Source organism: Mustela erminea, chromosome 2 (assembly GCF_009829155.1).
Source record: "Mustela erminea isolate mMusErm1 chromosome 2, mMusErm1.Pri, whole genome shotgun sequence".
In the NCBI taxonomy this organism is placed as follows: Eukaryota; Metazoa; Chordata; class Mammalia; order Carnivora; family Mustelidae; genus Mustela; species Mustela erminea.
In genome coordinates this window covers 31,598,201-31,733,693 of record NC_045615.1, presented here as the reverse complement: position 1 = coordinate 31,733,693, position 135,493 = coordinate 31,598,201, and the positions used below count along the sequence as shown (strand labels likewise).

Genomic DNA, 135,493 nt, shown 5'->3' with positions numbered 1-135,493 from the left:
TAACCGGCCCCCAGTCTTGGGGTCAGGATACTTTTCCTAAGAGCCATGAAAAGAGATAAGTTTTTTAAGCAGAGGGAAAATGAGATGATTTTTTTTCTTTCCTTGAAAAGTGTATTCCCCTGGGGCCTGGGTGGCTCCGAAGGTTAAGCGACAGACTCTTGGTTTGACTCGGGTCATGATCTCGTTGTAGTAGTGAGATGGAGCCCAAGCCTGGTGTTGGCCTGGACTCTGCTTCCCCCTCCCTCTGCCCCGCCTTCAGGTGCTTGTGCGCAGGCTCACTCTCTCTCTCTCTCTCTCTCAAAAAGAAATCTTAAAAAAATATATTTTTTAATTAAAAGAAAAGAAAAATGCATTCCAGAGAACAGAATGATGGTGGGAGAGGGGCAGGGAGCAAAGAATATGCCAGAAAACAGAGCGGTGATCCAGGAGAGAGCTGCTACCCCCATGACTTGGAGATGGAAATAGAATTGGGTAAAAGTAGTTTGGACAGGTGTGGATGGAGGAAGCACTCACTAAAATAGGGAACCGTGTAAATTTAACACACTTGGGAGAAATTGAATTCGATGAGAGGCAGAGCTAAGTATTGGTGATTTGGGAAGAAGCATCTAGAAATACCAAAAGGCGATTGGACTTTCTGGCTCAGGGCTTGAGAGAATTATCTGAACTAGCGGTACAGAGTTTAGAATCTCCAGGACATAGGTGCTAACTGTAGCATCACAAGTGAGGGAGATCCACTACAAAGTAGAGCACTTGTAAATTTTAGCAGGCATCAGAATGGATGGGAGTTGCTTATTAAAACGCAGATTGCTTGGCCCCCACCCCAAGGTTTCTGATTTAGCACTCTTAAGGGAGAAGGAGCAAGAAGCTGCATTTCTTTCTCTTCCTTCCTTCCTCCCTCCCTCCCTTCCTTTCTTTCTTTCTAGAAGCTGCATTTTTAATAAGCACCCAGTGGTGCTAATGATGTTGCTCAGGAGACTGTACATTCAAAACCATTGGTGTCCAGTAACAGGGCGTCACATATAACCTTTTGGATTCTCTAAGTGCCCCATTTGTCATTTCTTCCAGTTTCTTGTCTTTTACCAAAGCAACAAATCAGTGTTACATATTCAACACAGTAGGCGAGTCGTTCCCTCCCAGTGTTCACACAAATAGAAGTACATTTCTAGTTCAGTTTTCAAGGTAAGATCTCTCACTAAATTGTTCTCTAAATCCCTGCCAGCAGTTCATTCTCTGGGACCCTGGCAGGGCACAATTCTGAATTCCAGGCTAGGAGAGGGTGGCTGCCCATCCTCAGAGAACTCACAGAATCAGTTGTTCAACTTTGATGCCGTTTCTGGAATAAAGACGCTGAGAGTTCTAATTATCAGTCCAGCTCCCCGCGATCAACCCCTTCACCTCCATCATCAGGCTTGCAGGAGCACCTGGCAGGCTCAGTCGGTAGAGCACACAATTCTTGATCTCAGAGTTATGAATTAAAGCCCCATGTTGGGTGTTGAGCCTCATTAAGAATAATAATAATAATAATAGGGGCACCTGGGTCGCTCAGTGGGTTAAGCATTTGCCTTTGGTTCAGGTCATGATCCCGGGGTCCTGGGATTGAGCCCCACATTGGGCTCCCTGCTTAGCAAGGACCCTGCTTCTCCCTCTCCCTCTGCTGCTCTGCCTGCTTGTGCTCTCTCACTCTCTCTGTCAAATAAATAAATAAAATCTTAAAATAATAATAATAGGGGTGCCTGGGTGGCTCAGTGGTTTAAGGCCTCTGCCTTTGGCTAAGGTCATGATTCCAGAGTCCTGGGATCGAGCCCTGCTTCCCTTCCTCGCTCTCAGCATGCCTCTCTGCCTACTTGTGATCTTTGCCTATCAAATAAATAAATAAAATCTTAAAAAAAAAATAATGTTTAACATCAGGGCACCTGGGTGGCTCAGTGGGTTAAAAAGCCTCTGCCTTCGACTCAGGTCATGGTCCTAGGGTCATGGGATGGAGCCCCACATTGGACTCTCTGTTCGGTGGGGAGCCTGCTTCCTTCTTTCTCTCTCTGCCTGCCTCTCTGCCTACTTGTGATCTCTGTCTGTCAAATAAATAAATAAAATCTTAAAAAAATATATAATGTTTAACATCATCAAGCCTTTAGTCCTGCCTTTCTACTCGAGTTGTTCTTCATGGTGGTTCTCTTTCCAAATCCATGGGCCACTTTATTACCTATGGACTCAGGAACTGAACTTTGTCCACCAGTCTCAGTGCTCTCTTAAGGGCTGCTTCACAGTTGCTTTCCTTTTCCTGTTTTCTGTGCCTGTGGACCTTTTCCACTTTCTGTCAGTGGCTCTCTGTTTTCCGTCCCCACGGGCTGGTATTCAGCAGAGCATACATGCTCCTCCTTCCCTGCTGTGTGAGCTTCAGGAGAGCGGGGACTGGACAGGGAAATGCCTCCCCAACCCCCCCTTCACCCCTCATCATGGAGCAGGTCTGGCACGCTCAGCTAGGACGGGCTGTTTTCTGTTGAACAAAACAGCTTCACAGAACAGCAACATCAGACAGGGCCACTCTGTGACTCTGCTGCATCAAGACAAAAACAAGATGACTCTTACTGGATCTGAATGCAGAAAAAACAGGCCATTCATGATCACACATGACCAAAAATGACCAAACACTGGCATCTCCTGGCAAATGTGACAGCTGATACTTCACGCGTCACGGAGCCAGCCCTAGTCTAGTCTTCTCCATCCACATGATCTAAGGCTCCAATCATCGAATTACTCCTCTTCCTCACAACATCCCATCAGAGCAACCGCACAAATGCAAGTGTGGTCCTGGTCACTTCCGACAGAGTGTGTTGACAGAGACAGAGGAGAGGTAGACCTTGTGGGAAGAGAGGGCAGAGGCAGGCTTCTCTCGCGCTAGTGGGAGGGAGCGCGGGAGGTGGGCCTGTGGTTTACAAGGATCCTGATGTGTCCAGAATCACTACTCTCAAGCCATAGTTCCGGCTCTGATAATCTGCATTGAGTGGCAGAGTTAGGACCCCGGAGAGGGACAGGACATCCTCACCTTAGTTGCAAATTAGGTAAAAATTGAAAGGGACATCAAAAAGCTCGGTAATGAAGACAGATACTATTTTAAGGCAATATTTTAAAAAATCAGAATTAATGCAGGACGCCTGGGTGGCTCAGTCGGCTACACATCTGCCTTAGTAATGGGTCGTGACCCCAGGGTCCTAGAATCGAGTACTGCTTGGGGCTCCCTGCTCAGCGGGGAGTCTGCTTCTCCCTCCTTGCCTGCCACTCCCCATGCTTTGTGCTCTCTTTCTGACAAATAAATAAATAAAACCTGTAAAAAAAATTTAAAATTAATGCAAAAAATACATGAACGCAAAGGTCAAAATGTCATATAAAGATAGGATCAGTATTATTGATTTTTCCTTCATAAAGGCTTTCTTACCAAATTCATGCATAACTAATTCATGTAGAAATAATGCCTATTAAAATTTTGTAAAATTTGATTCAATACCTTTACATTAAGAAAAAGTTAAGTATTACAGATAATTTTGAAATGCTCCCAAAGCATTCTTCATTCTCATTTCCTTATGCAGCTGAAGTTAGTGTAAATCTTTCAATCTACTCTAGAAATAATTCTTATGAAAAATTTTGAAGATACAGAGCAGAGAAAATCGTATTAAAAAATATTTCCATGGTGCTTGAGTGGCCCAGTGGTTTTTAAGCATCTGACTCTTGATTTTGGCTCAGGTCATGATCTCATGGTTGTGAGAGGCTCTGCACTGGGAGTGGACTGCTTGGGATCTCCCTCTTCCTCTCCTCTGTACCCCTGCCCCACACTGCTCACGTGCTCTCGCTAAATAAATAAATAAATAAATAAACAAACAAACAAATTCACTACACAATTGAGAAAATGCTAAAAAAAAATTTTTAATCGGTTTATATTCCACATCTCCCAAGGTTTTGTTCATTCATCTTTTTTCCTCTTTTCCTTTTCGATCACAGTCTTTTCACTCCCATGGACCTCATACCCAGTACCAAAAATATGAATATTTTCTTACAACCTTTATAATTCTTCCTCTGTGTCATTTAATACCTAATACATACTCAAAATTCCCAAGTGTCTCATAAATGCCTTTTTTTTTAATTTTTTTTTAAAGATTTTATTTATTTGACAGAGGAGATCACAAGTAGGCAGAGAGGCAGGCAGAGAGAGAGAGGAAGCAGGCTCCCTGCTGAGCAGAGAGCCCGATGCAGGGCTCGATCCCAGGACCCTGAGATCATGACCTGAGCCGAAGGCAGAGGCTTTAACCCACTGAGACACCCAGGCGCCCCTCATAAATGCCTTTTTAAAGTTGTTTTTTTTCAAATATGGATTCAAGGAAGTTACATATTTCACATTTAGAAATTTTTTCATGTTCAAGATTTTGTTTTGTTTTTCACCCTGAAATCCCATTGACTTTTTGAAGAGATTAGGTCATTGTCCTGTAAAATTTCACATTTATATGTTGTTTTTTTCCTGTAGTCATTACTTCTTCCTCCCCTACTCCCTGTATTTGCCATAAACTGAAAGGTAGCTACAAAGGCTTGTTGAATTCAGAATCAACTTTTGTGTGTGTGTGTGTGTGTGTGGCAGGAAGGCTTTGTAGGTGACACAGTGTAGTTCATACAGTATCAGAATCATAAAAGGTACACATCATGGCTGGCTGCTCCCCTTTAGCAATACTGTGATTGGTCAGTGGGTTAAGACGGTGATGGGCTGGGTGATCCTTTAGCACTAAAATGCTAAAAGACTTAAGCCCTGAAAGGAAGAAATGCAATTGTCATTATTTGCAGGCAGTATGATTGTCTTTTATAAAACTTGAAGGACATAAAGAGAAATTATGAAGACTTAAGAGGATTTAAACAAAATTACTGTATTAAAAATCAATATATATATGTTTTAAGTATTTCGAGATGTGAGCAACAAACAGAAAAATACAATGTTTAAAGCAAATCTTTTACAATTGCATCAAATGTAAAATAACTGGAATGAATCTAACTACTAAATGCAAAGGTTTTCTGAACAAAATCATGCAACCATGAAATGCAAAAGTTTTGCAAACAAAATCATAAATTTGGTAAAACAGATTAAAGAAGACCTTTATAATGTAAAAGTGTACACATTCACGGTTTGGAAAACCATTTCATTCCAATTTGGATCACAGATTCCATGAAATCTCCAATATAATCTACAAGGACATTACTGTAATAATATAATATGACTTCATTTATTTTTTTGTTTAACGATGTTCAAGGGAGCAAACTAGAGGGACAAGTCACTGTGGGAAGTATTAATGTAGAGGAGTTGATAGCCTATAGACTCTTCAGAAAACATCTATTATATTTGAACTATTTCCCATATAGTCTTTTCCTTCATGCTGGCAACACATTTTAAAACAATGACATATATGTGCTGATGTAGAACGAAAATAAGTAAAATATAAGCAGTTGTAGAATACATAGATTGCTCTCATTTGAAGATGTACAAGCAGAATGTTCTATGCACATAATATATAAATTATATAAATGTTTGCTCTTGTATGTGTAGGCTATTTGGGAAGGTTCATCAAAAAGCCATTAAATGGGGGGCGCCTGGGAGGCTCAGTGGGTTAAAGCCTCTGCCTTCGACTCGGGTCATGATCTCTGGGTCCTGGGATCAAGGCCCACGTCAGGCTCTCTGCTCAGCAGGGAGCGTGCTTCCCCTCTCTGTCTCTGTCTCTGCCTACTTGTGACCTCTCTCTGTCAAATAAATAAATAAAATCTTTTTTTAAAAAAAAATAAAAAGAAAGGCAAATAGGGGAGAGGAAGTCACTATGTAACACTTCTACCCGGGGAAGTTTTTCTATAAAATAGTGTTATCATTTTACCCTGAAAAACTTCTATGGAAGATCGTTCTGGAGTGCAGGCATTTGTGTTCCTGATTCAAGAAAGCCTTTACGTATGGATGTCTTCATGTAAAGGTCCAAACCTTCATTCTGTGCCTTATGCCTCTCCCATCTGCCCTGGGGCTGCCTGCTGGTGGGGAGAGCGCTATTAGCCCTGTGTTCCCGCCTGCTTGTCAGAGTCCGTGGACACTGAGTACACTAAAGGTTTGATGGTTTGATGGGTGCTTCTCCCTCTCCCTCCACCCCCAAAATCATTTTGGAAACTCCCTTTGTTTCTTCCCCTCCCAACTTAAAAATATATAATCAATCACTCCTCATAATCCCAGTGCAGCTCTTCCTGCCTGTGGGTCCCATTTTAATAAAACCACCCCTTTTGTACCAAGACTTCTCAAGAATTCTTTCTTGATCATTTCTTGACCATTGGCTTCTTCTTCTTCTTCTTCTTCTTTTTTAAGATTTTATTTATTTATTTGTCAGAGAGAGAAAGAGCACAAGCAGGGGGAACGGCAGGCAGAGGGAGAAGCAGGCTCCCCACTGAGCAGGGAGCCCAATGAGGTACTCGATCCCAGGAACCCGGGGTCATGACCTGAGCCGAAGGCAGATGCGTAACCAACTGAGCCACCCAGGTGCCCCAACCATTGGCTTCTGAACCTCACATCAAATCACATCATTTGGTGCCTAGCATAAGGCCCAAGTCTTCTCATCTGAACTTTGAGACTCGGTGCAAACTTCCTGAGTACTTCCTCTTCTCTTCCTTTACTTACATTACTTTCCAAGGAGTATGGCCTTATTGGAACACTTTCATGTCAGTTGCTCAGGCTGCCTTCCTCCAGCCCATGGCTGGCCCAAGGGAAGGAAGTAAAAGCCTGCCTTTTGGCTAGAAGCTATTACCTTGGCTGGGATGGTAATAAGACCCAAAAACTTAATGTCCTCTCTTTATTCCTATTCTTATGCAAAGTTGTCCTTCTTGGGCACAGGGCAGTCACCTAAGTCACTAGGAGGCTGCCAATCTCAAAACTCCCATGTGAGGTCTCCTCCTCATTGGTCTAATGTGATCTCCTCCACATCCCTTTTCTAACCACTACTGGCTGTGAGACCTCTATCTGGAACCAGACTAAACCAGCATCCAGTTGAACCAAACCCAAGCAGAGACCATTTCCTAGAGAAGTTGGCTGTAAGGACTATGGGCTGGAATGTTGGTTAGATCATGATGGATTTGTTTTCACTGTCTTCTGTCAATATCCCCCACTAAATACTTCAGTTATAAAATTGTGTAATTCCCCCTTGTAAAACTTTTTTAGTGTTTTCCATGGGTTAAAAATGGCAGATTCTTCATGGCAAGGCAAGGCACATTATCTTGGTCCATATGCTGGCACCCATTTGTGGTCTAGAATGTAATGGGGCAGCGGAGGGACACCAGCATCCCTACCATAGGGCAGGGCAGTGATCATAGCAATTTTGTTCGAGGGATACCTCATTTCACTTTGACACCAGGAAGCTCTGACATATCCTAAGTGGGATGCCATCCAGGAGTTGGGGGGATTTTTTTGGTAATGGGCCTTCTCTACTTTTCTAAAAGCATGGGCTCTTCTTCAGTCCCCAAGGACTCTCTCATGGGATGCCTTTTAACTCACTGAAAACAATTCCGATTGTAAGATTTGAGGGGGCGGGGGAAGCTGATCTTCCTTTGTAACACTGCATGGCCTCAGTACTCCTTAGGAGACTAGGAAAAACAGCCCCTTCATGGGACATTAAGCTTCAGTATGATCTATCAGTTAGATGTCTTCTGCAGGAAACAGGGCAAATGAACAGTGGTACCCTATGTCCAGGCCTGCATGGTCTTGTATCAGGACCCCAACCTAAGGGCCTCCTGTAGAATGTGTTTGGCTGCTAACCAGTCTAGTAACCCCCCTCCTGGTATATTGGATGATTGTCTAAACAGGCTTCCTCTGGATAAACCCAGATCACTGAGGAAACAGGCCATACCTGAGTCTCTCACTGGTCCTCCTAATAGACCCAAATTACTCTAGCCATATGTGGGGACTTCTCACTCATTCATTTCCCAGTTAACAGCTATGATAACTGAAGCCACTGTCTCTGTTTAGTCTATCTCTAGTTAGTCTGTTTAAGGAATATTCCCAAGCAGCTACTGAAACTCCTTTGGCTTCGGGAAAGCTCCCTGTCTTCTCTGGCCAAGCATGACTGCCTACTTTCATTTGTTGGTGGAGAGAAAACCTATCTTTTCCTCTGTCTGAGCTGATGAGCTTTAGGACCAGGAGTCCCCTTTCTCTGCCCACCCGATTTTTAACTGCTCCCTCACGTGGTGCTGCCTCACCTCTTCTGCCTTCCCCTCCCCCAACTCCTGTTTCCGCACCACCTTGGGCATGGCTTGCATGACTGGCTCCTGTGTCATCCTTGGTGTTTCCAGCACCATTAGTCCTTTCTTCTACACTTGCTATCAAGGAGCAAAGAGCACCCCCTTGTAATGGAAGATAGTCAGAAGAAAGGTAGGCAGGGGCAGGGAGCCCCCAACCTAAGAGGATTTCACACCACCCTAGAAGGAGCCCTTCACCTTTTCCCACGTGAACAACTGCCTGATAGGTAGATGAGCACGTGGACAGAAACCTGATTGGGTGACAGGCGCATGGAGGGTTGATCAGATTAAAAGAGCTGCTAACAACCTCATAGAAACCCCTAGACTTAGAAACTCCCAGGGCAAACCTGGGTCCCCTCCCTCTTTGGGAGCTTTGTACTATCATCTAATAAACTTTGCTTTGCTGCCCCCCACTCTTCTCTGGTCTACTTCTTCATTATTCAAAGCCACGTGACCAAGAACATCAGGCAGTAAAGGAAAATAAATGCTGAAACACCCAGACTTATACCACCCACTTCAGATTTCCCCACCAGTTCCTCAGGCAAAAGCTGACAATGAGGAACAAATTGACTGACTTTTAAGTGGACCCAGGTGGAATACATTTGGTATTTAAATGAATTTAAGTTTGTTGGTTTAATTAAGATAGAGATGTCTTCAGAGTTATCAGCATTAAATATAAAACTTTTATCCTACCAAGGTTTACTACAGGGGAGGTTTTATATAAATTTTTATACAAATATATAAATAAGCTCACGTTACCTCTGTTGTAATTTGTCAGCAAAAAGGCGACTTAAAATGGTCGGTTAATTTTGTCTGTCTCAAAGTTTCATGGGTAATTGTTAAGATATCGTTCAAAGTCTTTGGTATCCTAGAACTTTAAAGGTTCACTTGGATGATGGATTGGATTGAATTCATTGAACACCTAAGTCTTTTCCAACTAAGATAAAATTCTGAAGCATTGATTACTAAACATAGGTTTGTGCTTTTGGTTTCTTATTGTAGAGAAGCTGAGGATACTTGGGTCTCTTGGCAAACGTGCTTTGTGCTTTATTGAGTGTACTATTGATAAAAAACATAGATTTTTTAAATTATGAAATGTATTCATAAATTTACCATCTAAAGAATTGTGGTGGGGGGGCACTTGGGTGGCTCAGTGGGTTAAAGCCTCTGCTTTCGGCTCAGGTCACGATCCCAGAGTCCTAGGATCGAGCCCCACATCAGGTTTTCTCTGCTCAGCGGAGAGCCTGCTTCCTCCTCTCTCTCTCTGCCTGCCTCTCTGCCTACTTGTGATCTTTGTCAAATAAATAAAATTAAAAAAAAAAAATAGAATTATGGTGGGGTGCCTGGGTGGCTCAGTTGGTTAAGCAACTGCCTTCAGCTCAGGTCATGATCCCGGAGTCCCAGAATTGAGTCTTGCATCAGGCTCCCAGCTCCATGGGGAGTCTGCTTCTCCCTCTGACCTTCTCCCCTCTCATGCTCCCTCTCACTGTCTCTCTCAAATAAGCAAATAAAATCCTTAAAAAAAAAAAAAAAATTCTGGTGTAAAAGATAGCTCATAATTGGTTGCTATTTAGTTTTCACTGGAGACAAAGGTTTCTAAGAGTTAAAATTCTTCTGCTAAATGTAATTAAGACTGGAAATAAGGGCAGCAACTCTGAATTTAAAAGGTTGCGGAAGGTTTATAAAGGGAAATCTTTGGAAAGGAATTTCATATGTGGTCAGGACTAAAGCTGAAATGAGTAGGATTTATTTGTTGGTTTATTTGTTTTAGAGAGGTAGAGGGAGAAGAAAGGGAGGGGCAGAGAAAAAGAAAGAGAATCTCAAACAGGCCTCATGCCTAGCTTGGAGCCCAACCCAGACTCCATCTCACAATCCTAAAGTCATGACCTGAGCTGAAATCAAGTCAAAGGTTAACCAGCTGAGCCACTCAGGTGACTCAAATGAAAGAATTTTAAAAGTACACTGGTATAAGATTGAAATTCTCTTTTTCTCTCTTCAAAGAAAAACAAAGTTTTCTTGGATTATTGGTATGCTCTTGAGGAGAAAATGTAAACAAGGATTTTCTTCTCTTTCGTCTGCCCAGAACACCAAAGTTTCTGTGTTTTGTCTTTATCAGGTCTTTGATTATTTAAGATAGTTAAAACTTCTCAATACTAAGGAGCTAAGCTTTGCTAACAATAATATAACCCTACATATTTGCCCTTGGAATCTCTTACTGCCACACTGGTTAAATAAATAAGCTTTAAATTTTGTAATGATCTGTAATCCTATTTAGGCATGTGCTTTATAATTCTCTGAGGTCTTTAACAAATTTCCCCAAGATTTAAATTGTAAATGAAGTCTTTTTGATTTGCTATGTTAAGTTACTCTGGAAACACTGTTAAATAAACCTTCAGTTTATTTGGGTAAATTCTGTAACTCTTCTAGAGGTTATATGCAATTCCTACAGTTTTAATATGTTTTGAGATGAGGCCGCGACTTGATGTTCTGACTATTGAAGTGTCATGTGTCACAGAAACAACCAGATTTCCTTGCCAGCTATATTACTCTCAACAAACTTTGCTTTGATGCCCACCACTCTTCACTCATCCAGTCCACCTCTTCATTCTTTGAAGCGGCATGACCAAGACCTTGGGTACTAAAGGAAAAGAAATGCTGCAACAGCAAGTCTCTTCCAAATTATGAAATATTTTAGTCATACATAATAATAGAATATTAAAATCATCCCCAGTATACCAAGAATCCAGTCACTAAAATTGTAACCTTTTTGCCAGTCTTTACTGGGAGTCCTATTGTTCTTCTTGCCATTATTTTTTTTAAACATTTTATTTATTCATTTGACAGAGAGAAAGAGATCACAAGTCGACAGAGAGGCAGGCAGAGGGGGAGGGGGAAGCAGGCTCCCCGTCGCGCAGAGAGCCCGATGAGGGATTGATCCCAGGACCCCTAGACCACGAGCAGAGCCAAAGGCAGAGACCTAACCCACTGAGCCACCAGGCGCCCTCTTCTTGCCATTATTTTGAAGGAAGTGTTCAGACATGATGATTTCATTTGTAAACATTTTATTATGTATTTTAAAAGAGACTCTTTTAATTTATGTATCTCTAGTACCATTAATTATCTCTACTTAAAATAATTATCATTGGGGGCCTAGGTGGTACAGTTGGTTAATCATCCAGCTCTTAAAAAAAAAAATCATTCAATTCTTGATTTCAACTCAGGTCTTGATCTCAGGGTTGTGAGTTCAAGCCCCACATTGGGCTCCAAACTGAGCATGAAGCCTACTTAACTATAAAGAAATAAAATAATTATCATTACTTTTCTTAAAGATTTTATTTATTTATTTGAGATAGAGAGCCTGAGGGGGAGGGGCAGAGAAAGAGGGAGAACCAGGCTCCCGGCTGAGGCAGGATCCCTGGACCCCAGGATCATGACCTGAGCCGAAGGTAGATGTTTAACCAACTGAGCCACCCAAACATCCCATCATTAATTTTTTAATAGTGTTTATTTTTTATTACGTTTTAAGTTTATTTTTTAAATTCAAGTATAATTTATCATTAATGTTTTTTAATCATTTGACATCCAACATCTGAAATTGAATTATGATCTATTTTGAAATTGTACCAAATTAGGTCAATGCACAATAATGGTTTAGTATGGCTTTCAAATCTACTTTAATCCCTGAATTCCTCTATAGTTTCTTTTCTTTTACTTTTGTGTTAAGGAAACATGGCTGAATTTCTAGTAGAGTTTATGAAAAACCCACCTGTCTTTTCTACATGAATTAAAGACAGAGAGTTGCAGTCTCCCTCTACAATATTTAGACCAGCCAAAAATGTTTGGCACATTTCAGGCATTTTGACACTAGATCCTAAAACTGCCCACCACAAACTTACTGTTCCAGAAGTAGAAAAAGTGTGATATTTGATATGAGGAAACCAAACCGTTGGGCTGGCAGAAAGCGCTACTTAAGATTGCGAAAGTTCCCGCCACAAGACCTGAGCTCAGACAGGAGAACAAAGGCCCAAGAAGGAATCTGAGACCCTCCCACCCCGGGCTCCTGTGGACCAATGGGACTCTGACAAGCAGGAATCTGAGACCCCTGCCCCGGGCTCCAGTGGACCAATGGGACCCCGACGAGCAGGCGAAATATCCAAATAAGGGAAACTTGCCAAAAGACCCCTGAGCTCCCCTCAAGACCCCTTAAAAGTCCCCTCCTCCCTGCCTTGGGCGAGACTTCCACCACTCTGCTTTCCAGAGTCGCGGAACCTCGCCCAAGGGTGCCCACCTCCTCCCGGCGCAACTTTCCTGGCTCCCCTTCTCCTGAGCCCTGAAACTTCGCCGGAGAGTGTTTTTAATAAATCTTGCCTTGCACCCACTTTGCCTGGTGTTGTGTTTATCTCGCCAGAAAAAAACTTTACACAAACTGTCCTTCTGGGACGCCTGGGTGGCTCAGTTGGTTAAGCAGCTGCCTTCGGCTCAGGTCATGATCCCAGCGTCCTGGGATCGAGTCCCACATCAGGCTCCTTGCTCGGCAGGGAGCCTGCTTCTCCCTCTGCCTCTGCCTGCCATTCTGTCTGCCTGTGCTCGCTCTCTCCCCCTCTCTCTCTGATAAATAAATAAAACCTTAAAAAAAAAAAAAACTGTCCTCCTAATTTCAGTCCATTTAATTTTCAGTACAGTCCTAGGTTCTGAGGGATATGAGGCTTGCAGGCATTTCGGACAGATGGTTGTAAGAGGCACAGGTGTATGGACCTTTGGCATATGTAAGGAATCTTTGCCTGGAAATGCTACTACAGCACTATTCCCAAGGAATGGGTGTTGGCAATTCCATCATCACTCATGCAGGCAGTATACAGGATCTGCCACTAGGCAAATGGACTGGGCTGTCTGGATTATGAGATGGAAGAGTTTGCATTTTATAATTTGAGTGGTAACTTATATTTGTTTACACTCAGTAATATGTTTACAGAAGTCTTGTGCCTTACTTCCATATTGGATCTCCTTGGAAGTCTGTTGCAGTCCATGTAGCCAGAGATAAGTCCTACGTTCCTAGTACTTCTGATAAAAAGTACAACTCATTTTGATGTTGGAGTGCTGCTAAGCTTTAAACCTCACAACCCTCTTCTTCTTTTACCTCACATCTGGGTGTCGTGGCCTGCGCGACAAATCGACCAGGAATGTGAGGGTAAGAGGATGGTAAAAGAAATTAAGAGACCAAGAGATGGGGACAGGAAGAGCACTGAGGAGGAGGTCCAAGAGTGCCAGTTTTATTCTACATCTTACAAGCATTTATAAGGCAGACCACAACAGGAGGAGTAATACATCAGTATCTAGTCAGATGACTACAAGTTTCTATAACAAGTTTACATTAACTACAAGCAAACCTCATGATGCCAGGTAGTCTCCGCTAATGCCATTAGCTACTATTGATACAAGAAGTTACAATCAACCAGGGAGTAGGTTATGGGAAGTAGAGGAACAACAAGGACCAACTAAGAATTCATGACCCTGACCACATTGTTCCCTTCTGTAGGGAGAGCATTTGAGAAGTCACATAGGCGAGTACACGACACATAGCACAGACCCTTCCTCAGTGTTACTCAACTTTCCTGTCCTTAACCCCTTATCAAGGCGTCTGGACTTGAAAGGAGACACAAGTCAGGGCCTGGTTTGATCCACAACTCCAACCATGCCGTAGCCTCCAACATCTGGGCAAGCTGGTTAGGCAACCCTTGGTGCTCCCTCCCTTGACATGGGTGGGAGGTTCAAACAAAACAAAACTTGTCCTCCTAGAACCCACAGTACAGCCCCACCCTCTAGCCACCATGCTTCTTTCCCTGTTTTGTGAAATCAACTTGGACCTCTCCAGGTGGCCATCTTGCTTCCACAAAGTCTCCTTATGTGAGTAAGGAACCTTTCCAAACCTAGTTTGTGTGACATTATTGGTCTTGACATTTGGACCAGTAATGTGGTGGATTTTGCCCAAATCTTGAGTGTTTTGGCTATAATGGTACTTAGGATGTTGTATAATCTCAGTTTAAACACTAAGGAATTTGTGTTATTTTTTTCCAAGTACCAGAAGACAGTCTTTTTATCACTCTGTTTCTAGAAAAATAACTGTAATATGGTATTTACTGTGCCTATTTTATATGGAAGGTTTGGAAATCAATACAAATTATCTTGCAATTCTATTAGATTCTTTTTTTTAATATTTTATTTATTTATTTGACAGATTGAGAGAGAGAGAGAGAGAGAGCGCGGTCACAAGAAGGCAGAGAGGCAGGCAGAGAGAGAAGAGGAAGCAGGATCCCTGCTGGGCAGAGAGCCCAGGCAGAGGCAGAAGGCAGAGGCTTAACCCACTGAGCCACCCAGGCACCCCTATCTTGTAATTCTAAAATAATTACTCAGACTCAACAACAACCACACAACACAAAAAACACCTACCATAAATCTCAATCTCATTCAGTCTTTTGATGGAAGATCTAGTGAGAGCTTGAAAAATGGATGAGATCAATCTATGTAGATGGATATTTTAAAACTTCAGATATAGTTCAGTGAAAAAAGTGACATGTAGAACACTGTACAAACTTGCTTCCTTTGGTGTAAATACAAACTAAAAAGTGTTTGATTATTTGTATTATTTATGTATGCAAAAGACACTGGTGGAGGAATACTGAAGGTAATTTTTTTTTAATTTATTTATTGGGGGGACACCTGGGTGGCTCAATGGGTTAAAGCTTCTGCCTTCGGCTCAGGTCATGATCCCAGGATCCTGGGATCGAGTCTCGCATCGAGCTCTCTGCTCTGCAGGGAGCCTGCTTCCCCCCTCTCTCTCTCTGCCTGCCTCTCTACCTACTTGTGATCTCTGTCTGTCAAATTAATAAAATCTTAAAAAAAAAAAAAAAGAATTTATTTATTGGGATGCCTGGGGGGCTCAGTGGGTTAAGTCACTGCCTTCCACTCAAGTCATGATCTTGGGGTCCTGGGATCGAGCCCCGCATCGGGCTTTCTGCTCAGCAGGGAGCCTGCTTCTCCCCTCTCTCTCTCTGCCTGCCTCTCTGCCTGCCCGTGATCTCTCTCTGTCAAATAAATAAATAAATTCTTTTTTATTTTATTTTATTTATTTGACAGAGAGAGATCATGGGCAGGCAGAGAGGCAGGCAGAGAGAGAGGAGGAAGCAGGCTCCCTGCTGCGCAGAGAGCCCGACAAGGAGCTCGACCCCAGGACCCTGGGAAGGAAGTGAGCCACCCAGGCGCCCCGAAGGAACTTTTTAAAAATGTAATTTCTCTTTAATTTTTTAAAAATATTTTATTTATTTTTTTGACTGAGAGAGAGAGTACAAGCAGGGGAGCAGAGCCAGAGAGAGAAGCAGACTCCCCGCTGAGCAGGGGGCCCCATGCAGGACTTGATCCCAGGACCCTGAGATCATGACCGGAGCCAAAGGCAGATGCTTAACTGGCTGGGCCATCCAGATGCCCCTCTCTTTAATTTCTTTTTAAGTAAGCTCTACACCCAACATGGGGCTTGAACTCATGGCCCTGACATCAGGAGTCACATGCTCCACCGACTGAACCAGCCAGTGGCCCCTAAAACCTTGATTATAATGCTGGAAAAGCCAGAGCAAGTAGTGTATTTCACATCTCCTTAGTCGCTTTTGATCTGGAAGAGTTTCCAGTCCATCTGTCTGTTTCATAACATTGATCTCTTTGAACAGCAGAGGGTAGTTATTTTGTAGATTGTCCTTCAGATAGGTTTGTCTGATGTTCCCTCACGATTTGGTTCAGGTCTGCCTCTTAGCAGGATTAGCAGAGAGGTGATGCTAAATACTTGGTGAACCACATCAAAAGACACGTGCTATTGGTGACCATCACTACTGGAAACAGAAACTGGGGTCACTTCGTGAAGGCGATGCCTGCCAGAGGACTCTCCACTGTAAAAATTGCTGTTATTTTCTAAATTAATCTCCACAAATTTTTCCTTAAACATAGGGATAGACTGAAGACTTGCATTCATGCAAGAACTCCAAACTTTTCTGTCCCACACTTCATTCCTCTGGAAGCTGCTGAAAAATATAATCCACCAGGGCAAGGGACTGGCCTCTGAAGGAAAAGCACCTGGGAAGCTGGGAAAGGGAAAGCACCTCAAGGGAGACTCCGAAGGACTCCTCGACATGACATCTGGGCAGCAGCCCAGGGAGCAGCTCCTCTGGATCGGAGCAGGTCAGAGGCTCCCCACGGGGCTCCTCTAAGACCCAAGTGCTGGAAGGCCAGGTGTGTGTGAATGAATTCAGGGAGTGTCCAGACAATTTTGGATATAGTTTAGGAATAAAATAAACACAAGTAAGGAAGGAATGGGAGAAAGAAAAGGAAGACCAGGAGAGTGGTTGCTTCTTTGAAACTAGCAATGATGGGAATGCAAGCTGGTGCAGCCACTCTGGAAAACAGCATGGAGGTTCCTCAAAAGGTTGAAAATAGAGCTACCCTATGACCCAACAATCGCACTACTGGGTATTTACCCTAAAGATACAAATGTAGTGATCTGAAGAGGCACGTGCGCCTGAATGTTTATATCAGCAATGTTCACAATAGCCAAACTGTGGAAAGAACCTAGATAGATATCCATCAACAGATGAATGGATAAAGAAAATGTGGTATATAGGGGCGCTTGGGTGGCTCAGTGGGTTAAGCCGCTGCCTTCAGCTCAGGTCATGATCCCAGGGTCCTGGGATCGAGTCCCGCATCAGGCTCTCTGCTTAGCAGGGAGCCTGCTTCCCCCTCTCTCTCTCTCTCTCTGCCTGCCTCTCTGTCTACTTGTGATTTCTCTCTGTCAAATAAATAAATAAAGTCATAAAAAAAAAGAAAATGTGGTATATATACACACAGTGGCATATTAAGCAGCCATCCAAAAAAAAAAAAAAAGAAGAAGAAAAAGAAGAAGAAATCTTGCATGGATGGAAAATAAGTCAGTCAGAGAAGGACAATTACCATATGATCTCACTCATATGTGGAATTTAAGAAACAAGGGAGAGGGTCATAGGGGAAGAGAGGAAAAAATGAAACAAGAGGAAACCAGAGAGGGAGACAAACCATAAGAGAGTCTTAATCTTAGGAAACAAACTGAGGGTGTCTGGAGGGAAGGGGAAGGGGGGATGGGGAAACGGGGTGATGGACACTGGGGAGGGCATGTGTTGCAATGAGCACTGGGTATTATGTAAGACTGATGAATCACAGACCTGTGCCCCCTGAAACAAATAACAGATTATATGTTAATTTAAAAAATAAAAAAGAAACAAACAAAAAAAGAAACTAGCAGTGATTACAGGAGTCATAGACCTGTTGTTTGTAATAAGCCTAGTAGAAAAATGGAAGGTTTATCTTCATGTGTATCTTTATTAGAAATGAAGGTTAAACATAAAGGACAAATACTGTCTCTCTGCTCCTTGTCACCACTTAGGAGAAATCCAATGAGCCACAATTGCTAGTTTGATGGCACCGAAATGCAGAGTGAAGGCCAGCCTTGAAGCCTAACCATAGGAAAGGTGAATGGAGGTTGGGGGTTCAAATTACAACAACTTTATAGGAGAGGCAGGTTATAGATTTTAACAAGAAGAAACCAGTTCTAAAAATTATACCCGTGTAATCAGTCCAACACTTTATTTGCTATTTCCACTCTATCTGTTTTGTGCACAAACACATTACTATCCAATGATTGGCTTCTCTGCCAAATGCCCCTTCCAGTCCAGCAACGAAGCCGTTCCTCATCTGAAGCTCTGCCACTCAGGAGGGAAGTTGCACTAATCTCAGAGACCTAGAGCTGAAGACTGTGGTATGATGGAGGTCACATGTGGCCGTTCCCTCATTGAAAAGGGTGGATCTGATAGCTAAGAGGGAGAGAACTGGACTGTGGGCAGAGGCTTGAAGGTTTAGACGTGGCTTAAAATATCATTTCCTGATCATCTCTGAAGACAAAGAAATCACAATGGGAAAGATCAAAAATCTTATCTCCAGGGGCGCCTGGGTGGCTCAGTGGGTTAAGCCACTGCCTTCGGCTCAGGTCATGATCTCAGGGTCCTGGGATCGAGTCCCGCATCGGGCTCTCTGCTCTGCAGGGAGCCTGCTTCCGTGTCTCTCTCTCTCTCTCTCTCTGCCTGCCTCTCCGACTACTTGTGATTTCTCTCTGTCAAATAAATAAATAAAATCTTTAAAAAAAAAAAAAAAAAATCTTATCTCCAAACTTAAACCTCCTACAGCAAGTTTACAAAACAGAGGAGGAATCCTATTTTCCACAAATAATATTTTCCAACTTTAAAGGGTGCATACAAAGGGAGCCTTTTCTCCAAAAAAGGGGTAGGGTACCAACAACCGTGACTCAACAGCTCCCAAAAGAGAAATAAAACTGAAAAATAGTTGCCAGCTCCTCCAGTAAAGAAGGAAATGCAAAATGAAGTGACATTTTGTTGATTTTGCTGAATTAAGTTAGCTAAGTTTTATTTCTGATGAACATTCTGAAGCTGGTGACGCCTTAGGGTGTAAGCTCTGATGAGGGGTGTGAGCATACCCCGCTGGGAATTATATGGAAGCGTGACTCAAACTATTACATTTCTTCTTGTGTTTTAGAATTCTCTCCTAAAGACATAATCTTTTTTTTTTTTTTTTAAGATTTTATTTATCTGAGAGAGAGTGAGAGAGAGCAAGCCCTGGGGGAGAGGGGCAGAGGGAGAGGGAGAAGCAAACTCCCCACTGAGCAGGGAGCCCAACATGGGGCTCCATCCAAGGACCCTGGGATCGTGACCTGAGCCAAAGGCAGAGGCTTAACCGACTGAGCCACCCAGGTGCCCAAGACATAATCTTTTTTAAGTAAAAAGCTTTATCTGCCATCTCGTTCACCATATCATTACATACAATAGCAAAAAAGTGTAAATATCTTACCAACTCAACATTTACTGTATGTCCACTCTTGGAATGTGATACAAACTTAAAATGATATATTAAAAGAGATTCTAATTACATGTGTTAAAAGAAATCCACAGACCTAAAATACCATCACTTAGGTTAAGGCCCCAAGTCAGTCAATCAGGACTTCTTTTTTTTTTTTTAAGGTTTTATTTATTTATTTGACAGAGAGAGAGAGATTACAAGTAGGCGGAGAGGCCAGCAGAGAGGGAGGGAGAAGCCCGCTCTTTGCTGAGCAGAGAGCCCAATGCGGGACTCCATCCCAGGACTCTGAGATCATGACCTGAGCTGAAGGTAGCGCTCAAACTACTGAGCCACCCAGGTGCCCCAGAAAACTCTAGCTTTCTAATCACTCCTACAGGTTTAGGAAGTCCTTAAGATCACCCTTCGTTTTAGTCATTTGCTTAGTCAGACTCACAAAACCCACCATGAGTGTTATACTAACCAGTACATTTATTACAGCAAGAGGACATGGATGAAAAACCAGGGACAGGAGCTCAGTGTGAGGAAGAACCAGGCAGGGAGAATTCATTGAGCCTTTCCCAGTCGAATTGTGTAAACAGTGCTTATCTCTCCCTGCAATGACGTTTACCAACCAGGGAGGTTCCCCCGAGCCTCAGGGTTTGGGGTTTTTACTCGGGTTGTTCACAAGACACAGATAATCGCCCTCCGTGCTCACGCTTGGTCTCCAGCCCCTCCAGAGGTCAGGGTGATACTAGATGGCCCCAGAATCACATCATAAATGACATTGTTATCCTGGGCTCTGTGGCTTGGCACAAGAGCTATGCAAAGATAGGACTTTCAGGCAGAATACTGGAAGGGTTTAAAGGTTGCCTCCCAGGAGCCAGAAGCAGAGGGCTTTCTTCAGGCAAGCTTAGTTCTTTACTGCACATACACCAGCCTAGGAACCCTTTTCTTTTATCAGATCTCACTGCAACCACAGATCTCCTATAAAAGTTGACCCAAGCCTTATAATCTGTTCCCCACTCTCTAGCCAAAATATAAACCTGCTTGTATCACCACCCTGCCCTTGTCAGGTTACACTTCCCATGGGAAGTCTTCTCGAACATTCCTGAATATTCAATTCTCCATGTTTATACTTGGAGGTGGTGACACTTAACCCAGGTGGTATTTCCCATTTCTTTGTCTATTGTCACAATGTACCTCATAGTAGGTCCTCACTAAACAGGTGTTGAATGTCTTTGTAGTTTAAACTGCTGCATTCCGGGGATGTGTTTTTAAGGCATTTAATGTTGGGTTAACTTAGCGTCTTTGACCTTCAGTCTGCTTATCAGCAAGTGGCAGGTTACGGTGAAGACTAACCTAGATGCTAGATAAGAAGGAGGCCCTTGCTAGCTCTAATCATCTCCCTATGGCCCCACCCCACATTACCTGTAAAGAACAGTGAGAGCCACGTTTCTCAAATTGGTCTTCAGAAAAGAATCTTCTGGGAAGCTTTGTCAAAACAGAACCTTCCTTGCAGTTGGGAATAGATACTGGTATAACTACCTTGGAAACCTTTTTGGTGCAACCTCGTAAGTTGAATGTGGACATACCCTATGACTCAGCAAGTCTACTCCTAGGTGTTCAGCCAATGGAAACAGGTACTCATGTCTACCAAAATACACATACAAGAATTGTTGCAGTAATATTATTAATTTTTTTGGTAATAGCACTTTTTTAGATTTATTTATTTTATTTTTAAAGAGGGGCGGGGAGAGGCAGAGGGAGAGGGAGAAAAAATCCAAGCCGAGTATAGAGCCTAACATGGGACTCAATCTCAAGACCTTGAGATCATGACCTGAGCTGAAACCAAGAGTCAGGTGCTTCACCGATGGAGACACCAGGTGCCCCTCTAGTAATATTACTCTTAATTGACAAGCAGAGAAACAACCCAAATGTGTGTCCAGATAATGCACTACCATTCAGCAAGAAAAGTGAACTGCTAAACACAAATTCTTTAAGAATTTCCCATGCATAATGAACATAGAAGCAAGAACATAATGTGTAAATTTTCATTGAATAAAGGTCAAAATATGCTAAATTAATCTGTAGTGTGAGAAGTTAGAACAGTTGGGTTTCTTTGGGAAGGAGTGTAGGGGTAATGATTGAGAATAGCCACGAGGGGGTTTCTGGGGTCCAGAAATGGTAATTTTTAATAGGGGAATGGTTACAAGGAGAATGTTGTCTTTATGATACTTAATCAAATGGGTGACTGGGTGGTTCAGTTAATTGGCTGCCTTGCTGCCTTTGGCTCAGGTCATGATCCTGCCGTCCTGGGATTGAGCCCCATGTTGGGCTCCCTCATCAGTGGGGAGTCTGCCTCTCCTCTCCCTCTGCCTCTCCCCCTACTCATGGGCACGCTCTCTCTCTCTCAAATAAAATCTTTGAAAAGTTATGACTGCATTTTTTAAATACCTGTTTAATTTAGTAAAAAGGAAAAATAAACATCACCTTTAAAAAAAGGAGAGAGTATCACTCATTTATTCCTTTTCTTGATGTAATACTGGAATATACTTTCAAATGTAGAGTCACAGAAAAAAATGTCATCAGTATCTAGATCCATAGGTGTTTTTGTTGTTGTTGTTGTTTGTTTGTTTCTTTAAGATTTATGTATTTATTTGGCAGAGAGACACACACACAGAGAGAACACAAGCATGGAGAGCGGGAGAGGGAGAAGCAGGCTTCCTGCTGAGCAAGGAGTCCATCCCAGGACCCTGGGATCATGGCCTGAGCCTAAGGCAGCAGTTTAACCGACTGAGTCACCCCAGTGCCCTCCATAGGTGTTTTGATACAGTTTAGAGAAAGGCAGTTTCTCTGAGAACAGGGAGAAGAGGCAATGTAACCAGATGAAGGGAGTGCAAATTGGTTCAACAACTTTGTAAGTTTTGTTTTAGGGGCCCTTAGGTGGCTCAGTCAGCAAACATCTGACTCTTGATTTCAGCTCAGGTCATGATCTCCCCGTCATGAGATTGAGCCCAAAGTCAGGCTCCAGGCTCACCCCAGAGTCGGCTTGGGAGTCTCTCCCTCCTTCTCCCTCTGCCCTTCCCTCCACATTCTCTCTCTTTCTCTGAAATAAATAAATAAATCTGGAAAAAGAACAGTTTTGTTTTAAAACTTGGCAATGCCAAGTAAAACTGAACATTTGGGCACTTAGCAACCATCAGAGTTTGAAGCAGAAAAATGACATGATTTGATAAGCTTTTTGCAAAAGACCATTCTTGTAGCGTGTGGGACAGATGGTAAGAGTGCAGAAATGGAAGTGAGGAGACCAACGGGAAGGTCGTGCAGTATTTTAAGCAAGAAATTAGGTGGCTTGTACCGAAGACATAACAGTGGAAATGGTGTGTTTGTGTCCCGAATAATAATAGATGTGTTCTCTGAGCTTTTTGTTTCAATGGTGTATCTATTCTTAGGTCAATAATAAGACTTTATAAGTTGATAGGAACTACAGGAAGTCTACCATCTGTCCCTGGTCTTTTTTGTTTAGAATTCTCTTGATGTTTCTTAGACAATTCCTCTCCCACAGAGACTGTAGTATCAGTTCATCGGAGTTCTTGGAAACTTTTGATTAGAAGCACATCAAATTTAAATATTCACTTGGGACTTCTGACCCTCTCAAGCACAAGACTGCCATTTGTGGTGACCATGGCTAAGAGTGAACTCATTCTTTGTTTCTCCTTTAGGACAAGGACCTTTTGGCACTTCGGTGCAGCCACCATTCAACTCAAATTCCACCGCACAATTGTCTCAATGGCCACCGTGGCTTCTGAAAATTAGGCTGGCTTGGGGACACCTGGGTGGCTCAGTCCATGAAGTGTCTATCTTCAGCTCAGGTCATGATCTCAGGATCCTGGGATCGAGTCTTGCATCGGGCTCCCTGCTCAGGGGGGAGCCTGCTTCTCCCTCTGCCTGCCACTCCCCACTGCTTGTGCTCTCTCTCTTTCTCTCTCTTTCCCTGACAAATAAACAAAATCTTCAAATTAAAAAAAAAAAAAAAAAAAAGACTCTCTAGAAAAGAAAAAAAGATCAGGCTGACTTGAAACCTAAGCAGCTGTCTCATGGGCATCCTCATCTGATCAATTCTAACCTCTGGCAAGCTCTTTCAACATACTGTTGGAGTTCCTTCAAGTACATGTACATCTATATCTCTACCTATACCTACATCTGTACCATTACCAACACCTGTACCTCATCAAACATGTATCTATATCCATCTCTCTTGGGATTTCTGGATATAAAGGACAGTACACTTAAATGATACGTAACACCCCAACAATATCCACAGGGCCCCTGGAGATGCCAAACAACCCACTGGGAAGTGTCAATACAGATATTCAGGGTCTTATCCTTGGGTAATAAAAATACTGTTGTGTCTGTGCTCTCTTATTTAACGTAATCCTCATGTCAACTCCTGTGAGTTAAAAGCTAGTTTGCCTCATACCTTAGAGCTTAGAAAACTGAAGTACAGAATGGGAAAGGTTCCAGAGTTATATTGCCAATAAGTGGTAGAGACAGCCTGGTGCCAGAATCCAGATCCTGAACCTCTGAGCTGTATCACCTATTACAAAGTGCTTCCGAAATGGGCTTGATCTGTTTCATTTCACTCTCTACAGGTAACCTTCTCCAGCACCTCTCAATCCCCAAAGTCGTGTTGGCTTCACTCAAATTTATCCTTGGAATTGTGCTTTTAGTCTACTCTGAGAATCACCTTAAAAATCAGTTTGTTGCAGCCATTATGGAAAACAGTACGGACATTCCTCAAAAACTAAAACCAAAACTATTGCATGGCCTGAAAACCCCACTTCTGGGTATTTATTTTTAAACATTTACATCAGGATCTCAAGGAGATAGTAGCATTCCTATGTTCATTACAGGATTGTTCGTAGTAGTACCCAAGATGTGGAAATAACTATCAGTGGATGGGTGGGTACAGAAAACGTGTACACACAGTGGAGTATTATTGGACCTTTAAAAAGGGGGGAGGATTCTGCCATATTTGACAACAGAATGAACCTTGAGGACATCAGACTAAGTGAAATAAGCCAGTCGCAAAAGGACAAGTCCTATGTGATTCCCTATATAAGAAGTATCTAAAATAGGCAAACTCATAAAGGCAGAGAGTAGAATGGTGGTTGCTGGGGCTGGGAGGTGGGAGAAATGTGCAGTTGCTCCTCAGTGAATATAAAGCTTCAGCTATACAAAATGAGTAAGTCCTAGAGATCTGCTGTACAACGTCATAGCTATCAAAATAGTATTGTGCACCCAACAATTGGTTAAGGAGATAGACCTCATATCCAGTGTTCTTAGTACATTAAAGTAAAACTGTCATTTGTTCTGATCTCAAATTTTAAGACTTCTGCCTTTTTACAAAATTAAACCTACTCTTAACATACAGTCCAGCAAGCATGCTCTTTGGTATTTTACCCAAAGGAGTTGAAACTGATGTCCACACAAAAACCTGTACACACATGTTTACAGCAGCTTTATTCACAGTTGCTAATACTTGGAAGTAACCAAGATATCCTTCAGTGGGTGCAGAGGTAAATAAACTGTGAAATATCTAGAAAATGGAATATTATTCAGTGCTGAGAAGAAGTGAGCTATCGAGCTATGAAAAGACAGGGGAGGGCTTCCTGGGTGTCTCAGTGGGTTAAGTCTCTGCCTTCGGCTCAGGTCATGATCTCAGGGTCCTAGGATCAAGCCCCACATCGGGCTCTCTGCTGTGCTTCCTCCTCTCCCTCTCTCTGCCTGCCTCTCTGCCTACTTGTGATCTCCATCTGTCAAATAAATAAATAAAGTCTTGGGGGAAAAAAAAAGACAAGACAGGGAAGAAGCTTAAATGCATATTACTAAGTGAAGGCGGTCATTCTGAGAAGGCCACATACTGTATGATTCCAAGTATGGGACATTCTAGAAAATGCTACATATATATATATTACATATAAATATATGCAGCATTTTCTAGAATGTCCATATATTATATATAATATATATAAAACCAATTGTATTATATATACTATATATAATACCAATTATATTATATATATTATATATAATACCAATTATATTATATATATTATATATATATAATACCAATATTATATATATATATAAAATACCAATGCTGTATATAAGTAAGACCAGTGGGGCGCCCGGGTGGCTCAGTCAGTTGAGCATCTGACTTTTGATTTCAACTCAGGCTGTGATCTCAGGGTTGCCAGATCAAGCCCTGCATAGGGTTCCAAGCTCAGCGAGGCGTCTGCTCAAGATTCCTTCCCTTTCCCTCTCCCTATGCCCCTCCCTCTGCTCTCTCTCTCTGTCTCTGAATTGAATAAGTAAATCTTTTTAAAAATCTAAAATAAATAAGTGAAGACCAATAAGTAAAAATCAGGGGCCAATATAAAATAAATTTAAATAAATTTCTATGCAGTATACAGTTGACTCTTGAACAGCATGAATTTGAACTCATGCATCCACTTATACATGGATTTTGTTTCTTTTTTTGGATTTAAGTATAGTTGACACATTAATTTCAGGGGTACCGCACAGCGATTTGACAAGTCTATACATTGTGCTATACTCACATATGAATTTTTTTTCAATAAATACAGTAAGGTACTCTAAATGTATTTTCTCTTCCTTATGATTTTCTTAACATTTTCTCTAGTTTACTTTATTATAAGAATATGGTATATAATACATATAATTTACAAAATCTGCATTAATCTACTGTTTATGTTATCAGAAAGGCCTCTGGCCAACAGTAATCTATTAGTAGTTAAGTTTTAGGGGAGGCAAAAGTTATACATGGATTTTCAATTGCTCGGGGGTCAGTGCCCCTATCCATATATTTTTCAAGGGTCAACTGTATGCAGATAAGATGTATGTATCAGTAAAGTAAACAGACACACACACAAAGCAGTACTTAATATTTTACAAGAATATATCCATACTTAAGGAAAAATGACACGCATCAAGTGGGTCCTCAGTGGGGGTGTGGAGAATAAGAGTGAGGATAGAGAAAGAGAAGAGAAATTTAAAAACAAACAAACAAAAAACTAAGAGGGGCACCTGGGTGGCTCAGTCAAACACCTGCCTTTGGTTCAGGTCATGATCCCCAAGTCTCAGGATCGAGCCCCACATCTCATCGGACTCCCTGCTCACGGGGATTCTGCTTCTCCCTCTGCTCCTCACCCCTCTCTCTCAAATAAATAAATAAAATCTAAAATTTTTTAAAAGCCCAAAAAAACCCAACAAGAGTGTGGCCTTGCATGAAATGATGATAATGTAGTCTGAACTAAAGAGTAAGATTAAATTAGCTGCCTCCAGGTTTCCAATCAAGTTACCATTGTAAGTGCATTACGTGTAGCTCTTTCATTTTAAACACTCCTATAAGATGTCATGTGCCATAACTTAAACGGTCTGTTATTTTTTTAAAGACTTTATTTTTAAGTAATTTCTATACCCAACATGGGACTCAAATTCATAACCCTGAGATCAAGAGTTCCATGCTCCACAGACAGAGCCAGCCAGGAGCCTCTAACTAGTCTGTTATTAATGGCAACTTCTGCAATCCTCTCTGTAGCATTTCTATAAATCTTAGAAATTGAATTACTGAGTCAAACGTCCTGAGAATTTCCGCTGAGGAATATTGACAATCTCTGTATATTAAGTCCGTCATGTTGCATGTAACCACAGTAAACCGTTAAGGGTAAGTACATTTTACCTCTGTTTTTAAAAAGCATAAAGAAGAAAGTCTGAACCCCTAGCATTTCTACTGACTGTATGGTTTTTCTCACAGTTCTCGCCAATTGGATTTTTAGGTTCTGTTTAATTTTTGTTAATCTGATGGAAGAAATGTGCATTTGAATTAGCTGTTTTCCATGTTTGCCACTAAGTGTCAGTATCTGTCCACGCATTACTTTGTACTACCTAGGGGATTGTGCAGAGAGTACTCTTTTTATATCTTGAACTTCTTTCCCTAGGTATCATCCCTTCTTAGTACTATTTAAGACATCTTTGTGCTGATGGCTCAAAATTTTTCTGTAGATTGTCCCGTTTCTGGACCATCGTTCTGTATGCAACATCTAATGGAACCATCCACCTGGATTTCAAATGCGTCTCCAGATGCACAGGTCCACAACAGAAATCCCAGCACATGCTACAGTATGGATGAATCTCAAGGATGTCGGGCCAAAACAAAGGAAGTCAGTTACAGACAACAAATATTTTATGGTTCCACTTAAATGGAATATAGAGTCAAAATCATAGAATCATAGAAACAGAAGGTAGAAAGGTGGTTACCAAGGGCTAAGGGAAGGAGGGTTGGGGAATTAGTGTTTAACAGATGTAGAATTCCAATATTGCAAAGTGAAAAAAATTACTAGAGACCTGTTGCACAGCTATGTGAATATATTTAATACTACTGAACTGTACATTTTAAAATGTTTACAATGATAAATTTAATGTTATGGTTTTTTACCATAATAAAAATAAATTTTAAAAATTAAAAAATTTAGGGCGCCTGGGTGGCTCAGTGGGTTAAAGCCTCTGCCTTCGGCTCGGGTCGTGATCCCAGGGTCCTGGGATCGAGCCCCGCATCGGGCTGTCTGCTCTGCGGAGAGCCTGCTTCCTCCTCTCTCTCTCTCTGCCTGCCTCTCTGCCTACTTGTGATCTCTGTCTGTCAAATAAATAAATAAAATCTTTAATTAAAAAAATAAAAAAAAAAAGGTAAAAAATTTAAATACAGCCTGAAGTCATTTCTTAAATACAAAAGTCATGTACTATTTGAAAAAATCTAACAGAATTACAATATTAATTTGGGGTATAATCTTAAATATAAAATTGCCAATTTAGTTGCCAATACCATAAAAAATTCCAAAATGAAAAATCCCAATCACTGTATGAACAATATAAAAGGTGCTGTGGGAATGCAAAGGAGGGATTCTGTGCCTTTGGATGAATTACTCATACTAGCGCTCATTTTCCCATTACACAGTGATGTGATCTTTAAATGGGAAGTAATCATCACGATCTCTCAAATGTGAAGAGGAAATTCAATTAGATGTTTAGATGAACTTCACACAGTGCATATCACGTGGTTAATAATTACACAAATGAAAGCTATTCTTTTTTTTTTAAGATTTTATTTATTTATTTGACAGAGAGAGAGAAAGATCACAAGCAGGCAGGGAGATAGGCAGAGAGAGAGGGGGAAGCAGTCTCTCCACTGAGCAAAGAGCCCGATGCAGGGCTTGATCTCAGGACCCTGAGATAATGACCTGAGCTGAAGGCAGACGTTTAACAACTGAGCCACCCAGCCACTCCAAGAGCTATTCTTGAGGAACAAACCAGAGGACCAAATATACTGTGGGAAACACTATTCTTTAAGAATGGAGAGCTTACCGGCGCCTGGGTGGTTCAGTGGGTTAAGTCTCTGTCTTCGGCTAAGGTCATGATCTCAGGGTCCTGGGATTGAGGCGGGGAGCCTGCTTTCTCTCTCTCTCTCTCTCTGCCTGACTCTCTGCCTACTTGTGATCTGTCTGTCAAATAAATGAATTAAAAAAAAAAAAATCTTAAAAAAAAAAAAAAAGGAATGGAGAGCTCATAGGTTCTTCAAAAAATACCCACCTTAGTTTTAGTATTTCCCATTCAGACTTCCTTAAATTTGAGAACATTTTTTTTAATTTTTTAAGATTTTTATAATTTATTCAACAGAGAGAAGGAGCACAAGAAGGGGAAGGGGGTAAGCGGGCTCCCCTCTGAGCAAGGAGCCCAATGCAGGGCTCGATCCCAGGACTCCGGGATAATGACCTGAACTGAAGGCAGACACTTAAACAACTGAGCCACCCAAGTGGCTCCCCTTGGCAACATGTTTTAAAGTAGCATCAGTATATATGGTGATATAGGACAAAAATAAATGACAAGTAGTCAATTGTAAACTAGAACACATAGGTTACTCTTGTTTGGAGGTAAACAAAGGGTGGAAAAATGTGGTGTGGATGAGATTACCAAGGATATTACAGAAATGCCAGAGTCACCGAGGAGACTTATTGAAACTCAATGCCCAAGCCTTTCAAAGCAAAATCCTGATACAGTCCACCCAGGGAAGCCTGCTCCTACAGCTGCTTTGGCACCACCCGGGCATCAGCCCCTCCTCCACCTTCCCAACACCCCCTCCAAAGCCCCCAGCTCCAGAAGGAGCAGGGGAAGGAGAGATGCTGCTCCTGGAAGCTAATCTCCTAGGTGGGAGGATAGAATGAGCTTGTGAATCCAGAAGACAGGCAAGGACTCATTCTGGAACACCTTCTTTAAAGGGCAGAAGCAGTTAAAAGCTACCTGAGAAAGAAATTAAAACTGCCTGAGAAAGAACAAGCTGAGTTAGTCACCCAGCCTGGCATCTGCGCGCTTGAGAAAGACAAGATGCATTCTCTTCAAAGTATTCCAGGGATCCAGCAATCAGACCTCTGATTAAATTAGAGGAGTTTCACTGGAGAAGTAGTAGGAAGTGGCAACAGGGGACAGTGAGTCAAATCTTCCCCACCCCTCATGCCCCGCCCCCACCCCTGTGCAGAAGATGCAGAGAGGAAGATGAGAAACATTATCAGGGGCCTGTCATTCCTTGATGCTGATTACATCTGGAGTCTGTCCAATAGGACAAAGGAAAGGAAACTCCCTATAGGATTATGAGTATAAAGGGAGCCAGATTCAGAGCTCGTGGTAAACAGAGAGATTGTGCTGTGTGGCACTCCAAGCATGGACAAGATGCGACTGATTGGCAGGAAGAGAAGGAGCTCTCAGGGCTGTGCTGTGAGCCAGATGTGAGGTTCATCCCCAGGACCCTAAGATCATGACCCGAGGGGAAGGCAGATGCTTAACTGACTAGATTTAACTGTCCTGTGTCAGATGTTTTCATAATTATTGGCATTTAGGGATAGAAGAAAAGGTTGAGCTCTTCTTTAACGTGGTTGTGGGTCATGTGTCTCAGTCTAGACCTAACTGCAGGTCTTAGAATGAGTTGTGTGTCTAGATTCTGGCATGAGCTGTGACCTGTGTAGTTTCAGGGGAAAGTCTCTAACCCATGACTAATTGGTTGAATGTCTCACTAGACATTGGCTCCTGCTCTGTAGAACACTCAGGGTAAAGACTCTCTGTGATATCCTGGATACTGAGTAGTCCCATGTGTGGGGCAAGGGCAGTCACTGGGTAAGTAACCATCATTATATGAAGATTTTAATTACTGAGCTCCATGCTCCTCAAGCAGATAGCTCACTAAGACTCTATAAAACATTTACACTGCTTCTGCTACTGCTGCCTATGTCTTTGTCAAAACAAAGATTCAAATCAAGGTTACAAGGCAAAACACCCAAGGCACTCCTATGGTACACTGGCAGCACACTAGACTTAGCACAAGCTGGGCTGGGGAGCAGAGGGAGAGGAAGCAGCAGACTTCCCTCTGAGAGAACCGAACTTGGGGCTCTATCCCATCCCAGGACCCTGAGATCAGGATGGGAGCTAAAGGCAAATGCTTAACCAACTGAGTCACCTAGGCACCTCAGTAAATAAAATGTCTTAAAAAAATAAACAAAAGATCCTTCATAATGCTTTCTTCCAAACTCAGGTGTAACTAATTCATGTAGAACACATATTAAAATAGTATTTGATTCAAGGGCACCTGAGTGGCTCCATTGTTAAGTGTCTGCCTTCGGCTCAGGTCATGATCTCAGGGTCCTGGGATCGAGAACCGCTTGGGGCTTCCTGCTCAGCAGGAAGCCCGCTTCTCCCTCTGTGCCTCCCCCTGCTTGTGTTCCTTCTCTGTGCCTCACTCTGTCAAATAAAATCTTTAAAATATTTTTTAAAAATTGTATTTGATTCAATATTTTAATATTTAAAAAATTAAATATTACAGATAATTTTAAACTACCCCAAAACCATTCATCTATCTCATTCCGTTATGCACCGGAATGTGGTACCTTTCAATCTACTATTAAAAATAATTACTATGAAGGCCCCCTGGTGGCTCAGTCATGAAGCGTCTGCCTTCAACTCAGGTCATGATCCTAGGATCCTGGGATGGAGCCCTGTCAGGAGGATCCTTGCTCAGTGGAAGCCTGCTTCTCTCTCTCTCACTCCCCCTGCTTGTATTCCCTCTCTGTCAAATAAATAAAAATCTTTAAAAAAAAATTAATATGAAACCGTTTAAAAGATATACAGAAGCAGGAAGAACAAAATTCTTAAAACAGCATGTTTCCATTAACCCTCATTCAACATTTACTGAGTTTGTTAATTTCTGTTCAATTTTCCCCTTTTGGTTGTGTTAGGTCTGTTATTAAACAAAACTAGACTGAGACAAAGTGAAAGTTATTTAAAGTTTTATTTTACGAAAAGTATTAAAAGTTAGACTGATCCAGTCAGGGGACCGAGACTGAAACGAAGTGAAAGTTATGCAAAGCTCTATTCTGTGCTAAATTTGAAGTCGGACTGACCGGCCAGGGCCGCCTCCAAAGAGGGACCACCCCCAGCTTACAGGCTCAAGAATTGACTGACTGACCGGTCAGGGGCACCTCTGAAGAGAGCGACCCCGCCCAGCCTCACAGACTAACTTTTATAGAGCAAAAGCCTGGTCACACATAGGTGGCCAATGAGATTGTAACACACACAGAAAGTTGCATAGTCATGTTAGGCCACATGCAGGTGGCCAATTGAATTATAATTGGTCCTATAGTAGCTGTTTGAACTAGCCTATCACTGGTCAGAACTGGCGCCCAAAAGGCGGAGTTTACATTCGTTGGTGGTTAAGGAGACAGTATGTGTGTTTTACTGATTGTATGTCTCCACCTGGCCTGATTCATCCTTGTATTCTGCACTCTGTTATCACGAACTGGCCCACCTGGCCTTGTATTCTGGGCTCTGTTATTAGGAATTGGCTGACCACATTCTGCTGGTTTCCCAGACTTGCTTTTAAGTAAGTTTCTTGGCGGGGGGCGGGGAGAGGGGGGCAGGGTCAGTTTAAGTTTTATTGCACAAACAACAAAATGGCTTTTAACCAAGATGGAGTCGCTCTGGCTAAATAGGCCCTTACAGTTGCTGTTGTTTCATACACACACACATAAGCACCTACTACTAAAAGTATGGACACTGGGGTGCTTGGGTGGCTCAGTCAGGTAAGTGTCTAATTTCAGCTTGGACATGACCTCAGGGTACTGGGATTGTGCCCTGTGACAGGATTCCCACTCATCGGGAAGTCTGCTTCACCCTCTCCCTCTGCATCTCCCCCCCACATATGCTCTCAAAAAAAATCTCTAAAATAAATAAATAAAAATATGGACATTAGCCTACCTATATAATACCTAAGAAAATAACCAATGCTTTAAATATTTAATCCATATTCAAATTTCCCCTAGTGGCTCATAAATGCCTTCTTAAATTTGGTTTGTTCGAATCACAATCCGAAGTTCCAGGTTTCACATTTAGAAATTTTCAGTTCCATTGCTTCTTGGCCTTTTGTAAGAACAAGTATAGAAATTTTCAGTTCCAACTGGCCTTTTTTTTGGGGGGGAGGATTGGTTTCTGGATACTATTTATTGAAGTGACTAGGTCATTCTCCTGGATAATTTCCACATAACTGTATTGTTTCCTCATAGTGTCATTTAGCTTATTCCTGTGTTTGCGATCAACTACAAGGTAGCTGCAAAGGTTTGCTGAATTCAGATCCAAATTTTTCAGCAAGAACAATTTGTAAGTGATGCAATGTTTTTCAAAAAACATCAAATAGGGGCCCTGGGTGGCTCAGTGGGTTTAGCCTCTGCCTTCGGCTCAGGTCATGATCTCAGGGTCCCCGGATGGAGACCCGCATTGGGCTCTCTCCCCCACCTCTCTGCCAAATAGATAAAATACATGTATTTTTTTAAAAAATCAAGTGTATACATAATGTGTAGCTGTCTGCTCTAGTGATGCTATGACTGGTCAGTGGGTTAGGGTGATGACAGTCCAGCAGCCTAATTATACAGGCTGGAACCAGCTCCATAAGGTGACCCTGAAAATGTCTTAAGCGTGGAAAGGAAACAAAGGTATTACCTGCAAGAACGTAACTGTCTTTTAGAAGACTCACAAGAATCCAGATAAAATCTTGAGGGTTATTTTTTAATTTTTTTTAAAGATTATGTAAATTAGGGAGATTGAGAACTAAGGTATTATCTGCAAAAACATACTATCTTGCGGCGCCTGGGTGCTTCAGTCAGTTAAGCATCTGCCTTGGCCTCAGGTCATGGTCCCAGTGTCCTGGGATCAAGTCCCTCATTGGTGGGGTGGGGCGGTCCCTGCAGAGCAGGGAGCCTGCTTCCCCCTCTCCTGCTTGTATTCCCTCTATCAAAAAAATTAAATCTTCAAAAAAAAAAAAAAAAAACCCCAAAAGAACGTAATTGTCTTTTAGAAAATTCACAGGTACCCAGGTAAAATATTGGTATTTTTGTTTTACAGATTATTTGAGAGTGATTAAGAGAGCTAGTGGGAGGTGTTGTAAAGTGGGAGCAGGGAGCCTGATAAATCCCAGGACCCTGAGATCATGACCTGAGCCTAAGGCAGACACTTAACCTACTGGGCCACCCAGCCTCCTGAGGGTTATTTATAGCAGCATTATTATGAAATGTGTATGTAATGTGTATCAGTCTGTGGGCAACAACAAAAAAATTAACAATGTTTATGAAATGAAAATTTTACCTACGTTTATTGCAGCATTATTTACAGTAGCCAAGATAGGGAAGCAACCTAGTTGTCCATCAATAAAGGTGTGGCATATATACTACACACAGTGGAATTATTCTATTAAAGAATATGAGATCTTGCCTATTTGCAACAACACAGATGGACCTAAAAAACATTATTCCACTTTTATGTGGAATCTAAAAAACACACACATGAATGACAGCAGGGGAAAAAAGGGCAGAAATAGACTCAATGCAGAGAATTGAGTAGCAGGGGCAGGGAGACGGGCAAAATGGGTGAAGGGAGAGGGAGATACAGGTTTCCAGTCATCGAATGAGTAAGTCACAGGAATAAAAGGTACAGCACAGAGAATTTGTCAATGATATTGGATAGTGCTGTATGGTGACAGATGACAGCTACACCTGTGGTAACACAGCGTAACAGAGACTTATCGAATCACTATGCTGTGTCCCTTAAACTAATGTTAACATTGTTCAACACTGTATATTCATCAATGTATATTCAATAGCAACACTATTTAGTAAAGTTTTATAACTGCATCAAATATTAGATAAAAAATTATTAAATAGCTAGAAATTAAAGTACATATTGTGAAGAAAATCAAATATTCAAGGGACCGTATTAAGGAATACCTTTATAAATGCAGGACACCATAGGTATGCATGACAACACACAATATAGCAAAGATGCCAATTAAAATTATGGCTTCAGGGTGATCCCAATAAAATCCTCATGTTATTTTAATGGCATTAAGATAAGCTGAAGAACAAAACACCAAGAAGAATCAAGACATTCCAGAGAGAAGGAACAAACATTTTACCTGACATCAACATAGTAATTATTAAATAATGTCTTAGTAATTATGAAACTGTTGTACTGGTGCAAGGATAGGCTAACAGACTCACAAAACAGAAGAGAGAATCCAGACACAGAGTCAAACACATGGAAACTGGCTGTGGGATAAACCTCCCATGCAGATCAGTAAGAATTTTTCAATAAATGGTTTGGGGACAACTGGTTATCCAGATGGACACTGGACTCCATTTAGTGCTATACATAAAATTCAGTTCATTTAAATATAGAAACCTAAACTATAAAAACATTTCAAAGCCAACACAGGAGAGACTCTAGTATCCACTTGTGAAAATGACTCATAAAGGCTCCAAGTCTCATAAAACAAAGGAAAAGACAGAGATTTTAAAACTGCAATATTATACACACAATACACAAGTTTTTTTAAATAAATCATTTGTATTTAACATGAAAAAATTATTCACAAACTGTCAACCATGGCTCAACAAAAAAACAAAAGAGCAATGTTTTTGTTGTTAAATATACAATATTTTAGTAGAAAGGTTTATTGAAATGTTAGACATCAGAGAAGTTTGATAAAATGTTGGGAATATTTTAAACAGACTGGAGATTAACGTTAATCAAAAGCAACTAAAAATGGTTGGCGAGTCAATATAAATGAGACTTCTTTATAGCAAAAGCAAACCATTGGCAAAAGGTTAAAAGCAATTTCAACAATGGAAAATACTAGCAACAAAGTTCACTCCCATATATATGTATGATGTATACAAACATTATGGAAGTGCATTTGTGTTTATGTATTTATGTATTGTGTGTGTACATACAGGTTAGGTGAGCATACAGATTACATACGTATAATAGTAGATAAACAGATCTGACATAAATATGAAAGTATCACTAAAGGGAGTAATTTAAACAAAAATAAACTTGAAGCTACTCCTATGTGTATTTACTTGATGGCATCAAGTTTATTCGGCTCCTGGAACACACTTTTAGGGCAGGCATGGCAGTAGAAGTAGCCATTGAGACCAGAGATAGGTAACAAGTCATACACACCCTCCCCACTCCCCACCCCCCACCCCCCACCCCCCACCCCCGAGGGCCAGAGAGGAACCTTTATCAGAGAATCCAGAGTCCTGGTGTGGCACAGAAGACGACAGTAATCCAATTAATGGTCTGAGTTTCACCCCCCCAGCCATCTCTCAAGTTTGGCATTCACGGCTGGTGGCAGAGCCCATCCACTTCTCTCCAGCCGGTACCGGCAACTGCACCTGGTCGGAGCCAAATAGCACATGGATTTGGCCACCCGGATGGGGCCCCCCCCAATCTGCAGGCTGCCTTGGAGGTCTCCTTTAACTCGTTCTTTCACCTTTGGTATTGTGGTCTTTTCAGGAAGTCCTTGGACTTGTTCCGTACATGTGTCAGTCTTCTCTGCAACAACTAGGACGTTCTGGGGCTTGGAGATCTTTTCACCCTGAGCCCAGATGCTCATCCATAGTTCCCCAGACACCTTCTCCAGCATTTCTCCATGCTCCAAAGTGACACTGGTGAGGAATCGCAGGGCCAATGAATGTTCCTCTCAAGGACCACAGAGAAGTCATCCTTGGGGAACCAGATGGGAACTTGGGATATGCTGTCTCCGGAGCCTAACGTCATTTCCCAGGTATTGGGTGTTGCAGGGAGGCAGAGTTGGCTGCCTGTATCTGTCTTTCATAACCGATGCAATGACACTATGTTTCAGATGCTATCAGCTCTAGTATCAGGACCTCGAAGCCCAGGCAGGAGTACAGGTACCACACATCACAGAAAAGCTCCAGGATGCCATTACATATAACTCTTAAAAATGCGGTATGGGCAAAGATAACCCTCACATACCATTACTGGAATAACATTGTTAAATTTTTTTTTAAAGATTTTATCAATCAGAGAGAGGTGTCACACACAGTGGGGAGAAGCAGACTCCCCATAGAGTAGGGAGCCAGATTCCGGGCTCAATCCCAAAATTCCGGGATCACAACCTGACCTAAAGGCAGAGTCTCAACCAAGTGAGCCACCCAGGTGCACCAGAGTACCATGGTAATTCTGCTGAGGGTCAGGGGTTGGCAACTAGAAATATGTTATCAGAAAGGTTCAATGTATACAGCAGTAAACCAATTCTTCTTTTAAGAAATGTATGCTATTCAAATTCATAAAAATGCAAGTAGGTGCAGTTTCCAGTAAGGTTTCTAGTTATTTCACCCATAGTTATTAAGAAACATTTATCAGTTTAACATGGAATGTCTGACATGAAGGACAGACTAAATAACCAGGAGGAATCTGGAGGAGTAAACATAGGAAGCAAAGAACAACGTTAAAAATACTAGCTACAGCACAGAGAATTTGTCAATGATATTGGATAGTGCTGTATGGTGACAGATGACAGCTACACCTGTGGTAACACAGCGTAACAGAGACTTATCGAATCACTATGCTGTGTCCCTTAAACTAATGTTAACATTGTTCAACACTGTATATTCATCAATGTATATTCAATAGCAACACTATTTAGTAAAGTTTTATAACTGCATCAAATATTAGATAAAAAATTATTAAATAGCTAGAAATTAAAGTACATATTGTGAAGAAAATCAAATATTCAAGGGACCGTATTAAGGAATACCTTTATAAATGCAGGACACCATAGGTATGCATGACAACACACAATATAGCAAAGATGCCAATTAAAATTATGGCTTCAGGGTGATCCCAATAAAATCCTCATGTTATTTTAATGGCATTAAGATAAGCTGAAGAACAAAACACCAAGAAGAATCAAGACATTCCAGAGAGAAGGAACAAACATTTTACCTGACATCAACATAGTAATTATTAAATAATGTCTTAGTACATCTTACTGGTTGTTTCTTAAGAATCCTGACAGAGTATCTCACCACTCAGCAAAATAAATGGATAAAAACCCAGAACACTAAGAGTAAAAAAGGTCTTTAAAACATGCTAAGTGGGGTGCCTGGGTGGCTCAGTTAAGTGTCTGCCTTCCGCTTAGGTCATGATCCCAGGGTCCTTTGATTGAGCCCCACATCAGGGCTCCCTGCTCAGCAGGAAGTATGCTTCTCCCTCTCCCACTGCTTGTGCTCCCTGTTTCTGTCAAATAAAAAAGAAAATCTTAAAAATTAAAATTAAAAAATTAGTAAAACATCCTAAAAAACGGTACCCAAGTATCAACAGTAAACTAGTATCAGACTTAGAAAGAATAGTATCTTTTGAAGATTAGGTAGTATGATTTCCAATGTAGCCACGCGTATTTGGCTTAACTGTCACCTCAGTAGAGGTCGAGTAAAATAATTTCGAAACATGCAAAATCCCCCCAATTTTAAAGTATCTGGGGTAGGATGACACTCCAAATGAAAAGATAAAACAAGCAGGAAGGGATTAAACCAATAAGGAACTTAAGAAGAGAGGACAATTCCCAAGACAGTGGATAGTAAACAGACAGCTATATATATATATAGGTAGCTCATTCAGATTGGAATGTGAGACCCAGAACCACGTTCACCAGGAAAAAAACTGTTCAGATTATACACATACATTTGTATGTATAAATGTGTGTAGGGAGGGGCGTCTGGGTAGCTCAATGAATTAAGCCTCTGCTTTTCGGCTCAGGTCATGATCTCAGGGTCCCCACATTGGGCTCTCTGCTCAGCAGGCAGCCTGCTTCCCCCCTCACTGCCTGCCCCTCTATTTGTAATCTCTGTGAAATAATTTTTTTTTTAAAAGTGTGTAGAGAAAGGGCCTTTAAAAGGCCAAAATCGTTAAGTACCTATCGTTAAGTATCGTAGGTACTTAACTGTGTCAACTAATAGACATATACAGTGAAGAGGAAATACGGTATGAAGAATTATGGAAAGAAACCAAAGAATCCACTGAAGGTAGGTATGTATTAAGGGTATCTGTTAAGACAACTTACTCAACTGTAAAGGAATGACTATCATTAAAAGGCAACCTACATACAATTTCAACAGAAAATATTTTCTTGGATTTGGTAAGTAATTTAATTCTCAAATACTCTAAGAACTTCAAAGCACTTGGCCATTGATACCAAAACATCTATAAAACTGGCATTACTACCATGTTTTTATAGTTGCTGAAAATGGGAGAAAAATGTATTCTGGTTTTCAGCAGTAAACCGTTAAGAGTCCAGAATTACTGAGACTAAATTTGCTGGCTAAGTTACCCGAGACACTGAAATGACACTGTTTCCCAGGTACTTCATCGCTCATCATCTGTTACTGAAGAGATTTTAAGAGGTTCAGAATCTACTCCAATATAGAAATAGGGACACACAGCTTCTATAAGAGAATCATTAAAATTATGGAGGAGAGATCTATCATTCATATTATAAAAGGAAACTTCACCCAACTCGCAGTCCAGAAAAATGCCAATCTTACTGGGTCTTACTACAGGCAGAAGTTGGGTTCTCTTACCACCCAGTATAACATAAATGCTTTCAATGTATCGCCCAATTGCCCAGAATCCACCCTCAACTACAGGCCAAGTCCTCCAATTCCTGGGAAAACGGTCTCGACACACCCCCAAGGTCCATTTAGGTTTGTTTCCCACTTCTACCTCCCAGTAATGCCGGCCAGAATTAAAGCTCCTCGAGCCCAGGACAGCAGGGCAGAGATAAAATCTCCTCGGGTTGTAACAAAGGTGCTTTTTTTTGTTTCCATATCGCACACTTTTCCTATCCTCAGACACAATAAGCTGAGGGTGTGCTGTTTCAAGATCAAGCATCACATCTGCTCTAAATGGCTTGATAATTCTGTCCAAGCCAGAATACTGTGGAGGAAGACTAAATCCGTATTTCTTTAACTGGAAGACGAAGAGCTCAGGGTATGTTAGGTTTTGATACCTGTTGTAGATACCCTTAACGTGGGTCAGTAATTCCAGTTCTGACTGCACACACCTGCACTCTACCTCCTTGAGCAGATGTTTTAATGTGGAAACGTGACCTGAAAATGTTCTCTGGTTCTCGTTTAGTTTTGTTAGAATGTCCCTCTCTTCATCGTCCATCTGCCTACGAAGAGCCTCTTGCTGATTCTGTAGAAACTGTCTGATTTGCTCAAATTCGGAAATGATTTCTTCTCTCCTGTCCTCTACCTTCTTTTTCAGGTCCACTATTTTGCTGGTTTGAAGACTTAACACTTTTTCAACTCGTTCCACATTGTCCCTCAAGGGCTCAATGCTATATTCTAGAATTTTCCTGTGAAAGGTGGCAGCTTTCTTAATGGGGTAAATATAGTGTTTCTGGTGTTGAACAGAGAAACTGCACTGTGTACATAAAACCTCTAGGTCCTTCCCACAAAAGAGGGTCAGAAACTGATTGTGCTTCTCACACATAGAATACTCCTGCCTTTTCCTCTTGCTCCTTCGGACCTGCAGTCTTTTAGCAATTTCAGTCAGATTACTGAGCTGGCGATTGCTCCTGAAGCTTTTGTTATGAAAGCAAAAACGACAGACAGGACAGGGGAAGGTATCATCTAGATCCTTCCACATCATGTTGATGCAGGAGCGACAGAAGTTGTGCCCGCAGTTTATAGTCACTGGGTCTTTCAAGTAATCCAAACAGATGGGGCAGCTAGACTCCTCTTGGAGGTGCACCAGGCCTGTCACAAATTCCATGGAGCCAACAACAAAAGTGGGGGATAAGAATGCTCCCCTTGGCAAGGCCTGCCTTAAGCTCAAGACCCAGTGAGCAGATATCCGCCTCCAGGCCTCACAGACCTAGGTTCCACTGGTCCAGCATGCCCAGAGGGCAGCCAATGAAGTCTTGCCCCTTAGCTTGAGGGCAAAGATTCCTGCCTGCAGCTCTCTCACAGAGGAAACCCCCTAAATTTAAGATCAATGACTTCCTTCTTCAGGCAAGTAGCAACAGGTCCAAGGAAGCAATCATCCCTGTGGATGAGAAAAGTTTTTAATTTTTAAAAATCTCCTAGACTTGTTAATCATAGTAATTAATTGAGGCAAGAATCATCAGTAACTGTAAAAACTGTTCAGTGAGGTTTCCTGCATAGTAGCATGTTCACAAAATCTCCAAGTATCAGTCTAACAATTGTATTTTATTTACAGAGAGGAAAAATATGTGCCTCTATAATGCAGAGATCTGAAGAATTCCTCACGACCAAGAAAGAACAAATTGATGGCCCGCAATGAGGAAACATCAGAGTATCCCCCCCTCCAAAAAGAAAGAAATTTACCTGTATTTAATCACAAGGAAACAATCACTAAAATCTAAACCACGGGCAAATCGATGGTCTTTAACTCTATGCGATGGCACTGAAAAAAAAAAAAAAAGGGAGAATTTCTACATTAAGAGACTAAAGAAACTACTAAGAGAAATTTGTAATTTTAGGTATCTAGAGTATAGACAGCAAAAAAATTGCTCTAAAGTGGACAGCATGGGAGTGCCTTGGTGGCTCAGTCATTAAAGCCTTTGTTCAGGTCATGATCTCAGTGTCCTGGGATCCAGTCCCACATGGGCTCCTTGCTCAGCAGGGAGTCTGCTTCTGCCTCTCGTTCTGCCCCTCCCCTGCATGTGAACTCACTCTGTCCAATGAAATAAATAACCTTTTTTTTTAATTAAAAAATAGATAGCATAGAATGGCAAAAATTTGAATATGCACTATTAAATAGTAACACCAAAATTACACTTCCCAGATTTGATAACTGCATCACAGCTACAGAAAATATCTTACATTTAGGAAATATGTGCTAAGTATTTACAGAGGAAGGGGTCATTATCTTTGAATATTACTCTGAAATATTAACTTTAAAAAAAAACAAACTGTAGGGGCGCCTGGGTGGCTCAGCTGGTTAAGCGGCTGCCTTCGGCTCAGGTCATGATCCTGGAGTCCGGGGATTGAGTCCTGCATCGGGCTCCCTGCTTGGCAGGGAGTCAGCTTCTCCCTCTGACCCTCCCCTGGCAGGGAGTCTGCTTCTCCCTCTGACCCTCCCTCTTCTCATACTCTCTCTCAAATAAATAAAATCTTAAAAAAAAAAAAAAGTACATACTTGTCTGGTTTTGATGCAGTATCATTAAGAAACATGGGAATCTGGGGCACCTGGGTGGTTCAGTGGGTTAAGCCTCTGCCTTCGGCTCAGGTCATGACCTCAGTGTCCTGGGATCGAGCCCCGAGTCGGGCTCTCTGCTCGGCGAGGAGCCTGCTTCCCCCTCTCTCTCTGCCTGCCTCTCTGCCTACCTGTGCTCTGTGTGTCAAATAAATTAAAAAATAAATAAAAAATAAAAAATAAAAGAAACATGGGAATCTGGATGACAAAAAGAATATGGAGGAGACCTCTCCGTAGTCTTTCTAAACTCCTGTGAATCTATTATTCCAAAGTATTTAAGTTTTAAAAAAATCACCTTCAGGCTCATCTAAATGTTTACATCAAAGGGAGAGGTGTAGTTCATTTTGTAGAGCACTGGGACACACAATTTATTACTTATGTTCCCTGCTCTTTCTACTCATTGTCTTTATCATTTGGGCAGGCTGCCACCCTTTAAGACATAAGGACCTAATATGGCAGCTTAACCTCGTCCAAGCTGCAATCAGGTCTCAAGAGAATTACGGTGCCACCCCTCTACCCAGTCAGCCTACTTCCGTCCTTCTTCCCTTGCATCCATTTGCCATCCCAAGTTATAAAAACTTTCTTCAAATATACAACTCCTAACATCTCTTTCTAGAGCTTAAAATCCTGTAATTTCTTTCTTTTTTGAGATTTGAGAGAGCAAGGAAACCTGAGTGGGGGGAGCGGCAGAGGGATAGGGAGAGGCCGGCCCCCAGAGCAGGGAATCTAACCTAGGACTCAATCCCAGGACCCTGGGATCGTGACCTGAGCCAAAGGCAAATGCTTAACGGACTACACCATCCAGGCACCCCAAAATGCTCCAGTTTCTAAAGGTACTTTAAATCCTCAACATCGTGTTTTAAACCCTGTACCACTTCCATTTGAGTTAAACATCTGGATGAGCCTTAAGGTAATTTCTCTAAAACTTTTAATACTTTGAAATTACAGAATTCACAGGAATTTCGATAGTATAGAGGTGTCCCTTGTATGTTATCCAGATTCCCGTTTCTTAACACATTCAAAACTGACCGTACTTGTCACTCTGAGCTTGGCTTCTATCATTCTTCTTGATTCACTGCAGTTGACAACTGTTTTGGTTGAACATGCTGAGGTAACTGCGTAAGCATTCTACCCAGGTATCTTTGTGTACCTCTGCCTTCTTCCTTCTGATCTTCTTAAATGTTACCTCCTCAGGGAAACGGTTTCTACTCACCTCATCTAACACATACCTTGAATCCAAGTAAGTTGCCAGATCTTCAGGCCACTGTCATCCACACATGGGCGGGGACAGCAGGGTTCATGTCCTGTGAGTGTGGATGGCAGGAATGGGCTGGTAAAAGGTGGGTTTTCCAACACAGCCTGACCCACATAGCTCCTTTCTCCACTTCCTCTCATTTGGCATGGCTGTCTTTTTTAGACCCTTTATGTCTCCCCATCTGTATAAATAGTATTCCCTCTGCCTAGTGACCCTTTCCTCACATCTTCACTAGGTTGAATTCTAAAGCTTTATGGAGAGAGCCCAGAAGTCTCTGGTGTGTCAAACACTGTGCTAAGTGCCTTCCACAGTCACTGACTCTCCTCAATTAAACCCTCCAAATTTTGTCAATTAATGCTGGGAGAGGCGCTCTCACACAGGCCCTGAGTGTCACTGCATGGTCTCTTGGGTATGCCAAGAATGCAGGGCCCTCATGGCTCTTCACTGAGGCCACTTCTCTTTCCCTGAAAGAGGAGGTAAAGTCTTCTTGGTGGACCAGGAACAGGCTTGCTATAAAAGTGGATCCGCCAATGGGGCGCCTGGGTGGCTCAGTTAGTTAAGCAGCTGTCTTTGGCTTGGGAGCCCTATACTGGGTTCCCGTGCTCAGTGAGGAGTCTGCTTCTCCCTCTCCCTGCCACTCTCCTTGCCTGTGTACTCTCAATCTGTTAAATAAATAAAAGCTTTAAAAACTAACTCAAAAGAGTTCTTTGGTGTGACAAGTCCATGGTGTACACAGCATTCAGTATGAGAGACTTGGGAGATACGTGGAACTGATGCCAACCTGATGCTTATGTTATGGACGGTGCCAGTGAGTCACTGAGTCCTGTCTGAGCCAGGAGTTTGTGTCATCTGCCAGCAACCATGAAATATCAACAGGCTAAGCTTCAAGTAGGGTGAAATCTTTAGCCTTGACTGTGGGGGACTTAAAATTTTTAATTACAGCTGTGAAACGAACTTATTTATGAGAACTGAGAATACGCTTATCCAAAGTCATAAAACTGCCTGCTATTAACTACTAGCATACTAAACCATTAAGCACACTATGCTTTTCTTGGTACTCAGGAGACATTAAGAAATCCTATTTGGGAGGCGCCTGGGTCGCTCAGTGGGTTAAAGCCTCTGCCTTCAGCTCAGGTCATGATCCCAGGGTCCTAGAATCGAGCCCCACGGCGGGCTCTCTGCTCAGCAGGGAGCCTGCTTCCTCCTCTCTGACTGCCTGCCTACTTGTAATCTCTGTCAAATAAATAAATAAACTCTTCAAAAAAAAAAAGAAAAGAAAAAGAAATCCTATTTGGTCTTTGGCCTAGGTTCCTGACTAGGGCTCTTAACACCGTTAAACTCACCCTCTAGTGGCAAGAGTGCATTTTACACGCTAATGAGGTTAAGTGCCGGCTGAGCACTCCTAGATAGCTTTAGAATGGAGGTGGGTCACCAGAAGGACCCAGGCAAGATTGGAGGGTTGCAGACTATCAGCCCTACTCTGTATCCTCCTAGGGAGAGGCCCTGGACATGGAGGCTATCACCAATGGCCAGTTGATTTAATCAACCCTGCAAATGCAGTGAGAGTTGGGTAAAAACCCCTAATGTTGAGGTTTAGAGAACTCGGCAAACATATCCAAGTGCACTGGGGATGGCATGCAGTACCTGCCCAGAACAGAAGCTCAGTAAGTGGTATTGTGCAGAGAAGAGGGACTGTAAGAGGCCTAAGACTGCCATCCTTAGAAAGCCGGGCTTGCAAGGTTGGCCCTTGACTCCAGCCTCAGAGCTTGGATTGTATGAGGGGTCCCACAATTCCCTGGTAACAATGGCTCACCAAGCCTAAAACACTGGTACAACTAATGTGGTTTATGCTAGCTGCCAGCATTCTTTCTGATAATCTAGAAATTTGATATAGCCTAAGCAGAGAGTGACCTCATGATCTGTTCCCGAAGAAAAAGCACCTTGGGCGCCTGGGTGGATCAGTGGGTTAAAGCCTCTGCCTTGGGCTCAGGTCATGATCCCAGGGTCCTGGGAGTCTGAGCCCCACATTGCAGGTTTCCTGCTGAGCAGAGAGCCCTTCATCTCTCTCTGCCTACTTGTGATCTGTCAAATAAATGAGTAAAAATCTTAAAAAAAAAAAAAAAAAAAACCACCTTGGACAATAAAAGCTTCTAATAGAGCTACCGCGGTGGACATTTATCATAATGTGTTGCTGAAAGAATTAAATGGGTCCTATGTGACTTAACTGGGAGAGAACTGTTGAATGTTGCCACTGTTTCCTCCAGACTTGAACCTCATGCACTTTTCCTTCTGATTTTGTTTTGAGTCCATTCACTATAATCAATCACAGCTGTGAGTACAATTTACACTGAACTCCGAGTCCTTATAGCAGTATCTGAATTTAAGGTAGTCTTGGGAACCCACAGACACAAATATTATTAGAAAATCTTGTAAAGCTTCTGGAAATCCAGCCCAACTATCTCAATATTGTATCATGTAATATATTACATTATAGCACTATTTTAGTCTATAAGCCACTATCTATGTCTTACCCCTCTCATGAGTAAAAAAAAAAAAATATTACTCATGGTAGTTTGGCAGAGAAAGTGCACAGATTCTAATTTTGTTTTTTAAGATTTTATTTATCCGAGAGACAGACAGCGAAAGAGCATGAGAAGCGAGGCCAGAGGGAGAAGCGGACTCCCCATGGAGGTCGAAGCCCAATGTGGGGCCTGATCCCGGCACTCCAGGACTCTGACCCGAGCCAGACAGTTGCCCAACCAATTGAGCTACCCAGGCGCCCGCATAGATTCTAATTTTGAAGAAGGAATATGGTATTATTACATTAAATTTTTTTTTTTTAAGGGACACCTGGGTGGCTCAATAGATTAAATGGTCTGCATTTGACTCAGGTCATGATCCCAGGGTCCTTGGATTGGATGGTCAGGCTCCCTGCTCAGGAGGAGGCTGCTTCTCTGCCCCTCCCCTGGTTAGTGTGCAGTGTTTCAAAATAAATTTCTTAAAAGAATTTTGAAGTTTTTTTTTTTAATTTATTTATTTGACAGAGAGAGAGAACACAAGTAAAAGGATTGAGAGAGAGAAGCAGGCTTCCCGCTGTAGAGGGATCCCAATATGGGGCTTGATCCCATGACCCCATGATGATGACCTGAGCTGAAGGCAGACATAACCAAGCCACCCAGGCGCCCCTACATTAAACATTTTTATTACACTGCAATTGGAGATTAGCATGATACACTATCCCAAAATATGTCTCTCTGGCATAAAGATGATTTTCAGCTTATTTATTTTGAGAAACAGCAAACACAGAAGCTCTGAAAACTGAATAGAAGCTATGCTTTTTTAAGTGCAATTTACAATGCAAGGGGCCCGTGCCTGTAAGAGAACTAGTATAGACAACTTTTTCATCTGGGAGACTAAATCCCTGTCAGGGCAAACTTTCTTCACCGTGTTTTCTCTTTTCACTGTCCTGTTAGGAACTACCTTCCTCCCCTATTTCCGTATCTCTTTCCTTAGTTCAGGATGAACTACCTCACTGCCTTTTTGAGTTTCATCTTTGTGAGTCTCCCTTATATACAAGATTTGAGTACATAATTTTTTTTCTCCGGTTCCTCTTTTATTACAGATGAGGGTTTCAGCCAAGAACCTAGAGGGATAGAGGGGTAATTATTTTTCCTCTCCCACACAATAATAAAGAAATACAAATAATGATAACGTGTCTTCTAATTCTTCTGATTTTCCAATCTAACTTTTTATGAGTAACACTGTCACAAGGGTCCCTAACCTTTGTTTACAATTCCATATTTTGGGGAACCTGGTTGGCTCAGTTTGAAGAGTGAGGGATGCTTGATCTCAGGGTTGTCGAGTTCAAGGCCCATGTTGGATATAAAGATTACATACATAAGCTTAAAAAAAAATTATATTCTGTATTTTATGGATACTTTTGGGTTGGGTAAATATGAGAAGAAGTTTTAAGAGTATTGCCTAAGGTTTATAGCTAAACAAATAGGAATGCAAGTTTTTGAAATCAGAAAAAACAGCTATATGGCTTTTAGAGTATTTCATTTTTTTTTTTTTTTAAAGATTCATTCAGGGGCACCTGGGTGGCTCAGTGGGTTAAGCCTCTGCCTTGGCCTCAGGTCACGATCTCAGGGTCCTGGGATCGAGCCCTACATTGGGCTCTGTGCTTAGAAGGGAGCCTGCTTCCCCGCCCCGCGTCTCTGCCTGCCTCTCTGCCTACTTGTGATCTGTCAAATAAATAAATAAAATCTTTAAAAAAAAAAAATAAATAAAAGATTTATTCATTCGAGAGAGTGCGCACGAGAAGGGGCAGAGACAGACTCCTTAAGCAGATTTCCCCACTAAGCTCAGTGCCCAACTGGGAACTGAGTCCTAGGACCCCAGTATCACAACCTGAGCTGAAACCAAGAGTCTGCCACTTAACTGACTGAGCTACCCACATGCCCCTAAAGAGAGTATTTAATTTAAAATAAAAAGGAGGTGGGTGGTGTTCCTACCCATATCCAGGTTCCTAGTGGGTCCGTCCTTCCTTTCCCACATACTTAAGTCCTCTAACTCACCACCCAGACTCAAGCCATGAAATTAAATAAGCAACTTTCAGGGCCATTTTCCCAGTCCAATTTACAAACAGCCTACTATTTTGACTATCTCTTCTCTATTCAATTAGTTTCACAACTCCACAGCAAAACTTTTTCGTTACTGTAAGACGACGACTTTGAGGCCACCAACATCTGATCCCTACTCTTATTTCCTGACTCCACGTATTTTTCCATCGTAGCACAGATCATACTTGTGGTTTTACCTTTATTTTTTGTTAACTTTTGGTTAATAACATGGGAATGTATGACTCATGGTCTGAATTCTTTATTTTTCTCAAAGTTGTGTTACCTATTTTATTCTTGTGGCTGCTGAAAAATATTGGCTAGTATGAACTCCTAAGTATCAGGCTAATAAACTTGTAGATTTCCAGGTCTCAGACTGGACTCCAGGGACCTGACTTCACGGTATTAACATACTAAAGCCTCACCTCATCATGGAGGGGCGGGAGGTGAGATAACTGCCTACCTACAAGGCCTACAAATCAGAAATACAGGATGACTGACTTCACCATGCAGGTGCCAGTACTGGAAATTGGAAGATCCTACCTTAACACACCAACAATCCTTCCTTGGAGGTCACGTGGCCACTTTGCAATCTAGCATTCCAGTAAAAATCTCTCCACTTCAGGCAATCACACCACCTCCATTATGACTACATCCATCAGTGCTCAGGCCAGGGACCCTATACTTTAAAAAAAAAAGATTTATGAGTTTGAGAAAGGGTACACATGGAAGTACGCCCCCGAGACAGTGCGAGCAAGCATAAGCAGGGGAGGTGGGGTAGAGGGAGAACCCGACTGCCCACTAAGCAGGGAGACTGATGCGGCACTCGATCCCAAGACCCTGGGATCTTGACCTGAGCCAAAGGCAGACACTTAACTGAGCCACCCAGGCATCCCTTTACTTCTTTTTAAAAAAAATTTTTAGGGGCACCCGGGTGGCTCAGTGGGTTGAGGCCTCTGCCTTCAGCTCAGGTCATGATCCCACGGTCCAGGGATGGAGTCCAGCATCGGGCTCTCTGCTCAGCGGGGAGCCCGCTTCCTCCTCTCTCTCTGCCTGCCCCTCTGCCTACTTGTGATCTCTGTCCAATAAATAAATAAAGTATTTTAAAAATAAAAAAATAAAAGAATTTTTAGCTGGGACTCCTGCGTGACTCGTCAGTTAAGCGTCTGCCTTTGGCTCAGGACATGATCCCAGCGTCCTGGGGTCGAGTTCCACATGAGGTTCCCTGCTCAACTGGGAGCCTGCTTCTGCCTCTGCCTGCCGGTCCCCTTCCTTGTGCTAAGAAATAAATAAACAAAATCTTTAAAGATAAATAAAAGGCTTTTTGGCGGAGGGCAGTCGGAGAGGGAATCTTGTGTTTCTCTCAGAGACAGTGTCTGAGGAGCCCCAGTCGCACACAAACCTGGACCATGAAATCAGGAGGCCAGAAGATGCTCAGGAAACCTCTGCTCAGCTGCCTAGACCTTTCTCGGGCCCTCCCAGCTTACCTGGAGTACGGGGCTCAGTTGCTCAAGCGTGCACTGAGTTGACAGGCAGCAGCCTGCTACTGACCCCAACCCGCTACTGAGCGTGTGAGTTCCTCCGTCAGAGGCGCACATTTGTTCCGTGCTGCGATTGGCCGTGCCCCTCCCCCACAAGTGGGCCGGTGTGGGACCTGCGCCTGCTCAATGACCCCGTAGCGGGGAGCGGGAGAAGAGATCCTGAGGCTAGCTGGGGGTTGTAAGGCTCGGTGATTAAGGTCATTTGGTCCCGATGTAATTTGGGTTATTAACATTTTTATTCCTATGAGAAACTGGAGAGCCAAAGTAAGGCCAAACCATACTGCAGGCTAGTTTTTTAAATCTTCAACACCCCATCCTCCCTGCAGACAGCACCACTACCATTTCACCGGGTGTAGGATTACAAGGTTGTGGAAGGTGAGGGGGTGGTTAGCCTTGAAAGAAAAAATCCTGTTTGGATCAATTTGCATCTCAGTGAATGTTTGGGTGGGTCTGTCCCACTCTAAGATTACGCCCCACCCACGGAGGCTCACCCAGGTCTCTCCTTGAAGTGTCTTTTAAGGTGAGTCAGTTGGCCAACTTGAGGATAAAATCTTCAAGGGTGAAGAATCAGTAATTAAAATGCCTCTTAACTCTTATAAGAGGCTAATATTTGCAGAAGAAATCATAAGATTAATGTATCACTTTTTAATTGAAATCATAGGGCTGGATTCTCAGGAGAATAATCTACTGTTATGTGGTCATCATTCAGACAACCCAAATATATTTCTCATACATATTTGGTCTTTGCCCATGGTTTCCGGCTCACAGGCCCCCAAAACCTTTGTAATTTCATGGCTGCTAAGAGTAATGGGAGCATCTTTTTATAGTAATTTCCTGTCCTCCGTTCCTTCACTGTATGAAGGTGAAATAGGTGTTTTGTTATTCGTAACAAGCCCCTTTCAACCACCACAGCCTCCTTTAGGGGACTTGGGGGACATGGCTGCCAAGAGAAATAACCAAGAATGGGAAGGTTGGAACTTCTGGTCCCACCCTGATTTCCAGAGAGGGGAGAGAGACTAGTAGAGGGTGAAATGAGTCTCCGATGACCAATGATTTCATCAGCCATGTTTAAGTAATGAAACCTCCATAAAAAAAAAACAAAAAGGGGGCTCCAGGCTGGCTCAGTTAAGCATCTGCCTTTGTCTCAGGTCATGATCCCAGGGTCCTGGGATCAAGCCCTGTGTCAGGCTCCCTGCACTGCGAGGAGCCTGCTTCTCTCTCTCTCTCCCCCATTCCCTCATTTGTGCTTTCTTGTTTGTGTTGTCTCTCATGTGTGTGCTCGTCTTTCTCTTTCAAATAAATTAAAAAAAAAAAAAAAAAACTTTTTAAAAAGAAGGAGGAGATGGGGGAGAGGGTGTGGGAGGAACAAAAAGGGAGGGGGGTTGGAGAGCTTCCAGATTGGTAAAGCAGAGTTCCTTTGTGCCACCATGCTGGGCCCCAGACTCCATAAGGACAGGAACTCTTTGAAGTCTTGTCCTGTGTTTTGCTTCATTTGGCTGTTGATTCGTATCTTTCAGTATCCTTTAAATATAATCCATTGAGTAAATGGAAGGTATTTTTAGCTAACAAATTGAAGGAAACATAATGGGAAAATAATAATGGAGAGGAAAGGACAGCCTACAGGCTTTCCAAAATACATTCATTACATTTATATTTCCCATGTAGACATTTCCCCACGTTTGCAACACATTTTAAAATAGAATGAACTATATGTGAGGACATGGACAATCTCTCAGATAAAATATTCAAAGAAAAATCTACAGAACATACGGAATACTCCCATTTCTTAAATACGTACACACATTCGTTCAATACATACTCTCATATGCATAGGTTATTTGGAAGGTGTACACAAGAAGCTGCTCCCAGTACTGTGCAGATTCTAGGGAAGTGACGAGTGAACACAAAGTCACTATGGAAAACTTTTCACTCATGAATTGTTTTCATGACATTCAGAAGACCTTTTTTTTAAATTTCAAGATTTAATTTATTTGACAGAGAGAGACACAGCAGGCAGGGAGAGTGGGAGAGGGAGAAGCAGGCTTCCTGCAGAGCAGGGAACCCGAGGCAGGGCTCAACCTGAACCCAAGGCAGACGCTTAATGACTGAGCCACCCAGGCACCCCTCAGATGACTATTTTAATTTTTTTTTTAAGATGTATTTATAGGAGAGAAAGAGCAAGCATGAGAGGCTTTAGAGGGAGAGAAAGAATCTGAAGCAGATTCCCTGCTGAGCGCAGAGCTGCCCTGGGGCTCAATGTCACAACCCTGAGATCGCAACATGAGCCAAAGCCAACAGTGGGATGATAAACCAACTGTACCCCCCAGGTGCCTCCACACCACCATTTTATTTTTAAAGAAGTTTCAAAGTGGTATTTTTGTGCACTAATTTTTGTTCCTAATTAAAGGAAAATCTTTCACTCTATTGCCTGCTCTCTTCAGGAGGTCTAATATGCTTGTTTGTTTTTTTCCCTCACTCTTTGTGATGCTGATACAAAGACGGTAATCGTCTTCTAGCTTTATTTTATTTGTATTTTAAGTTGTATTTATTGGGGCACCTGGGTGGTTTAGTCATTTGTGTCTGACTCTTGGTTTTGGCTCAGGTCATGATCTCTGGGTCATGGGATGGAGTCCCACATTAAGATCTCTCCTCAGCAAGGGAGTCTCTTTCCCCCTCTTCCTCTCTCCCCCTGCTCATGCTCTCAGTCTCATGCTTTCTCTATCTCCTACAAATAAATATTTTTTTAAGATTTTATTTTATTTATTATTTATTTATTTTATTTTATTTATTTATTTGATGGAGAGAGAGATCACAAGTAGGCAGAGAGTCAGGCAGAGAGAGAGAGAGAGGAGAGAGAAGCAGGCTCCCCGCTGAGCAAAGAGCCTGATGCAGGGCTCCGTACCAGGACACTGAGATCATGACCTGAGCTGAAGGCAGCAGCTTAATCCACTGAGCCACCCAGGCGCCCCTAAATAAAATATTTTTAAAATATGTATTTATTTTAGAGAGAGAGAGCACGAGCAGGGGAGGGGCAAAGCAGGAGAAGGAGAAAGAGAATCTTAAGCAGACTCTGCACTGAGTTGAACCCGACTCAGGGTTGGATGACCCTGAGATCATACAACCCAAGCCAAAACCAAGAGTCGGATGGATGCTCAACCATCTGGGCAACCCGGGTGTCCTCCTTCTATCTTAATTTAAATATTAGTGGAATATATCTTTGGTAGCAACTTGTCTTATTTGACCAACATGAAGTGCTGTTCATGTCAAAACGGAAGAATAAATTCTTCACTGGGCATCTTTTTATTTTATTTTTAAGATTTTATGTATTTATTTGATAGAGAGATGGAGAACACAAGTAGGCAGAACAGCAGGCAGAGGGAGAGGGAGAAGCAGACTCCCCACCAAGCAGGGAGCCCAATGTGGGTCTCGATCCCAGACCCCGAGATCATGACCTGAGCTGAAGGCAGAGGCTTAACCCACTGAGCCACCCAGGTGCCCCACTGGGCATCTTTTTAAAAGAGGAATATTGGGGCACTTGGGTGGCTCAGTCGGTTAAGCCTCTGCCTTCGGCTTGGGTCATGATCCCTGGGTCCTGGGATCAAACCCTGCATGGGGTTCCCTGCTCAGCAGGGAGCCTGCTTCTCCCTCTCCCTCTGCCACTCCTCCTGCCTGTGCTTTTGCTCTCTCTCGCTCTCCCTCTCTGTGTGTCAATTAAATAAATAAAATCTTTAAAAAATAAAATTAAAATAAAAGGAGAATATCTTGGGCTGGCACACTTGGGTGGCACAGTCAGCTAAGTGATTGACTCTTCGTTTCAGCACAGGTCTCCGTCTCAGGGTTGTAAGATCAAGCACTGAGTAGGGCTCTGCACTCAACCCAGAGTCTGTTGAAATTTCTCTCTTCCTCGTCTCTGACCCAACCCCCCCAACCTCAGCGTTCTCTTTCTCTCTCTCTCTCTCTTTCAAATAAGTAAATCTTTTTTTTAAAAGTGGGAGTGGGGGGCGCCTGGGTGGCTCAGTGGGTTAAAGCCTCTGCCTTCGGCCCGGATCATGATCCCGGGGTCCCGGGATCGAGCCCCGCATCGGGCTTTCTGTTCAGTGCAGAGCCTGCTTCTCTCTCTCTCTCTCTCTCTCTGCCTGCCTCTCTGCCTACTTGTGTTCTCTGTCAAATAAATAAAATCTTTAAAAAATAAATAAATAAAATAAAAAGATAAAAGTGGGAGGGGGATATCTTGTCCCTAGGAACAACATAGCACTGGTAATTTGGGTTCTTTTCTGACTGAGAAGACTCTATAGTGACCTTCAATTCATCTGGGCCAGTGAATATAGGAAGTTCAGTAATTACGTGGAGATCTGTGGCTCTTCTTGAAAGATTCCTCTGGAAATAAAGGAAAAGAGACTGAGCCAAACTTCAGGGACTGTAACCTCCTATGTACTGATTTCTAAAAGGAGAAAACTGAGGATTCACCAGCTTCTCATTTTTCCTTAGCCCCTAGAGAATCAGCACTCCCTCCCCCCACCTTTTGGAAATGTTTTCCAGTGTTATTGAGAAATAATTGACACACATCACTGTGTACGTTTAAGGCATACAGCATGATGGATGCTTTGATTCATATAGATTGTGAAATCAGTCCCTTCTTAATACAGAAACCTCCGAAAGAAATCCTTCCTGTATAATGGCTCCAAGCCGAGGCCAGCTACCCCATCTGCCTCAATTACCAGAGAGACCCAGTGACCCTCCACTGCAGGTACAATTTCTGTGGCTCCTGCTTTCTCCAGCGCTGGGAAGATCTAGATGACATTTTCCCCTGTTCCAGCTGCCTCCACCAACTGCCCTGACAGGGACTTAAAGAAGAACACCAGTTTTGTCTCCTGAATGGTACTGTAAGCCTCTTCCCACCATGAGGAACAGAAGGAAGACAGGAACAGAAGGAAGACAGGAAGAGAAACTTGTAAGCAGAAAGTTAGGGGTCCCTGGACAAAGAAATAAAGAGGAGACATAGTTCTCTTGACTTAAGAAGACATTTTAGGCCTCCAGCCATTTTATGATCTAGGCCTGACTGGCTCTAGCACCCTTTTTGCAGAACTTCTTAGGAGGCACTGGGATTACAAAAAAATGCAAAAACCTCAGTAGTTAAGGATTTGAAGGGAACAGAGAAAATGCAAAACAACCAGTCTCTACCAGGTCAGGAAATAGCCTAACCATTATCAGACACAATAAAGCTATGATAAAATTTCAAGTGCAGTTTCAAAAGTAAAGATTTACCTAATACACTTTCGTGAGTCATTTCTGCAGGATTTAAACCCCTTTGAACACTCAAATTCCAGACTAAGTGGAGTGGAGAATTGATGACGATGACCCTTGCTGGCCCTTGTGTACAAGGACCTGGCCTCTGTCAGTTTAGGATGACTTTTGCCCCAATTTTACACTGAACTCTCCTTTGCCAACCCTTTTCATGAATAGCATGCACCCCTAGTTTAAAACTTCCTTAATCTTGTTGTTGAGGGAGACACTGCTTCTGGAAATGTCCCTGGTGCTCTCTTTCACTTGGTGCAAGGAAAACCTTTTCTTTTCCTATTCTTTGGCTTGTTAGTGTCTTTGGGCCCAACACCCACCAAAAGGCAAACCCAGTTTCCATTAACAAAACCCCTGTGTGAGAAGCACAGATTCTGGCCCATTCTGTAAGAAGGACCTGGAACTATTGTTTCCCCAGGGTGGGGTCTCCTCTAACCTCTAGGATCACCCCTTGAGGCCCATTGAGCAAATTACAGCTGGTCCCAAAAGGCAGTTCAGAGGATACAGCAAGTCTCTCAAGAAGCAGGTGGGAAATGCTGAAGGGTGTTAGATCGACGCCTCAAAATTACTTGAATTAAGGTGGAAGGGGGAAAAGCAGAGGGGGGAATTGCAGTCTGAATATGGAGAACTTCAGCATTTACTGGAAGAGGAACAGGATCCTCTTTTATAAAATTTATTTTTGATGGAAAGGAAGGATGTTGAACAAAAACAAATTGAAGGGGTGCCTGGGTGGCTCAGTGGGTTAAAGCTTCTGCCTTGCAGCTCAGGTCATGATCCCGGGGTCCTGGGATCGAGCTCCACATCCAGCTTTCTGCTTGGCTGGGAGCCTGCTTCCTCCTCTCTCTCTGCCTGCCCCTCTGCCTACTTGTGATCTCTCTGACAAATAAACAAATAAAATCTTTAAAACAAACAAACAAACAAATTGAAAACCAAGGGCATATTTCAGATCATATTTCTATCCTAAAAAAAAAACTGCTATGTGAGATAGCAAAGAAGTGTATACAGGCAGACTTAGATTTACTGATAAGTATTGAATATGCCGCTTCCAGTCGGCGACAGGGACGAGAGAAGAATTAGGCACAAACAAGTCAGCTGCAAAAGACTGGGAGCAGGGGACAACAGTCGAAAAGGACTGCTGCCTGTTTTAGTTCCTTCAACAATTTGAAGGGAAATTGCTCATGCTTGGCCTCACAGACACCATTAGGGTTGTTACGATCATGTCCCGAGCGACATGTTCTGTAATAATAACCGGGAAATTTAAAGGCAAGGCATCTAGGTCTCCCGCTCGCTGTGCTTCAAGGAGGCCTTTCTGAACAGTCGATAGCATGTACTTTCCATCTTTTTCATTATTCCTTTCTATATTCCTTTCTGGTGGCCTTAAGAGTTTGTTTCTCTTCCTGGATGGCATGTTCAGGTTCCTCTGTTTTAGTTTCTCCTGAACATTCATTATCGCTCTCCGAATCAGGGGTTTGTAAAGGCTCCAAAACGGAGCGAATGAGGGTCCAAGTAGGCCATATAGTGACTGGAATTTGGTTTCCTTTCATATACGAAAGTTTTAACTCATGACCTACTTTTTCCCATGTTTGTAAATCTAAAGTCCCTAATATAGGCAACCAGGAGCAATGTTCTTTAATTACCTTTAAAAGCTCCACAAGTTGGCCCTCGCTGACTTTTGCTCCTCCCGCCTTCAGGAGCCTTTTCAATAAACACACGTAAGGGCGATAATTGTTTGTGCTCTCTAGATTACCCATACCCTGCGATAACTGCCCACAGCTCACCAGCAGGAAAAAGGCACGGCCGTGCAAAACTCACGTTGGGGCTTCTTCTCCTGTTTTATTTCTGATCAGATCAGGTCTGGTCGGGCCCCGGTCCCTGTTCGGGCGCCACTTGCCGCTTCCAGTCGGCGACGGCGACGAGAAAAGAATTAGGCACAAACAAGTCAGCTGCAAAAGACTGGGAGCAGGGGGCAGCAGTCCTTTTTGACTGCTCCCAGCAGTCCTTTTTGACTGTTGTCCCCTGCTCCCAGTCTTTTGCAGCTGACTTGTTTGTGCCTAATTCTTCTCTCGTCGCCGTCGCCAACTGGAAGCGGCAGAATATATGCATAACAGATATAAAAACCTAAAAAGCCCCTAAAGCTCCTAAAAAAATGAGCTTTTTTTTTTATTAATTAAAGAAAGATTTTTGTCCTGCAAAATATTATCAGCATATTAAGGTGGATTTAACTCTAGATCCGAAAACTGCCCACCCCCAAATTATTTCATCTGAAAACAAACAAGTATAAGATATGGAAAGATGCAAACTTCCCATGTAATCCCAGGACATTTACTTTTTTACTCCCTTTACTGAGTTTTGGAAGGATTGATGCCAATAGTCAGAAAGAGGCATTTTCCATAGGTTTGTGCAGACTCTTCCCCCAGAAATGCTTTTCACCCTACCAAACACCAAAAGGCTACTACTAGCAATCTCAGCATTCAAGTGGGTCATGGAGTGCAGTCCAAAGCGTATGAATTGGCATTTTCTGAATTATGAGTTGGGAGAGATTTAATTAATTAATTAATTAATTAATTTTTGATTTTATTTATTTAACAGACAGAGATCACAAGTAGGCAGAGAGGCAGGCAGAGAGAGGAGGAAGCAGGCTCCCCGCCGAGCAGAGAGCCCGATGCGGGGCTCGATCCCAGGACCCTGGGATCATGACCTGAGCTGAAGGCAGAGCCTTTAACCCACTGAGCCACCCAGGTACCCCGAGACTTAATTTTATAATATGAGTAATAGATCTTATAATTAAATCTTCACTGGTACTTTCATAGAAACACTTTGGCCTTACTTCTCTGTTGGACTCACTTCAAGTTCTCTTACTACCTGTAAAAATCACAGACGAGGAATGAACTCCTTGGAACCCTGTGTATTATTATATATTTTTTTTCTATAATATGAAATGTCCTTACGATAGTGTATAATCTCTGTTAAGTTTTGGATGACACAATTTTAAGAGTTACAGTGTATTTTCAATAGCAAGAGAGTTACCTTTTGTCCTTCTATATCAGTAACTAATGATAATACAGAATTTGTGTTGTTTCATGGAAATGAATGGGAGTCAACTAGAAATTGCAATTTTTTGGTTCCTTTTTTTTTTTTTTTTTAAGATTTAATTTATTTATATGCCAGAGAGAGTGAGCTCAAGCGGGGGGAGCTGCAGACTCCCTAACTGAGCAAGAAGCCCAATGCAGGACTCGATCCCAGCACCCTAGGATCATGACCTGAGCCAAAGGCAGATACTAACCAGCTGAGTCACACAGACATCCCACAATTTTGCAGTTCTAAAAGTAAAGACTTCAAATTGAGCATGTTTTATTTACCATTCCTGTTTTATCAACACCAAAAAATATGTTTTATGACTTTACCTAATGCTATATATCTACATGTGTCCTGTAAATACACCAGTTTCATAAGAGTCTTGAAAGTCCATGTTCGACAATAGAAGAGCCTTATTTAGACAGAAGTCTTCAACCTTCAACCTTCTGTGTTGTTGCAGAAATGAGAATCAGGAGGAACTGAATTCGTGCAAGTGTTTGGACCATTATTTCAAAACTCACCTCATTGGGGCACCTGGGTGGCTCAGTCATTAAGTATCTGCCTTCGGCTCAGGTCATGATCCCAAAGTCCTGGGATCGAGCCCCACATTGGGCTCCCTGACCAGCGGGAGCCCGCTTCTCCCTCTCCCACTTTCCCTTCTTGTGTTCCCTCTCTCGCTGTGTCTCTCTCTGTCAAATAAATAAATAAAATCTTAAAACAAAACAAAACAAACAACAAAAAAACCTCACCTCACCCAGAATAAGATGAGGAGGGTAGGAGGGTAGGAGGGTGTTTGTGGAGTGGACGTTCAGTCAGTACTATGGTAGTGCTGGCTGGGATCCTCCAAAAAAGGCTGACAAAATTCTCTTTTCACACAACTAACCAAGCTGGAACTGGGCAGCTAAACTTAATAACTAGGACATTTACAGAGTTTGGGTGACTAATCTTCCCAACCAACTCACAGGTGTGAGGCTTACGCCCCAGCAAAATTTATAAAATTGGAGTAAAATAAAAATTATAATACTGTTTTCCTCCTGAAATGTACTCTTTTTTTTTTTTTTTTTTTTTTTTAATGGCATACATTTTGAGGCGCCTGGGTGGTTCAGTCAGTCAAGCAACTTCCAGCGCAGGTCATGATCCCAGAGTCCTGGGATCCAGGTGGGCTCCTTGCTCAGAGGGGAGTCTGCTTCTGCCTCTCCCCCTGCTCCTGCTTTCTCTCTCTCTCTCAAATAAATAAATATTTTAAAAATAAATTCTTTTTAAAAAATGAAAATGGCATACATTTTAGTATTTGGTTTACTTGTATATTTCATACATAATATCCAGTGATTAACTCGCAAAATGGCCAACCTGTATTGTATACATTGTATTAACCTATCATTTTAATTATGTCTTAAACTACAGAATAGATATGTGTATTGTTTTGCTATTCATAACTGTTATTTTAGGTAAGAATAGGGTAAAACAGTTTTGAGAATTCATCTTATTTTGTTGAGAGCTCGTTTTATTAAAATGTAGTTAATTTCTCTAGTAATTTTATTAATCATGTTTTTCCCCAGTTTTTGACATTTAATTGACTCACAGTCTGCGTAAGTTTAAGGCATACAGCATAATGACTTGATTTACATATACTGTGAACTGATTACCACAGTCAGTTTAGTTAATATCTACCATCTCCTATAAATTGATGTGGTTTTGGAAAATAGGTGGGGTCCGGTGGGGTGGCGTCCGGAGCTGACACCAAAAAGAATTCTTCCGATGTCTTTGGTGCAAAATGGTGGCTTATTAAACAGAGGGAGGGGGACGCCTGGGTGGCTCAGTTGGTTAAGCAGCTGCCTTCGGCTCAGGTCATGATCCCAGGGTCCTGGGATGGAGTCCCAGGGCTCCTTGCTCGGCAAGGAGCCTGCTTCTCCCTCTGCCTCTGCTGCCATTCTGTCTGCCTGTGCTCGCTCGCTCCCCCCCCCCCCCCCCCCCCGATAAATAAATAAAATCTTAAAAAAAAAAAAAAACAGAGGGAGGGACCGTGGCCAGAAAGAGGGGCTGGAGGGAGGGGGGGTCGGTGGAAGATTAGGAAAAGGGAGGTTTCAAAAGGATTTTCATATGTTAAAGAGGACCTTCCAGATATCAGAGGCCTGGCCATTATCAAGTTAAGGTTGTTTTTCCCCTCTAGCAAGACTTTAACATTAAGATATTTGGGAGCTTCCTAGAGGAACCTTACATTCTGCCTGCTTCCAGTATCTGTCAATAGGCTACAGGTTATAAGGACATTTAATTGTAACTACATTTCTTTCTGGAAGCTAGGTTATTGATAGAAATGCTTTGTTCTTATAGATTGCTAAAACATTTGTAAACTGAGGGAGTCTCTGGACGTTAACTCTTTGTTTTTCCTCTCCTTAGCTCTAGGATAGCCAGAAGCACCTGAGGAATGTCATATATACCCATGGTGGGGGTGGTTTATGGGGTGTCAGCTTCTGCTTTGTCCTCAGCTTGCCTTCTGTTCCCTCATCATAAAAGAGAAAGGAAAGGATTAAGGTATAGGCAGGAGAGGTAGGGGGCCACTTAGGAGGCTCTGAAACTTTTCCTGGCAGGTGAAAGCACTAAGCCAGAGTGAACAAGAGATAACGGAATAGACCAGACCACCCCGCAGGCCCCGGTTAGGGAGTGTTTGTCTCTGGCAGCTACAGTTCAATCACAGAAAATGACCAAACCTCAAAGAAGTCAGTCATTAAGGGCGTCATCAATAGTTCTTCCTCAAACCAAGAAGGTACAAGAATCTCAAGCTCACAAATTGCCTGGTCAAGTTTTCAATAAAAGACCAGCCTAAAAACCTTCAGTGGCAACCCACTCGGGACCCCTTTCACTCTAGAGAGCCTTTTCTTTCCTCTCTGTTCCCACTTTCCCTTCATAAACTTTCACTTCACTTCACCCTTTAGTGCCCATGAGACTCAGTCTTCGACTGTGGGAGACAAGAACCCTGCAATCCTTGCAACAGAAACACAACAAAAAAGAATTTAAAGAATGTTTTTCTTGTGATGAGAACTCTCAGAATCAACTCTCTGAACTACAAATATTTCATACAGCAGTGTTGACTACACAGTCCTTATGATGTACATTTCATCTCCAGTACTCAGGTATCTTACATTTGAAAGTTCGTACCGTTTGATCGGCTTCCCTCCTCACTGCCCCCCACTACAGATCTGATCTCTTTTTCTATGAGTTTGGGGTTTTTTTTAAGATTTCACATACAAATGACCTCATACAGTATTTGTCTTTTTCTCTCTGATTTATTTCAGACATGCCCTCAAGTTTCATCCATGTTGTCATAAGTGATAAGTTTTTATTTATTTTTTTTTTTAGTGACTTAATAATATTTCATTGTGTGTGTGTATGTAAATCCAGGAAGGGACTGCCTCCACTTTGGTTAGCTAATCCCTAGAATGAGCAAACAAATCGCCTGTGGCTATAGCTTTGATATGTAAACCAACTACAGCCAACAGCCCCCTACTATTCCCAGCTTTTGAAGTTCAGAACACTCTCCCCTAAGTCACCCCCCCCCAGTCACCAGACAAATAATCATCCCCATCAGAATGTACCAAGCCTAAATTTGTTCAGGTGCCTCAACCATTCATTCCTTTGAAAACCCCAATAAACGTTTATGCATGCTTTTCTATTGCCCGTTGACTGACTGGTAATTCCCACATGACCCTGCATGATGTGGCATGACCTCCATTCTTGAGCACTGTAAATAATAAACTATCTTTTCAATGGTAATTGTTTCCTGATGTGTTTGGTCTCACCAAACGTACATAAAGCCAAAATGTTCCAGTTTTCTCAATGTAACAGCACTGGGCCCAAGTCAGATGTATCCTGCGTAGACTGAGGTTGGGGTGAGGGCAGAGTCATCTCACTTGAGGAAGGAGAATATCTCTTTAAATCTGACTGGGAAAAATAGAATCAATAAAAGAAAGAAACGTAATTTCTAAGGGAAGGAATTGACACATTCTATCAAGTTAAATTTTTTTTCATAGATACATAAAAAGTAAAAAGGGAAGCTATAAAAATCAGATGATATCAGCATTGTATATAATTAAAGATTCATTTCTAGGACATACAAAAACTTATTATTTGTCTATAAGAAAAAGAAAGCCTGTTGTAGATCGAATATTTGTTTCTCCCCAAAATTCATCTGTTGAGCCCTTACTTGGAATATGATGGCATTTAGAGGTGGGGCCTTTGGAAGTTAATTAGGTTGAGTTAATTAGGATGAGGTCATGATGGTAAAAACCTTAAAATGGGATTAGGGCTCCTATAAGAAAAGAGAAATCTGTTTCCCCAGCATCTGGCACCTGGAAAGGCCATCCAAGCTGAGAGTGAGAAAGCAGCCATCCTCAAGCCAGGAAGAGAGCCCTCATTAAAACCAGGACATGCATGATCTCAGGGTCCTGGGATCAAGCCCCGCATCGGGCTGTGGGCTGTCTCCTCGGCGGGGAGCCTGCTTCCTCCTTCTTTCTGCCTGCCTCTCTGCCTACTTGTGATCTCTCTCTCAAATAAATAAAAATCTTAAAAAAAAAAAAAAAAAAAAAAAAACAGAACATGTTGGCCCCCAATCTCAGATTGGTAGCCTCCAGAACTGTAAGAAATAAATGTTCAAGCCACTGGTACATGGTATTTTGTTATAGCAGCCATAGCTAAGCAAAGCCCAACATAAAAATGGGTGTATTACTGAAGGTGCATCACAGCAGAGAAATTATAAACAGCCCATAAATACATAAAAAGATGAGGAAGTTTATCAGTAATCAGGAGATTGTCATTTTAAATTGCACACACTACAACTGTGATACCATATCACACCAGCTAAACAGTATTCAAGAGTGACAATACTTGTATTGATCAAGGGTAGCCAAACAAAATACCATAACTGAGCTATTTAAACAGCAGACATTTATTTTCGCAGTTCTAGAGGCTAGAAATCCAAATCGAGGTATTACAGGTTTGGTTCTTTCTGAGGCTTCTCTCTTTGGCTTGCAAATGGCCTGCTTTTCCGTTTGTCCCTGCATGGCTTTATCTCTGTATGTCTGCATCCAGTGTCTCTTCCTGTTCTTATAAGATCTCAATCATATTGGACTTTGCATAAGTTACCCATTGTAAGCTCATTTCCCAATTCTATATATTGAAGATAATGGCAATCACTGTTTCATGAATTGGCTACAGAGATTCAATTAGATATTTAAATAAAACATTCGTAGGGGCACCTGGGTGGCTCAGTGGGTTAGGCCTCTGCCTTCAGCTCAGGTCATCATCGCATTGAGCCCTGCGTCTCTGCTCAGTACCTGTTCCCCCCTCTCTCTCTGCCTGCCTTTCTGCCTTTTGAAAAATAAAACACTTGTAAAGGGCATATAACATGGTTACTAATTCAGTAAAATGTAATCATGTCACCGAGTCCAAGCTCCCTGTGCTCACATCACATGACAGGCCAGTAAGTCGAGAAGCATGATGCTAGGGCAAGGAAAGACTTTATTTGAAAAGCCAGCAATTCTAGGAGATGGCAGACTATTGTCCCAAAGAACCATCTCTCCCAGCATGAAATTTGAGTTTCTTTCATGTTAAGAAGAGTGGGAAGGGGAGGGAGTTGGAGTCTACATTTACTAGAATTTTAACTTTTAAAATCCTAGTCTCCAGTGAAAGCTAAGTAGTAACCTACTGTGAACTACTACACCAGAATTCTTTAGAATGCTGGTAAATTTAGAATTGGCAAATTTGGGGTGCCTGGGTGGCTCATTGGGTTAAAGCCTCTGCCTTCGGCTCAGGTCATAATCCCAGAGTCCTGGGATCGAGCCCCACATCCAGCTCTCTGCTCCGCTGGGAGCCTGCTTCCTCCTCTCTCTCTCTGCCTGCCTCTCTGCCTACTTGTGATCTCTGTCTGTCAAATAAATAAAATCTTTAAAATTAAAATAAAAAGAATTGGCAAATTTATGGATATATTTCATAATTTCTAGAAATGTGTTTTCATAGTATAACTTTCAATAAAGCATAAAACATGTTTACTAGCAGACCCAGACTTATCTTTTGTTTCTCTGTAATAAGAAGCCAAAAGCAGATAAACCTACATTCAGTGGTGCATGTTTCAGTATTTTATCTTGTTAAAAAAAGACTTAAATATCCAGTGAATTCAGTTCAATTTACCATTTAACCTGGCAAAATGTCAAAGTTTCAGGTTACCAAAACTATTTAAAGTTTTAAATTTAAATTTGAAGCTATTTAAAGTTTTACCTGTAAACCTTTTTAATTTATTTAACATTTTTGCTCTTAACAATTATCCATGAAAACTTTGTAGACAGAAAAAATTAACCACCATTTTTAAGTCATTTTTTCTGACAAATTGCAACAAAGACAACATGAACCTGTTGACATTTAGTAAACCTTGGTAGAATAAAAATTTTATATTTAATGTTGATAACCTAAAGACACATCTATTTTAATTAAACCAACACCTTTGAATTTTAGTTTACCAAACATTATCCCAAATTATGTGAATTTGAAAAACATTTGGTTATAAATAAAATCTTAAAAAAAGGAAAACATTTGGTCAGTTTCTGTCTGAGTTTTAAAATGCCCAGTTTGTTATTGTTTGGTTTTTTTTTTAAGATTTTATTTATGTATTTGACACAGAGAGAGATCACAAGCAGGCAGAGAGAGAGAGGAGGAAGCAGGGTCCACACTGAGCAGAGAGCCCGATGTGGGGCTCGATCCCAGGACCCTGAGATCGTGACCTGAGCCGAAGGCAGAGTCTTTAACCCCCTGAGCCACCTAGGCGCCCCTAAAATGCCCAGTTTTTATAAGTGCTTGACTTTAAACCCATTAAATAGAGCTCTTTTCTAAATGAATGTTGAGTGATACCATCTGGCGGTAGAGGAAATATCTCACATTTACAGCACATTTGAACACATACACACAAACAGGATATAAACAAAACTAGCCTTTGTTTCACTAATATTTGTGGATAGGACATTAAAGACCCAATTTCCAAATATCTGTTTTTCAAAAACAAATCTAATTGCAAGATAGCATTATAATTTATGGATCCATCAATTAGTCATTTCCCATTTTCCAATTAGCACATGGCTGGTTTTGTCCAAAGATATCAAAAGCTGCAGCAACAAACAAAATGAAGGCCAGAGTACCTCTGTGAATATTCATTCCTCATCAACAGATCTCAACGCTTTCTAGACAAGCTGAGAGAGCCAAACCTAAACCCTCTATTTGGAGGCAACCAAATAGGAAGAAGAAAGCTAAGAGTCACTCATGTTTGTACAGATAACCAAAAGCCCAAGTTCCAAATATCTCCCTTTTACAAAACACATCTAATAGTGCAAGTCTTGTCCAATATACCAAAATATACCAATATACCAATATACCAAAAGCTGCAACAACAAACCAACCAAATGCAAATGAACTGGTTCATAAAGAAATCAGGTAAAATTCTAACAAGAATTCCCCTCTCCAACAGGGTATGGGGTACAAAAGCAAGCAAAGTGGCTTCTCCCAAAGGAAAAGCCCTAATACAGGGGAAGGGAGTTCCTAGTTGTGCATGTAGGAATGACTTACCCTACTTTTGGGTCTGTGGACTCAGAGACGTTTGTTGAATTCTTGCCTCAAAAGCCTGGTGCAGGGGTAGCCTGTGAAAGAAATCAAATAAAAGAAGAAGCCCCTGGATCAAATTGTCCTGATAGTTGCTAGGGACTTCCCTGAAGAATCCCTGAGGCAGGTCTGCTGGCCATAAGCTGGCTTGCTAAATTTGTAATGGAGTCCAAGCTTGTAGAGAAGCAGGAAAAGCAAAGCAAACCAAGCCAATGGCAGACTACTGTTCCAAAGAACCATCTCCCTCAGCCCCTCAGCATGAAATTCAAGCTTCTTTTATGTTAGGAAGAGGGGTAGGGAGAGGATTCTTCAGAAAATATTCATCATGTTTATATTTCCCACTGAGGCTTTTTCTTAAAGATGCCAACACAGGGGTGCCTGGGTGGCTCAGTGGGTTAAGCCGCTGCCTTCGGGTCGGGTCATGATCTCAGGGTCCTGGGATCGAGTCCCATATCGGGCTCTCTGCTCAGCAGGGAGCCTGCTTCCCCCCCTCTCTCTGCCTGCCTCTCTGCCTCCTTGTGATCTCTCTCTGTCAAATAAATAAATAAAATCTTAAAAAAAAAAAAAAAGATGCCAACACATTTTAAAATGAAGTACATGTGTGGGGCATCTGGGCAGCTCAGTCAGAAGAGCATGCAACTCTTGATCTCAGGGTCATAAGTTCGAGCCCCAAGTTGGGTGTAGAGATTTCTTAAGTAAATATTTTTAAAAATAAAAATGAAGTATATGTGGGGGCGCCTGGGTGGCTCAGTCGTTAAGCGTCTGCCTTCAGCTCAGGTCATGATCCCAGAGTACTGGCATAGAGCCCCACATCAGGCTCCCTGCTCGGCAGGAAGCCTGCTTCTCCCTCTCCCACAACCCGCTGCTTGTGTTCCCTCTCTCCCTGTGTCTCTGTCAAATAAAATATTAAAAAAAAAAAAAGTATATGTGCTAATACAGGGTAAAAACAAAAGAAAAACAGCTATTGAATATACAGGTTGCTCCCACTTGGAGATACACAAAGAGAAATGTTCTGTACAAAAACACATATAAAGCATATAAACATTTGCTTTTATTATGTATAGACTATTTGGGAAGATTCATCAAATCCCCTAAAAGACCTCCACCTCCTGAATGAGCAAAAAGAAAGAAGACGCCACTGAGAGCTTGTCTGCCTGTGAAACTTGTGAGCCTGTGGAAGTTGAGAATTACAGAATGAGTTTATGAATTAGAAAGCAGACACAAGAACAGTTTCTGGAAACTTCTCCTTTGAAGGACTGAAGATGGGGAACCTGGGTGGCTCATTCCGTTAAGTCAGCCTTTGGCTCAGGTCATGATCTGGAGGAACTGGGATCAAGTCCCGCATCTGGCTCCCTGCTCAGCGGGGAGCCTGCTTCTCCCTCTCCCTCTGCCGTCCCCCCTCCCTGTGCTCACTCTCTCTCTGTGTCAAGTAAATAAATAAATAAATAAATAAATCTCTAAAAATGAATAAACAAAGGGTGGGAGATACTAAAATAGGCTGAGAAAGAATAGGCCAAGACTGCTCAACAAGATATGCCTCTCACTAATTGAGAAAAACAAGAGGAGGGCTTTCCAAAGCATTCGCTGGAGCGGGAAAACCAGTTCACTGATGGAATTAGATGCCTGCGCCCAGAAGATGCAATCAGAGAGGACTATGGGAAGTATCAGGAGCCTGCATCCTGAGGATGATTGCATCCAGAGTCTGTCCAATGGGACAAGGGAAAGGAAACTCCTTACAAGAGTATAAAACCAAACGGGTCGGATTTTGAATGTAATAGTAAACAGAGAACGTGGGCCAGGTTGTGTATTCCCACCTGGAACAGAGAAGACCGGGGTGTCTGCGAAGAAGGGAGGGGCCTGTGGTTCTGGGTGGGTGGAGTCAAGCGCCCTTGAGGCCTTAAGACCTCAGAGCAGCTCCCCATCCAGCGCAGAGCCAAGACCTGAGCCGAACGTGAGCTGCTGAGCGCGTCTTAGGCCACGGGTGAGTGGGGATTCAGGAAAGGGACCAGAATGAAGGGCGCAGCAGAGCGGGAGCAAAGGCGAGGGTCGAGCAAGCGTTGGGTGGGGGCCTGGGGTGATCCATGCAGGCACCTCTCCGTCGTGGTTGAGGGCGGTAAATCGGGAGCTGACCTGACCCACTTGGTCTGGTCTGGGAGGTTTCAGAGAGGTCGGCAGTCCCCGTTGCATTCATTCGCAAAAGATTCTTCTAGGCAGCAGGGTGGATGATGTAGTGAGCTCAGAGAAGGAGGCAGTAGGGGTAGGGAAGGGCTGCAGCTGTGGGTTTGTGTGGGACCCAACATCTGCTGCTCACTTGGACCACCTGAGGGAGGTGTGGGAACGTCCCAGGGGTTTCTGTGTGAGGACCTGCTTGGTACCAGACCCCATGCTCATTGTTGCTCCACCTTCTGTCTCAGAGAACTTTGATCACAGTTTTATAGATGTGTGATGACTTAACTGAAGACCAGTTAGATATTTGTTGATATTTTCTTTTTTTTTTTTTTTTTTTTTTTTTTTTTTTTTTTAAAGATTTTATTTATTTGTCAGAGAGAGAGAGAGAGAGAGAGAGAGAGCACGTACAAGCAGGTAGAGGCAGAGAGAGAAGCAGGCTCCCTGCCGAGCAAGGAACCCGATGTGGGACTTGATCCCAGAACCCTGGGATCATGACCTGAGCTGAAGACAGCGGCTTAACCGACTGAGCCACCCAGGCGTCCCTGTTGATATTTTCATATAGACACACATACAATTTCTTTTTAGGTTGTGATCAGCCATGGAATTTGTTTTGGTGATAAAGCAAGACTTTAGGTGTTGCAGGGACTTTAACGTGATTTTATCCAATACTGATCTAATTTTGAGAACAGTGTTGAGAATAATCAGGAAATCTATCACGAAGCAATCCAAGTAAGGAAGAGACTTAGAGACACTGGAATTCAGTGTCACACCAAATTCTTATTATTTAAAACCAGTAGAGGAGTGGGGATAGGGAAGGTGGGGAGATTTGGTATGGAAAGAGACTGTGGGCAAGTGTGGATCACAGAGAATGGGTCTGCAGGGACCAGAGGACTTTGAGATGGAAGGAAAGCTCAAGGGAGGTAGGTAGTAGAAGTTAACCTTTTTTTAAAAGATTTTATTTATTTATTTGACAGAGATCACAAGTAGAGAGGCAGAGAGAGAGAGGAGGAAGCAGGCTCCCTGCTGGGCAGGGAGCCTGATGCGGGACTCAATCCCAGGACCCAAGGATCACGACCTGAGCTGAAGACAGCTGCTTCACCAACTGAGCCACCCAGGTGCCCTAAATATTTATTTATTTTTATTTAAATTCAATGAACATATCATGTATTGTTGGTTTCAGATGTAAAGGTCAGTGATTCATCAGTCTTATATAACACCCAGTGCTCATTACATCATGTGCTCTCTTTAATGTCCATGACCCAGTTACCTCATCCCTCCACCCCGCTCCCCTCCAGTTTGTTTCCTATGCTTAACAGTCTCTTACGGTTTGTCCCTCTCTGATTTTGTATTATTACATTTTTCCCTCTCTTCCTTTATGATCTTCTGTTTTGTTTCTTCAATTTCCACATATGAATGAGATCATATGATAGTTGTCTTTCTCTGACTGACTTATTTCACTTAGCATAACGTCCTCTAGTTCCATCCATGGTGCTGCAAATGGCTAGATTTCATTTTTTTTCTGGCTGAGTAGTAGTCTGTTGTGTATGGGTGCGCGCGTGCGCGCGCGTGCACACACACACATCTCTCTGTATATATTCTGTTGTTGTATTCTGAGTAGTATTCTGTTGGATGTACACATATTCTTTATCCATTCATCTGTTGATGGACATCTGGGCTCTTTCCATAGTTTGGCTATTGTGGACATTGCTGCTATAAACACTGGCATGCAGGTGCCCCTTTGGATCACTACATTTGTATCTTTGGTGTAAATACCCAGTTGTGAAACTACTAGGTCATAGGGGAGCTCTATTTTCAACTTTTTGAGGAACTTCCATACTATCTTCCAGAGTGGTTGCACCAGCTCGCATTCCCACCAACAGTGTAGGAGGGTTCCCCTTTCTCCGCATCCTCGCCAGCATCTCTCATTTCCTGACTTGTTCAATTTTTGCCATTCTGTGGCAAAGTGAGTTAGGTGGTATCTCATTGTGGTTTTAATTTGTACTTTCCTGATGCTGAGTGATATAGAACTTTTTTTCATGTGTCTGTTGACTATTTGTATGTCTACCTAGAAGATACATATAATCTTTTAAAATTTATTGTTTTTTAAATAAGCTCCATGCTCAACGTGAGGCTTGAACTCATGACCCTGAGTCTTATACTCTACTGACTGAGCCAAACAGTCATCCCTAAAAGGTTTGTTGTTGTTTTTTTTAAAGATTTTACTTACTTGACAGACAGAGATCACAAGTAGGTAGAGAGGCAGGCAGAGAGAGAGGAAGGGAAGTAGGCTCCCTGCTGAGCAGAGAGCTCAACGCGGAACTCGATCCCAGGACCCTGAGATCATGACCTTAGCCGAAGGCAGCGGCTTAACCCACTGAGCCACCCAGGCACCCCAGGTTTGTTTTTTTTTTTTTTTTTTTTTTAATGAAGATGTCTAATACCATTATTGCCACCTAAAATAATCAGCAGTAGGGTTCTTTTTTTTTTTTTTAATTAGATATCTACCTTGCCAAATTTAACTATATTTTTATCCTGTATTTTAAGTCTGCTTTAATCTCTTAAGTTTCCCTAGGACACAGAGACAGAGGGAATCTGACACTTTGAGACAGAGGGAGAGAAGGGTTATGGCTCAAAGAAGGAAGACAGAAGCTGACTTGGCTGGCAGAGGGCAGTAACACCCTGAAAACAATGGTTAGCCTTTTTAAAAATGTTTTTATATAGAACATGCTAAGCTTATAAAATAGAAAAATAGTTTAATAAACCCCATGTATTAGTTTCCTGGGGCTGTCATAATCAAATACCACATACCACCTGACTTAAACAACAAAAATGTGTTCTGTCACAATTCTGAAGGCTGGAAGTTGAAGATCAAGGTGTCATTAGGTTTGGTGTGTCCTGAGGCCTTCTGGGTTTACAGATGGCCTCCTACCTCTGTTCTCACATGGCCTTTCCTATATGCCTGCCCATGCCTATATCTCCTTCTCTTACAAGGACAACAGTCATACTGCATTAGGCCTCACCTGAACAGCTTCATGTTAACTTAATCATCACTTTATAGGCCTTACCACAAAAGAGGGTCACAGGGGTGCCTGGCTGGCTCAGTGAGAAGAATGTGTGACTCTTGATCTGAGGGTCATTAGTTCAAGACCCACACTGGGTGTAGAGATTAATTAAAAATAAATAAACTTTAAAAAAAAAAACCTTTTTTTGAAAAATAGGGTCACAGTCTGACGTACTGGGAGTTAAGGTTTAAACATGATTGTGGGGGGGGGACACAATTTGGCCAACAATATCTCATGTACACACGCAGCAAATTATACCCCCACTCTTCCTACCCCTCAAACTGTGAAGCAAATCCTAGATACCATAGGGCTTACATGTAAATATTATACTGTTTCCAAGTATGGAGTCTCTTCATTAACCAAATCACATTACTCTTTTTAAGAAATCGTCAAATATCCACTGACCAAAATAACGACAATTATCTTTTTAAAAATGTATTTGAATACAGTAAATGAACCTGGTAAAATGTTGTCAATGAAATATATCCTCTTTATGTCTTTCATATGTATTCTTTTTTCTTTCCTGTTATTTTCTAGAAGAAACTGGTGAATTGTCTCAGTTGCTCACATCTGGATTTTGCTAACTACATTGATTTCTGTTCTTCCTAGAGTTGTGGCTCTTTCCTAAGAAGAGGATTACAAAGGAAGCTTCAATTTCCGGCCATTGAAGAAAGGTTACAAAAGTGCCAGAGAGCAGAGACTGATTGGGGGCTATAACTCCTGCCAGCTGCCGCAGAGCTGAAGGGAAAGGAGCAGAGACAGGCTTGAGTGGCCAGAGTTTCCTGCAGATCCAGGAAACCTACCACTGGCAGCTTTGGAAGGAATAGAGAGAAGACTGAAGAGTCATCAGCTGCTTAATTTTTCCAGCTCCCAGAGATCCAGGCTTTTCTTTTCTTTCTTGCTTTCTTTTTTTTTTTTTTTTTTTTTTTAAGATTTTATTTATTTAATTGACAGGCAAAAATCACAAGTAGGCAGAGAGGCAGGCAGAGAGAAAGGGGGAAAGCAAGCTCCCTGCCAAGCAGAGAGGCTGACACAGGACTCAATCCCAGAACCTGAGATCATAAACAGAGCTGAAGACAGAGGTTTAACCCTCTGAGCCATCCAGGTGCCCCAGATCCAGGCCTTTCTGAAGGGAGTTTCCTCAGACAGACCCCTCCCTGCACAATGCCCTTTGCAGCGTCCCTGGCTGAGCTCCAAGCCGAGGCCAGCTGCCCCATCTGCCTGGATTACCTGAGAGACCCAGTGACCACTGACTGTGGGCACAACTTCTGTAGCTCCTGCATCCACCAGCGCTGGGAAGACCTACAGGACATCCTCCCCTGTCCCGTCTGCTTCCACCACTGTCCTGACAGGACCTTCAAGAGGAACGTGCAGTTAGGTCATGTGACCGATTTGGTCCAGCAGCTTCCCGCCAGGAGGAGCAAGAGGAGACTGCAGGAAGGGAAAGCCCTGTGTGAGCAGCACAGTCAGCCTCTGTCCCTGTTCTGTGAGAAGGACCTGGAGCTGCTGTGTCCCTGGTGCAAGGTCTCCTCCAGCCACCTGGGCCACCCCCTGACACCCATCGAGCGAGCTGCAGCTGACCACAGGAAGAAGCTCAAAAGCTACATCAAGCCCTTGAAGAAGCAGGTTGAAGACACTGAAAAGGGATTAGAAATGCAAGTCTCAAATTTACTTGAGTTGAGACAGAGGGTGGAAAATCGAAAACATAAACTGCATGCTGATTTTGAACAATTTAAGCATTTCTTGGGAAAGGAGCAGGGTGCAGTCCATATTAGGTTACTAATTGAAGAGAATGATGTTCAAGAAAAAATAATTGAAAGCAAAAACCAGATGTCAGACCACCACTCCACACTAAGGAGTCTGCTTAGTGAAATAACAGAGAAGTGTTTGCAGACAGACCTAGATTTACTGAGGGGTATTGAAAGTATCCGCAACACATATGAATGCCTACAACCCCCAGTGGCCTTTTCATATAAATTAAAGAAGGAGGTATGCAGTCTCCCCCCACAGTATTTTGGCCTGCAGAAAATGATCAGCACATTTCAGGTAGATTTGACCCTAGATCCCGAAACTGCTCACCATACTCTTCTTATCTCACAAGACAGGAAAACTGCAACATCTCAAATGATGAGACCAAGTCATGTTAGCAATCCTGGAACATTTACTTCTTACCCAGCTGTCCTGAGTTGTGAGGGATTTGATGCTGGCAGGCGTTTTTGGCAGGTAGAAGTAAGAGGCACAGGGGAATGGTCCTTAGGTATGTGTAAGGAATCCTTCCCCAGAAATGGTCTTCTTTCCCCAACCCCAAACAACGGCTGCTGGCAAATTCAGTTCTGGACTAGTACATTTGGCCCAGAGGATTCAGGAAACCTAAGACAGATTGGCATTTTTCTGGATTATGAGTTAGGAGAAGTTTCATTTTACAATATGAGTAATAGATCACATTTATATACATTCAGTGAAGTTTTTACAGAAAAACTTATGCCTTATTTCTCTATTAGACCTTCTTCAGAATCACTCTCAGTAAGTATAGTCAAAGATGAATCCTGAACCACCTTGTAAAGCATCCTATGTGGTCCATTTTCTTCCTATGTTAATAGAAAATGCTTGTAATAAAGAGTCTGAGTTCATTTCTGATGTTTGAAGCTGATGTCTTTTTTTAAAAAATGTATTTTAGAGAGAGAAACTTAGTAGGGGGGAGGGACACAGAGAATCCCCAAGCAGACTCCCCGCAGAGCTCAAAGCCCAAGGTGGGGCGTGGAGGGTAGTGGGGGCTTGATTCCATGACCCCGAGACTGAGCCAAAACCAAGAGTCAGGCTCAACTGGCTGAGCCACCCAGGTGCCCCTGAAGATAATGTCTTTTAAGCCTCACCTCTCTGGCTTCACCCTCTGCCCCCACACCTGGATAAGCTGTTAGGACAGACTAGGTGTCCCTTCATGGGCTTGGTGGGATGATTCTAACCAAGCAAGGTCCCACTGCAGAGAAACTTTTAGCACCCCCTCGATACCTCCTCTAAACCACCAAAAGACCCCTAGCTAGTCGTTTTTCTCCCTTCTCTCAGGCCATTTTTGGATTGGTAGCCATCCTGGTGTCCACATAAAGTCAGTAAGTGAGTCATAAACCATCTGATACTCTCCTGCTGTGTTTGTGGCCTGGGAGCGAGGGCAAGCCGCCCCAAAATATACCAAATGGCATATTGATTATTTCAAATTAAAGCTACTTAAAACACAGCCTATGCAAGGACAACACTCAGACTTTCCTGTTCCCCTGAAAGGAGGAAATGAATCTCTTGTGAAAGAGACCCACCCTGTACCAGGAGATCAGGAGACCTCCGTATCACCAGAGATGGGAAAGTTCAAGCCAAGAAGGCCGTATAAGGTAACCCTGGGTACTTTTCACCAGCCCAAATTCTGTTTAGAATTACTTACTAATTGAAACTCCCCAGCATAAGTTTTCTTTGTCCTGTCAACTCCTCACACACTTATTGTCTCCTTATGTAAAATGTATTTTAAAAAATGCCTGCTTTGGTCATGTGTTTGGGATTTAATTTTAATATAGGGCCTCCATGCACACATAATAAAATTTTGTGGTTTTTTTCCTCCTGTTCATCTGTCTCATGTCAGTTTAATTCTTAGTGGACTAAGGAAGACCCTGAGGATAGAGGAGAATTTTTCCTTCCCTTTAGCAGCATCAGCAATCTTGATCCCACAGCCAGATTTTGAGGGATGGATGGGGTGGGTTTCTGTCTATATGCAGTAACTGTTACAATATTTAAAATATTACATAATCCCGGGTTAATTCTTAGGAGACTGTGATCCTAAGAAGCATGGTATATTTGCTTTTGTTTTCCAACTACCATAAGACATACCTTTTTTCTAAAATTATAATAATATATTTGTGATTCCTTAATTTTTCTGGGAAAGGTACGGGAATATATTGCAATTGGTTTTGCATTTCCAATATTTACAAATAAAAGTTTTACACTACCGGGGCACCTGGGTGGCTCAGAGAGTTGCTTAGAGAGTTGAATCTCTGCCTTCGGCTCGGGTCATGGTCTTAGGGTCCTGGGATAGAGCCCCCCCTCGGGCTCTCTGCTCAGCGGGGGACCCTGCTTCCCCCCACCCCCCGCCTGCCTCTCTGCCTACTTGTGATTTGTCAAATAAATAAAACCTTTAGTGCTCGCTTCGGCAGCACATATACTAAAATTGGAACGATACAGAGAAGATTAGCATGGCCCCTGAGCAAGGATGACACGCAAATTTGTGAAGCGTTCCATATTTTTATGTGCTACGGTGAGTGCTGTGAAGTGTGTAAACCTGGCAATTCACAGACCTGTACCCCTGGGGATAAAAGTATATTATATGTTTATAAAAAATAAAAAATAAAAAATAAATTAAAAAAATAAAACCTTAAAAAAAAAAGTTTTACACTACCAGTTCTTCCAAAAAAAAAAAAACCAAAACCCTACCACAAATAAATTCCCTTTGTCTTTACATTGAGGAGGCAGTGAATATTTTAAAATGATAGAAGAAATAGATCTACATATGCATATATCAAAAATATCTCTAGATGTGCGTAAGTATAAAAAAGTAAAGACACAGCATGTTTTACTGTAACATAAATGAAGAAACAAAAAATTCCTATTCTTATATATTTATATATTAATAGTATGTTCCTGGAAAGATCCAGAAAAAACTTAAGAATCGTAATGCTTAGCAGCCTGATGACCTTGGCTGAGAAAGCAATTTCTCTTCCATTCTGTCCTTGAATGGATGGACAGTGATACACACTGAGGAAGTCCATAAACCATATACAGTTTCTGTTTCTCCACTCTCTGGACTGTCAGTTCTCTGATGGTGGGGACTCCTAATGGTATCTTTGCATCCCAGGCTTCTGGTTTAGTACCTCACATGTAGTGAGAGCTCATAAAAAGTCTGATGCATGAGCTATTAAATGAGATGCTGGGAATCACCCCACTTCTGAGTAACCTGTTAGATTGAGAAGGTACATTCTTTTTTTTTTTTTTTTAAATTTTATTTATTTATTTGACAGAGAGAGATCACAAGTAGGCAGAGAGGCAGGCAGAGAGAGAGGAGGAAGCAGGCTCCCTGCCGAGCAGAGAGCCCGACATGGGACTCGATTCCATGACCCTGGGATCATGACCCGAGCCGAAGGCAGTGGCTTAACCCACTGAGCCACCCAGGCGCCCCGAGAAGGTACATTCTGAGGCCAGTCAGCAAGATCAAGTTCTTGAGAGGTCAAAAAAACTAAACTTCAGGGATGCCTGGGTGGCTCAGTGGGTTAAGCCTCTACCTTCAGCTTAGGTCATGATCTCAGGGTCTTGGCTCTCTGCTCAGCCGGGAGCCTGCTTCCCCCTCTCTCTCTGCTTGCCTCTCTGCCAACTTGTGATCTCTCTCTCTCTCTGTGAAATAAGTAAAATAAAATATTTAAAAAAAAAACAAAAAACAAAAACAAACCAAACTAAACTTCAGGTAGAACCTATTTCAGTGTTGGACACTTCCATCCACATCCCCCACCCTTAGACTCCAAGGATAGCCCTCCCTCTGCATTTCAGTGCCATCAAACCAGCAACTGTGGCTCACTGGATTTCTCCTAAGCAGTGACAATGAGCAGAGAAACAGTATTTGTCCTTTATGTCTAACCTTCATTTCTAGTAAAGATACACATGAAGATAAACCTTCCATTTTTTTTTTTTTACTAGGCTTACTACAAAAAACAGGCCCTACATATGAATGCTGTAATCATCGCTAGTTTCTAAGAAGCAATGACTTACCACTCTCCTGCTCCTGTTCTTTTTTTTCTTTTATTTTCTTCCATCCTTTTTATTCTCTTCTCTTCCCTTCCTCTTCCCTCCTCCTTCTTTCCGTCCCCCTTTCCTTCTTTCCTGTTTAGAATCCAAATACACTAATAGGGATACCTATGCATAATTGAGTTTGATGCATTATCTTCTTTTTTTTTTTTTAAGATTTTATTTATGTATCTGACAGGCAGAGATCACAAGTAGGCAGAGAGAGAGAGAGAGAGAGGGAGGAGGAAGAAGGCTCCCTGCTGAGCAGAGAGCCTGAAGCAGGGCTCGATTCCAGGACCCTGGAATCATGACCTGAACTAAAAACAGAGGCTTTAACCCACTGAGCCACGCAGGTGCCCCTGATGCATTTTCTTCTAACATCCTACCTGAAAAATGAGGATTTAGGACAATCCCTTATCAGTCTCTGATCCCTCCCATATTAGCTATTTCCTTAAAAAAAATTAATTTTCTGGGTGCCTGGGTGGCTCAGTGGGTTAAGCCACTGCCTTCGGCTCAGGTCATGATCTCAGGGTCCTGGGATCAAGTCCCGCATCGGGCACTCTGCTCAGCGGGGAGCCTGCTTCCTCCTCTCTCTCTCTCTGCCTGCCTCTCTGCCTACTTGTGATCTCTCTCTGCTAAATAAATAAATAAAATCTTTAAAAAAAATTAATTTTCTATCTTTATATTACTTTTGTATTTTGTATTAGTTTTCTAGGGCTGACATAACAAAAACCACAGCATTGGGTGGCTGTAAAACAAATTTATTTTCTCACTTCTCTCAAGACTAAAATTCCAAGATCAAGCTATACAACAGATTTGGTTTCTCCTGAGAACTCTCCCCTTGTTTATAGATGCAAACTCTCATCATCTCCACGTTTGGTCTTTATTTCTATGTGTACAGTCATCCCTAGGGTCTCCTCCTCTTATAAGGACACAAGACATACTTGATTAAGGTTGCATTTTTATGACCCCATTTTACATGAATTACCTCTTTCAAGGCCCTCTTTCTAATGTATAGTCACTTTCTAAGGTACTAGTGGTTAGAGCTTTAATATATGCATTGGGGATAAACACATAATTCAGTCCATTACATATCTGAAGACTATTCAAATCTGAACTACGCAAGATATACTGATTACTTTCCTGTTCTGTGCATACAGTATTCTTCCACTGTTTATCATTGTCTCATGTATTTTCTTTTTTCTCCACCTCCTTGTGTTTATTTTATTCCTAAACTATATCCAAAATTGTCTGGACACTCCCTGAATTCATTCACATACACCTGGCCTTCCAGCACTTGGGTCTTAGAGGAGCCCCGTGGGGAGCCTCTGACCTGCTCTGATCCAGAGGAGCTGCTCCCTGGGCTGCTGCCCAGATGTCATGTCGAGGAGTCCTTCGGAGTCTCCCTTGAGGTGCTTTCTCTTTCCCAGCTTCCCAGGTGCTTTTCCTTCAGAGGCCAGTCCCTTGCCCTGGTGGATTATATTTTTCAGCAGCTTCCAGAGGAATGAAGTGTGGGACAGAAAAGTTTGGAGTTCTTGCATGAATGCAAGTCTTCAGTCTATCCCTATGTTTAATGAAAAATTTGTGGAGATTAATTTAGAAAATAACAGCAATTTTTACAGTGGAGAGTCCTCTGGCAGGCATCGTCTTCACAAAGTGACCCCAGTTTCTGTTTCCTGTAGTGATGGTCACCAACAGCACGTGTCTTTTGATGTGGTTCACCAAGTATTTAGCATCACCTCTCTGCTAATCCTGCTAAGAGGCAGACCTGAACCAAATCGTGAGGGAACATCAGACAAACCTATCTGAAGGACAATCTACAAAATAACTACCCTCTGCTGTTCAAAGAGATCAATGTTATGAAACAGACAGATGGACTGGAAACTCTTCCAGATCAAAAGCGACTAAGGAGATGTGAAATACACTACTTGCTCTGGCTTTCTCCTGCATTATAACTAAGTTCCTTCAATATTCCTACACCAATATCTTATACGTATATAAATATACAAAAAAACACTCTTTAGTTTGTATTTATACCAATAGGAGGAAGTTTGTGCAGTATTCTGCATGTTGTTTTTTTCACTAGAATATATCTGGAGTTTTTTTCATATCCATCTATGTAGATTGATGTCATCTATTTTTTTTTTAAAGATTTTTATTTATTTATTTGACAGCGAGAGATCACAAGTAGGCAGAGAGGCAGACAGAGAGAGAGGAGGAAGCAGGCTCCCTGCTGAGCAGAGAGCCCGATGTGGGACTCGATCCCAGGACCCTGAGATCATAACCTGAGCCGAAGGCAGAGGCTTAACCCACTGAGCCACCCAGGCGCCCCGATGTCATCTATTTTTTTAAGCTTTTATAGCTTCTTATGAAAAGCCTGAATGAGATTTAGATTTATGGTAGGTTCTTTTTTTTTTTTTTTTTAAGTCTGAGTAATTATTTTAGAATTGTGAAAGAGTTTGTATTGATTTTCATACCTCCCTTATAAAATAGGCATAGCAAATACCACAATACAGGTGATTTTCTAGAAATAGAATGACAAGACTATCTTTTGGCAGGTGGAAAAAAAAGTAATAAAACCACAGTGGGGCATAAACCTATACGGTGGGAAAGACCTACCTACTCACCTAATGAGATGTGAACTGATTAAAGAAGTGATCGTTCCCTTCATTTCAAGGTTAGCCATATCACCATACAACCCTTACCACCTTCTCCATTCAGTGATCCCAAGGTAGGTGAAGCTGTTACAATGCAGAACTCTTCACTCCCTCGCCTTTTGGAAGGGGAAGTGCTGGTGAAGCTTTTAAAACTAATCTCCAGGGAGTACACCTTAGTTTGACCCTCAGCTTGCTCAAAGGAGTAAAAATACTAAGAATCTGAAAAGCCTGCCATTGGACATTAGATGCCCAACCTAAGCTAACAATGCCCTCACGGCTGTGGGAGGGCACAGCCTCAGGTACTCTTCCCCGGGTCATCTTCTGAGCAGGGCCATTGAGCATGCGCAAGCCGACAACCAACCCCTTTCCAGGGGATCAGCCAACCACCAAGCAGGATACATCGGCGCCGCTGGCCTACGAGCTGGCCGCTTGAGGGGGTGTCGGCGTCTCTTTCTTTTTCTGAGGCTGGTGCAAGCTTCGCGTGTCGTCCGTTTCCTGGACGACTGGGCTGCGTGCTCCAGGTCAGACAGAAGGGCAGGAGGACGGGCGAAGCAAGGCCTTTTCTGAGGTTTGGCTGAGCAGAGCCTTCCTGAGTGTCCGCTGGGCTCTAGAACTCGGGGTTGCGGCTTGTCCACACTTGAGTTTCCTCAGGCTCATAGAAAGTCTTTTTAAGAAATACTGACTCCCAGGCCCTTCCTCAGACTCGTTAGTGGAGGTGTTAGGACTGCGTTGACTGGACTTCCAAAGAGCTTCCGTCTCTGGCCTGTTGGAGAAGCAGCAAGGAGATCTTGACGGCATTATTGTTGGGGCTGTTAGGGGAAGATCCACCCCCAACAGCGCCAGCATCTCCCCGGCAGACTGACCCATCCTCTGGCCCTCACAGGGGTTTTGCAGGTAAGGAACTATCATTCACATTTTACAGATGTGAAATTTTGCTCAGATATGTTAAGTATCAAGTAAGGTCACAGCAAGGAGAATCTTGGCTGTTGGAACCTACCACAAGACTTACCTTTTAGCTTCCTATTTATTCAGCCTACACTACGAATAGCCATAAGAATAAGAATAGGTAATACAATTTTGAGGGAAAACAAGGGAGAATTCAGATCATGAACTATACACTGCAATGTCGCGTCATTAACCAAACGTTAACAAAAATAAATGTAAAATCTCCGCTGAGTTGTGTGGTAGGAAAGATAATGTGGAACCAGAAAATAGGAGTACTCTGAGATGTTGGTGTCCTCAGAGCGTTATTGTGAGACTATTGAAAAGCTATTTCAGTGCTTCAAGTGGAACAATAATAGTATATTTGAGTTCAGAAAGCATAGAATTAGGGAATTGGTAAAGGGAATGGAGTAAAGGGGGTAATAGAAGCTTACGTTTGTAGCTTCAAATGGGAAAATGAAAACTTGGGTTTTTTTTTTTTTAAAGATTGATTTATTTGACAGAGATCACAAGCAGGCAGAGAGGCAGGCAGAGAGAGAGGAGGAAGCAGGCCCCCCGCTGAGCAGAGAGCCCGATGCGGGGCTCGATCCCAGGACTCTGAGATCATGACCTGAGCCGAAGGCAGCGGCTCAACCCACTGAGCCACCCAGGCGCCCCGAAGACTTGGGTTTTGACCTCAGTCTGGAAGATGAGTTAAGGAAGACAGTTACGTGGGTGGGGAGGATCCATTAGGAACTACGGTTTGTGTGGGAACAATCACCCACCTCTTTATTTTAAATGATACACTCTTTTTAAAAAGCAAAATAATTGGTGGTGCCTGAGTGGCTCAGTTCGTTAAAATCTTCCAACTCTTGGTTTTGGCTCAGGTTGTGATCTCATAGGTTATGGGATCTGGGATGAGCCTCAGCAAGCTCCACCCTCAGCCGGCAATCTGCTTGAGGATTCTCTTTGCCCCTGATCTGCTGCCAGGCACTCTTTTTTGTCTCTCAAATCAGTAACAAAACTTGGAAACAAGTTTTACTGTTCATTAGGTGAGTGCATAAATAAGATACTCTTCAGTAGGTGAGTGCATAAATAAACCGGGACACATCCCGAGGAGGGACTCCTGTGCAGTGTCAACAAGAAGTAAATTATTTAGCTGTTACTTTCTTTTTCTTTTGTGTCTGAGGTACTTGGCACACCTCTTCAGAGAAGGAAGAGGTAGACCAGACAGAGTGGTAGGCGGCAAAGTAAAGTTTAATGAGCGATAATACATAGCTTCTAAAGAGGAAGGGGACCCAAAAGGGTTACCAGTTCGGAGATTAGATCTAGGAGTTTTTTTTTTTTTTTTTTTTTTTTAAAGATTTTATTTATTTATTTATTTGTCAGAGAGAGAGAGAGGAGCGAGAGTGAGCACAAGCAGACAGAGTGGTAGGCAGAGGCAGAGGGAGAAGCAGGCTCCCGGCTGAGCAAGGAGCCCGATGCGGGACTCGATCCCAGGATGCTGGGATCATGACCTGAGCTGAAGGCAGCCGCTCAACCAGCTGAGCCACCCAGGCATCCCGATCTAGGAGTTTTTAGGAGCTTGTTGGGGGGCTGTGTTAATCTGATTAACCTGCCATGCATCTGTCACCCATTCAGGTTTTTGTCATCTACCTATCACGTGAGGAAGGGTGGTGGGCTCTTTCTAGAATGATGTAAGATCCTTTAAAGGGTGGTTTTTTTTTTTAAAGATTTTATTTATTTATTTGACAGAGTAAACTATGACATTGGAGCAATAATAATAGTATTTCAAATTATTTATGAAGCTCCTTACATACATCCATATTTTTCCCATATTTTTTAATTATAAGAAATTTAAAATATATACATAAGTAAAGAGAATAGGATAGCAGATGCTCATAAGCAGTAATTCTCAATAGTCATCCACATGTGGCCAGTCTTGTTTTATCTTCCAACTCTGGTTCTGCCTCTCCTCTCTTCACTTAGATAATGTTTACATAATATATTATTTGAAGACATATCACTTCATCTGAATGAACTTCAGTACCTGTCTCTCTTCAAGTAATCTTTCCACCCAAAATGGGACTTGAACTCATGACCCCGAGATCAAGCTCTGTGGCTGAGCCAGATAGGTGCCCCCACCCATAAAAAATTCAACCTAACACCAAGATCAGCAAATAATCCCTCTGTTTTCAGATTTTCCAAGCTGTCGCACAGTTTTTATTTTTTTACAGTTGATTTGTTGGGTATAGGGTCCAAACTGCCCAGTGATGTATTCTTATTTATGTATGTGTGTTTTCGTAATACAGATAGATGAGAGAAACAAGATTCAAGGAAGTTAATAAGAAACTTGTCTAGGGGTGTCTGGTGGCTCAGTCGGTTGGGCATCTGCCTTTGGCTCAGGTCATGATCTCAGGGTCCTGAGATGGAGTCCCGCTCCGGCTCCCTGCTCAGAGGGAATTCTGCTTCTCCCTCTGCTCCTCTCTCACACAGGCTCACTTACTGTCAAATACAGAAATAATAAATCTTAAAAAAAAAATAAAAATGAGTGAATGGGAATCCTGGGTGGTTCAGCTGCTTAAGCCTCAGACTCCTTGGCTCAGGTCATGGTCTTAGGGTCCTGGGATGGAGCCCTAAAGTGCTCCAGCCTCAGGAGGAGCAGGGAGTCTACATGAGAGATTCTCTGTCCCTCTCCCTCTGCCTCTCCCCACTTCTCTGTCTAAAAATACGTAAGTAAATTAGTAAATAAATGAAATGAAAATGCCCTAGGTGGTTACTATTCTTAGGCATAATCACAGGAACCTCCCTCCACACCTCCATCCATCCATTCCATCCCTGGTCCATGCCCCTCACACTTACAGGAAGAACCGCCTTTGCGAGCTAGAGTCCTCTCCGCTGCCCCTTCCCACAGCTAATGCGGGTTTCCCTCCTATATGTGATTCTCTGCTCAGATGAAGGGGCGTTAGTGGAGGCTGCTGCTGCAGGTCAGCCTGGAGATGGGAGGATGTGGGCTCAGGAGGCTGGAGGCGGGAAGATCTGTGGGCTCCTGAGTGAGTACCTGCAAGAGACTGCGCCTAGAGAGCGCACCTGGTCAGGAATAACACTTGGGCTTGGCTTATTCCAAAACATGTGTTAAGTGTTCCCTGTCTCTCAAACAACCTTGTACAGAATCACCAGAAATGCTTGCTACACACATAGTACCCAGGTCCCACCCTGTCCTAAAGGGGAATTAATATCTGTGTGTGACAAAGCCCAGAGAGGGGTGGGTCTGACATTGAATGTGGAACACTCTATACAGGATGTCTTGGTGAAAAGTGGTTTGTGGTGGGGAAAGTGGGGGGCTAAGAGCCATGGGCCTCTGTACGCCTGATTCTGAAGCCCCGCGTGGCCTTGGTCTTAATTTAACCAATCTGCTTTCTTAACAGAGCAGACTTAAGTCTCAGATCAAGTAGTTTACCCCAAGTCACAGCTTGCAAAGGGAGCACCAGGAATCTAAAACTAACATTTAATGAGTTCCTGAGCTGGATGTTTAAAGGTTGTTTAGGATAAATAAGGATCCAGCCTTACTGTTTCTGGTGGTTAGTGTGGAAGACAGTGTGATCTCAAACCACAACACCAAGATTTCCAGAGGGAAGTGTCTGATAAGAACCTTGAACCTAGGGTATTGAGGACAGACGGGATGTGTGAGATCTGAGGGAAGAGGAGGAAATGGGCTAGAGCTTTGCTGGACCTTAGTCAGCAGTATGCCAGTGTCGTGGGGCCAGAGGTTGGTCACCTTGGAGAAAGTGAAGAACTGAGGCTGGAGCTAGCTTGGGGCGCGGGGAGGGTGGCAGATAAAGGGTCAGACCATGGAGGGGTCTTGTGGGCTCAGTAAAGGATTTGGGTAACTGAGCACTCTCTAAATCCTGCACCTGTGTAAGCAGAAGCAGAAATGCCGGGAGCACGGTTCCCGCACGCTCCAGGTCACATGGTCATCCTGAAGTGTCTACAAGTCTGAAACTCAAAAAGCTATAAAATAAGTCTTTGATAAATTTGGTGCAAAATGTACTTGGCAAAACTTCGTCTGACATGAAGCTTTTTAGAACTTACAAAGGATGGTTTTAATTGTTTTACTTGCTTTGGGTTTCCCATCCCAAAATATGCTCTTCCACAGTGTAAAGAGATTTTTTCAAGCTAATTACTTTCCAAAAGACAGCAAATGCTGGAGAATCCTTCCTTAAAAATAGAATAGATGTTGCCCTTTGTAAGGGAAATTGAAATTCCTCAGAGAAATACCCATTTGTAAGGGTCTCTTGATCTCTATCAGGAAGAGGGGCAGGACTAAATCTCTGGAAACCCTTATCTTTGGAGAGTGCTAGGATTCAAGCTTGCCTAACCTTGACCTTGTTTACTCGGCTTAGCCTGATAACTTCAAACTGGCCCCCACCCCCACCATCTTTTTCTACCTGGGATGGTTTCTAAGGTGGTGGCTTGGGCCATTTTGGGGAGTTACTCAGTTTTGCTCAGTATCTCCCTTGGGTACAGGATATTATAAAAATTACGTGTTTTTTTGTGTTAATGCATCTTTTGATTAGTGTGGAGTGTTGGCCAAGAACCTAGGAAGATAGAAGGAAAATAGTATATCCTCCCCTCTAGGACCAAAGATGAAAAAAGCAAACCTAATTTGGTATATGTGAATTCTGAGCCATCAGAGAAACTATGTTTCAAGCTTCAAAATTGAGGAGGTTTCCTTAAATACTATAATCTCATAAAACAAAAATTTATAGTGTTGTTAGAGTTCTACTTACCTGATTCTAAGAGTTTGGGATTATAGGGGAAGAAAAATTCTCTCTGTGCTTTTAGGTTCTATGCTTAGTGTAAGAATAGTTTAACAGGAAAAAATTTAATTATGTATTTGTGCACTATTTGTGCAGGGGAATGTCACAAAGATAGACTCAAAAGACCACCACGAGATTGAGACTTCACACCATCCAGAGATCAGGACTTCTGGCATTGAGGGAGGCAACTCCTAGGAAGATGAATGGGAAAAAAAATGTGTGGTAAACAAAGGTTGTTATGTTACACACATAAGTTTCTTACATGAAAAAGTTCTCTTTGGTAATAGCTCTCTTTTTACTAAGGACCTCATATAATGTAAATTCCCTATTTATAATTGCAGATTTCCCCCACGAATGGGGAAATTATTTTTTGAAGCCAATCAAGATGGAGGTAAAAGGCCTTTCTTGATTGAGTCTCGATTGCCTTTATCTCTAAATAATTCACATACTAATGGCATGTAAAATAAATTCCTCCAAGTTACACCAATAGGTGACCAAGGCTGTGCCTTAATTTGGGTGTTACACATCTTCCTGTCCCAGAGCTCATGAGCTTTCCACAGCCCAACTTGGGGTTAATGGGAGGTTGATGGGATACAGAGATTGTGGTACTGGGTGGGTAGGAATAGATGGGGCATAGAAACAAAGGCATGGGAACAAAAGATGGGGGTTAGTAAAGGATAATTAGACTAGACTCTGGTAAGTGGGTAGGACCCCCTGAAACAAATCCAGAGTTTTTTATTTTGCTTTAAGGAAGTAATAACTTCTCTGTAGTAATTAATGATGTGAGGAAACAATTCTCTTGGGAGAGCTGCTTAGCTTGGCTTTATTTTCTATTTCCAGAGGCTGAAGAGTAGTTGTCTAGCTGAGTTGTGACTGGCTACAGATGCGGAGGAGCTCCTGGTGGCAGCTGGAATTAAAAGGCCTGAAGATCATACTTCAGGAGATTGCAGTAGAGTGAGGCCTGAGATTTTAGGGTGTATCCAGTTCTCACTGAATACTGGGCCCACTGAGCGTGGGGCCCACACTCCTGAAGAAAACCCACCTCAGTCCAGGTCTTCATTCACAGCCCAATGGCAGTCCCAGCAGCCCTGGCAGGACTCCAGGCAGAAGCCAACTGTCCCGTCTGTCTGGATTACCTCAGAGACCCTGTCACCACCGAATGTGGGCACAACTTCTGTCGCTGCTGCATCCAGCGGTCCTGGGCTGATTTCAAGGACAGGTTCCCGTGCCCTGTGTGCCGTCATGCATGCCAGGAGAGGCACTTGAGGAGCAACACCCAGCTGGGAAGGATGATTGACATTGCCAAGCTCCTCCACATCACCAGGACCAAGAAGAGGAGGCCGGAAGAGAAACATTTGTGTGAGAAGCACAACCAGGTCCTGACCCTTTTCTGTGAGGAGGACCTCGAGGTGTTGTGTCCCAAGTGCACACAGCCCCCTGACCACCAGGGCCACTTGGTGAGGCCCATGGTGGAGGCTGCCTCTCATCACAGGCAGAGGCTCAGCCGTTACATTGAGCCCTTGAAGAAGCAGATGGAAAATGTTCAGAAATTAATAAACATTCAAAGCAAAAAACCCTTAGAGCTGAAAGAGAAGGTGGAAAATCAAAGGCAGGAATTACTCTCTGAATTTGAGTGCTTGAAGCAATTTTTAGACCGTGATCAAGAAGCCGTTCTTCTGAGGCTAGCTGATGAAGAGAAAGACATTCAGCAGAAACTCAGTGCGAACATCACCGCATTTTCAAACTACATCTCCATACTCAGAGGTCTGCTTAGTAAAGTAGTTGAGAACAGTGTGCTGTCTGAAGTGGAATTGCTGTCACAAATTAAAAATTTCTACAGGAGGTCTGAGGATGAGATCAGTCCATCAATTTTCTCAATCCAGTTAAGAAGGGAAGGCTGCAGCTTTCCTCCCCAGTATTCTGCTTTGCAGAAAATTATAAACAAATTTAGAGTAGACATTACCCTAGACCACGAGACGGCACACCCCAACTTGATTGTCTCAGAGGATAAGAAATACGTGACGTTTTCGAAGAGAAAACAGAATGTTCCTCATTTTCCAAAAAGGTTTACAGCCAACACAGTTGTCCTGGGTTTTCCATATTTTTACTCTGGCAGGCATTACTGGGAGGTAGAAGTGGGAGACAAATCTGAATGGGCTGTGGGGATTTGCAAAGACTCACTCCCCCCTAAGGCCAGGAGATCTCCGCAGCCCTGGCAGGGCTGCTGGGTGATTCAGCGGCAGGAAGATCGCTATGAGGTGGTGGGAGCCACGGCAACCGTGCTGCTTTTGGCTGTGAACCCCAGAGGCATTGGCATTTTCTTGGACTATGAGCTGGGTGAGATCTCATTTTATAACAGGACTGAAAAATCTCACATCTATACTTTCACTGACACTTTTACTAGACCTCTTAGGCCTTATTTCTATGTAGGACCTGATTCAAAACCTCTCAGGATCTGTATGGGGACAGATTGTGAGTGAAAACTGCCTGGATCATCTTAGTAGTTAGTTTTCAAGAATGGAAGGTGGATGGGCTAGTGTATTAATATGTCAGTAAAGCTAATTTTCCACTTCCCCCAGTTTTTTTTCTTCTCATTTTAATCCAAGAAGAAAGTTCTATTTTGTTTCACCAGTTCTCTAGAAAACAGTAATGCCTCTCTCCAGGAATAAAGGGGTTTGCTGGGTCTGTGGGTGATAAGTTTATCAGAGTGTAGATGGAGTTTGCAAGGGATTAATAACCAAAACAACTGGTCACCTTAGCCTCAGCTCTGAACTTGTGCTATTAAAACATTGTGCTCAGGGAATGTGGGTGGCTTAGTCAAGCGGTTGCCTTCCACTCAGGTTTTGATACCACAGTCCTAGAATCAGGCCCTGCCTCGGCCTCCCTACTCAGGAGGGAGTCTGCTTCTCCCTCCTCTCCCTTTGCCTGCTGTTCTGCCTACTTGCAAGATCTGTCAAATAAAAAAGTCTTAAAAAAACAAACTGCTCTTGCTGCCATGTACAAGTTGTGTACTAGACAGGAGCCAATTGTAACCTTGGTTTTCTCTAAGCACTCAGTTTGAAGGGGTTGGGGGTGGGCATCAGAGAGAGCCTTTAACATACCAGGGTTTGACAGCTTTTCCCCTTACCCCAAGGAGCCAGCTGCTGGTGGCACTTGCTACATCTGCTTTCTTAGAAACCCTTTACATAGTTTTCATTTCATTCTAAATTTCCTCCCCCCTTTTTTAAAAGATTTTATTTATTGAGAGAGCACAAGCAGGCTCCCCATTGAGCAGGGAGCGTGATGGGTGGCTTGCTTGATGCTGGGACTCTGGGATCATGACCTGAGCCAAAGGCAGACCCTTAACGATGGAGCCACCCAGGTGCCCCTAGTTCTTTGTTCTTAGACATTGTGGAGAATTGGAAAGTCTTAGTAATAACAGATATAGTTAGATACCATGCCAGAGAATAAAATGGATCACCAGGTAGTAAAAACTACTCAGGAATGATGGCATATTTATTTTTATTTAGCATTTTCTTAAAAGTGTAATAACTAATTTGTACTGATCCCTGACTGTGTGTCTCAGGAGTTAACCATTTTTTCAAAGCAAATGCTATGCTGTTAAGGATGCCTGCTCCTGTTTAACTCCCGGACACTACTGAATTCACCAGAAGGACCTAAGTTCTGCTCATTTTCTATGATGGACTTAAACTAATTACAAGTTGTAGATAATGCTTACTTTGCATGACAATGAAATTTTATATGTATGTGTATATGCTCCAAACTTTCATATCTTTCCCTGTTTTGAATTGTATATCATTTCCTCTTTTTTTTCTTCTACCAAAAATCTTCATATTTTTTTAAGAAAATACACATAATGAATGTGTGAGTCATATTTTAGAGCTTGATTTGAACAATTGAAAAAGACATTTCTGACTGAGGGAAGTGGGAATACGGTGGCATGTTAAAGATATGCTTAAAAATACATGATTCAGGAAATGTTCTTATTAGAGATTCTGGTGAAATATAATCGGTGCAATTTTGTTCATTTATAAAGAACACCAGCAAAAAAAAAGGGAGGACAAAGTGCAATAAATGAAGCCAAATGTCAAGCCACTGATTAACTGTGGAATCTAGATGATGGTATATGGACATTTCACTTCATGTGCTTTTTCTATTACTTACTTTAAAATAAAAAGAACAAGCAAAGGTGGTTTCCGTTTGTGTTCTGGGGTAAGGTTTTTGGTCCCCCCTGAAGTTTGAAAGGGTGCATTGGCAGTTGAATGAACCTGTTTATTCCTCCATCTTGTCTAAAAGCAGTTGTGTTGATTTTGGCTAGTTCCAAGTTTCATGAAAAAACGGGCTGTTACTGAACTACAAATATTAACTGCCCATTTCCTTAGAAAGAATGTAAATTGGATATCTTTTGAGCAGTACATTTCAGATGGGTGGCCAGATGGGCCTGTCTGTTCAAGTGGGCTCTCTGTTGGCTTTGTATTTTTTTTTACTGCAGTAGTATAACAAAAGATGCTTTTCATCTTCTGTTGTCTGTTGCCTAATTTTATATATATGAACTATGATGAACTTCTCAAGATTACATTTTGCTGTCCTTTTGTTTTCAATAGAACATTTTTTAGAGAGGGAGATGGGGGGGTGGGGAGGCAAAGAGGGGAGAGACTCTTAAACAGGCTTCATGCCCAGCATGGGGCTTGATCTCAGAACCCAGAGATTATGACCTGATCTGAAGTCAAGAGTAGGACTCTTAACCAACTCTTAACCTACTGGTGACCCAGGCACCCCTGGACAACTTTTTTGGCAAATTCCAACATGGTTACTCCAATTAATACAACATGGTTACTCCAATTAAAATGATAGGCATATAGAAATTATTGGTGTAACCTTCCATGTACACACATTAACCGTGCTAACATTTTTGTGTATAATTGTAGTGATGACTAAATCCATAAATCAGTATATATAAAGTCCTTTTTATGTGAACTAATTTGTAACAAGGCCAATATTAGGGGTAGAAAAGATGGGAAGAAAGCAGACAGTAAGGAGCCATGCAAGTATATTAGGATTTAAGTAAAAATGGGAAACCACTAAGGGGCTTGAATCAGGGAACTGGGTACAGTCAGACTTCTCACTGGCCATATCACTCTGACACTCAGATTAGTGGTGTGAGTTGGAGATCTAAATTTTGGAGTCCTCAGTAAATGCTTAGAAACAAGCACTGGGAGAGGTAAGAAAACTTGGGAGAAAGGATATAGTTTGAAAATGACAATTCATAGGACTTGCCGAGAAGCCAACAGAAGACTGAGGAGCAAGAACTAGGAAGATAGGTGGAAGTTTATTTTACCCCTACATGTGTAGAGGGGTCCTGAGTAAAAGATGAGAACCACTCCCTTAAAATTTAGAGGGAAAGAATGGAATACAGAACACAGGAATATTTAGTCTTGACAGTTAATATCTTGACTTAAAAGGAAGGTAAAGAGGATGGGTGGTGTGGTGTCTAAATGGGGTGTCTCGATCAGATGGGGGCCCCTAAATGTGGGGCAGTGATAGGGTGAAAGTGGTGGCGGGAGGTGAAAGAATTCGCCTGAGGTGGAACAAGTAAGTTGATTGAATGCAGTGCTAGAGAATGGTGGGCAGGGTTGCTGTTGGCCTGGAGGAAGTAGAGGCTGGTGAAAAGGTTGGGGACAAATGGGATCATCCCTTTTTTGGTTACTGCCTAGTTGTAAGTAGCCCATGGGTCAGTAAGAGCCTGTGGCTATTTTGAGGTGGGTCCCCTGATGGGCCTATTTGTTCAACAGGGGTGTGGGGGGGTGTTTGCTGTGGACCCTTTCTGCGTTCCATCGTCCAAGCCTGTTTGCTTAAAAGTGCCTCTACAGATGAGATTGGGTCGATTAAGTACATTATAGAAGTTGAGGGAGTTCCCAGCTGAGAGGTTCTGTTTTTAATCTACATATTTTCATTTTAATAATATTTATTTAAAAATCTTTCTTGGTATAAATTACTGAAAGACAAAATTTTGTGGATTCTAGTTTCAGGTCCTTAGAAAGTGATGCTTATACCAAGATAGCAAATTCGGTACCCAGTGTTTTCTTACATCTTCATATTAAGGTTAATTGTATATATCAACTTGACTGGACATAGGGTACCCCGATTAAACATTTCTGTGTGTGACTGTGAGGGTGTTTCCAGAGGAAATTAGCATTTGAATCGGGGTGTACTAGAAGATGGACCTCCCCATGCGTGGGTGAGCTTCATCCAATCTGTTGAGGGCTTGAATAGAATGAATAAAAGCAGAGGAAAGAATTCACTCTTCTTTTCTGTCTACTTGAATTGCCACATCTCTTACCTACCGTTGGATTCAGACGGAATCACACCACTAGCTTTGCTAGGTTTCTGTTTGTAAATGGCAGGTCACCAGACTTAGCCTCCACGATCAAAGCCAGTTCCTCAAAGTATGTGGCTTCTCTCTCTCTCTCTCTCTATATATATGTTTTTTGCTCTCTATATAATATCTCCTCTCTATATATAATATGTATGATAATACATTGATGATTTGTATCATATATATTCTATTTTTTAAAAACAAAGTATATCTTTGTTTTTTAATATTAGGAATCTTAAGAGATACAGATATCTTGTGTTATATAGATAACCTAGTATCTAACAGAAGATAGATACCTCCTGTTTGAAGATCCCTGACTAATATACTTTATGCTTTAAAAAAAAAAAAAAAAAGATTTTATTTATTTATTTGACAGAAATCACAAGTAAGCAGAGAGAGAGAGAGGAGGAGGCAGGCTTCCCGCCAAGCAGAGAGCCTGATGCGGGGCTTGATCCCAGGACCCCAGGATCACAACCCGAGCCGAAGGCAGAGGCTTTAACCCACTGAGCCACCCAGGTGCCCCCAATTATGCTTTTTAAATAAAACTATAATATATGCTCCTTAAGAAAATTCAGGTATAATAGGAATATATAATCTGTAAATGAAAGGCTAAGTTCACAAAAGAACGCTTGTTATTATCTTAACAATTTGGTATGTATCCTCCACCATTTTTATTTTATTAGAGTTATACATGTATATGCTTCAAAGCCAAAAAGCTCTCCACAACTTCTAAAAAACCTCAATCTCAAGTGTCCCCGACCCCTCTCTTCTCAGAGATAACTACTTTCAGCCCTTCAGAGGATCTTTTGGCATTTATCTCCATTTTTTCTTTTTAGATTTATTTGACAGAGACACAGCAAGAGAGGGAACAAAAGCAGGGGGAGTGGGCGAGGGAGAAGCAGGCTTCCTGCCCAGTGGGGAGCACATTGTTGTAGGACTCCATCCCAGAACCCTGGGACCATGACCTGAGCTGAAGGCAGACTCACTTAAGGACTAAGCCACCCAGGCGCCCCATATCTCCGTATTTCTTAATAACATTCTTCTATTGCGTAGCCACTGTCTACCAGCCTTCCTTTCCATCCCAACTCACACATGCAGTCTTTTTTCATCCAAATCTACCATTTACTTTTATTCTAATTTTTGTTAACTTAATAGTCAGTGTTTAAGTTATGACAGGGAATGCTCTGGTCACTTTTTTCTCTAATCATTTTTCATTTTTTACACATGTTAACTTTTTCTCAAGTTAGTGTTCTTCCCTTTCAGCGTAGTGTTCTATATATTATTTAATGCACAAAGTGCTGATTCTTTATGTCTCTCAAACATTAAAGATGGCATGAAATTTTTTTGCCCTGAACAAAGGCAAGGATGGTCTTGCCTTTACTGAAATGGGGAAGATGGTTGGAGCAGGTTTGGGGTAGGGGAGATCAGGAGTTCAGTTTTGAAAAGATTAATTTTTAAATGTTTATAAGATATCCAAGTGTCAACCATACAATTGGACCAGCAGTTCTGGAGTTCAGGAGAAAGCCTGGCAATATAAATTTGGGGAATCATTTAGGCAGTGACACTGGAGGAAATCAGGAAGGGAGTGTATGTAATCAGAGATGAGACAAGGGCCCAGGACTGAACCCTTGGGCTCTCCAACCTTGAAAATCCAGGGAGAGAAAATGGATGTCAACCAAGATGCCTGTTGTAGCATATCCCTCCTCTGATTTCAACCAAAAACCTGGACAAAATATAAAAGCAATTATCTGGGGACTCCAAAAAGTAAATAGCAGACAGTGTTCACGGACACACTTGGAGCGTATCCTGTAAGTTGGTCTCTGGGACTTCCTGGGGCGTTTCTCCTTTTATCTCTCAGCTTTGATCTGAGTGAGATAATGAATCAAAGAGAGCAAAAACTCAGAGAGCAGTCCATCCTGGGAGAGGGCCAGAAAAAAGGCCCCGGGATGGGAATTTTTTTTCTCCCTCTTAGTTTTGCCCAGAAGCCAGACCTAATTCCAGTTGGGGATCTGCACTCCCAGGCAGTGGGAACCAGGAAAGCAGACCCCTCCTTGAAGGAGTGGTAGAGGACCCCCCGCTGTTACTTTATTGCTTTGTCCGTAGTGCAGGCCCATTTGTGCAGAAAGGCACAAGTGCACAGAAGTTAAATTTGCAAGAAAACCCCATCTATCTGGCCACAGATAATTGGAAAAGGGAGTCAAGAAAGTGGGGAGGGAAGGAGGAGAAGGGAATTCCCTTTCTGTGACTATTTCCAGGCTCACCCATAGCTGAGCATAAGAAAACAACCCAAAGAAGCAAAGGAAATGCTTTGAGAATGTACTACAATGCAAACCCTCAAGAAGTCCCAGACAACTCCGCAGTGGTTTGCACAATGGACAGATAAGATATAAAAAGAATTAAAAATCAACACTAAGAAAGCAAGCAGCCCAGTAAAAAAATGGATAAAAGTTTAGAACAGACATTTTATTGAAGAACACAAACAGATGGCAAATAAGCACATGAAAAGATGGTTAAGATTGTAGCGGCTGGTTAAATGAACATAAACACAGTAAGATACTATGACACACCTATTAGAATAGCTAAAATTTTTCAAAAGTAATAATGTCAGGCTCTGGCAAGTATGCAGAGAAGCTAGAATTTTTATTATGGTACTGCTAGGAATGCAATTTCAGAAAATTGTTTGGCAATTTCTTATATTTCTTATAAAGTTAAAGATACACCTACCATATTACTTGGCAATCCCATTCATATGTATTTACTCAAATGAAATGAAAATATCGTTTCAACGAAGTTCACACAGAAACATTAATGCAGGGGCGCCTGAGTGGCTCAGTGGGTTAAAGCCTCTGCCTTTGCCTCCGGTCATGATCCCAGGGTCTTGGGATAGAGCCCCGCATGGGACTCTCTGCTCAGCAGGGAGACTGCTTCCCTCTCTCTGCCCTGTCTCTCTGTCTACCTCTGATCTCTGTTGTCAAATAAATAAAATCTTTTAAAAAAACTAATGCAAATGTTTATAGCAGATTTATTCATAGGACCTTTGAAGGGGGAGCAACTCAAATGTCTCAGCTGAGAAACGGATAAACTGGTATGCTCGTGGAATACTATTCAGCAATAAAAAAGAATGAACTGTTGATAATCATAACATGAATGGATCTCAAATGTACCAGCTAAGTGAAAGCAGACAGACCTAATAGGCAGGCTACATACCATATGATTTCATTTATACAACATAATTGGGAATGACAAAACTATATAGATATAAAACGGGTTGATCCTCGTCAGTGGTTAATAGTCAGGGGAGGGTTTAATTACAAAGGGAATATAGAATTCGATATTTGGGGGGAAAGGGCTGATGAAGTTATTTATCTTGACTGTTGTAATAGTTTCTTATTGCTGCTGTCACAAATGAATCACGCCTCTGTGGCTTAAAACAACACAAATTTACTGTCTTCCAGTTTGGAGGTCCATAGTCCTAAAATCAAGGTATTGGCAGGGCTGCATTCCTTCTGGAGGCTCTACGAAAGAAAGGGAGGGATTGTTTTCTCCTTGCCTCTTCCAGCTTCTTGAGGCCACCCTCTATTGTTGGCTCATGGACCATCCCTCTGTCTGCAAGGCCAGCAGTGTAACATCACATCTCTGACTTCTGCTTCCCTTGTCCCTTCTTCACTGCCTCTTACGCTTCTGCTCCCTTCTTCCCCTTTTAAGGACCCTTGTGATTACATGGGGCCAATACGAGCATTTTCAGATAATCTCTCCATCATTCATGAGACTTAATTTCATTAGACCCGCAAGTCTCTTTTGCCACGTAAGTTAACAAACGGGTTCTTGGAATTAAGACAAGAGCATCTTTGGAGAGGGTTTGTTACCTTGTCCACCACAGCCCACTGTCTGACCCCAAAGATTCCCATGTGTCCTATATGCAAAGCACATTCATCTAGGGTTGTCTGGCTGGCTCAGTTGGTAGAGCATGTGACTATTGATCTCGGGGTCTTGAGTTCAAGCTCCATATTGGGTGTAGAGTTTACTTACAAATTTAAAAAAAATTTTAAAAACAACAAAGAGGGGAAAGGTGGTTCAGTCAGTCAGGCAGCTGCCTTCAGCTCGGGTCCTGATTCCAGGGTCCTGGAATCAAGTTCCTGCTTAGCAGGGAGTCTGCTTCCCCCCTCTGCCTGATCTGTCTGCCACTCCCCCTGCTGTGCTCTCTCTGACAAATAAATAAATAATCTTGGGTGCCTGGGTGGCTCAGTGGGTTAAGCCTCTGTCTTCAGCTCAGGTTATGATCTCAGCGTCCTGGGGTCAAGCCCAGCATTGGGCTCTCCTCTCAGTGGGGAGGCTTCCCCCTCTCTCTCTGCCTGCCTCTCTGCCTACTTGTGATCGCTCGCTCTCTGTCAAATAAATTAAAAAAAAAAAAAAATCTTAAAAAAAAAAAAAAAAAAGGGAAACTACCTCCCCTCCCCCCTTCACCTCATCTCAACCTCCCCAGAGTTTCAACTTATTACTGTTGTGGTATAGGTCATACAACTTTGTCTGTACTTTTTATTTATTTATTTATTTATGATTTTTTAAAAGACATCTATTTATTTATTTGACAGAGAGAGAGAGATCACAAGTAGGCAGAGAGGCAGGCAGAGAGAGAGAGGAGGAAGCAGGCTCCCCACCGAGCAGAGAGCCCGATGTGGGGCTCGATCCCAGAACCCTGAGACCATGACCTGAGCTGAAGGCAGAGGCTTTAACTCACTGAGCCACCCACGTGCCCGTCTGTACTTTTTAAAAAAAAAAAAATCACAGAACATCATACTAAACATGAATTTTGCTATATATAACTGTTGGAACTGGGTCTAGAAAATGAGGAAACAGCAAAGGAGACTAAGAAGAGATCACCAGGAATGTGAGAAGACACCAAAAGTTTGTGGTGACCTGGTAGCTGAGCAAAGCAAGAATATCAGGGAGGTGGGGCGCCTGGGTGGTTCTCTTGGTTAAGCATCTGCCTTTGTCTCAGGTCATGATCCCAGGGTCCTGGGATTGAGTCCCAGATCAGGCTCCCTGCTCAGTGGGGAGTCTGCTTCTTCCTCTCCCTCTGTTGCTGGCTCCCCCTGCTTATGCTCAATCTCTGTCTCTGTCAAATAAATAGATGAATAGAATAGACTAGAATAATGGCAGGGAGGCCATGATGAACTCAGATGCTCTCGAGATCCAAGACAGTAAGGGGTGAGTAGTGATCAAGAAACATGGAAGCCTCTAGTCAACTATTTGACAACCGTAGTTTCTGGGGAGTAATGGAAGCAAAAGCCAGACAGAAGTGTGGGTTCAAGAGAGAAGCAAAGGAGTAAAGACAGTTAAGGAAAACCACTGCCACTCAGGTAGCCAATCCTTGAACCATTAACAGAGTTACTAGTCCTCTAGGAGATAAGGAGTTTGCACCGGAATTTAAATCAGCACACTGCTTCCTGATTCAGAAATCTTGCTATGGAAAAAAAAAAAAGTCCCCTGATCTTAATGCTTAGTGACAGAGCTGATTTACGTCTTGGCTCTCCAGCCTCCTCTTCTTGTGGGCTGCTTGCAGGTGCCAGCACCAGACCAGAGATCACACTTGGAGCAGAAATAGCAACACTCTGGAAGAGTTTTGCTGCTTTATGTTTAAAAAAAAAAAAATTGTTTCCTCTCCTATTCTTCAGTCATTCTGAGTTCGTGCTTAACAAATTCTTTACTATTTTAGTGTAGCTTAGGGAAGAAACATGGGAAATTTGTGTATTCCCACCATCTTTTCTTTCAAGTACCATCTTTTCTTTGTATGTATAGCATGCACTATTACTTTAAAAAGCAGTTGTAGGAGTGCCTGGGTGGCTCAGTAAGTTAAGCGACTGCCTTTAGCTCGGGTCCTGGGATGGAGCCCCATGTTGGGCTCCCTGTTCAGCTGGGGAGCCATGCTTCTCCCTCTCTTCCCTCTCTCCCTCTCTCTCTCAAATAAGCAAAATTGTAAAAAAAGAAAAAAAAAGCAGTTGTACTAAATAAACTGAGTTGTAACTTACATTTTTAATTTATTATATATGGAATATTTCTTTATTAATTAGAAAATAATAGTCACTCTAAAAATTTTGAATACAGAAATAGAATAAAAAGCCAAAAATTCTTTATTTTACTCTCCTTCAACCCTTCTACCTTTCATTCTCCCATTCCACAGTTACACAATCTTTACAGTATGAACTATTAAGTTTGTTTTATATCTTCTGTCTCAGTTTTCTCTCTCTCACACACACACACACAATTTTTTTTTTGTATTTTATTTATTTATTTAACAGAGAGAGATCACAAGTAGGCAGAGAGGCAGGTAGAGAGAGAAAGAGGAGGAAGCAGGCTCCCTGCTGAGCAGAGAGCCCGATGCGGGACCCGATCCCAGGACCCTGAGATCATGACCTGAGCCGAAGGCAGCGGCTTAACCCACTGAGCCACCCAGGCGCGCACACACACACACACACACACACACACACACACACACACAATTTTTAACCTAAGTGGAACATTATACAACTATGTTGAACAACATGCTTCTTTCACTTAACAATATATTAGAGGCATTATTTCATGCTGCTATGTGTATAAACATAAATTTTCTTTTAAAGATTTTATTTATTTATTTGACAGACAGAGATCACAAGTAGGCAGAGAGGCAAGCAGAGAGAGACAGAGCAGCAGGCTCCCCGCCGAGCAGAGAGCCCAGTGCGGGACTCGATCCCAGGACCCCGGGATCATGACCTGAGCCGAAGGCAGAGGCCTTCACCTACTGAATCCATTTCATTTCATATACTCAATATGAAAATAATGAAGTAGGGGCACCTAGGAGACTTAGTTAAGCATCTGCCTGCAGGTCAGGTCATGATCCCGGGGTCCTGGGATTGAGTATTGTATCAGGCTCCCTGCTGTACTGAGAGGCGCATCTGCTTCTCTTTCTCCCTCTCCGCCCCCCATTCATGCTCTTTTTCTCAAATAAATAAAATCTGTAAAAAAAGAGAAAATAATGAAGTAAACCTTCACTCATATAACTTTTCACACATGAATAATTTTGTAGGAAAGATGGAGTCAAAATTATTAGGTCAAGTTACCACTTAGAATGTTTTCCCACTTATTTGACCATTATTGATATATCCGTTTGTGCATACTCCAGCTAAATTGGTATTACTAATCCCACTCTTGCTACTCTTTTTAATTTAAATTCAGTTAACTAACATATAAAGTGTTACTAGTTTCAGAGGTAGAGTTCAGTGATTTATCTATTGTATATAATACCCAGTGCTCATCACATGCCCTCCTTATTCTCCATCACCCAGTTACCCCAGCCCCCCTTTCTCCCCTCCAGCACCCCTCAGCTTGTTTCCTATAGTTAAGAGCCCCCCCACTTTTTTTTGGTGCAAAATGGTGGTTTGTTATAGCACGGAGGCAGGACCCATGGGCAGAAGGAGCTGCTGCACTGGGATTGTGAGGGGTGGGTAATTATACACTTCAGGGTTGGGGGAAGTATGGAAAAGGGAGATTTTCAAAAGAACTTTCATATGCTAGAGGACCTACAAGATACCAGAGGCCCTGCTATTGTCAAGTTAAGATTGTTTTCCCCTCTAGCAAGGCATTAACTTTAAGATAGTTGGGAGATTCTGGTAGAACGTCACACTTGTCCCACCCAGGAGTGTGGAGGGAGAGGGGGAGGTTGCAGGGTGTCAGCCTATGCTTTGTCTTTAGCTAGCCTTCTGCTCCCTCATCGTTTCCCCCCTGAACAAATTTGACCTTATATCTTTAAGGTTGTTGTAGGTGGAAGGTTTCATCTTCTGTAATGTCTTCCTGATGAATAAGGGGTATAGAAATGTCCCTAGCTATGGGTCACTATTGGTCAGTTGGAGAACATGGGGAGTTTAGAAAGGGGAGGCAGCTGAATCCAACACCATCAACATATATGAACCTCTAGTTAAGAGTCTTATAGTTTGTCTCCCTCTCTGGCAGTATACCCAGTTTAATTTCTATTCCCACATAGGTAATAAGGTGGAACATTGGGGCGCCTGGGTACCTCAGTGGGTTGGGGCCTCTGCTTTCAGCTCCGGTCATGATCCCAGGGTCGTAGGATCGAGTCCTGCATCAGGCCTTCCTCTTCAGCAGGGAGCCTGCCCACCCCCCCACCTGCCTCTGCCTACTTGTGATCTCTGTCAAGTAAGTAAATAAAATCTTAAAAAAAATATATATGGAAATTTTTTCACATGATTTCTGGCCACTATGTTTGACCTGTGAGCTGCGTGTTTTTTGCTTTCCTTTCTAAAATCTTAAATGTAGGGGCATCTGGTGGCTCAGTTTGGTTAAATGACCGTTTTGGTTTTGGCTCAGTAGGATCAAGGTTCCCTCCCATGCTGAGTGTGGAGTCAGCTTGTCCCTCTCCCTCAGCTCCTCACCCCTCTCTTTTTAATAAATAAATAAATATATATATATATATATATATATATTTTTAAAGATTTTATTTATTTATTTGACAGAGAGGCAGGCAGAGAGAAAGGAAGGGAAGCAGGCTCCCTGCTGAGCAGAGAGCCCGATGCGGGGCTCGATCCCAGGACCCTGGGATCATGACCTGAGCCAAAGGCAGAGGCTTTAACCCACTGAGCCACCCAGGTGCCCCAAATAAATAAATAATCTTAAAAAAAAACTTAATGTAATATTTGAATGGGTATAAAAATCAAGCTTCAAAATTCAAGAGGTAGAAAGGGATTATACAGTTCAGTCTCACTCCCACTCATCTCCTAGCTACCTAGTTTCTTTCCTCCACCACAGGTCGGCATAGGAGGACTGTAAGTTCCAACTCAGGGTGCCTGGGTGGCTCCGTGGGTTAAGTGACTGCCTTTGGCTCAGGTCATGATCCCAGGGTCCTGGGATCAAGCTCCACATCAGGCTCCCGGCTTGGCAGGGGACTGCTGCTCCCTCTCCCTCTGCTGCTCCCCCTGCTTGTGCTCTTCTACTCTCTTCTGTCAAATAAATAACCTTAAAAAAAAAGAAAAAAGTTCCGGGACGCCGGGGTGGCTCAGTTGGTTAGGCGGCTGCCTTCGGCTGGGGTCATGATTCCAGAGTCCTGGGATGGAGCCCCGCATCGGGCTCCCTGCTCATCGGAGAGCCTCTTTCTCTCCCCCTCTCCCTAACGCTCTGCTTACTTGTGCTGTCTCTTTAGCTGTCAAATTAAAAAAAAAAAAAAAAAAAGTTCTGACTCTCTGTCATGTGATTGGTCTTCCAGGCAACCAGCCCCTTTCCTTAGGGGATTTCCAGAAGTCACCTCCATAACAAAAACTCAGGTGTGGTTGAAAGGGGCTTGTTATGAAAAATAAGCCACTCCTTTCATTTTTGTGGCTCTGGGACTATTCAGAAACCCACTTAAAGACCAACTGTTATAACAAAAGATGGTCCTAGAGCTTTTAGGAAATTTCAAGGGTTTTAGGAGCCTATGCCAACTACACATTTCCCTTTTATAAATCAAATCACAGTCTGTGACATTAATTGTAAATGTATCTTTTTAATATTTCATTTACTTATTTGTCAGAGAGAGAGAGAAAGAAGGCATACAGACAGAGCAAGTGGCAGACAGAGGGAGAAGCAGATTCCCTGATGATCAGGGAGCCCAACACCGGGCTCCATCCCAGGACGCTGAGATCATGACCTGAGCCGAAGGCGGAGGCTTAACCAACCGAGCCACCCAACCATCCCTGTAAATATTTTTTTTAATCCAGTTTTTTGTCTTCTTTTGGTTTATTCATCTCATAAGAGGTTGTGCAAGGGGAAATTCAAATTTTTATGTAGTTAAATATGTCAGGTTTTTCATTTATGGCTTCTATGCCAAACTTCAGAAAGTTACTTTACTCTGAATTTTAAAAACCTCTCCCATAATTTATAGTACTTTCATAGTTTCATTTTAAACAGTGAAGTCTTTGAGTCAGCTAGGATTTATTAGATACAAATTCTAAGGTAGAGATATAATAATCTGTTAACCTAAATCAAGGGGTAAACTGAAGCAAGCTCAAATTATCAGAAATTGAGTTTATCTGGGAATAGCAGAGGAACTGCAATTCAGGGAATGCAAGTTCTAGCAAGCTACAGGTGAGTTTGTTAAGGATTTGCGACAGACTGTATTTATGGGTAAGGAGTTGGTGGTGGGGGTGTCCCGCTAGAGTTCAAACAATAAATTCATTGCTTGAGGATGGGGAGAGATTCTTGGTTGATGTTCATTGGTTAGGAGATAAGTCTGTCTTCTGAAAAACAGGCATTTATGGGAAATCAGTCTCAGTTCTTAAATTCCATGCTTCTAAAGGCCTAGGTGAGGTTCTCCATTTCATATTCTCCAGTTCCATTTCAGATGGAAAGCCTTTCACAAACCCATTTTTTCCCTTGATGGTTTACCTCGTTGTCTCAACACCATCTACTGGATGAACTTTTTAATGTTTTTTTTTTTTTTCAAAAAAATTTTTAATTTATTTGACAGAGAGAGACACACGGTGAGAGAGGGAACACAAGCAGGAGGAGGGGGGAGAAGGAGAAGCAGGCTTCCTGCCAAGCAGGAAGCCCTGTGTGGGGCTGGATCCCAGAACCTCGGATCATGACCAGAGCTGAAGGCAGACACTTAAGGACTGAGCCACCCAGGTGCCCTTTCATGGTGGTTTGAAGTTCCATCAAAAAAGCCCCATAAAAAAGATGAGACTCAAGCGATCAACGCAGGAAACTTTCAAACCTTTAAGACAAAGAAACAATACATTTATGAAAAATGGACAAGACAAAGGGGTTTGGGCTTGGGGGTAGTGAACTGGTAAAGAAGTAACAAGGTTCATTTATATAGTCTCTAGCCCGGAGTGCCTGGGTGGTTCAATGGGTTAGGCTTCTGCCTTCGGCTCAGGTCATGGTCCCAGGGTCCTGGGATCGGGCCCCGCATCGGGCTCTGCTCGACAGGGATCCTGCTTCCTCCTCTCTCTCTGCCTGTCTCTCTGCCTACTTGTGATCTCTGTCTGTTAAAAAAAAAAAAAAAATCTCTATAGTCTCTAGCCCAAAATCCTATCCCTGGTCATATGGGTGTCTTCTACCCTCCTGCTACAGGGAGGACACTTTTCACTGGGGAGATTTATAATCTCCTGTCAGGGGGACAGAGGCAGGCAAAGTGTCCCTGCATTTGCTGTTTCTCAAGCAACTTTAATTCAAAATAATAAGTCAAAGTGGCCTATTTTGGGGTGACAGAGTATAAACCCCTACAAGGGTAAGGGAGATAGAAAGTACTGAGTGTGGGGAAAGCTGCAGTTTTAAATAGTGGTCCAGAGCAGGCCTCACTGAGAAAGTAACATTTTACAAAGACTTGAAGGATGAAGGGTATATGGGAATTGATCATCCCAAGAAGATGGAACAGCAGCTACAAAGGTCTGAGGTGGGGCTCACAATGGAAAAACCACAATGGAGCTGAAACAGTCAGCAGTGGGAGAGTAGGATGAGAGAGATGAGTTAAAGGTGGGAGATGGGGAAGATTTTCTAGAGCCCTGGAGGTCCCTGTCCGGCTTTGGTTTCACTGAGATAAAGGAAGCCACTAGAGTACCCCAATCTGATGGATGTTTTAGAAGAATCTCTTTGTTATTTTATTAAATACTGGTATTTTGGAAGGGTATGTGAGAGGTTTGGGGGAGTGGACTGTGGCAGTTAGAAGCTAGAAGACCACTTAAGAGACTATTACAATAATCCACATGAAGACGATAGCTTCTAGATCAGTTTTAAAGGAAAATTCAGCAGGATTTGCTGAGAGACTGTGTATGGGATGTGAGGGGTAGAGGAACCATCACCATGGAGACAGGGAACAGTTTTGGCAGACAGCCCTGCTTTGGACATGTTATGTTTGAGGTGTCTTGGACATTAGAGTTCTAGATGAGGCAGCTGGGTACATGAGCCTGGAGTTCAAGACCTGGCTGGAGGTACACATTTGGGAACTGTGAGATTGTAAACTGTATTAAAGCCACAAGATAACCAAGAGAGTGGGTACTGATGGAGAAGAAAGGGGCCTAGGGACTGAGCTCTGGAGTACGAGGAGAAGAAAAGGAACCTGCAAAGGACACAGAACAAGAAGCCAATGGGGTCAGAAGACAACACGGAGTTTGCAGTTGTCTTGGAAGCCAAAATGAAGAAGATGAATCACAAAGGGAGTGCTCAGCTGAGTCTACTAGTGCTGAAGAGCGAAGGAAGAGGAGGAGAACTATGCCTTCATCCCTAGCTCCAGCAACACAGAAGGGCATTCAAGGAACAGTTTCAGTGGAATACTAGGGTGAAAAGTGAGACTGATTTAAAAATGTGGAGAGAAGAATTAGACACAGGCTTCCCTGGTTTACAAATGAAACAGTTTTCCTTAGGAAACCCAGGACAGGTTTTGAGATTTTTGTGATTTGTGATTGTCATATATTCAAGGTTTATTTCCTTAAATATTTATAAGACCTACAAAACCATCTCTGATCAAGTTGTGAGGTCACTAAAATAAGTCTTTCCTGTAAAATGGGGAAAGAAGAACATCAAGTTCATTTCATTTGCCATTTGATTTTCGGAATGGTTACAGTACGCAGAAGTTAAAGTTTCTCTGTAAGTCACTTCTTTTTTTTTTTTTTTTAAGATTTTATTTATTTGAAAGAGAGTGAGAGCACAAGCAAAGAGAGTGCAAAGACAGAGGGAGAAGCAGGCTCTCCACTGAGCAGGGAGCCTGATGCAGGGCTCCATCCCACTTGAGCCAATGAAGGCAGATGCTTAACAGACTGAGCCACCCAGGTGCCCCCTCTATATGTCACATTAACATAAGGGTGCTCCAGGAGGTCTAATTTACAGAAGAATAATCAAACTCATCAAACCCAATGGTCATTATTTGTCTATTGTGTTCACTTCCACCTTCCCTCTACCCCTCCCCTCACCCCAACACCATCCTTAGAATGTAGACTCCAGGAGAACAGGAACTTTCTCGGTCTTTGACACCTGAATTCCCAGCACCTAGCACATGGAGAGTAATTAAATGCTAAGTGTTAAATAAAATAAAATGCATGTTATGGAGACATTTTTGGCTGTAACTACTGGAGGGTACACAGAGGCATTCTGGAGACAGAAATACCAATAAACCTCCTACAATTCACAGGACGGCCCCTCACAACAAAGATCGTCCAACCTGAAAGGTCAGTAGTGCCAAGGTTGGGGAATGCTACCTTAGAGGAAAGAGGAAAAAGAATTAGCTTGATTCCTGTAAGACTTGGGTTTGAATCCCTGGAAGAAGAAAAGGGCCTCCAGCAGCAGCATTCACTCCAGATACTGCTGGCTCTCACACAAGAAAACATCTGATGTGGCTTGTAGGGATTCACTGGTATGAACTTTGTCACCCGAGCTGCAGCAGATAAATATCGAGGCTGCAGGGTAGGAAGAGAACACGGCAGAAGAACACAAAACAATGAAATATCTCCAACAAACAGAAACTGAGGACTATCCTGGTATATAAAGGAATATTATGTTTGTTAAGAAAAAGACTATCCCAGAAGAAAAATAAGCAAAAGACCTGATACATATATATCACAAAGGCCTGATAAAAGGCCAGAGAAATATGGAGGAAAATGCTCGATGTCATTAGTATTGAAAGGAAATTCAAGGAAATACAATGAGAAACAATGATGTATTTTAATCCATCAGATGGGCTAGAATGAAACAGACCAATACTACCCACAATGGGTGAGACACAGGACTGCAAGCAGTATTGGTACAATTCCTTGGCAGTGGGATTTCAAGTTATTTTTTTCCTTATAATTTTCAACAGTGTCTTCTAAAAAACGAGCTTTTAGCTTGTAAGTCATGATGCTACTGTCATCTGAAATAAAATCCCCAAATTATAGAAATACATATTATATACATATATACATTGACTTTCAATGTAACTGTGCCTGCCCTAGTTCAGAGCCAACTTTTTCCGCCACCTAGCTTTCCTCCTCCTTGTACTGTAATTGGATCCTCCAGAAAAGAAAACCCACTCTGTAACTTCCTTGCTTGAAACTCTTCAGTGGATCCCATTTCAGGGGACCCCTCACATAGCATCAGGGCACCCTCCTAGATCTGAGACTATCCAGGTCTCCTCCCAAGTCCTCCCTCATATATATATATATATATATATATATATATATTTTTTTTTTTTTTAAAGATTTTATTTACTTATTTGACAGAGATCGCAAGTAGGCAGAGAGGCAGGCAGAGAGCTAGGAAGGGAAGCAGGCTCCCTGCTGAGCAGAGAGCCTGATGTGGGGCTGGTTCCCAGGACGCTGGGATCATGACCTGAGCTAAAGGCAGAGGCTTTAACCCACGGAGCCACCCAGGTGCCCCACTCCCTCATTCTTTTGGTTCAAACTTGACACAGTGCTGGTAACCTTTGTAGCTGCCTTACTTGACTCATTGATTTGCCTGGAGTTCCTACAGCCCCTTCCTTACTATGGTACTGGTACTCTGGTACCCAAGTTCCAGTTCCTTGGGCTGACAGCTATTATTTCACTTAGCACAGAGCCTAGAAATCCTAGTCCCCTCCTTCCTCCTTACAAACCAGGGTCATCTTAATTTTTTGTCTGCTGTACTAGCACACCACCTGCCTGGTGAATAGCATTTAAAATGCTTTGTTCATTACCCTGTTTTCCTGGTTTTGATACCTTGTTTCATTTTTCTTATTGTTTGATATGTTCATTATTGAGTTTAGAAAAGTCTTTGTGGTTCTACAGACAGCAAGCAGAATCTGAGTATGCCAACTTTTTAACTATAGCTTTCTCTGTAAGCCAAAGTTCATCCTATAAACACTAGAAACTGACTACAGACTCCAAGTGAACTTAAAACTAAGTAAGAATCATCTCCTACTGGTGTTTTCCTTATTTATTTAATAATTTATTTTTAAAAAGATTTTATTTATTTATTTGACGGAGATCACAAGTAGGCAGAGAGACAGGCGTTGGTTGGCGGGTCTGCTCCCCACTGAGCAGAGAGCCCAATGCAATCCTTTGGCTCAATCCTAGGACGTGAGCCAAAGGCAGAGGTTTAACCCACTGAGCCACCTAGGTACCCTGGTGTTTTCCTTTTTAAAAGGAAAATAGCTGAAGGCTGTTGTGGGGAGGTCATTGAGAGGACATGACTGCCAGTTCACCCACGAGCTGGACTTGGGCCATCAGAGGCTGCTCACCCCCTCCCCGGTCCTTGGAATGTATGTTCTGCCCACCGTTGGCACAATGGGAGCTGGCCTAAGGACACAGATTTGAGACAGCGGTATGCTGTTGACAGCTCTGGATGGTCTACGTGACTGAACCCAGTTAAGGCCTCCTTATACACTTTGAAGATTCTGGCAGGCGGATGCAGGGATCTGCTCACCTTGTGGGCACCCCAGACAAGCCTTGTAACATACAAGTCAGTTTCTTTGTTTATTAAGCAGTCTGGAGGGGTCTGCCCCTTTCTTTGGTCTCTCCCAGCCCTCCATGTACAAGGGCCAGTTTCAGATTATACCCAGGAAAGCTCTCGAGGAGTTTGCAGACCAACAAAAGCAGTTTACAGATTCTTCCAGAACACAGAGACGATTTCCGGAGAAGGCAATGGCTTTGAGATATACTTATTAAAAAGGAAGGAAAGAGAAAAAAAAAAAAAAAGAAGAAGAAGAAGGGAGAAAATAAGTTAGGAAACTTGGATATGATCTGAATTTTTAAAAATGCTATTTGGCTTTAGTTTGTGAATGTTGCCATTTTGGGGCCTCAAGGGGACTGACTACGGGTGACACACCATCACTTTTCTCTTGACAGAGAACTTTTAGAATGTCCCAGCAGTGACTAGATCTAAAGGAAACCGGTGTTCGTCCTCCTAAGTACTTGGATGTGACGAAATCAATACAGCCCCTGCCAAATAGTTGTGTATAGTGTATGGATTTTCAAATGAGATCTTGATTATTCAGTTAATGGACCAACACACATGATTGCAAATGGCCTCTCCCCTCAATTAAGCTTTCTAGGGCAGCGCATAAAGGTGCCAATGCAAATGGATGAATTAAAGGGGCAAACTAGGAAAACTGGGGAAATAATGCCCTTTACTCATAAAAATGCTTCATTTCACCTGGAGAATTAGATATGATTAATATCTATATGTAAGTTTATGTGACATCTTAGTCTCATAATTTTAAAGTATAATCCAAGGTGGGCCCAGCTGGCTCAGTTGGAAGATCATGTGACTCTTGATCTCTGGGTTGTGAGTTCGAGCCTCACACTGGGTGTAGAGATTATTCAAATAAATAAAACTTAAGAAAGCATAATTCAAGGCTAAAAAAGATGTTTTTTGGATCAACTTAAAGCCAAAGAACATACCTTTCTTGATCTAATCAAGGTATAGTCAATACTGAAACACATGGCAACTTCTTGAAGAGGGATTAAAATAAGGGGAATGTTCTCAAGTTTTCTCTGAAGTATGTCAGCTGTTGCCAGTGGAAGGTGCTGTTGACGTAACAAGCAACACTGGTCAGTCTGACACTGGTCCAAGTGATCTTGATTATCCTATTTCTGGAGAATGGAAAACTACGGGAGTTTGCATAGTCAATCACCTACTGAGACTGGTCGTACAAAGAGGATGTTCTCCATAAGAGCTACAGAGGCCAAGCTGTCATCCCCACAAGCACACAAGCACTTCGAGTACATGATGAGGCTCTGCAGGGGAAAACAACATTAACCACAAAAATAATGACTTCTCTCATCAGTTTAAGAGTGGAGAAAATATTACTTGATCAAACCCTTGTTTCAACTAGATCATCGCGTCAGATTACCTCCATATACATAGCCAAATTATTACCAGGTTCTAGTCTTGGGCAGGAAGAGTCGTTTAAACTACACCTTTGATCTTAGGATAAACCAGACAGGTAAACAACTTCAAAATGTGCAAAAACAGACGTTCTCCTCGAGATATCCAGGCTCTATGAAATACTTTTCAAGTGACCCAAAAGTCTCACCTACTAAAGAGCCATGCAGGTGAGAGCAAAATTAAAGTTTCCAACCAAAATTGTCAAATGCTATCTGGCAAAAACTGGCATTCCTGAGAATAGCTTGTCAGGTCATCGATCAGTCTTAGATTCCTCTGCATTCCTCTGCTACTGCTCTCCTGACCTTGAGCAGCTCACACGTGACCAGGCGGAGAGTCAAGGTCAGAGGAAGTGAAAGTCAACAAGCGCTTACTCAACAGGGCATTGTGTCGCTTCAGGTAGGCAATTATGTCTCCTTGCTTTTCAACGATCTCTTCTAGGCTTGAAATAGGCCTGCGAAGAATCAACATATTCACCAATACTCGCTGTCTCTTTGCAAATGGGTCCCTCCCAGTTTCCAGTACAGCATATTGTATTTGGGACTTTTTCTTAAGATGCTGTAAGCCAAAGTAATATTCCAAAATGAGGTTCTTTCATCAGACTTGGTTTTATCCAGGGGAATGGGAGTAAGCAAATCAAACTTAAATCTAAGGCACATATGCATAATCATAAATTCCAAGCATAAGAATGTTTCCTAGATTTTCAAGGCAGGGGAGCCTCATAATTCTCTTTCTCTAGTCTTTCATTCCCCACCCGAAGCTTACCTGAATCCAGTCTCCGAGGTAATATTGCTGGGGTAAGCATAGATTTTTTCTTCTTCAAGTACATCAGGTTGTGGTTTGGCTTTATTAAATTTTCGAATTTTCACTGAAATAATAAAGTCATTATAGTCAGGCTACCTAATTATGAAAAAAACTTTTACGTCCATTTTTTCAAATTATAATAATTGGCTATGCTTTTCAAGTAAGTTAATATGGACGAAAATGCTTCATAAAGTGAAAAAACAAGTTTGTTTATTGAAAATCTGTGAGCAGGCCTGAACTAAACACCGGACTACAGAGAGTGTCATTATTACTGGTCATAATAACAGCTACGATTTTTTTGGAAAATTTAAAAGACAGAAGGCACAGGTGAACTATTGTGCATGGATAGCCTCATCCAGTTCTCAGAACCACCCCCTGAAGCAGATGCCCTTATGACCCCTACCTTCTACAATAAAGTGAAGCCCAGAGAAGTTAAATAAGTAGTCAGGTTTCCAGTCCAGGAACCATGACTTTTTTCCAACAACCTCCACTGTTGATACTATCCTATAGAAAGAGCTACTATTTCAGGGAAAAATACTGATCATCAGTCTACATTCCAAGACAGTATGAAAAGAACCAAAATCGAAGCTTGCATGAGGAGCTTGTGGCAGCCCTGGAAAGCAGCCCCTTAACTCAGCAGAACTGGGATGGGAGGGATGATCATGGAGGAGGATGGAAGGGCTTGAGTCCAGTCTTGGGGGAAACAGGAAAACGAACTGCACGGACTAGGGGAGGAGAGAAGAAGGGTGATTTAGGTGTGGGAAGAGCCTGAACAAATACTTAGACCTTGAGAAGGGGTGTGTGTGCACTCACAAGGGGTGTGTGTGTGTGTGTGTGTATGAGGGGGTGGAAAGGTAGGCAGGCAAGACATGAGTGACTGCCAAGGCATTGATACTTTGTCCTGAGAGTAAATGGGAGTCACTGAAAGGAGCTCACCATCACCCCTGAAGGGCAGGGATGAGTAGGGCCAGCTCATGGTGGACCTTTTCTTTTCTTTCCTTTTTTTTTTTTTTTTAAAGATTTTTTTTATTTATTTGACAGAGAGAGATCACAAGTAGGCAGAAAGGCAGGCAGAGAGAGACAGATGGTGGGGCTCGATTCCATGACCCTGATACCATAACCTGAGCCGAAGGCAGAGGCCTAACCCATTGAGCCACCCAGGTACCCCTCATGGAGGGTCTTTTATGCCACACCAAGACTTCAGAAAACTCTGAACAGGGAAACTGTTAATGATAAGAGTTACTTCTGAATACAATTACATTGGCAGAAGGAAGGAATACCAAGTTAAGAGAACAAGGAAGGGACAGCAGTAGCAAGCCTATGGGAATTATCCACACAGGATGTGATGAGTGTCTCATTGAGGCAGTGACAGTGACAGAGGGGAGGAGACAGATATGGGAGACAGGCCAACTGAACAGGATTGATGACTGAGGGAGGGGAGAGAGTAAGGGGGAAGAAAGAATCCAGGATGACAAAAAGGTTTTGAATTGAGCAGGAGCTGCAGGCTGATGCTCTTAGCAGAGGGAGGGGAGGAGGGACAGGATGGGGGAAGGTTTGGAAGAAGAGACAGATGTTCAGGTCACTTCTGTCTTGGTACACTGGAACACCAGCATGGAAATGATCACTGAGCAGGTGAATATAAAGGTCTGGGTGGTTCTCTTCACCTGAGGACTGTCTACTAGTGTGGGGACAGTAACTTTCAGTAGGTAGAGAAAAAGGATGTGGGAAAGCTGACACCCACTAATAGTAAAGAGATGGGAAGAATCTGTTAAAAGGAATGAAAATGAATCTCCAGAGAGGGAGGAGAACCGGGAAAGAGCAGTCACTGCCAGGAAGGTGAAGACATGGAGAGGACCCAGGGGACGCAGCAGTTTGGAGGCCACCAATGAACTTGGCAGCTTGTGAGGGTGAGTGATGTTATGGACTGAACCGTGTTCCCTGAAAATTGACATGCTGAAGCCCTCACCCTGAAGTAATGGTCTTTGGAGATAGGGCCTCCAGTGAGGTATTTAACATTAAATGAGGTAATAAGGGTGGGGCCCTGATCGGACAGGAGAAATACCAGGATGTGCTTGCACAGAGCACAAGGCCATGTGAAGACACCCACAGAAGGCAGCTCAGGAAGGGAGGCTCAGGAGAAACCAAGCCTGTCCATGCCTTGACCTTGGACTGGCCAGCCTCCAGAACTGTGAGAAAATGAATCTGTGTGGCTTCAGCCACCTAGTCTAGGTACTGCAAGTGGGGGAAGTCAGTGGCAAAGAGGCAGAGAAGCAGACACGGTGAAGGCCACTCCCCCTCTCAGGGGTGACAGCAACTGGGGCAATTTGCACCCTGGACAGCAGTTAACTGGGCTGGGCTCTCGCCTGCCTGAACAATAACTCTGGGACCAGGCTGACATGAGTTGTCTCCCCCAGAGATGGCTACCAGGGGGGAGAAAGCCAGGGGAGAAGGAGGCAGTGACTGTCAACCCCGAATGAACATGAGAATTACACCAAATAGATGAGAGTATCTGCCATGGGAATGGGCTGGGGCGGGGGGGGGGGGGCAGGTCAGACCCCCGCATTACATTTTGTAAAAGCTCCACATGCCATTATTTCCTTTTTCATAACAAGTTTTCAGATATAATTCACATATCATGCATTCACCCATTGGAAGTATACAAGTCAATGGTTCAGTACTTCAGAGCACTAGGCAATCACCTCCACAGTCAATTTTAGAACACATTCATACCCCCAAAGAGAAACCCAGTACCCATTAGTGGTCATTCTCCATTTGCCCCCTGCCCTCTGGCTCTAGGTAACTGCTCATCTATTTCCTCTCTGTACATGTGCCTGTTCTGGGCATTGCATATCCATGGGCTTGTACACAGACTGTCTTCGCAATGACTGGTTCTACTTAGCATAATGTTTTCAACGTTCATCCCCATTGCAGCACATACTAGTACATCAGTCCATGTAGTCACTCCATTTAGGACTGAGTAATATTCTGTTGTATAGACTGAACACATTTTGTTTATCTATCCATCAGTTTACCCTAAAATCAATTAGATGTTTTCCCCTTTGGGCTATTATAAGCAGCACTTCTTTGAACAACTGTGTATGTGTTTTTGTGGAAATGTCTTGGATATATACGCAGAGTCATGAGACACTCTGTTTCTCCTTTTGTGGAGCTTCCAGGCTCCTCATGTGATTCGAATGTGCACTTTCAGCTGAGAATTAGGCTCAAGAAGTTGGAGTGAAGAGGTTAAAAGTGAGAAAGTTGTGTGTGGGGGGTGCTAAATGGCTCAGTCAGTTAAGCAGCTGTCTTCAGCTCAGGTCATGATCCCAGGGTCCTTGGATTGAGTCCCACATCCGGCTCCCTGCCGCAGGGAGTCTAACCTCTCCCTCTGCCTGCTGCTCCCCGTGCTTGTACTCTCTCTCTCACTCTTATTCTATCTCAAATAAATAGATGAAATAAAATTTAAAAAGTGAGAAAGTTGGGAGATGTGCAGAGGGTCCACCAGGAAGGACCAGGAGGAAGCACACAGTATGCCGCCAGAAGAACCAAGCGTGCCCAGTACCTAGATGCCTTTGACTTTCAGGTACAGCAAGGAAGTTGGAAATGAGAAGCACCTTCTGGCTTTGAATGGCACTGGCACAAAACCTGATGTGCTCTAGCTTGCAGGTTAGAGGAGACAGACTGAGCTGCGGAGCTCCCTCCAACAGGTCAGGGAGAGCACTCAACAGAGCGACTAGGGAGCCCCATTGAGGCAGGCAGGAAACCAGAAAAACCAGAGGCCTGAAGCTAGTGAGGGGTAAGTTTCCAGGAGGTAAACTATGTCCAAGGTCATCCAGTAAAGATGAAGGCTGAGAATTGAACCTGTTATGTGACATCTACCAGTGAATCTGAGCTGTTCAGTGTTTACATCTTAGTTTTCTAAAATGGTATTTTCCCCAAATAATCCCTGAATAAAGGAAGAAGCTTAGAAAAAAATGTAAGTTTCTTGAACTGGGGGACAGGAAATAACAGCTAGATAGTATTAAAGTAAAAGGGGACAGAAATAAAAGACATACCACAGTCTGACAAAATAAAAAGGTCTTGGGCACCTGAGTGGCTCAGTAGGTTAAAGTCTGCCTTCCATTCAGGTCATGATCCCAGGGTCCTGGGATGGAGCCCCACACTGAGCCCTGCATCAAGCCTCGCACTGGGCTCAGTAAGCCTGCTTCTCCTTCTCCCTCTGCTGCTCCCCCTGCTGTGTTCTCTCTCTTTGTCAAATAAAAAAATAAAACCTTAAAAAAACCCAAAAAACCCTACAGTATATTTAAGGAAACATTGTAATTTAATAAATTAAGCTTACTCTTGAGGATGTGGAGGTAAAACACTCATACTTGAATCTTCTAAAGAAATTAAGTATTTGGGGCGCCTGGGTGGCTCAGTGGGTTAAGCCACTGCCTTTGGCTCAGGTCATGATCTCAGGGTCCTGGGATCGAGCCCCGCATCGGGCTCTCTGCTCAGCAGGGAGTCTGCTTCCCTCTCTCTCTCTCTCTCTGCCTGCCTCTCCATCTACTTGTGATTTCTCTCTGTAAAATAAATAAATAAAATCTTTAAAAAAAAAAAAAAGAAAGAAATTAAGTATTTGCAGAAACCCTAAGTTTATAATTACAATTATCATAAACCTTTCCTATCTAAACCATCTATTTACTTTGAGAGTGTGAATTACCAATTATCAGGTTTTCTTACAGTAGGAAGCATATTCATTTGAGATTTAACAAGATAGTTTTTTTTTTTTTAAAGATTTCATTCATTTATTTGACAGAGAGAGAGATCACTAGTAGGCAGAGAGGCAGGCAGAGATGGAGGCAGCAAGAGAGGGGGAAGCAGGCTCCCCGCTGGCAGATCCTGATGTGGAACTTGATCCCAGGACCCTGAGATCATAACCCAAGCTGAAGACACAGGCTTAACCCACTGAGCCACCCAGGCACCCCAACAAGATAGTTTTTTAATGGTGTTTTTATTCAGATAAAAATTTAAAAATTAATATAAAGTAAAGAAGAAATATGCTACAAAGTCTTTGAGTATAGAATAAAGCAATTCTTTTTAATTAGAAGGCAATATATTAAAATAAATGGAAAAGAATAAAATAAAACCCTTTTTGTTTAATTCTAGGTGTCATGTAACTATTTGTGTCCAAATGTAAAAATGAGTTCCTGTCAGGATTCTTGGAATATCTGTTGCCTTTAACTCTTAAACACTCTCAGGATTTTGGTTTTTTTTAATCTCTTAGATGTCTTATTTATAATTAATTATAGATGCTACAGCAAATCCTTTAAAATCCTTTAAAAATAGTACAGTAAGTCCTAGAGAAATAAATCTTGGACTACATTTTAATAGTATTAATTTCCCTTATTTACATGATTAACATTCACATGATCTTTGGAATATTGTTATTACCTCCTTCTATGTCACAGAGCATTCTATAGATCTTTACTACAAGAAGGCCTGCACCCCTTGTAGTAAATAAAAGTTGTAGAGTACTAAAGTAACGGGGTAAGTGAATTCTCTATTCAGACCTAAACTATAACCTTATTTATAGCATCTGACAGACATGTCATAGACTGGAACTGATCTCAATCAAAAAGGTAATTCAGTATTCATTTGTCATATGGATCACTTTACTGAAATAGCAAGCTGTTTCTTATATATTGAAAAACTAATCTTACTTTAAAACTAGTCTCATACTGGGGGCCTGGGTGGCTCAGTTGGTTAAGGGACTGCCTTCAGCTCAGGTCATGATCCTGGAGAGTCCCAGGATCAAGTCCTGCATTGGATTCCCTGCTCAGCCGGAAGCCTGCTTCTCTTTCTGTGTGCCCCACCCTCCTTTGGTGTGATTTCTCTCTCTCTCTCAAATAATAAACAAAATCTTAAAAAAAAAAAAAAAACCAGTTTCATTCTTTTCTAGGAAGTTAAGTGGGTGATATACATTTTTTTTTTTTAAAAAGAGGTACAAAATGTAATCCTATCCATAATTTGGCTCATTGTTAGCTAATAATTATAGAAACATTTATAAAGATCAATCAATAATGTGACATTCACATTTACAAAGTAGTAATACCATTCATATTCTAGATACTCTCCTATTGGCCTAAGGAGATGCACAGAAAAAAAAAAATCGGTAAAGTGACATAAGCTGTGACCTGTGTGACTTTGCCCTTCTTGGCAAAAAGAAATGACCTTTTTCAAAACGGATACACAAGATATTTTATTATCACAAAATTACTGTTAAGCAGCGCCAGAAAATTAGCTACTATTTTGGACAGATTTTACTGCATATCAATATTGCAGCAGGAATGAAACCTAGATTTTTCCAGAGCTTGCATTTTTTTTCTGCTAAAAGTATTCTTCCAACTGTTTTTCACGTTAATATATCTAAAGCTTTTTTTTTTTTTAAGATTATTTATTTTAGAGGGAGAGTACACGCAGGGGGAGAGAGAGAGAGAGAGAATCCTCTAGCAGATTCCCTACTGAGCACAGAGCCTGATGTGGGGCTTGATCCCAGAGATTCTGAGATCATAACCTGAGCCGAAATCAAGAATCAGCCACTTAACCAACTGAGCCACGCAGGCACCCCTCTAAAGTAAAGCTTCCTTTAATTTTAACCCCTGAGAGTTCTGAGAAAGAGAGAGAGACACAGAGAGACAAATAGATCAATCCTCAGACAGCTCTAAATTTAGAAAATGAGTTCCTAAATGGTTTATCCTAAAGCAAGTCTAGGCTAAATGCAGTTTTGCACACATAATTTATTTACTCACTTATTTTGTATTTTGTCATTTTGAATTTAAATGCCAGACTTACATCTCAGTTGCCTTTGAAGAAGCAAATGTCTGTGGGTCTTTTCAATTTTTTTGTTTTTGGTCTTTTTTAAAGATAAGGTGATAAGATGTCACTTGACTTGATAAAAATTAGATTTTTGTATTGTTTTGTTTTGTTTTTGACAAAAATTAGTTTATGACACAAATTTAGAAGCATCACTGGTATGTTGCTGTTGGTTTGAAATCATGCAAGTTTCCATGTGGTCAGCAATGAAAAGTACAGGTGCTCAACAGGCTCCCAGCCGCTAGGAAAACCTTGCCGCAAAGATAATGGCCACGCTTCCCATGATCAGGGATGAAACAACCAGTTAATGGTCTTTGGCCCAACAGTCTTGCTGTAATTCTCACCTGTGTAAATGAGCAGACAGGTCAGGGAACAGATCAGTTCCAGGCCCAGGATGGCCAGGATGAGGTCAAGATACAGCCTGCTGGGCTCCGGGAAGGAGTGCTGCACGCACAGCACGAGGAGGAGAGCTGTGCTGCCTGCAGAGGACAGAGAAGTGCAGGGTTAGCAGAGCCCAGATGGGGTCCACAAGGCAGGCTATACCCAGGCCCTGTTATATGGAGCAGTGAAGGGAGCGTTGGTAAAAACCCCGAACTGCTGCTTTCTAGAGCGAAAAACCCCCAATGCAGCTAAGAGTTAATGATGCCCCCCCAATACAATTACATAAGAATCTGGATTTTCTTAAAAACCAAATTACGATTTTTTGTTCTCTACAATTATTAATAATGACATTGCATGAAGTCCCATGTGCATTTAATGCAGGGGTGCCTGGGATGCAGGGATGCCTGGATGGCTCAGCCGGCTGAGCGTTTGCCTCTTGATTTTGGATCAGGTCATGGTCTCAGGGTCATGGGATCCAGCCTCCTGTTGGGCTTCGTGCTCAGTAGGGAGTCTGCTTGTCCCTCTCCCTCTGCTCCTCCCCCTACTCTCTCTTTCTCAAATAAATAAATACATAAGGATGAAGTTTCTGGAAATTTGCATTACCCCAGTTCTTCTGAACCCAGAGGCACTTGAGGACCGTGGTTGCCCATCCTGGTCACATAATGTACCAGCAGAAAACTGCACAGCAGTTAAGAATGTTGCAGTTATGTGGACCACCTGGCTGGACATCTGGGACATGCTGCTGACTATGGACAAATGACCTGACACATCTGCTCCTCAACTTCTTTGTCTGAAAAATGGGAACAACAGTACCTTCCTCACAGTGCTCTTGTGAGGAATGAATGAAGTTAATATGTGAAAAATACTTAGGATGGTGCTTGGACACTATATGATCAATATGAACTGTTCCCCCCCCCCCACACACTTAGCATATCTATTATTTGGTTTTAAAGATCATTAGCCTTGTTTTGTACTTTCATTTTGAAGAATACAGCGCAGAAGGGGCAGTGTGCCTGGGATTTTTAAAGATTACACAAAACCAAAATCAGTAGTAGTAGTTTTATTTTTAAAGAGTTTCTTTATTTGTCAGAGGAAGAGAGCACACACAAGCAGGGGGAATGGCAGGCAGAGGGAGAAACACGCCCTGCCGAGCAGGGAGCCCTGGCGGGACTTGATCCCCAAACCCTGGGATCATGACCTGAGCTGAAGGCAGAAGCTTTTACCTACTAGGTACTGTTAGTTCACTTCCTCCTGCAACAGAGTTTGTGTGAGAAATATTATTTCCCCGATTTTACAGAGAAAAGGTATCAGGATGAAGTTAATCACTAGCCCACAATACTATCACATGCCATAGAAACAATGGTCACACTCATTGATTAGCTGGACGTTCTACATCCTCATGGATTTACCTTTTTATTCTTCATATAAGATAAAATACTTAAAGTACAAACAAGGTCAATACCTGCCCCAATCTCTTTGATCTTCTGGGTCCTTATATGAGCAACATAAAAGTCATGCCATCTGCAATTAAAAGTAAGGGTCTAATTGCTTAGAAATAGTAAGGGTCATATGTTAGCAAGAATTTGAAAGTGAGCAGAAAGGTAAGGATCAGACAACCCTTGGTGGGCCTCAAAAGTACTACTTCCTGACCGGTCACTTAAGAGACTGAACATTACTTTGGTTATAATGCATATACGGTCTTTAAGTTAAAAATGGATTTTTGCTTTTATCTTCAGTGGGTGGGAGGAAAGGTTATAGTGACATCTTCTGGCCAAAAACAAGTATTACACATCAGCGCAGAACATAACAAGCCAAGCTCTTCCTCAAGGAAGAGGTAAAAATGTCCCCCCTCCACCCCACAGTGAGTCAAAACCAGCCATCTCTATAAAATGCTTCTCTGTTATCACATGGCCCTGCAGCTGCCACTGAGAACATCGCAGAGTAGATGAACTCGCACCTGCCCTTTAAGAAAATGTATTAATAGAACACAGAAGAAAAAAAATTTAAATTCTGTAGAGCTGTTTTTCTGGGGGAATAAATTATCTTCAAATCTGGTTTCAAAATGTTTAAGTATTTATTCTGGACTCAATCCGAAAACGAGGTTCTCTAAAAAGGAAGGAGATTTGAACACCAAGGCAAAAATGCCTAAAGAAGTTCAATTTAATTCCATTCAGCCTTTTTAAGATGTTTGCAAAATCAACAAAGTGGGTACTAATGCAGCTAAGTCCTGTGCAGACTTTCCAACCTTTTGTTTTCCATTTTGGATAATGCATTTTATTATATCACAGTCTCTCACTAAAAGAAACACTGAACTTCATTTCAAGTAAAGCCAATTTCTTCCTCTCACCCTAGAAGTATCAAATAGCAACAGCAGCTTATCTTCTTGAGATGATTAACACGGCTCATACCAGAAGGGGGGAAGTCTACATCATGCACAGGCAGATACGTGGACACAATGTTCACAATGCGGGCAAGGAAATGTCACCCCAAAATACGCTTTTGGGCATAAGGATTATTTTTTTCTTAAGATTTTACTTATTTGAGAGAGAGAGAAGTAAGTGGAGCAGCAGAGGGAGAAGCAGACTCCCCACTGGGCGGGGAGCCCGACTTGGGGCTTGATCCCAGGATCTCAAGATCATGACCTGAGCTAAAGGCAGACGCTTAACGGACTCAGCCACCCCGACATAAGGGTTATTTTAAGCTGATTAGTTTTAAGAAACAGCAGACACGGGTGAATCCCAGAAAGCTGATGGAAGTTACCTTTCTAAAAAAATTTTATTTACTTATTTGAGAGAGAATAAGAGAGCATTATTCTCTCAGGGGGAGCAGCAGAGAGGGAGCAGCAGAGGGAGAGGGGGAACACCAGAGGGAGAGGGAGAAGCAGGCTCTGCATCAAGCAGGGAGGCCGATGTGTGGCTCCATCCCAGGACCCCAGGATCATGACCTGAGCTGAAGGCTGACACTTAACTGACTGAGCCACCCAGGTGCCCTGGAAGATACCCTTTTGTAAGAGACAGTTACAAAGGAAAAGTAGTTTGTAAGCGTGTCCTCCTTTCTGTACCAGGAAGAGAAGGAAGGCTTAGAAACTATTATCCACAGAGAAGGCAGACTTAAATCTGCATAATAATCTTACCGTTGTTTCCAGAGCTTTTACTGCTCACCCTCCCATTATTCCTCCCACTGCCTCACCACAATGTCTATGGTCTCTCTGGCTAGAGATGGTATTAAAGGTGGTGGCATGGCCCCTTTTAGAGAGTTACTCGGTTTTCTTGGGTCTCTCCCATGAAACACAGGAGGTATGCACGTTGTTGTTGTTGTTGTTTTAATATTTTATTTATTTATTTGACAGAGATCACAACTAGGCAGAGAGGCAGGCAGAGAGAGAGAAAGGAGGAAGCAGGCTCCCCACTGAGCAGAGAGCCCAATGTGGGGCTCCATCCCAGAACCCTGGGATCATGACCTGAGCCGAAGGCAGAGGCTTTAACCCACTGAGCCACCCAGGTGCCCAGGAAGTATGCATGTTAATAAATTTGTTTATTTTTTCTTGTTAACTTTTTATTATAGTGGGGTCTCAACCAAAAATCTTCCTAGAAGAGGGAAATTTTTCACACCCCCGCCATGATAACAAACACAGATGTGAAAGGAAAATTAAGACTATACTGGGAAAACCTGGGTGGCTCAGTCAGTTAAGGGTCTGCCTTCAGCTCAGGTCATGATCCTAGGGTCCTGGAATTGAGCCCTACCTTGGGCTCTCTACTCAGGGGGGAGCCTGCTTTTTATTCTTCATCTGCCTGCCCCTCCTCCTGCTTGTGTTTCTCTCTCTCTCTCTCTCTGTCAAATAAATAAGTAAAATCTTTTTTTTTTTAAGATTTTTAAAAAAAATTTATTTGACACAGAGAGAGAGAGATCACAAGTAGTCAGAGCAGTAGGCAGAGAGGGGGAAGCAGGCTCTCTGCTGAGCAGAGAGCCTGATGTGGGGCTCTCTCCCGGGATCCTGAGATCATGACCTGAGCCGAAGGCAGAGCCTTAACACACTGAGCCACCCAGGTGCCCCTAAATAAGTAAAATCTTAAAAAAAAAAAAAAAAAGAAAGAAAAGAAAAGAAAATTAAGACCATATTATTTAAAAAGCTTCAAGACAATAAGCTGATCTTATTTTAGTGGCCACAACACACATCACTCTCACAAACACGAGAGACTATATTTGATTATAAAGTCAAACCCCCCATTTGCCTTCTGCTGGCAATTCCACCACACAAGCAAGCCACAGACAAGCTGAGCCAGACTCACCGGTTGAGTGTATCATCAGTGCAAGTCCTTTAAGATGCCTCGTAGCTAGGTAGATCGTGTTATAGCCTCGGTTTCTGACTTTGTTGTGGTGATACTGGATGTAGCGTTCAAGAAGGAAATGCAGAATCCACAAAATAACTTTTCCAAGGATTATGACTGTCTGAACCTTCAGTGGGTTGGTATAGTTTCCTGGGCACTTGTCCTCAATTGGATTAGGGTAAGAACAAAGCACACCTGTTAAAAATGCTAAAATGACAAATACAACCTGGTGGAAATGAAAGCAGTAGGATTAATATTCAATATTTAGAATTAAGAAATGATATTTACCACCCAAGCACATAGTCATACCTATGACTTTTGTGATCCTATTTTTATAAATGAATTTACAAACTTTTTTCCCCCATTTTACAAATATTTTAAACAGAAAATTTGGAGAAAAGTTTGCAGAAAATTTGGAAACAAATCACAAATAAGAGAAGTCACCCCAAATCCCACCTAACAAAGATGAGTACTTAAACAATTTCTTGCCCACTTCTCTTTTATTGAAAAGAGTAAAAGCAGTTAATTTAGTGCTTCAGAGGTAACTAATAAAAAATCATGGCTTAAAAAACTTTACTTCTAGTTTCAGTTTTGAGAGAACAAAAACAAGTATGCAATTAGATCAACAAAAAATTAAAAGACTGGTGCCAAAATACAGGCAAACAGAAATTCTCATATATTCTCATATATTGCTGGTCTGGGAATAGATGTGGAAAAAGAATCTGGAAGCATCTTGATCCTGTCCTAAGAACTCTACTCATCAGAAGTAACAGCCCCAGTTCAGACAGCTCTATGACTACCAATATTTATTATAGCATTCTCTATTATTTGCAAAAACGCAGAAAATTGCCCGAGGATATGTGTTCATCCATAGCAGAATGCTTGAGTAAATTAAAATACATCTACTCATAAAACAGAGTAGTATTGAGCTATTAAAGAATTAACTAAATCTTCCTGTATTAATTTGGATGGATGTCTGTATGTTAGGATTAGTAAATTATAGAGTAGTAGTTCAAAGTGTGGTTTACAGACTAGCACAATCAGCATCACAAGGGAGCTAGTCAGAAATGCAAATTATCAGGCCCCACCCAAAACCAGGAGAATCTGGAAATGTCACCAAGCTATCTAGTTTAACAAGCCTGCTGGGGAGTCTGACACAGGCTCAAGTGTGAGGAACACTTGGGCAGAGTGATAAATACAGTATTATCCAACTGGAGGGCGGGGGGAAGAAATAGGGGAAATCCTTTAAAATATGTATGAATGTGTGTGTGTGTGTGTGTGTGTATGTGTGTATGTTAAGCAGGCTCCATGCCCAGGGTGGAGCCCAACACAGGGCTGAACTCAGGACCCTGAGATCAAGACCTGAGCTGAGATCAACAGTCGGTCGGTCACTTAACCAACAGAGCCTCCCAGGCACACCTCTTTTTGTACGAACTGAACGAAAGGCACTGAGATATACCCATTTATTAACTCAGAGAAAAGGGTTGAAGCAGATAAAAGAGAAGATAGGATTTTATCTTTGTACGCTTTGGTAATGTTTTACTTGTTACGATAAGGAAGTTATTTTGTAATTTTAAAAATCAAATAAAGAAAAATGTATCCTTGGTATTCATCACCAAACACCAATAGTAGGCCATCCTAGCATATAATAAATCTACTTAAAATATATATGATTTGTCTATGTGATTTGTCAAGAGCAGTCATATTTGCTAGGGCAACTCAAGATGCCTATTACCATAAAGGAAAAAACTGAAAGGTCGAGAAATTCCCTATACAGGAAAACACTGTACATTGAAGCAAGCTGATCCATTTTTTATAAAGTAGCATATAGACATTTTGCTTGTTTAAATTTTTACTTAAATTTCAGTTAATTAATGTCTATGGAGTGGAAATTTAATGTTCGTTTCAGGCGTACAATATAGTAATTCAACAACTGTACACAAGCCGGTGCTCATGGCAAGCGCCTCCTTCATCCCCATCACCTACTTCTCCTAACCCCCCATCAGTCTGTTCTCTATAATTAAGAGTCTCTTTTTTGGTTTGTCTCTCTCTTATTTTTTTTTCCCTTTGCTCATTTGTTTTGTTAATCCACATGAGTGAAATCACATGGCATTTGTCTTTCTCTGACTATTTTGCTTAGCATTAATACTCTCCAGCTCCATCCATTTATCATTGCAAATGGTAAGATTTCATTCTTTTTTATGGCTGGGTAATATTCTGTTGTATATATATATATCACCTCTTCTTTATCCATTCATCAGCTGATGGACACTTGGGACTGTTTTCATAATTTGGTTATTGTAAATAATACTGCTATAAACAACAGGGAGCATGTATCCCTTTGAATTCGTGTTTTTGCATTTTTTTTTTTAAAGATCTCATTTATTGATTTGACAGAGATCACAGGTAGGCAGAGAGGCAGGCAGAGAGAGAGAGACGAGGATACAGGCTCCCCTCTGAGCAGCGAGCCCGACGCGGGGCTCGATCCCAGGACCCTGGGATCATGACCTGAGCCGAAGGCAGAGGCCTTAACCCACTGAGCCACCCAGGGGCCCCATGTTTTTGCATTCTTTGGGTAAATACCTAGTAGTGCGACTGCTGGTAGCTCTATTTTTAACTTTTGGTTGAACCTCTGTACTGTTTTCCAGATTGGCTGCACCAGTTTGCATTCCCACCAACAATGCTGATGGGTTTCTTTTTCTCCACATCCTTGCCAACATCTGTTGTTTCTTGTGTTGTTGATTTTACCCATTCTGACAGGTGTGAGGAGATATCTCATGTAGTTTTGATTTGCATGTCCCTGATGATAAGTGATGTTAGGCATACTTTCATGTGTCTATTGGCCAGGTGGATGTCTTCTTTGGAGAAATACGTGTTCATGTCTTCTGCCCATTTTTTAATTGGATTGTTTTTTGGGTGTTGAGTTTTTAAGTTCTTTGTATGTTTTGGATACTAACCCTTTATTAGATTTGTCATTGGCAAATATCTTCTCCCATTCTGTAGGTTGCCTTTTAGTTTTGTTTGTTTCCTTCGCTGTGCAGAAGCGTTTTATTTTGATTTAGTCCCAATAGTTTAACTTGTTTCTCTTGCCTCAGGAGACTTTTCTAGAAAAAGTTGCTATGGCTAATGGCAGAGAAATTACTGCCTGTATTTTCCTCAAGTTTTGTGGCTTCAGGTCTCACAAATTTGGTCTTTCATCCAGTTTGAGTGTATTTTTGTGTATGATAAAAGAGAATGGTGTAGTTTAATTCTTTTGCATGTTGCTGTCCAGTTTCCCTGCACTGTTTATTGCAGAGACTGTCTTTTTTCCGTTGGATATTCTTTCCTGCTTTGTTGAAAATTAACTGACCAAGTAATTGAGGTTTCATTTCTGGGTTTTCTATTCTGTTCCATTGACCTATGTGTCTATTTTTGTGCCAGTACCATACTGTCTTGATCACTACAGCTTTGTCCTAGAACTTGAAGTCAGGAATTGTGATGCCTCCAGCTTTGCTTTTCTTTTTCAAGGTTGCTGTGGCTATTTGGGGTCTTCTGTGGCTCCATACAAATTTTAGGATTGTTTGTTCTAGTTCTCTGAAAAATGCTGTTGGTATTTTGGTATTTGACAGGGATTGAATTAAATGTGTAGATTGCTCTGGGTAGTATAGGCATTTTAACAATATTTTTTTCTTTGAATCCAGGAGTGTGGAATGATTTCCCATTTCTTTATGTCATCTTCCAATTCTTCATCAGTGTTTTATAGTTTTCAGAGTATAGGTCTTTTACCTCTATGGTTAGGTTTATTCCTAGGTAGCTTTTGGGTTTGGGTGCAATTGTAAATAGGACTGATTCCTTGGTTTCTCTTTCCACTGCTTCATGATTGGGTGTATAGACATGCAAAAGATTTCTGCACATTGATTTTGTATCCCGTGACTTTACTGAATTTGTTATTAGTTCTAGCAGTTTTTTGGTGGATCTTTCAGGCTTTCTATGTGTGGTCTCATGTCATGTACAAACTGAAAGTTTTACTTCTTCTTTGCTAACTCGGATGCCTTTCTTTCTTTTTGTTGTCGGATTGCTGAGGCTGGGACTTCTAGTACTATGTTGAATAAAAGTGGTGAGAGTGGACAGCCCTTGTTGTTCTTGGCTGTAAAGAAAAAGCACAGGACGCCTAGATAGTTCAGCTGGTTAAGTGTCTGCCTTCGGCTCAGGTCATGATCCCAGGATCCTGGGATCAAGCCCCACATTGGGCTTCTTGCTCAGCGGGGAGTCTGCTTCTCCCTCTGCCTCTGCTGCTCCCCCTGCTTGTGCTCTCTCTCTCTCTCTGACAAATAAATAAATAAAATCTTTAAGAGAAAGCTCAGTTTTTTTTTTCCCATTTAGGATGATGCTAGCTGTGGGTTTTTCATATATGGCCTTTATTATGTTGAGGTATGTTTCTTCTAAATGTATTTTGTTGAGGGTTTCTTATGAATGGATATTGTACTCTGTCAAATTTTTTTTCTGATCCATTGAAATGATGGCATGGTTCTTATCCTTTTTAAAATAATTAATGTGATGAATCATGTTGATTGATTTACAAATATTGAACCACCTTTGCAACCCAGGAATAAATCTCACTTGATTGCGGTAAATGATTTTTTTAAATGTTTTGTTGGATTTGGTTCGCTAGTATTTTGTTGAGGATTTTTGTGTCTATGTTCATCAGAGATGTTTGCCTACGGTTCTTTTTTTGTGGTGTCTTTATCTGGTTTGGGTATCAGGGTAATGCTGGTATTTTTCTTGCTTTTTAACATAAGATTTTCTTAGTCCTAAAATGAGGGCAATCGATCCCACAGTATCATAGGCAGGCATTTTAAAGATTTTTTTTTTTAATTTATTTGACAGAGAAAGAGAGAGAGAGAGATCATAAGTAGACAGAGAGGCAGGCAGAGAAAGAGGGGGAGCCAGGCTCCCTGCTGAGCAGAGAGCCTGATGTGGGGCTCAATCCCAGGACCCTGAGATCATGACCTGAACTGAAGGCAGAGCTGAGCTTAACCCACTGAGCCACCCAGATGCCCCTGTAGGCAGGCATTTTAATATAAAAAGGTTTTTCAAAGTCATGTGTGTGTATGTTTGGTGTGTATGTGGGGGTATAAATACATAGAGAGTATGTTATGCAAATTAAAGATACGTTATTAAAAAAAAAGAAGAAAACAGGCCATAATCCAGGGACCAAGAGGCCACCTCTTTAGTTGATAATCCGGGGATTAGGAAGACCTGGTAGAACCAGGCCACACATAACTACATCTACACAAGGAAAAAGGATGCTCCTCTCTCCTCAGGGTATTCAGTTGTGAATTCAAGTCTACATGGTGTGTGTCACTGGAGCAGCGGCTGAACGAGTCAATGAACCACATTCATTCTTCTCATAAAGACTTGGGATTGCTAAGAACTCCTGACTTTTCACACTGTAGCAAAGAATAACTACATCCCCTCGTGCTTCAGATCTCAGTGACCAAAATGGAGATGATTAACAGACTGGATGCAGAGCCATCGATAAGCTTACACCAAGACCGTTCACATGTACAGGTGTTTTGCTTATTTGTTTTTCCATTTAGGGGTTTCTTTTTGTGTGCATGTGATGTTGAATTTATTTACTTCTTTATTCTTGTTGATATAACTGGCATATGCCATTGTGTCAGTTTAAAGAGGACAACTTGGCTTTTGGTTTGTTTTTTCTCTCTTTTTTAAAAAACTTTTATTTTAGTTTCAGTAATCTCAACGGCCAATGTGGGGCTCAAACCCATGACCCCGAGATCAAGAGTCACACCTTCCTCCAACTGAGACAGCCAGGTTGATTTGATACATTTATGTGTTGCAATATAATTACTTTCCCAGTTAGCTAACACCTCTATCACTTCACATCATGACCGCTTCCTTTTTGTGGTGACAACAATTAAGATATCTAATCTCTTGGCAACTCTGAAGTTCATAATATGTAAAATATGGCTGACTGTAGAAACTAGGCTATGCATTTGATCGCCAGGACTTTTTTCTTTTTTTAAAGTGATAGAATTTTTTAAAGCAAGGATGCAGAAAAAGCTCTCAGGAGTGAGAGGGGTCCTGACAGGGTTGCTCTCTCCAGAACTTATTTATCTACTAGTTGCGACACATACATCTTTAGTGTTCTGCTGCAACTGGACTTCTCTCCTTAACATTATTTTCTAAGTGTAGATAAATTGATAAATTTCTGTGTCAAAATATTTAGATTCATCTACATTTTTTTTAATTTTAGTAACTGAAAAACACATGTATATGGTAAAAAGACATTTCAAATAGTACAAAAGGCAAATAGTAAAATGTATCAGGTATGCCTTCTACTGAGGACCTCAGACCTCCACCACAGTGACACCTAGTGTTAAAGGATCTTGTGAATGCTTCTAGAAATTTTCTGTTTATACATGGGAATAAACATACACACCAGCCCTCTCAATTATCTTTTAAAATGTGCAAATGGGAACATTCCATGCAAACCCGAATGTAAACCTGTGTTTGTGAATACTCAACAATGTAAGTATGAAGGCTAGTCTAATTAATATATACACATCCACCCTGTTTTTTTTTTTCCCAACAGTTGCAGAGCATTCCTTCATATGGATGGGAAATACAAAGTGTCCTCTGAATGGTGGTAGTTGCAATATCTTGATATTACAGACAACATTACTATTATTAACAATATCCTTACACATGTGCAAATATATTTGTAATAAATTCTTTGATGTAGAGATATAATAAAAAAGTATGTACATTTTAAATGTTGTAGATGTAGGGGCGCCTGGGTGGTTCAGTGGATTAAAGCCTCTGCCTTCAGTTCAGGTTGTGATCCCAGGGTCCTGGGATCTAGCCCCACATCAGGCTCTCTGCCTGGCAGGGAGCCTGCTTCCTCCTCTCTGCCTGCCCTTCTGCCTACTTGTGATCTCTCTCTGTCAAATAAATAAATAAAATCTTTAAAAAAGAAAAAAAAGTTGGTAGATGTAGCCAAACTGCCCTCTGAAGATCATACACACACACACACACACACACACACATTATTATTATTACATTTTATATATACATAAGAGCTTGTATATATATATGTGTGTGTATATATATATATATATATATTTTTTTTTTTTAAAGATTTATTCATCTGACAGAGAGACAGAGAGCATAGCAGGGGCAGCAGCAGAGGGAAAGGGAGAAGCAGGCTCCCTGCTGAGCAGGGAGCCTGACACAGGGCTGGATCCCAGGGCCCTGGGATCATGACCTGAGCTGAAGGCAAACACTTAGCTAACTGAGCCACCCAGCCATCTTGAGCTGATATATATATTTTTTAAGAACATTGCCTCTGCATGGATTATTGTCCCAGCCAACTTACATGAATTAATAAGAGAAGATTTGCTATGATGACTGTAGGAAGAGGGTGGAATCTGGGTCTAAACTGAGCATGTAATGAATGGTGTAGAAGATGCTGGGTGTCCAGAAGAGGGTCATCTTCAATACTTTGGGTGAGATCCAAGGAACCCTGAGGTACGGAAAAACAGAAGCAATCTTTTAATCCCCATTTTCCAGATTATGTTTCTAAGACAAATCTACTAAATTCTAAAGCATTAAAAACCATTACACAAGTTAGAGGCAAGAAAAATACCTTCCCTACATAAAGTGAGTTTAAAAATAACATAAACTTCTAGGTAACTACTGTATACATGTTGGTGAAAACAAGTGTTAAAATGGGTTGAGGAAATCTTACTTCAATTATCTTCAAGTGAGGTATTACATAATGAGATTAAAGCAAACAATGTTTTCTTTAAGTCCTCAAACTTAGATATTGATTTATCTAACATTACTTAGATTATTGATGAAATAATTACATACGGTTGCAATTCTTAAACTACAACCTGATGTTCCACAAAATTTTGGAAAGTTGGTGGAGGCTTTATTAAACTTTCAGTTATGATAGAAATGTTTTAGAGAAGGAAACAGATCACCATGATAGAGCTTCCAGGAGACTTTAGTTGACAGATACCAGAGTCTCAATGAAAACAACTTGCAAAGTTCCGGAAGTAGCTGATGGCATTGAGCTGCAACCTAAAAATTCAGTCTGACTCATTTAAAGGTGCTGTCTTGGCAGGAACAGTACTACCAGATCTCTGGCTCATATAACCATCTCTTAATCTAAGACCCGTGCTGAAAACTCTTATATATAAGATACTATAAGATGAAAAAATTATAAAACACAGTCCCTGTCCAAAAGATTACATTTTCATTGGGGAAGCTGGGGATAAAGGTATACAGGATGAAATAATATTATAAGTGAGCTAACTGGACAAAAATAGGATGGAAATAAAGATTTCACCGGAAAAAGAGAAGCCTGAGAATAGCATTTGGAAAGAGATAAGGGCTCTTTGGAAGGGGTAGAGTGAGACAAATGGTATAGGGATGGTTTCTGGGCACCAGATTACAAAGATAAAAATAATAATCTGGAGCCTAATTCAGATCTGGGGCGGGCTTCTCAGTTTCCAAACTCAGGCATTCAATGCTGCTTTGCAATTTTTTTTTTTCATTCAGTGCCTGCATACAGCTTCCTGTTTAGTTTGCTGTAACTTACGGTATGATTCTGATTATTTCTGTTCTTTTCCACACTCCTCTACCTCTAGCTTTCTCTCAGTCAGCAGACAGATGTCCCAATCTTCACAGAGCTTCCTCTGGCTACCACCTGCGCATCCTTCCAGTTCTGCTGGGTCAATTCCTACACATAACCTTCCCGGGCTGCCAAGCATCTAGATCACGCCACACCTCCACGCCCTCCCACATAGTTTGGTGCTTGCCTCCTCTATCATACTATCCTGTGACAGTCCTACCTCTTACCTATCCTCCCAAGTAGATTACATGAGACCTACAAACTCCCCACCACATATCTGTCTTTGTAATCTTCACGCCCAACAGGGACTGGGGGTTAGCACCCACGGAACAGATGATGAATGAATGACTGTTCCAATCCTACCTCAGCAGTGTTCCTAAGTCAGTCAGGGTGTCGTCAAAGACCTGGGCTAAGCAGGAGAGGTTATCAGGAGCTGTCGGGGAGAATCAGCTCTGACCAAATGCAAAAGCAGTAAGTATTATGCTTACAGGTAAGCTCCTAAGGAAACTGCCCCATTCAGATACCAGTTCTCCTGCTTCCTTAGTGGTGAGGGAGTTACTTCATCTCTATGCCTGTTTCTCATCTCGGGAAACACAGTGCTGCTAATAGCAACTGCTTCATAGCTTTGGGGAGGGGGGAGATCAGACGAGTTACTATTCATAAAAGGGCTGGAACACTGGCTGGCACAGACGTGACAGTCAGTATCAGCCGCTGCTGTCTCTACCACTTGCTCTTCCCTTGCTCCCCATGGAACGCCTTACCACTCTGGCCCCTCAATCTCATCTTGCTCTCCATTCTTCACTATTCTCGCTAGGTCCCATCATTTCTCATGGCCTTTGCCTTCTAGTCTCCAGACCTTAGCAACGTCTTGCTGCAGTCCATGTCTTCTAAGATGAACATTTACGTTTCTCTCCCCCAAAACTTGAGTCCCTCCCCATTCTCCTCTGGACAAAATCCAAATTCTTAGTCTGGCTCTCTGTGTTAGAATCCCTTCCCAAGCTACTTTTTGGGTCTTGCCTCTCGTTACTTCTCTCTCCTTCCCGATGCTGACTGCTCATGCGCCCATCTCTCACAAATCTCTTTCAGTCCCTGTGCCTTTACTTACTTTGGCCCACGTGTCAAGGGCTTATCTTAGCAAGAACACTGGCTTCACTGATCCTCAACATTGTTCCTACTGCCCTGTCAGCCAACACTGTACTTCTCATGTCCCCAAGTCTGACTTGGATCTCTTTTATATCTTCCGTATGTCTTTTTACCCCTTTGAACACACAGAAAACAGATATAATAATTTTTCAATGTTCCTGTTTGCTATTTTTAGTATGTCATTTCTGAATCATTTCAACTGACTTATATGTCATGTTTTCCTGCCTTTTGCATGCTTGGTAATTTTTTCAACTTATTAAGATCCAGTTGACATATGGCTTTGTGTAAGTTTAAAGTGCACCAGGAGTTAATATGACACACTTATATATATTGCAAAATGATTCCCACTGAAGCATTACCTAACACCTTCACTACATTACATAATCATCAGTGCCTGGTAATTTTGGATTGGATGAAAGACTTCCCAATTTACTGCTTTGGGTGTGGGACAGTTTTGTGTTCCTACAGTCTTGAGTTTTTGTTTTTTTCTGGAACACAGTTAAATTACTTGGAAACAGTTTGGTCTTTTTGGCCTTGCTTTTTTTTATTTATTGTGGGACCACAGCCATGTTTATTTATTTATTGTGGGACCACAGCCATGTTTAGTCTAAGGCTAGTTTTTCCCCACTATGAAGGTAAGACCTCTGTGAGACCTAGTATCCTGTGAATTACTGAGTTTCCAGCTGGACTAGTGGACTAGCCACGATGCCTGGCCCTGTGTGAGCGCTAAGTTCCGCTTCCTCTAGTCATTTCAGGTGGTTCTTTTACAGGCCGTGGGCAATGTGCTCACAGGCCCATACTAAGCAGGACTCTGCTGACTCCCTGAGGGGCACTCTGCACATTTTCAGTTCTCCTCTCCAGGTACTGCCACGTGAACTCTCATTGCCTCAGTCTCCCCAGACTCTCAGCTCCATCTCCTCAACTCAGGGAGCCTGCTGACCTCTGCCGGGGCACCCTTTCCTGTCACAGCCCTCAGCCTCTCTCAAGGGGGGTCAGCTGGGGCAGTCATATGACTCACTCCATCCCCCTCCTCTTGGAAAGCACTGGCTTTCACTGCCCAATGTTCAATAGCTCAAAAAAATGTTGTTTCCGATATTGCATGTAGTTTTTTGGTTACTTCAGGCAGAAGAATGAATCCAGTCCCTGTTATACCGTGCTGGCTAGGAACAGAAGTCCCTACTGCATTCTCACACATGTGTATTACAACTTCCAATGCTAACCACAGGACAGCAAAGTTGTTGGAAAAGTGTGCTTCACATGGGCAGAGACACTGTTTTGTACCTTCATTATACCTTTAGCATCTAACAGAGCACAGGCTCAGTATGTGTGTGGAGTGAACAAAATGTTGCCCAACTTCTTGAACACTTGGGGCCTGAGAGTTTCAACAAAGCATGCCTTGAGACCTTAACTCTAAGACTACTGTCCATTTATCTCCCATTTACCTCCCTTGCATGACCCTCCTTCCCTAGCCTAAATGATCTTTCTAGACGGCCCCACAAATACCCTTATTTTTTTCAGAATCCATACAAGCCTTAAGTTCTCTATAAAACTTGTTATGCAGGGGCTCCTGGGTGATTCAGTCGGTTGAGTGTCAGACTCTTGATTTCGCCTCAGGTCATGATCTCAGGGTTGAGATGGAGCCCCAGTCAGGCTCCGAGTTGGGTGTGAGCCTGCTTAAGATTCAATCTCTCCCCCACCCCCTCTAAAAAACAAAAACAAAGAAACAACTTGTCCTGCCAACTGTTTTCTTTCTACTTCACAACCGCTATAAAATGTACTGCTCATAATATTAATTTGGAATAGTTCTTTTTTCTTCAAGATTTTATTTATTTACTTGAGAGCGCAAGCAGGAGTGAGCAAGAGTGAGCATGTACAGGGGTGGAGGGGCAGAGGGAGAGGGAGAAGCAGACTTCCTGCTGAGCAGGGAGCCCCATGTGGGGCTCAATCCCAGGACCCCAGGATCATGACCTGAGCCAAAGGCAGCCGCTTAACCCACCCAGCCACCAAGTCTGTATTGTATTTTTTCCTTATGAGTGCTATCTTGTATTTTTCCCTCTTTAATGTATATGTATTCTGTTTCTCCTGATTACACTAAACAGGTTGGAAATGATAATATGGTTTCTTCTTTACGTCACTTATTAGACTCAGTAAATAAAACATATTTGAAGGCTATATCAAATCCCCTGTCTAGTGGATTCTACAGGAAATGTGTAACAATGCCTCATCACTCTCAGATGGCAACTCACCATTTCCACGTGAAAGGTAAAATGAAGATAACTCCTGGAATCCATGTAATTTCTTCGCTTACACTCTTAAGAACTACATCATGACCTGGACAAGATATCTTCTGTTTTGCCCACATGGATCTCTTTCCTCTTCTTTTGTGATAGTAACTGGATCTCCTCTGGGGACTCACTGTCTACCTCTCCATTAAGTCCCAATGGGAACATCCTTCAGTACTTTTCACCCTCCTCTGGGAAGGTGGAACCTCTGGCCTCTGGTAGAACCTAAGGGGGCCGGACAATTCAATTCTTTATGTGAGCGACAAAGCAAAGGGAGACTAGGCACATTCAGTCCAGGGCAGACTCTGAAAGGACCCCCGTCCCTTAGATCTCTTGTGCCGCCCTTGACTGGAGTCCTTTCAGAGGCGCAGGTGTTCACTCACTCTGATCCTTTCAAAGAAATTCCTTTCTTCCTTAAATCAGTCAGAGTTGGTTTCATAGCTTGCAAACAGTGAACCCTAAATGAAAAGCCTTTGCCTCTGTTAACTCTTTTAAGTGTCTAGGCCTATGGCATACACCGTATTTTTAGCTTTTTACTGAATGGTAGAAATCATAGCCACAAATTACCCAAAACAGGCAACTTGCTCAGATCTAAAGTGATTTAGATATGTAACTGTTGGTGAAACATTAATCTCCATTTGTTTGGTGGAACAGATTTCTAGAATTGTACTCATCCTAAAACTAAAAGCTATAGATTCAAAAATCTGGGGGCAACTTAGCATCAACCAAGAAGCATTTACTGCACACATTTTCCTGATTTTTTCCCCCATACACTGTCAGCTTACAAATGTCACCCTTAAAAATTCAGAAACAATGATTTATTTCTTCAAATGTATGTGAATATCAAATCTACCTTCAATGTCTTACAGTTAGTTTTACATTTTTTCAACTGAAAAAAAATTGGTAGGTTTTAGCTTTATCATTAGAAATTGTTTGGATCTTAGTTAAGATACTTTAAGTGTGGTTGTTACTTACATAAGAATCTAAGCTCTTGTAGGCCTGGGACTGTTATGTGTCTTGCCTAATGCCCCTAATTCAATGACAGGATCACAGTAATATTCCTGTTTATGTATTAATCCAAATTAATGCTTTAATGTAACTGTCAACTTTGCATTTCTCAAGGATAAATTGTATTACCTGTCAATGAGGCAAACCAGTTAATTCTGGGCACAATTACATGTTTCCCCTAAGAAAGTTTCAATATATTTAAGTCAAGATTTCACTTTGTACTATACAGACTGTAAACTAGGCCTATGGTTTGTTGGTTGGTTGGTTTGTTTAGTAATCTGGTTTGGACCCATGAAGTAAGGCAATTTAAAATATCCTCCCATGACTATCACGCTTGCAGTCAAAACATCACAACACTGGTTTTCTCCAGTGCGGGTTTCTGAGCAATGACAGCGACGAGTCGGCCCGTGGGACGGCGGCGGCCTGACTGCGTGTCACAGCCGCTCCAGGTCCACAGCGCTCTAAAGCCCACGCAGAGAACGCACGACGAGGGAGACTGACGCCCCTGCGCCCCAGGACACGTGAGCGCAACCCAGCCGCCCGCGCAGACACGCGCGCGAGGGAGGGCTGTCAGGCCAGACGCGCATCACGTGAAGCTCCCAGTTCCGGGATCAAAGACGCGCTCCGCACGTGAGCTGGGCGCCCGTCAGGGGACCCCGCATCCGCGCACCCACCGCCCAGCAGCCCACCCGGCCTCCACCGGGGAACAGAAGCCCAGAGCCGGCGCGTCGCGGACCCCACTGCCTCCTGGGGTCTCGTCCCAGGATCCCGCGCCCCGGGTCAGCCCTGCACAGGAAGCGCCGCCTCCAGCCACGGCCGCAGCGGTGAAGGGTGGCTTCCCCTGGCAGTCTCCGCCCCGCGCGCCCAGCCAGGGAAGAAAGGGGTTCCGGGACCAGCCTCCCTCCACTTCCGCGCACTCACGTCCTCCATCCTGCCCCTCGTGGCCATTTCCCGAAGCCTGAGGCCGAAGCCCCGGCCAGCCGGGCCTCTCCAACTGCTCCCCGCGCCGCCGGCCTAGGAAAATTGCCACCTTCTAAGACTTAGCCTCCCCCACTTCAGACACACCCACTCCTGCTCCCGCTCCGCCTCCGTCCTCCCCCGAGCCCCGCCTCCTCACTCGCGATTGGCCAAGACGTGGGGGCGTGTCCCGCCCTGAGATACAGGTCTGTAGGCCTCCCGCGGCTGTACTGACCGCCTGGCTTCCGGCAATCTCTGCCCAGGTCGGGTGGTGGCCAGAGCTTGGGTGTTAAAGGTTGCATTCCGAATCCAAGAATTTAACTGTTTTTGCCGCCACTTGTTTCTTTTTAAAAACATTAACTTTTCTCAGTCTTCCTTAGTTTGTGTTTGGAGGCACAGCTCCATGCATGAGTAGAGCCAGCTATAGAATCCTACCACTGCCATTTGTAGCTGGAAACTCCACCAGTAGAGTGATAGGAACAGAATAAAGATTCTAATCTACATGACATATTTACACATTTCACTAATGGGAAATGAAGCAGTTCAGGATTTTTAGGGCTTTTGTTTCTTTTTAATGTAATAAATAAATAAAACTTTTCTGAAAATTCATGATATTTTTTAAAGATTTTATTTATTTATTTGATAGAGATTACAAGTAGGCCGAGAAGCAGGCAGAGAGAGAGAGGAGGAAGCAGGGTCCCTGCTGAGCAGAGAGCCTGATGCGGGGCTCGATCCCAGAACCCTGGGACCATGACCTGAGCAGAAGGCAGAGGCTTTAACCCACTGAGCCACCCAGGCGCCCCAAAATCCATGATTTTTATGTTGTAAAAATGTAAAGAAAGTTAAAAAAAATTGTGTTAAACATCAGTTCCTGATCTGACTCAGCTACTAGTGGGAATATGCACACTTTCATACTTTCTAATGCTTATTTGTGCATTGCATATGGTGTAATCCTGTTTATGACATTGGAAATAAAATTACTCAAGTATCAGTCAAGGAAAAGGTGATACAAGACTCCGCCTAATCTTTACAGTCTCAGGAAATTTTAAAATTTCCTGAGGTTCTATAAATTATTATTATTATTTTGA

At 42.3% G+C, this 135,493-nt stretch overlaps 3 protein-coding genes, 1 non-coding gene and 1 pseudogene across 6 annotated transcripts; 2 read left to right on the top strand and 3 right to left on the bottom strand.

The window, feature by feature from the left end:
* Positions 1-35,968: 35,968 nt before the first annotated feature.
* On the bottom strand, positions 35,969-36,518 carry LOC116582000 (annotated as a pseudogene).
* Positions 36,519-39,051: 2,533 nt separating this feature from the next.
* TRIM60 (tripartite motif containing 60) lies at positions 39,052-40,464 on the bottom strand. Its single transcript, XM_032330993.1, has one exon. The coding sequence runs from the start codon at positions 40,462-40,464 to the stop codon at positions 39,052-39,054; it is 1,413 nt and encodes a 470-aa protein (XP_032186884.1).
* A 34,277-nt stretch (positions 40,465-74,741) lies between these two features.
* Positions 74,742-74,848, top strand: LOC116585378. Its single transcript, XR_004283579.1, has one exon. It is a non-coding gene; the product is annotated as a U6 spliceosomal RNA (small nuclear RNA).
* Positions 74,849-79,445: 4,597 nt separating this feature from the next.
* LOC116584368 (putative tripartite motif-containing protein 75) lies at positions 79,446-88,026 on the top strand. Its single transcript, XM_032332610.1, has 2 exons — positions 79,446-79,926; positions 85,614-88,026. The coding sequence occupies exon 2, from the start codon at positions 85,844-85,846 to the stop codon at positions 87,251-87,253; it is 1,410 nt and encodes a 469-aa protein (XP_032188501.1). The 5' UTR covers positions 79,446-79,926; positions 85,614-85,843; the 3' UTR covers positions 87,254-88,026.
* Positions 88,027-107,907: 19,881 nt separating this feature from the next.
* TMEM192 (transmembrane protein 192) lies at positions 107,908-134,529 on the bottom strand. Of its 3 annotated transcripts, XM_032332607.1 has the most exons (6): positions 134,370-134,527; positions 127,753-127,899; positions 120,336-120,600; positions 116,010-116,144; positions 108,775-108,877; positions 107,908-108,463 (listed from the first exon to the last, which is right to left on the bottom strand). In XM_032332607.1, the coding sequence occupies exons 1-6, from the start codon at positions 134,394-134,396 to the stop codon at positions 108,325-108,327; spliced, it is 816 nt and encodes a 271-aa protein (XP_032188498.1). In that variant the 5' UTR covers positions 134,397-134,527; the 3' UTR covers positions 107,908-108,324. The 3 variants fall into 3 exon arrangements, with proteins under 3 accessions (XP_032188498.1, XP_032188499.1, XP_032188500.1); XM_032332608.1 differs by lacking the exon at positions 116,010-116,144 and having other exon boundaries at positions 134,370-134,529; XM_032332609.1 differs by lacking the exon at positions 127,753-127,899 and having other exon boundaries at positions 134,370-134,528.
* Between the last annotated feature and the right edge of the window lie 964 nt (positions 134,530-135,493).

Bases quoted from the DNA above. Each gene is read 5' to 3' on its own strand.
- TMEM192 (XM_032332607.1), bottom strand. From the start codon at position 134,396: ATGGCCACGAGGGGCAGGATGGAGGAC. The intron at 127,900-134,369 runs GTGAGTGCGCGG...TCCGTACCTCAG, and splicing joins CGAGGGGCAGGATGGAGGAC to GGTTCCTTGGATCTCACCCA. The intron at 116,145-120,335 runs GTGAGTCTGGCT...TGTCCTCTGCAG, and splicing joins ACTGATGATACACTCAACCG to GCAGCACAGCTCTCCTCCTC.
- TRIM60 (XM_032330993.1), bottom strand. From the start codon at position 40,464: ATGGAATTTGTGACAGGCCTGGTGCACCTCCAAGAGGAGTCTAGCTGC.
- LOC116584368 (XM_032332610.1), top strand. From the start codon at position 85,844: ATGGCAGTCCCAGCAGCCCTGGCAGGACTCCAGGCAGAAGCCAACTGT.